Raw genomic sequence first — 121,896 nt, forward strand, 5'->3', positions numbered from 1 at the left:
AAGATTTATTATGAAATTAGCATAAAGCTAGCAAGAAACTAGCATGAAGCTAGTATGACTTAGCATGAAGCTAGCATAAGGCTAACATGACCAAAATACCCAACCCCCATGTCTATATGATGTTCGGATCCAGAGATATAAGGCTTTGTTTATTATGTTGCTAGGGTGCTCATATTTGGTTGCTAGGGGCGTGGTTTAATACCTTGATAAGAATCCTTAGAGACTGATTGGATGCCTGAGTAAAATGAGCCCACCCCCATGTCTCTGTGACACTGTGCTGCAAAGATATCCTTCTGGGCATTTTATAATGGCAGTCTATGGGATATGTTGCTAGGGTGCCCAAAAATGGTTGCTAGGGGCGTGGCTTAATAGCTATGAGATGATCCCTAGAGACTGATTGGATGCCTGAGTAAAATGAGCCCACCCCCATGTCTCTACGACACTCTAAAGTGAAGATATTCCATCTGGGACGTTTTTATTCCCTTATATGGGCATGTTCCTTGCCCCATTATAAGTCAATGGGGAAATTTGGGTGCCCCTTACACCCCAGGGGTGAAACTTACACCCCAATGTGAGGTATGTTCTCACAGTGCCTGTCAGCCTCTTCAAATGTGGTAACCCACAAGTTTCTACAAATTTCTCGCTTGCAGCTATGACCCGTCAAAGTTTGCCGCAATGTTAAGTCAATGGAAAATTTGGGGTGTTTGAGCGCCCCGTTTAGGAATTCGGTAGGTCCCATCAGTTAGAAAAGATATAGCATAAATCTACGTACCAGTCTTAAAAGTTTTGTAAAGTTTTGTGGGTGTAGCTTGAAAGCTCTAGGAGGAGTTACAGTTAGAAAAAGTGTGGACCAGAAGAATAATAATAATAATAATAATAATAAGCTTAGATCGAAGAACAGTATGTTGGCTTTGTCAAGCCAACATAATAATAATAACTAGATATTAAAGTTTGAAGACAAACTTTATGTTGGCTTGAAAAAGCGTAGCCTGAACGTTTAAAACAGATTGACAGAAGTTTAGTTTAGTAGGCTATCTGGCAGTTAGTATGTTTAAGTATGAAGCTAACATGATTAGCATGAAGCTAGCATGATGCTAGCATGATTAGCATGAAGCTAGCATGATGCTAGCATGATTAGCATGAAGCTAACATGATGCTAGCATGATTAGCATGAAGCTAACATGATGCTAGCATGAAGCTAGCATGATTAGCATGAAGCTAGCATGAAGCTAGCATGATAATAGCATGATTAGCATGAAGCTAGCATGATGCTAGCATGATTAGCATGTAGCTAGCATGATGTTAGCATGATTAGCATGTAGCTAAGCATGATGCTAGCATGATTAGCATGAAGCTAGCATGATTAGCATGTAGCTAGCATGATGCTAGCATGATTAGCATGAAGCTAGCATGATGCTAGCATGATTAGCATGAAGCTAGCATGAAGCTAGCATGAAGCTAGCATGATGCTAGCATGATTAGCATGAAGCTAGCATGAAGCCAACATGATGCTAGCATGATTAGCATGAAGCTAGCATGATGCTAGCATGATTAGCATGAAGCTAGCATGATGCTAGCATGATTAGCATGAAGCTAGCATGATGCTAGCATGATTAGCATGAAGCTAGCATGATGCTAGCATGATTAGCATGTAGCTAGCATGAAGCTAGCATGAAGCTAGCATGATGCTAGCATGATTAGCATGAAGCTAGCATGATGCTAGCATGATTAGCATGAAGCTAGCATGATTAGCATGAAGCTAGCATGATGCTAGCATGATTAGCATGAAGCTAGCATGATGCTAGCATGATTAGCATGAAGCTAGCATGATGCTAGCATGATTAGCATGTAGCTAGCATGAAGCTAGCATGATGCTAGCATGATTAGCATGAAGCTAGCATGATTAGCATGAAGCTAGCATGATGCTAGCATGATTAGCATGTAGCTAGCATGAAGCTAGCATGAAGTTAGCATGTAGCTAGCATGATTAGCATGAAGCTAGCATGATGCTAGCATGATTAGCATGAAGCTAGCATGATGCTAGCATGAATAGCATGAAGCTAGCATAAAGCTAGCATGATTAGCATGAAACTAGCATGATTCTAGCATGATTAGCATGAAGCTAGCATGATGCTAGCATGATTAGCATGAAGCTAGCATGAAACTAGCAAGATTAGCATGAAGCTAGCATGAAGCTAGCACGAGGCTTGCATGATTAACATGAAGTTAGCATGAGAATAGCATGATTAGCATGAAGCTAGCATGATTTAACGTGAAGCTGGCATGATTAGCATGATGCTAGCATGATTAGCATTAAGCTAGCACTATTTAGCGTGCAGCTAACAAGATTTAACATGAAGTTAGCATGATTTAGCATGAAGTTAGCAAGATTTATTATGAAATTAGCATAAAGCTAGCATGAAACTAGCATGAAGCTAGTATGACTTAGCATGGAGCTAGCATGAAGCTAACATGACCCAAAGACCCAACCCCCATGTCTCTATGATGTTCAGATCCAGAGATATAAGGCTTTGTTTATTATGTTGCTAGGGTGCTCAAATTGGTTGCTAGGGGCGTGGTTTAATACCTCAGTAGGAATCCTAAGAGACTGATTGGATGCCTGAGTAAAATGAGCCCACCCCTATGTCTCTATGACACTCTGGTGTAAAGATATCCATCTGGGCTTTTTATAATGGTAGTCTATGGGAGATGTTGCTAGGGTACCCAAAATTGTTGCTAGGGGCGTGGCTAAATAGCTTTGGGGCGATCCTAAGAGACTGATTGGATGACTGAGTAAAATGAGCCCACCCCCATGTCTCTACGACACTCTAAAGTAAAGATATTCCATCTGGGACGCTTTTATTCCCTTATATGGGCATGTTTCCTGCCCCATTATAAGTCAATGGGAAATTTTGGGGGCCTCTTACACCCCAGTGGTATAGCTTACACCCCATTGTGATGTATGTTCTTACAGAGCCTGTCAGCCACCTTAAATGTGGTAAGCCACAAGTTTCTACAAGTTTCTCACTCACAGCTATGACCCGTCAAAGTTTGTCTCAATGTTAAGTCAATGGAAATTTTGGGGTGTTCGAGACCCCCGTTTAGGAATTCGGATGGTCCCATCAGTTAGAAAAGATATAGCACACTAAGTCAGACCAGTCTGAAGGTCTGTGGAAAATTTGGTGCATGTAGCTTGAAAGCCCTAGGACGAGTTAGTTGCCGAAATTTTGGGGGGAGAAAAAGAATAATAATAATAACTAGATATTAAAGTTTGAAGACAAACTTTATGTTGGCTTGAAAAAGCGTAGCCTGAACAATTAAAACGGTTTGACAGAAGTTTAGTTTAGTAGGCAGTCTGGCAGTTAGTATGTTTAAGTATAAAGGTAGCATGATAAGCATGAAACTAGCATGATGTTAGCATGATTAGCATGAAGCTAGCATGATGCTAGCATGATTAACATGAAGCTAGCATGATGTTAGCATGATTAGCATGAAGTTAGCATGATGTTAGCATGATTAGCATGAAGCTAGCATGATGTTAGCATGATTAGCATGAAGCTAGCATGATGTTAGCATGATTAGCATGAAGCTAGCATGATGTTAGCATGATTAGCATGAAGTTAGCATGATGTTAGCATGATTAGCATGAAGCTAGCATGATTAGCATGAATCTAACATGATGGTAGCATGATTAGCATGAAGCTAGCATGATGCTAACATGATTAGCATGAAGCTAGCATGATGCTAGCATGATTAGCATGAAGCTAGCATGATGCTAGCATGATTAGCATGATGCTAGCATGATTAGCATGAAGCTAGCATGATAAGCATGAAGCTAGCATGATGCTAGCATGATTAGCATGAAGCTAGCATGAAGCTAGCATGATTAGCATGAAGCTAGCATGATGCTAGCATGATTAGCATGAAGCTAACATGATGCTAACATGATGGTAGCATGATTAGCATGAAGCTAGCATGAAGCTAGCATGATTAGCATGAAGCTAGCATGATGCTAGCATGATTAGCATGAAGCTAACATGATGCTAACATGATGGTAGCATGATTACCATGAAGCTAGCATGATTAGCATGAAGCTAGCATGATGCTAGCATGATTAGCATGAAGCTAGCATGATGCTAACATGATGGTAGCATGATTAGCATGAAGCTAGCATAATGCTAGCATGATTAGCATGAAGCTAGCATGATGCTAGCATGATTAGCATGAAGCTAGCATGATGCTAACATGATGGTAGCATGATTAGCATGAAGCTAGCATGATGCTAGCATGATTAGCATGAAGCTAGCATGATGCTAGCATGATTAGCATGAAGCTAGCATGATGCTAGCATGATTAGCATGAAGCTAGCATGATGCTAGCATGATTAGCATGAAGGTAGCATGATGCTAGCATGATTAGCATGAAGCTAGCATGATGCTAGCATGATTAGCATGAAGCTAGCATGATGCTAGCATGATTAGCATGAAGCTAGCATGATGCTAGCATGATTAGCATGAAGCTAGCATGATGCTAGCATGATTAGCATGATGCTAGCATGATGCTAGCATGATTAGCATGATGCTAGCATGATGCTAGCATGATTAGCATGAAGCTAGCATGATGCTAGCATGATTAGCATGAAGCTAGCATGATGCTAGCATGATTAGCATGAAGCTAGCATGATGTAGCATGATTAGCATGAAGCTAACATGATGCTAGCATGATTAGCATGAAGCTAGCATGATGTTAGCATGATTATCATGAAGCTAGCATAATGCTAGCATGATTAGCATGAAGCTAGCATGATGCTAGCATGATTAGCATGAAGCTAGCATGATGCTAACATGATGCTAGCATGATTAGCATGAAGCTAGCATGATGCTAGCATGATTAGCATGAAGCTAGCATGATGCTAGCATGATGGTAGCATGATTAGCATGAAGCTAGCATGATGCTAGCATGAAGCTAGCATGATGCTAGCATGATTAGCATGAAGCTAGCATGATGCTAGCATGATTAGCATGAAGCTAGCATGATGCTAGCATGATTAGCATGAAGCTAGCATGATGCTAGCATGATTAGCATGAAGCTAGCATGATGCTAGCATGATTAGCATGAAGCTAGCATGATGCTAGCATGATTAGCATGAAGCTAGCATGATGCTAGCATGATTAGCATGAAGGTAGCATGATGTTAGCATGATTAGCATGAAGCTAGCATGATGCTAGCATGATTAGCATGAAGCTAACATGATGCTAGCATGATTAGCATGAAGCTAGCATGATGTAGCATGATTAGCATGAAGCTAACATGATGCTAGCATGATTAGCATGAAGCTAGCATGATGTTAGCATGATTATCATGAAGCTAGCATGATGCTAGCATGATTAGCATGAAGCTAGCATGATGCTAGCATGATTAGCATGAAGCTAACATGATGTTAGCATGATTAGCATGAAGCTAGCATGATGCTAGCATGATTAGCATGAAGCTAGCATAATGCTAGCATGAATAGCATGAAGCTAAGATGATTTAGTATGAAGCTAGCATGATTAGCATGAAGCTAGCATGATGCTAGCATGATTAGCATGAAGCTAGCATGATTTAGCATGCTGTTAGCATGATTTAGCATGAAGTTAGAAAGATTTATTATGAAATTAGCATAAAGCTAGCATGAAACTAGCATGAAGCTAGTATGACTTAGCATGGAGCTAGCATGAAGCTAACATGACCCAAAGACCCAACCCCCATGTCTCTAAGATGTTCAGATCCAGAGATATAAGGCTTTGTTTATTATGTTGCTAAGGTGCTCAAATTGGTTGCTAGGGGCGTGGTTTAATACCTCAGTAGGAATCCTAAGAGACTGATTGGATGCCTGAGTAAAATGAGCCCACCCCTATGTCTCTATGACACTCTGGTGTAAAGATATCCATCTGGGCTTTTTATAATGGTAGTCTATGGGAGATGTTGCTAGGGTACCCAAAATTGTTGCTAGGGGCGTGGCTTAATAGCTCTGGGGCGATCCTAAGAGACCTATTGGATGACTGAGTAAAATGAGCCCACCCCCATGTCTCTACGACACTCTAAAGTGAAGATATTCCATCTGGGACGCTTTTATTCCTTTATATGGGCATGTTTACTGCCCCATTATAAGTCAATGGGAAATTTTGGGGGCCTCTTACACCCCAGGGGTATAGCTTACACCCCATTGTGAGGTATGTTCTTACAGAGCCTGTCAGCCACCTTAAATGTGGTAAGCCACAAGTTTCTACAAGTTTCTCACTCACAGCTATGACCCGTCAAAGTTTGTCTCAATGTTAAGTCAATGGAAATTTTGGGGTGTTCGAGACCCCCGTTTAGGAATTCGGAAGGTCCCATCAGTTAGAAAAGATATAGCACACTAAGTCAGACCAGTCTGAAGGTCCGTGGAAAATTTGGTGCATGTAGCTTGAAAGCTCTAGGACGAGTTAGTGTCGAAAATTTAGTCTCAGAAGAAAGCGGAATAATAATAATAATAATAATAAGTTTAAGAGCAATAACAGTATGTTGGCTTTTTCAAGCCAACATAATAATAATAAGTTTAATAGCAATAACAATATATTGGCTTTTTCAAAGCCAACATAATAAGCTTAGATCGAAGAACAGTATGTTGGCTTTGTCAAGCCAACATAACAATAGCTTTTTAATAAAGTTTTATTCTCACACATCCTATTGTTGTGTGTGATTTTGTTGTTGTTGTTTTTTAACTAATGGGATCACCATCGTAAAAGTCCGCTTAGGGCACCCATTTGGGCATCAGCGGCGCTGTATAGGATTGATACCTTAACACACTGTGCCAAATGGATCGGTTAAACTTGGGAATGACAACCATGTAGACTGTACGATGATGACACCAATTCAATCGGAGGCTTCGACGGCTGCGTCAAATGTTAGTGCAACGTTACCAGCATGAGCTAGTGGTAAACAAATACCGGTGCGTAGGTCGCAGCAGCAAACACACTGTGTGTCGATCATGCTGAATTTCTGACACTATCAAAAGAACTATCGTATGCTATATTTGAATGCAAGTCCGTGAAAACTGCCGTCTTTACACCTCTCTCACTGTACGGACTACCAATGAAAAGACACGATCACAGAAATCGACACGATTGTTTCACAATGGCAATCTTTCGTCTGGAACAACCAAAAATCATGCAGTGTATCCCGGGCTTTAAACAGCCCAGGAGACTCAGTTATTTCATTTACTTAGAGTTGACATATTTCGTTTTTTTAAATACACTGTTATAGTGTTTGCTGCCTTAAATTGTTTTGTTTAATCAACTTGGATTTAAAAGTCATTTTAACTTACTTTTATTTATCTTGACACAAGAAATTGACTTAATTTTTTAAGTTGTATCAACTCATGTCTTCTCAAGATAAATAATAGTAAGTTAAAATTACTTCATTTGACTTCAACTTCATTTGAGTTCATTTAACAAAAAAATGTGAGGCAGCAAAGATTTTTTTTTAATATTTAAGTTAACAATGGAAACCTATTTTTTTGCAAACTTTGGTGTCTTTGGCAAGATTTTGAGAAATTTGATCGAAAGGTTGGGACACATGTAGTTTGAGATCTGGGGCCTCATTTATAAAGCATATGCACAGATTTGATCGTAGAGTGTGTGTACGCAAAAATTCACGGCAACGTTCATATTTATAAAAAAGTAGTTGCCGTTAAAAGGGCTTAGCGCCACGTCAGGGTCTGAGCAAACCTACGCACTTTTGCTTGTCCGAGTGCTGCATGTTTTTGAAAATAAAAGCCACACTGTAAAAAATACTTTGCTGCCTTAAAAAATTTTGTTGAATCAACTTGGATTCATTTCAACTTACCATTATTTATCTTGACTTGAGGTAAGTTGTTATAACTACAGGTGAGTTGTTATAACTTATAAAATTAAGTTGACTTTGTGAAGTTGTAGTTGTGACAACTCATCTCTGTTGACATGACTTGTAAATCTAAGTTGACTTAACAAAAAATTTTAAGGCAGCAAAGTATTTTTTACAGTGCATTATTGCCTCTTGTAAAGGATTTGGACATTGACAGGTGCTCTTTTATATCTCAGTGACATTAATTAGGCATCATTTACTTTGTAGGGATGTGAAACTGTTCAGCTGCGCACAATTTCAAGATCATTTGCGTTTTATAGATAACATCTAAAAGTCGTAGGAAAATCGTAAGATTAAATTTAGGACAGTTATTACTACACAGCATTTTATAAAAGAGGCCCCTGATTCCCAAAAGAAAATCTTTAAAACAAATGCCTCAGTTTGCTCCCCATCTAATCTCACTGGCACTGGTGTCCAGTACAAACCAATGAGTTTCCTTTCTAAAGGACGTTTTTTTGTTCTTTTGGAATTCCTATACTTGATGCTGTTGATCAGAGTTTGACACCTCATGGCCCAATAGAGCAAAAGATAACAAATTAGATATGCTGCTAAAAATCGAGGATTAAAGTGCCAACAACCAAAATCAAATCTTTGAAGTATATATTAGAATAAGCTCAAAAGCAAGAACTGTGAAAAATAAGTCTGTCAAACCCAAAACGTGACTGTAACTATCACAAAACACGAGCATCATTAAACATCTATATTTCTGAGCATTAAGTATATCAGGGGAAGTTTAACCAGTTTGAACCCCTTGACTTCTTGATTGGCGTATTAGGGAAAATGGTGCAAAATAAAACCCCAGCTGAGGCTGAAGAAAATGATTTAGAAGACCATACACAAGCCTGAAGCTCAGGAAAATATGCTAAAGTGATTTAAACTGGGGATTTAAAATAGATGCCTGACTCTAATCTTTTCTTGTGACAGTCTTGTCTCTTAACAGAGTAAAACACACACAGATGTGTGAACTCAAACACACGTCCATGCTTTCTGTACACACACACACACACACACACACACACACACACACACACGCACACACACACACACAGTCTCACATACATACGAGGGCAACAAAACTATATTAATGTAAAACATTGATCGAAATTCATGAATGTCTTCAAATTAGCTTACAAAAGCTGAAATGGCCATTTTTGTGAGCACTTGTAGTATTCATACGCTCGCACACAGACACATGGCTAAGCCAAACCCGCAACATCACGTTTTCTGGTGCTCTTTGCATAAAGTCCTAACCAGCTGGTGGGCAGGTTTTTCTCTGCAAAGTTTGTTTATGAGAGAGCTCAAAATCATCCGCTCGATGTGTACGAGAGTGTGTTTTGAGTTTCCAACCTTGTGACTCAGATACCGCAGTGCTACGAATGGCTCCCATCTTTTTATGCTTTATAAGCATTAAAAAGCTTTCTAAAATATCTGAAAGATGAGATATGTGATATGTTATAACAGTCTTTGCCCTGTCCTACTACCAATCTGCTTGGCAACACTTTCTTATAAGTTGCTTTGGAAAGAAAGCAGATGCCTTGGGCATAAATGTAATACAATTACTCTCTGGTAGACACATATGGACACACAAACAGATGTGTATGTTAATCACTCGAGAACCAAATGAGCATATGCAAATCACTAGTATGAGATGGAGAATGTGATTATATGTAGTTTAGGGGTGTTACATACAGTATGTAAGATTAATGGTGTATTAGACATAATGGTACTAACTGCTACTCGAGGTTCATGAATGACAATGCAGAGCTGAGGTGCGGTTTAAGTGTCGTGAATATGCAAATTTCTGATTTAAGAACATGGATAACAATCCGCAGGGTAAGCGAAATGGTAAATGGCGTCCTATACTGCCACTGTCCTCGCATTTGCATCCAAGACCTGACTGCCTTGATGGGGACTGTCGCAGCAGCAACAGTTGCCAGGGAAACCTCACCATACGTACCTGCTGGGACGCTGCCAGAGCATGGGTGCGACAATACCTCGAAAGACAATTGACGCGGCGGTGGCACATGAGCGTGTGAATGCATGCGGTTATTTCTATGTGCTGTAGGGTAACAGGGTTTGACAGACACAGACCCCGGCTTCAACAGTGTTTGGCACATTAGTGCATGGGCATGTTGCCGTGGCAACAGGGTGTTGACACGCACAGTCACACTTCTCGGCAATGATAATGGATGACATTCTCAGAACAAGTGTATATCTGAAGCTTGGCCCCTCTCATATCTCTTTCTGTGCAGAGAAGGACACAGCCACCAGCTGCACCACACTGTACCTCTGGAGATCTTTCTCCAAGCTATAAGCTCCAACAATTACAAACAGTAGTACGCAAAATACATGAGAAAAGAAAAGACAAAACATAGAACAAATCAATGCCACCAAGTTTCACAAATTCAGTTGCCGTTTTGTGTGCCATATATATATATTTTTTTTTCAATTTCGAAGTGACTTCTGCTAACAGAACATTTTTCATAATTATAACGAGTGTAATATTAGCTAATTATAATAACAATAACAATATTACAATTAAGATAACACTTGATTTTGTAAAAGCAAAAGCAAAATGAAACTAGATAAAAACAAATAATGAAAGACACTTATTATCATAATAGTTTTTGTTTTAAAAGAGTTCTATAAGTTTCTATAGTTTTCATTTTTATTTGTCCATTTTCATTAAAAAAAACTTTCCAAACTCCAAACTCGCTCACTGAGTGGGGTTCTCTTACCTTTCGAAACGGGGTTCTCCATTTTCTTTCAGAATGTCTGTTCAAACAGTAGTCCCATCCACATCTCCGGACACAGTGTTCACTATAATCCATTGAACCCCTGCAGTAATCGCCAGAGTTTGCGTTCTGTCACATCGAATCACATTGGCAAAATCGCAGGGTCCTGGTAAAGTTTAATCTTGTACAAAACTGAGGGGATAGGCCGTTGGGGGAACATTTTTAAGGCCTATCCGTTTCCTTTTTGGAGTTTTTGTAATTGCGGCTTCATACTGTCGTGCTTCAATTGCCAGTACTGTAATTCCACTGCTCTTCCGATTTTACGGAGATGATTATCAGCTGTAGCGACAATCACATTTTACACAATGAAATACAAACATCACCTCTAGGTAGAAACAAAGAAACCGACTAAAACAATCTGCTATGCTTTTGACACTTGATGTGTTTTTTTCAATAATGAGGATAATAATTGTAATGCCTACAGTAACGCTTTTTCACTCTGCTTTGAAATCCGATTTCAAACCTTTTTTGTGTGTGTGAAACACTTTTTTTGTATAGCAGCATGGAGATTAACTTTTACAGTTTACTTTCACTGCATTACAAAGTATCATCATTATTGTTTATACAGTATGATTCCATTGATAATGGTGATAACTGATATTGACCCGATTTGGGTCTCAAAGGCCAGCAGAATCATACAGTAGTGTATTTATAATATCAGTTAAAATGACCTCTCCACAATGACCCTGTTAGTTACAGAATTGGAAAGTGAAACCTTTAAAGACTTAAAAAACAAAGCCAAAGTATTTGAAATCAAATACATTTTCGAGAATTCTCATATCTTTCCTGTCCTTTCACCCCTCAGGATGCCCGTAAGTCCCACGAGGGTTCTTCAAAAGTCGTGGCTTTCAGTCAGAAAAATGTAAAGATTCTTCATAATTTATTTCTCTGAATGAAAATATATTTATATATCATGTATACTTTCATAGTTTATATATTCTCTTAAAATTGTTAGGTCTTTCATTGTCTTTTGCACTTTAGGTTCTTGTATATATTTTTTCATTTCCTCTCTTCACCTCAGCTGTGAGAGCTATGGTGAAAGGGGATAAACTGAGTACATCACCATCAAACGTGAGCCCTCTACACAGTGCTGGTCTACTAATCCATCTTTCCTTCTGAAGGACTGTGAACCTTGACAAAATTGTAATGCTCCATTTTGTTTTCTGAGCTCGACTGTTGAACCTTTTCATTCTCAGCCACTTGTGTCCATAAATACTTCAGCTTCTGCTCATGTATTTCTATATACACTTCCTGCCTAATGGTGCGTATGGTGTATTTTGACTTTTGCAGCTTTGAGGAATTCTGTATACTCAAGTTTTTACGCTATGTGATGCTGATGTGCAAAGATTTTGCTTTGGCACAGACTGGTGCAAGTTTGGCACATAATGTATTGATTTTGTATTGTATTGGCAAATGTGTTTTGCTGATGTCACCATCCATGTGGATCAAAGTGTGTCTAACTGTAGAGTCTTCCTGTTTAAAACTTCATCACTGTCTGCCAGCACATTTACTTTTATAGTAATTTCACAGCTGTGTCTTGTTCTTGTATAGGTGATTTTTCATACAATGCTGGCTCTACCTTTCCTTATTACTCCTGAGAACATACCTATAGGGGTTAAATAGCCAGATCCCTTCAAATGCTGCGGTCTCCCTGATATTCTCTTTTTTTTAAATCTTGTCTGTACATTTAGCCTTCTCGCTCTTCCTCTCATCCTCTTTCTACTTCAAATCTGGGTTTCTTGGACATTCTCTTTGGAGCCGCTCTTAAAGAGCAGTGGCTCAATCTGTGGGTTGTGGGATTTACTCATCAGGCCTTTCAGTGACCCATGGATGCCAAGGGTCGGCAGGGGCACTGCAGAAGGCATGGAGCATGTACTGCCTGTAGAGACTGGCACCTGGGTGCAAGAAATAGGGGTAGTCTGGGCCTGGGAGCAAGGGGAAGGGTTATTGTTATTATTTAGGCCACCAGAGCCTCCACCAAGACCCAGACTCATCATGTTATTGTTGAAGTGGTGGGCCTTGTAGTAATGGTTAAGATGCTCCACACGTGCAAGATTGGGGAGGTTGACGATTTCGGGGTGATGAAGTCGCAGACTCTGTCCTCCTCCGCCTGACCCTCCTTGTGTTACTGTAGATCCTCCTGAGATGCCACTTCCCCGCATGCCCGCTCCTGCTCCAATCTCATCTTCAACATTAATGATTTCGATAGCTCGTGCCGGCCCATGGTGTTTGTGCAATTGGTGCTGCTTTCTCAATTTGTAGAATACCACCAGCATGACAGCAGCCATGAAGGTAATGGCCACAAAGCAACCAATGATGATCTTGGTGGTCTTCATCACATCATCTAGTCCAGAAGGATAATTAGGCTCAGATACAGGGACGGTGAACGTGGGTTTGGTGGCACGGGGAGAGGAGGATGATCCAAGGATAGAGAGAGAAGAAGCAGTAGTGGAGACAACTTCATGCCAGAGGTGCCCAGAGGGCGTAGGGCCAGGGATATGGATGAAGGTCTCGTTGATGGCACGCAAAGCAGAATCTTCTTCTCCGGTACTCTCCACTGTTTCTACAGTGACCGTGGTGAAGTAGGTGTAGTTGACACTGACATCTGCTGCAGTCACATTTAAAACAGCCGTTGCAGTGGTGTTTCCTGCTGAGTTGGTCACCATGCAGGTGTACTGGCCCGTGTCACGCAGGGTTACATTGGTGAAATTCAGTGTGCCATCATGCAGCACGGAAATCCGGACACGATAAGAACCGTGGGTCATTAGGGTTCCATTTGGTGTGATCCAATTGACAGAGGTCATAGAGGTACCAGTGCGACACTTGAGCTCAGCAGCCATGCCCTCGGTCACATTAAGGTCAGTGGGTGGCTCCACAATGACAGGGGCGTAGCACGTGAAATGGCTCTGGTCCAGCTCTCCGATGTATTTTCCCTTCAGGTAGGGTGGCGCATGGCACCGTGCACAGCAGGTTGTGTTGCTTGGCACCGTTTCTTTCAACCACCAACTTAGCCACAGCACATCGCAGTTGCACACCCATGGGTTATGATTGAGATGCACTCTCTCCAGCTTCTGCAGAGGTGTAAAAAGGTCATGGGGCAATGAGTGCAGAGAATTGTGGGATAGGTTGAGCTCCTCGAGGTTCTTGAGATCATCAAAAGCATTGCGCTCAATGACAGACATTTGAGAGTGCATAAGCCATAGTTTACGCAAAGCATCCAGGCCTTGGAAGGATCCGGGTCTGATGATTTCAAGTCGGTTTCCAGACAACTCCAGCTCTTCCAGTCGCTCCAGGGGAGTCAGGTTAGGGATGTCCCTCAGGCCACACATACCTAAGTTCAGGTAGCGCAGGTGAGTGAGTCCAACAAAGGCTGCGTCGGATATATAATCCAGCTTCTTAAGTTCACCTAGGTCAAGACGCCGCAGTGAGGTGACACGATGAAAAGCATAAGCTGGTAAAGTCTCAATGGGATTGTTTCGTAACCACAGTTCCCGCAGCTTGCTGAGGTACTCGAAAGCCTGTGATGGTACCAGCGTGAGGCGGTTGTCAAACAGTTCCAAAGTATTGAGGTTTGGGAGGCCATTGAACGCACCGACCTCTATCTGACGTATCTGGTTCTTGGAGAGCTGAAGGATCTCCAGGTGCTGCAAATGCTTGAATGTGTCTGATTTTATGATCTAAGTGGAAAAAACAGAAACAAGTTTAGGATAAGTTTACTCAACTGACATGTCTTTTTTCTTACTGAATTTATTAATTAATCTTAAGTTATAAATAGTATCTTGATTACACTGTCAAAAATAAAGGTACAAAGCTGTCACTGGGGCAGTACCCTTTAAAAAAAGGTCCTAATGTAGGTACATGTAGGTACAAAAATGTATCTTTGTACTGCCAATATGTACCTTTAAAGTACTAGTATGCACTCTTTGGGTACAAAGGTGTACCTTTTTGAATGGGTACTGTCCCAGTGACAAATTTCGTACCTTTTATTTCTTTATCATTATAAAAAATAATATTGCAACACACAGTCATCTCTTATTGTGTGTTCCACAGCTGCATATTTATTAATAGAATGTAATTTCTATTGACACAATTTTTTTTAGTTTTGTAGCAGTTTAATACACTGTAAAAATTCCTTGATGCACTTAAATGTTGAAAATTAATTTCAACTTTCTTGACTAGTGAGAAATTGCTATAAATTATAAAAAAAAGTTATAGAAATAACTTAAAGCTGTGGTGGGCAACTCTGGAGGATTGGGATGATTTTAAATGTTTAAAATTTTCATGCCCCTCCCACACTACCACAAAGCAACCTCCCTTCGAGCTCGTCCTTGTCAGTGCGTGTGCAGCAGTATTTTTGTGAACACATACTTAGCAAGCATACTAAGATTACTCACATTACACTCAGAAATACAATCAATGGTTGATTAAAGCACAATTACCTGTCGAGAAGATATGTGACAAGCTCTGCATCCAGCTTGAACCCTTTCAAATTCATTCTTTCACCTTTCAAATGCCGGTCCGATATTGATCCTAGTTTTATTATGGGCACGGTCGCGTTCTATATTTGTTTCTTCTTTTCATTGGTTGTTTTCCTAGCTTTGGTTGTTTTCCTAGCTTTGGTTGTAAGTTTGTAAGTGAATGTTCTCTCCACCATCACGCTGCGTTCAATTCAACACACCCGTGAACTGTAGTGGATGCATGTGATATTGTAATGCGCGCGAGGGGGTGGGGGGATCTGTGGCGCATGCAGGAACTGTGATTGACAGGCAGATTTTACACAGCCCTGCGCTGATTGGACCAGATGAACCAGCCTGCGCTGATTGGACCAGGTTGACCGGAAGCGGTGGATTTTTGCAAACCAAATAACAGTCTCTATGTGGAGGAAAAAAAGCGGATTTTTTTCTTAAACAGTGTAATTTATGTTGTTCTATCGAAGCATAGTGTCGGTTTCGGTGGATATGATCAAAAATATCTTACCGACCACAGCTTTAAGCTAATTTAACTTTGTTTTTATTATTTATTACAACTTCTTACTAGTCAAAAAAGTTGAAAGTAGTTGTAAATTCAAGTTGATTAAACTTAAAAGTTTAAGTGCAACAAGTAATTTTTACAGTGTAGTTTTACCCCCCAGTCACCTTAGCTACAAGAGACAGAGCGACAGGCTACCATTAATTTTCAGTGGGAGTGGCCGTTTGCCAGCGACAAGCGACGAGCTTGCCGTTGCGCCGAGGAAGGTGTGGCCAAAATAGAAAAAAGCAATTTTATGCAAATGCTGAGCGATGCGACAAAGCGACTGCCAATCGGAGTGTAGGGGCTGCAAATGTAGGTCTTTGGCTCAAGTCGAAGAAAAAATTTAAAATGGCGGAAAATGCGTATTTCTGTATATATCTGATACGTTTGGCATTTTATCTCATATATTTTGTTACTTTTATTTAAAAATAAATAATTTTAAATCCAAAAACATCGTTCTTGTAACTTAACAATTCCTCTGAAGTGACTTTTGATACCGCTTTTAGATACTTGCCAAGGAACGCCCATCAAGTGAGTGCGTGTCGCTCGGTGTCGCTCACTTTTGTAGCTAATGTGACTGTAGGGTTAGTCTGGTCATATCTACCTCTGAAACCTAAGGCAAGAATGTTGCATGTGAATAGCTGTGTAAACCCCAGTAGGCACTGGTAGGGAAAAATCAACCAACACAAAACAGTCATTAACTAATTAGAATTTGCTAAAACCTAAACACCAGCTAAAACAATAGGAAATACACACATCCTGACATTATGGTTTCTGTAACAGTTAGGCTTTGTGCATTTGAAGCTGGTTTTCTTGGCGAAAAGGAAGCTTCCTGCTGGCCTTCGGCCACAATCCCCTCTGTATATAGATCAGAGGAGGGGTGGAGGGTGTTAAACACACTGGGTTGGGGGTGTTGAAGGGGAGGGTAGAAACTGTCAGAGCCGCACTCTCGTGGTACAATGCTATGGGAGGAAAAGAAGCCAAAGAAACTAGGATGCCTTCAGGTATTAAAACATTTTTAGATTTTTAATCATTTCAAGTGGGGCTCGAGGACACAACAAACCAAATCAGATTTTTTTATGCTTAAATGGAGCCTTGATGAAAAGCATTATTATTCTTCTTATTTCTTTAACAGGGTTGTTTTGGTTAACGCTTTCAGCGCTGGGGTTTGCTGTATAAATGCCATTGTATGCACTTTATCTTTAGAAGAAACTCGACCTCAGAGCTCAAATTAGGTCATGTGAACACCTCAACATCTGTGAAAGGGTTAAAAAAACATTTGCACTTAACTCAGACTTCAAGCAGCGTTAGTTAAACCGCAACTCAATATTTCAGTCTATAAAACTGTGAAACAAACAAGCAAACAGTGGTGCACGGTTCACTTACAATGCTTGATGGGAAATGATTGGTCTGCTGAGTATTTACCTGTATTGAGTTCTCCTGTAGATTGAGGTATCGTGTGTTGTTTGATATGTGATCAGGCACCTCATCCAAGTTTCGTCTTGTACAGATCACTCGACTAGCTTGATTGGAACAACTGCAAGCGTTGGGACAGGTCGAAGCGGCTCCTACCGCCTGTTGGCCTGGCAAGCTAAGCCGCAACACCAGCTGAGCCAATAAGAGGAGGAGGGGGGAGGGACTAGGAAGGCTGGTCACCGTGGTGATGCGCATGGCAACTGGGTCATGACCCCTCCTTTGTTTCAAAGAGGTTGATAGGCTGAGTTCAAATATGTAAATGTCTGTTGAATATTTGGTCTCTCAACGTTTGTAGCTTATTCCAGCACTTTTGTATTTTCCAGTAGAAAAATCCTCATTGGTTGGTGTGACTTGTTTACTTTATCGTAGGACAGATATAATTACATAAGCCATGCCTTCTTTGCTTCCTTAAATGGTCTCCTGATTTGACAGGCCTCTTTGTGATGAATACATGTTTTACTGTAAGAGAAAAAAGATGGTAAGACAGTGGACGCTGTGTTTTATACCTATTAGCAAGTCAAATATGAACATTATTTTACGTTCACAGAATTGGTAACGGGCCACATAAAAATTACAGTACGCAATATAATGAATGTTGAAAAAGTTAATTAATGCATCAAGGTGACAGGGACAAACTGCGTTTCATACAATTTGAGTAAATATGAAATTGTTTTCTTGTTGGTTGTTTGTAAAATATTCCAACAGCGCTGACTAGATGCTCAAATCCCTTGTGCTTTTCTACAATAATACTGCTTGTGTGTGTACTATATAGTAGGGCTGGGCCGATACCAATTTTTCATGTCTGATAATAATGTCGATACCACAACATTGAGTATCTGTCGATTCCGATACCAATCCAATACCATCTCTATCACCCTTTTAATCAATTAAGCTGCAAATATCACATTTGTTAGCCGTACAAAAAGATAAAACAGAGCTACAGAACTCAAACATTTTACTGTGCAACAAATTCAAGACTCAATGAAAAATTGTGCAATACTGCTGCTTCATTTTTATTGAAATGTTTCAAACAGACTAGTAGCAACAGTTTTAATTAGTCAGCACAAAAATTCAAAATTAAATTTAAAGCAACACTATGTAGTTTCCGGGTAAAAAATGACTTCCAGCTCCCCCATGTGGTTGAAAAGCGCAACAGTGCCTGGTATCAGACACTCTTCTGCAGGCAGGGGGAGGGGCGGGGCTGTGTTTCCTACCCTCCACCGCCACTTTCAGAGTGTGCTTGTAGCAGCTAGGAGGCTGCTCAGGTTGCAGCAACAGTACAATTTGTCAAGTTAAAAGTTGTTCTATCACTGAAATAATTTTAGAGACATTATTTAAAGGTAAAAAACTACATAGTGTTGCTTTAAGGTGTATTTTTGACAATTTAAAGTGCAACTTCAGGTTGCTCAGCAAGTCGCACTTTACCCCAAGTTGCAAGGTCCTTTTGGTATTGGATCGGATTGTACTCCCCGACCCTACAATATTCGATCCGGCCATTTGTCGCCCATATCGGACTAATATCAATGCTAAATATCGTATCACCCCTACTATAAAGTAGTAATAGTAGTAATCTTAATGTCCATATTTTTAAGCTCACGGGGTCTTAGAGCAGCATTAACTGGTGCAATGTGTTAAGGCTGATGTATGGCTAACTAGTAGTGGGTTCAACTCTCACTGCGGATTATTTTGATGTCAGGAACCCTATATAAGGTTATCCAATGAGACATAGACTATTACTAATGATGATGGCCCTTATTACAGTACACTGACATGCATGATGTTCATTTAACACAGGGCCTTACCCTTGACACAGTAAAAAATAAGTAAGAAGAAGAAGATAAGAGATTATTAAACTGATAGATGACTGTACAGCTGCAGGGGCAGAAAAGAATCATCAACACTAATAGATGAATACTGAAAGAGAGAGAGAGACCCAAGTGAAAGTGAACAGGAGACAGACAGTATGGAAAAGATAGAAAGTGAGAAATGTTTAAATGAGATAGGGAGTGGAAAAAGAGAAAAATGAAAAGAAGAGTGGTACCAGAAGGGAAAGAGAGAAATACTTTAATATTTATAATTTCTCCCAGTTAGGAGAAAAGGACGAGCAAGGTTTAATAGAAAAGATTGAATATGAAACAGAGATATGGTATACTGTCGGGACTAGAGAGATGACGGGTGTGTACAATTAGTCTGAAGGGTCAATAAATAATACATGTACATGACAGCACACACATGTAAACACACTAGGTCTTATTCACTAATACTTGCAACAAAATGTTTCTTAATGTGCAGAGAAAAGCAAAACATTTTTAAGCTATTACTGTAATGTGTAATTTATTTATAAGCAACACATTCGGTGTGACTATCCTGTTGCTTAAACCCAGTAAACAAAATCCAGGCTTTTTAATAAGCACATACAAAATGATGACCCCAGCCAAAAACATGCTGTCAAGTCAGGGGAACAAATGTGGTGTCCCCTGCTGCCACTTGACTGTGACCATAACCAGTGTTTAACTGTAAGCATTAGCATGGCGTTATGGGCAAGGCCATTTGTAGAGCTGTCATATAGCAGAAACTTAAGCCCCAGGCCATCCTCTATAAACAATTACTAATACAGTCACTGTAGTACTACCTGAAGTAATAGCCGCCTCATCAGGCATCTGTTTGTAAGCAGGCGTGACTAGGCACTAGTTATTAGCAGGGTTCTAAATTAACTTGTCCATCCATCTACAGAAGCCAATAAGATCGAGTCAAAATAAGATTAGCATTATTATTTTGAAACTTACTTCTCGTCATGTTTTCATAATTACTCGTTCGCGTGGCGTCCCCTTTTGGATGCAGTTGCGAGCGCGGAGGAACGCAAAGACACGAGTGGACGTGGATACATGTGTGCTCGCGTCAGTGTGACTGCTTCGTCGCTTTACAAGCGTAAATTGGGTAACTTCATTGCATATAGATCTGTTTTGCCGCTATTATCTTTGTAAAGGAATACACTAGTAAAATTTAAACTTGAGATTTACACCTGGGCACAAAAGATTTACACTGGATCACATGCCCCAGTAAAGGGGTGTGGCGACACCGCTGTCTTTTAGTCTATCCTCTCTGCTCTGCCCGTTCGTTCTCCTTCTTCCTTTTGTTTTCTGGTGGACGCGCTCCACTCGTTTCCATGGTTTCTCGCGCTGGTTTCGCTGCAAACTGCGCGCAGCCAATTGGCGTATAAACATAATCACGTAGCATTGTGGCACAGTGTTCATGGGAAATGTAGGAAGTACTGCCAGAGGGATAAATGTCCGAGAACGAAGATTTATGTATCTTGCATGCAATGCCTCATGCATCACCGGCCAAACTGGCTAGTAAGTTTTTATTAACACCCGCCAAAATTAATTTTAACCCGCATTTGGCGGGTTGGCGGGTGTTAATTTAGAACCCTGGTTATTAGGCTACAGTATTCATCTTTCCCAGTGCTGGTTGTTCTTTAATGTGTTTTTTAAAAAAAGTAGACAGTCATACAAGTTTTAAATGGCATGTGGCTAAATAGATAATGATCATTTTGTTTTTTTGGGGTGAATTCTTCACTTGAAGATTCACTGAGGAGGGCTGTTTGCTAAAACGTCTGCATTTATTATGAAAGATAAAAAATTACTAACTTATTTAATGTAATAACACACGAGTGCGGATCCTTAATTTCTTCATTTCATTTTTTTACTCTTCATTAAACCTTACACTACAGGCATCAGATTAGTTAATTAAATATTTTTTCATATAGGCATTTATATGTTATTATACATTTGTATATTAAATTAACTTAACTGGAAATGTTCCTGCCATGTGTTTATAATCCACACTCTAAATTCTGGGGTCTAAATATTGGACGAGACACATGTTGAGATAATAAATAAACCTGGGTTGTTTCAATGCAATGCATTGTTTCAACTCATGGTTGGGTAAGTTTATTTATAACCCAACATGTGTTCTGTCCAATATTTATCAAGCATTGTGTTAAAAAGTAACTGAGCAGAATTTAGGGAATACATAGTAATAAAACGTATAGTTAAACTGTAAGTTGCTTTGGATAAAAGTGAATGCCAAATTCATAAATGTAAATTATTTTATTTGGAAAACAATAATTTAGCGATGATGCTTTTTAAAGTATATACACATTTTCAATACATTCTGTACCAGTCCCTTGTGACACTAATAGCAGTGAAACAATGGAAAGAAAACAATGGGAGCAAATGGGAAACATGCCTATATTTGCAAAGAACCTATAATTTAAAAGGGGTAGAAACAAGTTCATGTTGACCAGCTAAACAAACAATAAATGACTGATGCCTTAAGTTGAACCACGAGTTTAGCCTCTGATAGGACAGTCCAGCCAGACCTTTGGAACTTTGTGAGCCAAAAGAAAGGGGCATGGGTGCCCACCAAAGACTAATTATTAAAACATCATGCTGGAAATTACAGTCACCTTATTTTATCTATCTATGCTGTGTCATCTTCATGCATGTTTGACAATAGCTACAATTAGCTCAGAGTGCGAACTGCCAATTATGTGGCTTTAATGGGACACGACATCTGTTGTGATGTTGATGGGAAATGGAGTCCAAAATGACAGTGATGACAGGAAATTGAGTCAGCTGTGAGCCTGTTGGGAAATGCGGTTCGAATTGTCAGATCCCTTTGCACAAAATGTGTTTCCGCTGCATACACAAGACACAGTGATCCTGTTACGGCACCTGCACCACACAAGTGTATATTCTTCCCCTTTATCTGTTGCACCCTTCCCATCCGAGTGTTAAGCCCACTGATTGCCTTTATTTTTTCTTCCTCTCTTTAATTCGTTCACACACTCCCCCTGAGTGTGTGTTCGTCTGGTGTGTATACAGCTTTGCCTCTCATAGTCTGATGAAAGGTTAACCTGCTGCACTGAAACATATTAACCCTTTAGCCTCTGTTCTGCTTCAGTCTCCTGGAGAATCATAAATCGCCTCTCATCTTCTCATATCTCTCTCTCTCTCTCTCTCTCTCTCTCTCTCTCTCTCTCTCTCTCTCTCTCTCTCTCTCCCTCTCTCTCTCTCTCTCTCTCTGCAAAGTGTTACTATGTTTCCTTTTTTTAAAAACATCCTTTTATCTCGCACATACGCACACATATGTACAAAAAGTTTTTTCACTCTATTTGTGGGAACATTAGATGGTTTTTTTTCATACCAGACTTATGAAATGTTCTGTCCCCTGACCATCCATCTAAATGTAACCTCAACAATAACAAGCATCATTGACCCACTTGGTGTTTACACTTTTTGGGATTTACTTAAAATCCATATGAACCATTTTTGCATCATGCTTTTTAAGTAAATTCAACCTGAGGAGATATTAAGTCAAAAAAACAAAACAAGTAAAAGTTAATTGTACAGTATTTACACAAATATTTGGGTTTACACAACATTCTTTACTAAAAAATTCCACTTAATTTATAATGCTCATGTAGATGTAATCAAATTTTTAATTCATTTAACTTGGTGTTTATATAGGGCAGTGGTTTTCAAACTTTTTTAGCGTGCGGCCCCCCTTGTGTACGGTGCATCCTTTCGTGCCCCCCCAAAGAAAATATATGACATTACATAAACATTAAAAAAATACAAAACTTAAAATTTGAATCAAACAAAACATATTAAATAAAAAATATATGTACATTTTTCTGAGGTATAAATAGACGCAATTTATAAATTAATGTATTTTATAAAATGCATTAAAGGGATAGTTCACCCAAAAATGAAAATTCTGTCATCATTTACACACCCTCACGTTGTTACTAACCCACATACATTTCTTTGTTCTGATGAACACGAAGCAAGATACTTTGAGAAATGTTTGTAACAAAACCATTCGTGGACCCCATTCACTTCCATAGTAGGAGAAAAGAATACTATGGAAGTGAATGGGGTCCACGAAAGGTTTGCTAACAAACATTTCTCAAAATATCCTGCTTTGTGTTCATCAGAACAAAGACATGTATACAGGTTTGTAACAACATGAGAGTGAGTAACCTTTAAACTGAGGCCCCCTGGCACCATCTCAGTGCCCCCAGGGGGGCATGGCCTCTATTATGAGAACCACTGATATAGGGTACTGATGCATGTTAAAGGCATATCACCCGATTTCATGATTTTCTTAGTTTTTAGAGTGTTAAAAGATGTCTGTGCACATAAAAGATCTGTAAAGTTTCAAAAATTTAAGTTTCAAATCCAAAGATTTTCTTTTTAAAAGTGAAGCCTCATCCACGCCATTCCTAAAACGGCTCTTTCAAAAACAGCCATGCAGTTTGACTTCATACTGGTTTGAACTGCATAACACCGCCCTAATGTATACTCAAAGATAGAGGGTGTAACTTTCAATCGCGCTGTAATATTGTTGTTTCCCACATGTCGAGTAGACACTGTGTTTTCCCCTGCGAAAGGCAAACGACTTTGTTTAGCCTTCCGATTGAGTAAACATTAAGAAACCAGGGGTTAGGTTTTATTTACAACACTGTTTCAGAACAGTACAGACCAAATGTTCAATTGTGTGCTACACATTTTACGGAGGATTACTTTATAAACACGGGGGAGTTACAAGGCTGGATGTACACAAAGGCTTCATCTAAAAAGTGGAGCAATTGCAACTTTGCAACTACACTCTGGTTCTGGTGACTGACATCCTGTAAGTAGTCGATGTTTTCAAAAATTAAAAAAATTCCTACTGACGATTCAATCGCGAGTTTTAAGCAGTATAGATTTGCGCTTGTATGTCGTTTCTACGATCACAAATGTAGACATGGTTTTATGTTTTAGTAGCCTTAATTTACCAATCTGTTCTGCTCACATCGCGCTGGTAAAGTTGACTGGTCAGCTTATTCATCTGTTATTTCTGGGTCAGATTAAGGCTCATATTGATAAGGTAGTAAAGATGATAGTATCTCCTTGCTTTCACTTTGCTTTGGGAGCTCATCTCTCAAAACATGGTAAGGAGCGTCACATTTCCTTTTACGTAATTGAGGTATTTGGCCAATCATAACGCACTGTATAGCTGGCCAATCGGTTCACACCGCGCTTTCTCAGAACGATGAGCTTTGTACAAAAAGACCTGTTACAGAAGAGCTGGACTTAGAGGTGCTACAAAAATGTACGGTATGTGGAAAATAATGCTTTTTTAACCATAAACCACACAAACACATTGTATTACACTAAATACACAAAGTAATGTGCTTTTTAGCCACGAAATATGGGCCCTTTAAAAGAAAGAATATAAAAAAACACCTTATGATTGCTTCTACAGGACTTATTAGAATTTTTATGTGGATCTTCCTTTTTTTTTTGGTCCATTCATTTACAACAAAACAACATCATAGAGCTAAAATCTCTTTCTACCTCTTATTACCAAATATTTAGAACTCCCAATCAGTTCTTATTATTTGAAAAAAGATGAATAATCAAAATATTCAGCTGCAAGTGTTTATGGGTATTCCTCACAGCAGTTTTACTGAAAATTTTAAGTTCATTACACTTAAAATTATGTTTATGTTAATTGTAGCTGAAACATTAATTAAACTCAATTTGATTTTGCATACTCTTTAGTTTATTTCATTGTTGTTGTTTTTTTGCATGAACAATGTATTTTAGGTAATGTTAAACTGTTGCAAATATGTATGTTTTAAGTAAAAGTTACTTTTCATAATGTGTCAATGTTGTTGAGACAACAAATAGTTATAGTTGTGAGCTCTACATATTAAGCTGGGATAGGAAAAAGCCGTAAAGGAGTGCACAATATCTGGAAAAACGCTTTGGAAGGGCCAACTACCAAAACACACTTGTAGCCAATCAGCAGTAAGGGGTGTCTACTAACCCAGTGGTTTTCAAACTGGGGGCCGAGGCCGCGAGATGGTGCAAGGGGGGGCCCAGTTTTATGACATTTTATGAAATACATTAATTTATCATGAATTCTGTGTAATTAAACCTAAAAAATAACTAACCACTACTAACCAAAATGACTACTTTTTTGTATAATTTAATGTTTTTTTTTTTAAATGTTGAGTTTTAGAACAGGTTTTTGTCACGAATTTTCTTTGGGGGGCCGCGAAGGAATGCACCGTACACAAGGGGGCCACACACTGAAAAAGTTTGGGAACCACTGTACTAACCGACATCTTTGCCTGGGTTGTGTATGTGTGGGGCGGGTCTATCAACAGAAGGTCCAGATTCTATTGGGGCAGGGGCGTGTTTGTTTAGGTGATTTCAAATATCAACATTGGCTTTCAGAGATCATGGACCCTGCCTTTAAAGTCCCTGTAAAGTCCCTGAGCCACCGCGCAAGGCTCCTCCCCTAACACAATTGCAAGCATTCATTCAGGTTGTAGTGGTATTTAACTGGCCGTAGTTTAAGCGCCGACAACAGACACACCCTCACCGCTTGAGAGCAGAGAATGCTGCCTATTTTGCCAAGATTTTGATAACTCATTTTATTTACTTGCCATTTTTTCCATCATTTAAATTTGGTTGGGTAGTTCATAACACAATTTTCTGTGGTTGAATATTTTTACATATTGTATGTCTGACTTTACAGGGACATTAAATGCTGGAAATATGCGTTTCGATTTAAAAGACATTTTTTACATTATTAACCCACTAAAGTTATTTGCACTCTTAAAACAAATGGTGCAAATAGCGCTTAAAGTGGTTCACTGGCTCATAATCATAGGGGAACCTTTTAAGTGCCATATATCACCTATGCAGTATCTGTGTAGAACCATATCTGGTGCTATATCACCCCTGTATGGTTCTTCATAGGTGCTATAGCACTAAATGTTTTCCCTATGATTACGAGCTTTTAGGGCTATTTAGCACCAATTTTTTTTTCATTAAAGTGTGGATTACTTTAATGATGGATGGAGCTGCATCATGTCGAACCCAATGCAAGAAGATAACATGATGATATTTTAATATAAAATGATTTATGTTTGTGTTGACTTTGAGAAATTAAGTCATAAACATCTGTGATGGCATGAGGATGTGTAAATTATGAGAGAACTGACCTTGACATTGCCAGCCAGGATCATGTACAGTACCTTTTGTGGTTATACACACACTTACAGTATGTCTTTTACTTTTAGCACAGATACTGAACACAGTCACACAGCAGTTGCTGAGTGCTGCTTCCTCCTCAGGGAAAATCTAATTTTAGGAATAAGACACTAACATGGATTTCGGGGCTAGTGATGTGGCCTCCTTGGTTAATACTGCAAAACCTCTGATTATATTACTTGTAATAGCAAGTTATCTCCTAACAGTACATTTAAGATCCTGGATGAGCAGTACGCACACACACACTGCAGTTGGAAATGCAAAGGAAAGCAGAATGTTGAAAAAGAAACGCCTATTCTATTTTTACTTCAAAATTCAGTAACTGTGGCTGTTTTGAAGGAGATGTTTGAGTGGGGGGCACACCACACACAAGGAGTTTGCTAAAATAAATAATACCGCCGTGTAAACCGAACCCCCCAGATAACCTATTCATCTGCTATTATACAACAAAACATGAATCTATTATGGAGAATGGTAATTAGTGGTCGGGCAGATTGCCATTGACAGATGCACTGGGACAATGTGTATGTTGAGCTGTTATTGTTTTCCTTGTAATAAAATTGTTACAATTAATTGCAGTTGCCTCTAAGTTGGGTGGCTGCATGACTTCAACTGAGGCCAAATATATTACAGGAAAACAGCATTGCTTACTACACAATACGTCAATATAGCTTTGCGCTCACAGAAAAAATTGGAATTGTATAGAATAGCCTCTGGTGTTCAGTGAGCAATATCTATAAAGATATCTGACGAGCATGTTTATATAGGATTCACCGGCAACATCAATGGTGCAGATAACATAAAACGCTCCTCATCCTCACTGTTGCAATGACGGTAATGAAATGTAACTAAATCCAATAACTGGGCCATGCCATTTCTCTGCACAACGCCATACAGTGTGTTTAGTAGACTCAGCAGTGAGCTAAGTACCATATCATCACGGCAGAAAGTATAGTATCAGTATAGTTTCATCACGGCAGACTCTATATATACACATGCATACATGCTTAAATCAGCACGGGGTTGGATTTATTCTAAACCGCAGGTGTTTCACTGGGTCTTTGTAGTAAATTAGTATTTGCAAAATACAACTTTAATATTTAGAGGCTATCAGACGGTTTAAGTATGTAATTGTAATTAGGGAGACATGATGACCCTGACTTGGCTTATAAAGTTAATTTAATGCTTTATTAATAGACACTGATTGAGGATATCAGAGAACTGCAAAAGCACTTAGACAACTAGGAAAATTAGAAGTGACATTAGAAATTATTTGATTAATAAAATAACTCTGTGTGGCAGTGGATCCCAGCTGGTTTTGCTTCACAACGCAGATGTGACATGACCTGTATGTGGAGACCTTATAACTACTTATTAACAAATTTCCTTAAAAAAATAAAACGTCTATTGTCTATTCATATGTGTGGAATTAACAGAAGCTACTTTATACTATTTGTGACCCTCTAAAGAGACTTATTTTGGGGTCAAGGTCAATAAATTATTAGGTCAAGATCATCTGAGAACCCCTAGTTTATAGAATTTAGGTATCTCCTACGTAACACGTATATCACTTTTCCCATTAATTATCCAATCCAATGTGGTTATACATCTAACGTCATGTGACCAAACCGGAAAACTGGGTTAATCACTTTCGCTTACCAGCATCGTAGCTTGTTATTCGTTGTATTATTATTTGTGTTATGTGTTTTTTTCTATTATCTGAATGTATGCAAGAAGAAAATGCCTTTTTTAAAAGCTATAAAGTATCAAAAAAGTTAGTAAATTTTATTTTACTTAGATAGCTCCTCAAGGCACCATGTCAGCGTAGAGCAGTGGTATCCAACATGGTTGACCGCACATTGTCTGTGAGGTGCCCACTGCCCACCAGAGCATATTCTATTAAAAGCCTCAATTTTAATATTTATTTATTACATATATTTTATATTAGCTTGGCGTCTTTTATGCATTTTAACATTTAAAACAATGATAAAACATATCAATAAGTAAAATACAATAAAAGTTTTTAGTACACTATATCAAAAAGTAGCCATCCAGATTGTTTTATCCATTGTGGTAGCCCTTGCTCACAAAAAGATTGGGGACCTCTGACGTAGAGCATACAGAAGCGGAAGCGACGTAACAGGAATGCGTAAGTTGCGCATATACCCCAGTATTCAATTATTTAATTTTTATTATTTTATTTTTTTCCCTAATACATTATGGCCTACATTATTATCCTGATTTAGGATGAAGATAATACTTTAAAAGGATGGTGATTTTATTATGAGAGTAGCTTTTAGTGGCACTCAGATTGAGAGCTATTCTGCATTAATCCAACACATCCTTGATATTAATCTATTCATCAATTTTCTCACCCAAAATTACAGTGCACAAAGCCTCTGCAGGATGTGTGTTTTCACAAGTAAATGTACCTTTACTGTGAGAATTCAAGTGTGAGAAAGTCTGAAGCGTGATTTCGAGCGGGTGGTGTTCGATAAAATTAAACACTCTAAACAATGCTGGGCTATTTTCAACCCAGGGTTGGGTCAAAAGAGACAAACACAACTGTTAGTTCACAATGCTGGGGCCTCATTTATAAAGATTTGATTATTGTAAAAATCCACGGCAAAGTCCATATATAAAAACTGTCTTTGACATGGAAAAGTGCTTAGCGCCACAGGGTCTGAACAGATGTACGCACTTTTGGTTGTCCGATTGCTGCAGGTTTTTGGAAATATAAGCCATTCTTGCTACTGGAAAAGAGTTTAAACATTGACAGGCACTCTCTAATGTGTCTATGACATTAGTTAATACATTATGACATTGGTATCGTTTAAAGGCGGAGATCTGAAACTGTTCAGCTGCACACAAATTCAAGATCATTTGCAATTTATAGATTTCACATCTGAAAGAAAGGGGTAAGCGTGTTTTCACACGTACGCATTGTTGATCATTTACACAGCAGTTTATAAATGATGCCCCTGGTTTGAGAAAATAACCCAGCATTTTTAGAGTGTAGATCATACAATAATCTGACTACATCTAAACTACATTTTGATTTTGTCCTTCTCAAAAGGACACACTCTAAATTTGCTGGGTTGACCCAACGATGGGTAAATATTTGCCAAAACACATGTTGATTTATTAAATAAACCTATGCTGGGTTGTTTGGTGGCCTCATTTATAAAATGCTGCGTAGAAACCATCCTACATTTGATCATACGATAATTTACCAAAAATGCGTACGTGTGATTCATAAAACACCCATTTCTTTCAGATGTGAAATCTATAAATCGCAAATGATCTTGAACTTGTACGCAGCGGAGCAGTTTCAGATCTCCACCTTTAAATGATGCCTACTTAATGTCATTGACATATAAAAGAGCGTCTGTCAATGTTTAAAACCATTTTGAGCAGCAATAATGGCTTATGTTTCCAAAAACCTGCAGCAATCGGCCAAGCAAAAGTGCATACGTCTGCTCAGTCCCTGATGTGGCACTTATCACTTTTTCCAAGACAGTTTTTATAAATATGGACTTTGCCGTGGATTTTTGCGTACACATACTTCACGATCAAATTTGTGCATACACACGCTTTACAAATAAGGCCCATGGTTCGGTTAACAACAACCCAGCACAGGTTTATTAATAACTCAACATGTGTTCTGTCCAATATTTACCCAGCATTGCGTTAAAAATAACTCGGCAGAATTTAGAGTGCATGTTTCATATGATCAGCAAATTTTGTGGATCCATAAATCTTGATGCATTTCAGTGTTGTGTTTCTCCAGAAACAGAATGTGTGTCATCTTGAGCTTGCAAGCACAAACTCTATCAAAGATTCAGGGAATTTTTGGATCTGCACTCTAAAACTGGCTGGGTTATTTTTGACGCATAATGGGTAAATATTAGACAGGACACACCGCTGGGTTAAAATTCCCTCCAATGCTGGGTTGTTTTAACCCAACTGCTGGGTTATTGTACCCCTTCCAAAAAACAACAACATTGGGAATTTTTTAACCCATCATGAGGTAATTTTTAAACCCAAAATGTTTTCTCTGGAATATTTACCCATTATGGGTAAAAAATAACCCAGCCATTTTTAGAGTGTGTCGGAGTAATAAATAAACCTTGAACGTCCATCTCTCTCACTTGGTATGGTTTAATACCAACTTTATATCAAGTACAGCATTGCTAAATAAATGTATCTAACATTTATAGCTTATCTATTTCTAGTAAGAATTAAGTCCTGTTGTGCTAATTTACTGTGTCGCATTGCAATATTTTATTTTTAGTCTGTCACACGGGAATAGGACTGACATGGTTTATTCTGTTGTTTCGCCATGGGCAGTAAAAGTGTACCCTTCAGTACTCATTCACAGTAAGGTCTGTGTTACCACCGTGGAACTGTTTTTAACTTTTCTCTCCATTATTTATCGATTCAGTAACCTTAGAGAGTAGATGCAGTACTGCTGCATGCCTTGGGTTAGAGAAGACGACAAATCTTTGGTCTAAAGAGAGCGTGCTCTGCCTCATTTTCATCTGTATCTTGTCTTCTATTATTGCTTTGGTCCTGGGGTTTCAAACTGCTGTACTGAATCCAAGTAAAAAAGCCTTAGAAACGTACTGAGCCAAAACTTTTACATAAATAAATGTGCTGGTTGTGCAACGTTATGGTGCTCAGCCACTTAAAAACGACTTGGAATCACATAAACAAAGGTCTTGCTTTCTTCACATTGTTCATTTACATAAAGAGGGGAAAGACAAGTTTCTGATTGTTGCAGAGAATAGCACATTTCTGAGTTAAGTGAGGATGTTAAAGGTATAGTGCACGCCGAAATTAAATTTTAATCAGAAACAAAAACCAGTGCAGAGCACATTCAGTTGTACCACTGGGCTGTTGAATGCTTTATTCTGATTGGTTGAAAAATGTTTCATGGGTGTTGATTCTTTTTCAATGACCGCACACCTAAAATGTCTTAAAAATAGGCACCAGAGTGATATTTTTGGTAACCGTGGTATAACCTGAATAATTGGCCATTTGAATTATTTGAAAATAATGCACACCCACTTCGCATTATGCCGCATAACCAATTTGGGCGTGCATTATTTTCTTATAATTCAACAGCCGGTCGTCAATTATTCCTTACTTATATAACACTTCACTCAGCTTTATATAACAACATGTGATCCCCGTTGGATGTTCTCCCAGTGTCAGCATGGTTTACGCCAAGTACTCCCGTTTCCTCCCACAGTCCGAAAACATGCAGATGAATTGGACATGTCAAATTGCCGCTCCCCCAACTTGTGTATAACCCAACTAGGTTCCTGCCATGAATATAGCCATAGATGCTGTAATGGCGTTAAGAATAAATAAATAATTTGATAAGCCAACTGTAGTTAAACTGTTCAACTTTTGACATGCATACTGTATGAGAGAACAAACTGATGTTGCCTTACGGTATAGTTAAGATAGAGTCTGTGTGGATCTAAAAATAAAGACCTTTCTTCATTCCTTAGCTAGAAAATTACTTCACTTTACAGTTTCTACATCCTTTCAGACCATTATCATGATTTTATTAAATAGCATAGATACGTATATGGGGAACGCTTCACATTAACTGCGTAACCCATTCTCTTCTGTACTGTGAAGGTGCGAAATTATGAAGGCTGACCCCCAAGGTGCAAATTACAGATACAATTGGTCATATTTTGTCACTTTTAATAGAAATCAATTATTGGACCCCTCAGAATAATTTGTAAAACTGTGCATAAAAGTAATATAGACTTACATCGTTCATAATAAACTCCAATTTTATGGAGATAAAAATACTCAGGAATGGTTTTGAATGATTAATTTGCACATGGTTTGTTATAAAACTTATTAAAAACACCACACAGACATGTAACCAACAATGAAAACTGAATTTTCACTAAAGGGGGATTTTAAGGATGAACTGAAGGTTATTGCCTTTCAAATCTACAATCTTTTTTGTCACCCTTCTCTTTTTTTGACGAGTCTGACTACTAAACTAAACATTGCCCACTATGCTTGTATTACTTAAAGAAGATTAGCATCTGCATGGTACCAAGCTGTAAAGCCAAGTCCAGGACGCTCACCGATGAATGAGATTTCAACGTCACATGCCCACACACCACACACTCCTCCACATTTACACAATGCTCGCACAATCCCTGTGGTAAGAGACATGACTAATAGTATGCTAACTCGAATGCTTTGTGCTGCCTGTGTTGGGGCTGATTTATGTTCAGGCTCAGGGAGAGGTCCCCTCAGGTTATTAAAATATTCTACTTGGGGTTCAGGCTGGATGTTTGTACAGGTAAATCGATGGTGACAGTCGATACTCCTCCCAAAGCTATAGGCGAGCCGAGAGGTGAGCGCGGCCACATGGGACCCAGCACCAACACCCATTTCCATACAGATGGTCATATCACAACAAATGAAACCAGACCCAAGATCAGTCTCAGTTTTACTTTCACACTTTACTTTTACACGCTGGAGTTGCCGAAGACGTGATCTGTATGTGGCCAGATTCTAGCGGTCTGTGAGGGACTGCAGGGCTGGATGAGATGTGATGGGCTGTGATGGGGAATGATGGGGATGCTGATGGTAGTGGAAGGATCCTCCACTCGCATGTGTCATAAAGTTTTAAAGCTTAGTCTCGGCGGGGATTCGTACAGTGATGTTACAAATGGGGATTGACGATGACGTGTGGGATTGTGCGATAGTAAAAGCGCAGCCTTGTAAACAACTCAGTCCTGCAGGGCACTTTGAAACATCCGAATCTTAAGTATTCTTGTGATCTTATTAGATGTAAGGCACACACACTAAAATCATAAAGAAATGTATGCATGCATGGTCTCATGTAAATAAGCACAGATGTTCACTATTACATTGGTAGTTGGGATTAGTCTAGAATAACATTTGCTGAGAGCCCACTATGACTAAAAAACAGCTATGAAAAATGACTGGAAAGGGACGTGCAGCTTAACACATTCATATAAAAAATAACTCAAAAACATTAGTTAAAATAAAAGTGCCATTTAAAAGACCTTCGCTGATATATATGATAAAAGCATTTTAAGACCGTTTCATCTGACGCACGTGCGTTTTGTCACGGTTACGATCCTGAAACGAAGTAAAATTCCAGTCTGTATGTATTATTGGTCTGGATAGTGGCTAAACCAATCTCTGAAACAAATACCTTGGTGAAATAAAATGTTTTGTCTTGCTAAAGACAAAGGGAGATGACGAGCATCACAACTGTGCAGAGAGGTTTGGCAGCCAGGCAAAAATCCAAGAACCTGTAGTTAAGATTGCATACATTAATTTTACACAGCAATTACCTCAGTGTAGTAGTTGATACGTGTTACATATGATATATGTTAATTTACTTGTCGTTTATTTCCGGGTTTTATTCTATGTGGAAGTATACCAAAAGTTACATTTAGTCCACAAAAGCTGTTTGTTTATGTTGTTGCTGCTGAAACTGTAAATACGATACATAGAGTTTAAATGCAAAAGCAGCTAAGCGCCACCTCCTTCAAAAAGAAATAATGATATTAACCGAATACTGATATTATTTGCACGTATTATATGTTCATCAAATACTTTTGCTTTAGATCTGCTTAATTCTGACTTCAGGTCATTCAGAAATACCGGTTTGTTGGCAGAATCCATTAAGAATAGGGTTTTGCATTTGAGCTCTGTATATCCTTAATCTATATTTAACACTTTTAGAGCACTTAAAGGGCACCTATTTCATTGCTAAAAACATTTTGTATAATACAAAGTGTTTGCGTGGTTTATGGTTTAAAAACACATTATTTTACACATACCGTACATTTTTGTAGCTCAAGATTTTACTCTCTTCCTGAAACGCACTGAGTTTGTAAAAACTCATAGATTTGAAAAGCACCGTGTACCGGATTGGCCAGCTAATCTGTACGTTGTGATTGGTAAATGTGACGCTCCTTACTATGTTTGAAAGCTTCGATCACAATGCAATGCTAAAAGGAGTTAACTTTCAGGCTGAGTCTGAAGCGGGAGGAATTATGATAATGTCGGACTTTACCACATCACCAATCCCAGGAAGTAAACTGTTGCCTACAATTCGTGTGTTTGTTATAGTCCAAGAAAAGAGATTTAAGTTGGAGACGATAACTCGCGTCATCGTTTATTTTGTGGTTTTTGCATCGTTAACATGTACTAATAGACACATAAGGAAATGTAAAATTGTGAATCGGATGATTGGTGCTGTTTAAGGTCTATACAACCTTCAAAAGGCTTAACTTTTAACTTGCATTTCTTTTAAACTTGACTTTGTCGAGTTAACATCAGAGTTTGTCTTGACTAACTTTCCTTTTATAGTTTGCTGTTGCTGGGCCAACACAGACAGAATTTTTCCTATCTCTGAATAGAAAAGCTTTTGTGAAACTATACACCCCTAGGTTGTGTGACATATATACATGTGCTTCTGGCAAACAATTAATTGGCACTTTGCAGTGTTAAAAGTGTTGATACTTGTGATTCCCGTTTGGCTGGGAGGGGAGCAGAGCAGCAGCTAATAATCAGAACGTCTCTTAGCCATTTACATAAGCATGTAAACCAGGCAGCGGCCGTACAGCTACAGATCTGCCAGCTCATCTCAGCTATCCATGTTTCCGGAGGCTTTTGTGAATACTTACTTCAGCACTTTTGACCATCTCATTCTCTCTTTATTTCTCTCTCTGTCCATCACTCTCTGTCCTTCTCTATCTCTTTGCATCTCTCTCCAAATCCTGTGATTTCCTGCGGCTCTGCAGACGGTTGTGTCCCAGTCACTGTTGAATCGTCTTGTGAATGCTTCTATTCACACTTGTGCATAAGTGTATGTGATATTTTCCCCCTATAAACATATTTCAAAGTGTTTTGTTTGTATTTACAGTAGCCATCATTAATATACTTTTAAACCAAGCTTCGGAGTAACTTTTGACCTTGATTTCTGCTCTCTGTAATGAATTAAAAGATTAATCTAAGTTTTATATTCTCTACTGGTCAGTAAATAACACAACTAAACAAGCAATAAAAGCAATTATTGTGAAATCGCCAAAATGTTTATGCTTAATGTTGCTTCACTTACAAATAGCTTACTTAATTAAAGGCTGGAATAGGGGCAAGCATTTTACCATCAAGTGTGATGATCTGAATTTGTGCATCGTCATGTGTTTTTTAGTGTTTCGAACACACTATACATGTATAGTACATATAATGATAAACATCATCACGACAAGAGCAAAGAGCCAAACTCACTGACAAACACCAAATCCTTATCCCCATGGAAACGCTGACACATACTGACTGATGGATGTCTCCATGGATACCTGTCACCGTGGAGACAGACACCGTGTCTCTCTCAGCGCAGTGCCATTAAAATCAAAGTAAGCAAGTAAGGTGGGGAAGCGAGGTGTGGAGAGGTGGACATGAATAGAGCGGAGCAAAAAAAGCAGCATTTATCTGACAGCCATTGCTTCAGTGCTTTCGCTTGGAGGTCTTCTCCTTCATGTATACCTTGTTTCACTCGTCTGTAGGTGGACATATCGCTCCTTTCCCACCTATCCACCTCCTTTAACGTTGAACGCATTTCTCTCCAGTACATATAATCCCTGTCAGCTCTCTTTCTATCTTTCAGTGTTTTCTCTTCATCCCTCTCTCCCACACTGGGTGCAATGAAAGCACGCTCTGAGAGCCTGGGGTTGCTATAGTAACCGGCTCACTCACCATCTTGCGTGTCGCCATCACATGAGCAGTGGCTCCCGATGACCATATCCCAACTCCGAGGCGATGTGGTTGGGACTTCTCCATCACATTGCGTCGGGGACTCAAAATCCCACCTGGGAATTCCTTTTTCTCTCTGGACTGCCAGTGCTGCTACATGGGGCCGTGTCTACAGAGAAAGAAATGACAAGGTCGACCAAATAATTTGTGAAAAGTTAATGAAATAAATAAACGCAGACGCCTGAGTCAAAGCTCTGTAGACTTCTAGCACCCACAGGATCCCTGAGAGAGAAAGAAATATATGTGTGGGTGAAGAAATAAAGGCCAGCACATTCGCATGATGACACTCTGCATAATCATTCTAAACATGGAGCCACAGCTTTGATTTATCACAGTAACAATGCTGACGTCACACCGCGGGCACTTTTATCTTTCTCTGCCTTTATTATATGGCTTTCTGGAGTACTCGATTCTGATTGGTCAATTATGAGAATATGCATTTAGACATTTATTTCTTGGGGGATTTTTGTGTGAATATGTGTGAGCCAGTCTCAGAAATCCAGGGAAAAGTCTTTTAACCTACCAAAGTTTGATTTCAATCAACTTCAATCTTTGACATGATCTTACACAATGCTGTATTATTTTTAACCCAGGGTCAAAAAGGGACGAGCTCAGCAGCTGGATTACAGTTAACTAAAAAATGTTATATTTGACCTAACAATGGGTTAAAATAATAGCCTGGGTGCCAGCCGATCTTAGCCCCGCCCACAACATTTTGAGGAACGGGAAGATCGGTCTGGAGTTTCACCGTTGAGTTGCTACTATGCTCGACCCAAAGCTGGTCGAACCAATCAAATTGTCAGGGCGGGCTTTATATGATGATGGACAGATGATCAGTAACGTAAATCAACCACGTCACCAAAGAGCGCGTGTGTTGAATCTGTTGTTTACAACGAAATGGCTGCCGCGGTAGAAATCAGATGTGTGGACTCTGACATTGAGTCTGTTCTAAAAGATATCGACAGAGCATTGATTTTAAAAGAGGAACAGAGAAACGCGAGCAAGGCATTTGTTGATGTTTTTGCCGTCCTACGGGATTCGACAAAAGTTGTCGCACTTATGAAAGATCAAGTTAAAGAAGCAACTAAAATGGGTAACTTATCACGGCGATGCAACTCGGTGTGCACGACGAGATGGATATAACAAGCAAACGTAATGGGTATCGTCGTGGATGAAGTTCAACTAATGTACAAATGGTAAGAGATAGTCTTACTGTATGACTTAATGTGATATAAATGAAATGTTGTAAACATAGTAGGTGTTGATGTACGTTCGCAAACTCAGACTTGTAGTGTGTGTCGTAGCGAAATAACTAGCAGTTCGGTCAAGCTGCAAATACGTCATTTCAACATACGTCTCACACCCCGTTGCTCTGATTGGTCGTAGGTCTATCCAATTGAGTGCAGAGGCATTTTTCGGTTGAGACACGCCTCATAATTATAGCTCAATGGAGCGGTATCAGACTCAAATTCTGACTAGAATTGAGTATGACAACGTCAGGCTATTAAAATAACCCAGCATAGGTTAAATTAAAACAAAACGGGCTGGCCTCGTCCCTTTTTGACCCAATGCCGTGTTTGAAAATAAACCAGCATTTTATTTAGAGTGTACTCCGATATTAAAGATATCAAGGTTATTTTTTCATAGAATGTGCTTTTGTAGGATGATTTTATGTAGAAAACAGTAAATTACAAAACAAGAGCTAGGTTTTCACAGACTGGGTGATATTCTTAACGTACTGTATATTCTTTTAATATCTATTTTTCTTTTCATAGTACATTATTAAAGCCTGCACCACATCACTGTCATAAACACCTTACTTGCTTCAAAACCAGAAGAAATGTAAATGAGCGCAGGTGCAAAATTTCTCTATCAGCGCTTTCGCTAATGAACCTACGTATATAACATACTGCTATGGCACCATGAAGTACGTATGTAAGACCCTCACTTTGTGACTATTTCTTCCCTCCCCGGAGGATGCCATTAATATATGTCCCCAAACACACCTCGTGTTGACCACCACTTTCACAGTAAATCAGCTCTCCCCCAGGGACAATGTTAAAGCCCTACAAAAACAGCCCCAGATGAGGTCCTAAATCTCTGCTGGAGTCAGAGAATTATATCAGACATAATCATCATCATCGTGATATGTTGTATTCTGACTGGCCTGCTTTGTAAAACACAGTCTGTACTTGTGTTCTCACACATTTACTTGAACTATTTGTACATGCAAATTAGACAAAAATGCTTATGCATTTACACAGACATATGCATTACACCCTAAACACCCAGCTAAAGTTATTTTTGTGATTCACATAAAAAGATTTAGTGAAAAAAATAACCTTGATATTTTTAACAATACTGAGTAAGGCCATGTCTGAAATTAAAGTAAAACTGATTGAAATCAAACTTTGATGGTCCTTATCTCCTTAATAACTAAGTTAAAAGACTTTAGCCTGGATTTCACAGACTGGGTCACGTATATATTCATACTGTATAAATATAGGTACCATTATGCAAATTATGCCGATGTGCTTGATAAGTGTAATCTGTGTAAAATAGCATCAAGTCAAGGGTGTATAATCCTTAATTTATATGACTATTACAGTTACCAAGTACATGGGCATAATACTGTGTGCACTATGCTTACTTATGTTTTTGTCAGCTTGTTATCGTGCCTTACAACTGTACTTAATGGCTGTATGTCCGCTTTTCATTATTCTAAATATATGCATAGTTTTGCAGCAAGAAGATTTAACTGATTCTGATGTGACATACAAACTTAAAACGGAGAGAAAAACATGCACAAATACATACACGCATACATGCATTCTCCATCGCACACACATTTATAACAGGAAAGCCCTACTGCCCCAGTCTATATTGCTGCACTGAGCTCTCCTCCCTCCCTGGCTCACTTATTCCTTCGGTGACCCGAATCAAACTCCTTCCAGATAGTGCGGCTCAATGCAATGGCACTGCCATCGTGCCTCTATTGTGAGGTCACTGAAGCCTGAATGTTCGCATTACTAAACTGCCTCTCCAAACACATGAGCTAACCATAGCCTTACACTTACATTAGCCCAAGTCAGCTTTACTCACTCATGATCAAAGCATCATCTGAGCATCCTTGCAAGTCGGGCTTTGGATGTTATTTCAAAAAGTAGGTCTTCATTTCGAAATATTAGTATATAACATCACTGCATTTGATTAATGACACTGTCTGAATCTTGGGGCTCTGACCAATGTGCTTTGGGATCATGCTTCAAACATTTCCAGATGTTCAGTTCTTATGCGTTTTGAGTCAAACATGATGGGCTAAACATAGCGACATCACTTGCAGTTAGCATTAGTCACACATGGATAAATCTCGGCACGGCTGCAGTTACTACAAACACATTGTGCATAGTATACTATGAAGGCATCTCAACTACCAAGCTTAACTTAGATAACTACACAAAATTTTATTAAAGGCCCTGTAAAAATACAGCATTTTTGTCATATCAACTAATTAAGTTTAACAATTTCAACTTGTTATTCTAAGTTATGTCAACTTGAAAAGAATTAAAAAAGTAGGTTGAATTGACTTGCAAAACCGAGTTTTTTTTTAATGGGCCAGCTATCATGACTCAACTGATTGTATAAAGCAAAAAATATGCTGACCTTAAAATGCCTCCATATATTCTTCCTCCATCTATAAAAACCTCCTAGCTTAAATAAAAGTGACATATTGTTCACCAAACTCTAAATTCTGGTCAAAACTTGCATTGATCGGTCAACTATGATGTTAAGTCTGCTAATGGACACATAATCTGCCTTATGAACAAATGGCTGCATATTTGCCTCAAATTCACATCGACTCATTAATAATCCCTTGTGGGCAATTGTCTTAACTTGGCGCTGGTCATCCATGCCTATTGTCCATCTTTACTAACACATGAGTAAGATCTTCCCCAGCTCCTCAATCTTCTCTCCTCAGATAATGGCAGACCTCTCACCCGTGTCTGTCTATCCCCTAAGCCTTTTACCTTCACATGAGTTGGCTTCCACAGCTCCACTGGGTTTTCAGACATCGTCACAGGAGACTCCAGCGGCACAAACGCTTCCTGTCTGGGGAGACGTTTCCACTATTTTCAATTATGTCACTTTAGGGTTGGATTACGGCATTAATTTTATATCGCTAACCACTGCCATTCCTTACTAACAATTATTCAATAATAAAAGGTCTGACAGTCTTCATTGTTCCCCTGAAGGACCAGCAGAGAGGCCTGGACTGAGGAACTCAATCAAAGCAATCACTGCTAATTATGCCACGGCCCTCTTCCCCCGCGCCCCTGCTCTGCAGGGAGAAAGCAGGAGCCCAGAATCAGCACTATGGATGGGTCAGCGCTTGCACGGCTCGATCGCTTCAATCCACCTCATTTATTGGTTTTGAAACCGCGCCAGAGTATGCAGACCACTCGCCGTGTCTCTTGTGCGCACACAACTTGACGTGATGATTTATAAGAGACGATCTACATATCGACGGCGACACCCCAGACGAGATGCAAGGGAGGAGCGTGTTCTCGGATCTGCTAAAGCAACGCTCAATTCAGCAGTTGCCTCGAAATCGGCCATGTCTTCATGTCAACTGCGACTTCTGTCCTTCTAGTCAGCAGATCAGTCCAAAGCAGCTCAGTCTAAACTGGCAAGAAAGACAACCAAAAAGGATCCTCTTTCTCCATCGCCAAAAACAGGGAGTTTATTTTTTATGCGCGGTGCTTTAAAATAAAAATTTTCCATCTGGAAATCCACTTCTGTCCCTAGACATCACTACAGACTTCCTCAAGACAGTTTTATAACTTTGCCCAATGTCATAAATCAGACAGACAGTAGATGTAACACAGCACGATGCATTAAAAGTCCCGCTCTCACATAGTGTTATATGGCCCTGGATGGCTACTACACCGCAAGCGCCTGTGATGTTATCTGCAAGTTCAAATCGTCCTGCAGCGGAATGGTTTACGGATTAGCGTTTATTACGATAAACCTGAAATTCAAACACGGAATGTGATCATTTAGCTTTGACATTTCAGTCTGCAGTTAACATACATTGCGTTTGACAAATCTGCACATAATGTATGGACTAAAATAATCTTGACTACTGCTGCCAGTCAGTCAGTACTATTTTACTGCAATATTTCTCTGCATGTCATCAGCCATAACTTTATTTCAGATCCCAAGGTACAAAACTCCAAAGACTAGCCTCCGTTTAACATCATCCAACAAGCTACAAAAACCATCCCACGTCTTTATAGTCTCTTATTTCAACAGAGTTTTATTTAAGTAGAGGTTATTCTGAAGAACTGACTTGATGTGACTACCAGGCTGAAAAACAATGTAAAACAAACATATGGAGCAGTCTAGTATACGTGACCCAGTCTGTGAAAACCCATCTAAAGTTATTTTTTTATACATAAAACCATCTATGTAACTGTAATGTAAACAACATTCTGTGAAAATATAACCTAGATATCTTTAATACTGACTGAGACCATGTCAAAAATTTTAATCAGTGATGCTCCTAATCTTATAATTAGATGATATTAGAATTGAACCTGGATTTCACAGGGTCACACACGAGTGTGTGAGTTTTTGCGTGTTTATATGTATGATCATTTATGTTAATCATCTAAATTTCTTGCTAGGAGGCAGGCTTGCTGAACCATGCCTTGTCCTGTGCATCTGTGATATCATTTTTATTATTGTCTATGAGTAAACAAGACAGATTTATAAGTGTAATAATTAAAAGGGCTCTGGTTTAATTATTATATAACTGTACATCTACATTATTGATTTTTCTTAATGAAAATAGAGGTAAACAGGGCTGGAGTAAAATAAATAAACACAAACAAACTGAACACAAAAAGTTCTGTACCTGGCCTAAACAGATCCCCAGATGCTACACTGTCAATGGTCAACAAATAATCCCAAAATGTCACTAAGGCAGTACTCTTTAAAAAGCCCTTAGTTACATATATGTGTACATTTGGTACCAACATGTACCTTTAGGGTACTAATTTTTCTATTTTTCACTATTTTCTGACAATCTATAGGACGAGACTACTTTATTAATATGTGAAACATTTTTTAAAACTATTCATATTTGACATAACATAACATTACTTACGAATATCCAAAAGCACTTTAGTCAAGCCCTCTCTTATAGAAGGCCATAGGCTTGCACCATATTTTAATCCCAGTTACAGGTCATCTGGTTTCGCATCTGTGTTTTGTTTTTCTTTGGTGTCAACAGGCTTTCATCTCTAAATGTTTCTCTAAACCACCTTTTAATCATTGTCTAATTATTTAGATTTAGGTTTGCCGCAGGCATTGAGAAGCATCTTGCTGAGTTGCAGCCCTGAAGGGTCTAATTGAAGCAGAATGGTTGAGGGAGCAGTGCCTATGTTCTCCGTGAATTGTTCCCTAAAGCACGTCTGTGTAATCCTTCCTCTCTATTGGCTGATGTCTGCTACCTTTTGACCCGCTGAAGTTAAAAGCCCCTTCGTATGAAAGACAATGAAATGCAAGAGGTGAAGCTTTAAAGGTCACTCACAGACGTATGATTTTAAAAAGGAAGAAGCAAAATAAACGTTGCTATCATGCAACAAGATAAAAAACATATACTTTATATCAGTGGTTCTCAAACTGGGGGCCGGGGCCGCGAGATGGTGCCAGGGGGGCCCAGTTTTATGACATTTTATAAAATAAATTAATTTATCATGAATTCTGTGGAATTAAACCTAAAAAATAAGGCTACTAACCAACAGCACTACTTTGTATCATTCAATATGTTTTGTTTAATTAAAAGTTGAGTTTTAGAACAGTTTTGTCAAATTTTCTTTGGGGGGGGGGCGCGAAGAAATGCGCCGTACACAAGGGGGGCCGCATGCTGAAAAAGTTTGAGAACCCCTGCTTTATATGATTTATCAGTTGCAATATACTGCACAAGCTGACAAGAGTCAGAAAAAGAAACGGGGTGCTAATGAAGGCATTTAAATGATTATTCATAAAACTTCATGTCCCCTTTAAATTTAACACCTGTATGTTTAAGAGAACCCATTGGAAAATCCAGCAAGCAAATGACTCACTCCGAGCCATTCAAAAGGCATTAGAAAGTTATTAACATGCGTTAATTCTAACATGGTGGATGGTTTTTATGAATACGGCCCTGAGTGACTGCAGGTCGTATCAGCAGCGTTGCTGTTCCTGCACTTGACTATACCATCTCTGTGCGCCTCTGAGAATTAACAAAAGCTATTTAAATCCTCTGCTTTTCGACAAGATGAAGGACAGTTGTTTACAAACAAACATCTGTCATCATTTTGTTTGCAGCCATTTTGGCCCAATGACACCTGGCTTGCAATGTGAAATGTCTTGCTAAAAGCTTTGTTTGAATACATTTATTTATGTGGTGTGTCATGGCTTATGTTGCCAAGGGAACATATATGACGAGAGAAATGAAAGCACATTGCTCACTGATATGGACCGAAATGGAGCCAGAGAGCCCTGTGAAAAGCAACAATCGTTCATTTCACTATGACAGTATCTCAAACTCTAGATCATCAAACCAAACCAAATCACTATTCTGGCAATAAACATCCAACCTAACTCGCATATTATCCTCTAGTCATTTTGAGAAATGACACTGTATAGCAATAACATATCACAGCAATAAGAGAAGAACGGCCTGTTCTTCTCCACAGCTTTCATATATTTTAATGTACCACACAGTGATAAAAGCCTATGGCATAGCATTATCATATCTCCAAATGGGATGTAGCATTAGAAACCTGTGTGAAGAATTGCCACAGTGCCCCGTATGCTTCCTTTTCCTTCAGCAACAGATGCCCAAGTCATCACCACTCGTGTCACACACACTACATCAGTGTAAGCACATGCCAATGAGCTACAGATAAACACCACAGCAAAAAATAAGCAATCTACCGTTGTGTCTCAAACAGCAGTAGTGCATGTTTATTTATTGGACCTAATCTGTTTGTTTCTTGTTCGCGATCGCCTGGGATCGTGCCGCTTAACCCGCGCGCTTTGGTGATTTATTACAGGCCACACAGTACCGTATTTATACTCATACATCTAGAAAACGTCTTTAAAATCAAAACACTCGATCAGTTCCCAAAAATTCAACTCCAGAGTCGCAGGCTGAAGGCAACAGATTCATGCGTCGCCACATATAGGTTATTTTTTGTGATCCAAGAAACAGCGTGACAAGTAAACTCAAAAAATGCGCAATGGTGAGCATCGTTCGTACAAACTGACAAATAGATGGTCGATTTGTACGTATGTTATAAGAAAGGTGTTGAGGCATTAACAAACATAGACTGTTTAGAAAATAATTAGATATTTGATGTGTGCTCACCTTTAAACCCCAAACGTCAAAACAAGCAATACGATAGCCTAACTGAAAGTGTTACATTTATAATTTATGGTTCGAGGTCACTGCATATTGGTTAATGTGTCTGGACAGCACAAATTCATTAGTTTACATCGATGCGCGCCACCGCGCGTACGCCCGGACACACACGCGCGCGCAACTGGACATACTGAGGCACACACACACATTCTGCCGCATTCATTCTGTTTTACTCATGCAAAATAAAATCAGATGTCAATCAGAGTCTCCGTTAATAGAACTGACAAACATTTATAAAGATGCCATCGTCCTTATTCAACGCAATTGTTTACGCTAACTGTACGCACACAGATTCCCTGGACTGCGAAAGACACAACGTACTACAAATATTTATTTCTCCAATTAGTAGCAGCCAACTATTTATCCAAGCTTACCTTTTTTCTTATTTGCTGTTGTAATGTAAATATATCCTTAAGATGCCCTAGTGCGGAGTCGACGTCTCCTCTCCCCTGTCTTTCTCCGTCTCCCTGGCTCTCTCTGTCTAACCCTTTCTCTCTCGCTCGCTTTCTCTCTCTCTCTCTCTCTCTCTTTCTCTCTCTCTCTCTTAAAATTGATTCACCCTTTCGCAGAGCTCGAAGCACGGCACTGTCTGTGAGTAGTGGCGGGTCAGGTGGAAAAATACACGCAGGAAAACAACAGGCAACTTTACAAGAGTAGATCGTAAAACGAATCACATTTAAGAAAGCACGAAACCCGTCAGAGGACTATTTTTACCAGCACAAACGCAGACTAAAATAGCATTTCAGTTGCAATAACAGACTACTGGGTATTAAAGTTGACACCTTATATTTATAAGACTAATTATTTTAAGAAAGCAAGTTAAACTGCAATAATATATACTGTAAATATACAGAATTGGCAAGGCATGGGTCACATTCTCCTGGTTTGTGGTCTTGTCTCAGTGGGGCAGTTTGCAAGGTGAGCAATGGTGCAGGTGAATGTCAGTTAGCTCGTATTTCATGCATGTCACATCAAAAGGCGCGCGGACATGTCAATCGATAGAAGATCGAGACAGACGTTTCCCATAAACCTTTTGATAGCGCTCGATCGACAGCATATGCAGTGAAATCTGATAATGGTCCGTGCACCTGTAAGCTTTACCTGCTTAGGATATGTATCAGATTCATATGTTTGTATACAAATGATACTGTGTGCGTATATGTGTGCGCGCGTGTGTGTGAGAGCGATACAGATCGCATGTGCGCGGCCACAGCTTCGGATGCTGCGTTCCCATAGCAACGCTGAGGCGCATACAGTAGCTAAATCCGCCCCGCGTTCCCGATCACAACCATCTGACTTTAAACGCTTCTGTCAACGCGCATTTACGTAAGTATGTGTGTTAGATATCGTTCAATAGATGGGGGCGTTACAACTTGAGTTGGTGATTTGGGGACTCAATTAAGTGTGAGGAAAGGAGGGAGAGGTCAGTGGGGGAAATGTGTTTTGCATATGAGTTAGAGGAAGAAATAGATAGAAACAGAGTGAGAAAGGCAGAGTGAAGGAGTGAGATATTAAAGGGGTGATTAGCACTGGATTGATAACTTTCTAAATTCAGACACAAGAAATCGGTCGCTCGCTCTGCTGCCTCATCACTTATAACTTTCCTTCTCTTTTTCTTCTAGTTCTTTCCCTACAATATCCAGACAAGAAGGTTCAATCGAGTTTTAGCTTGGGGATTACCACACTTTAACTCTCTTTTTATGTCTTCTCTTTGGTTTGCTGGATTGGATTAGTTCCAGGTCACTTGGTAGAGTACTGTGTTAGCAGCACACAGGTCAAGGGTTTGATTTCCAGTGAACACACAATATGTATTGCTTAAATTCGCTGTAAGTAACTTTGGATAAAAGCGACCGCCGAATGCACCAATGTAAATGAGTGCAAACAAAAGTTTTGTCTGAAACGATAAACATGCTGCTTTCTCACAGGTTCTTTACGGCCCGGTGGCCAATCGAGCACCTTACAGATCCGAACGAACTCCCTTCACCTCCCCCTCCTCCGCCACTCTCTGCAGCACACAGTAGAGCACTCACATCACTGACATCACATCTATACCATTAGCTCCCTGGCTCTCTTTGAATACCCCCGCCCCCCTTCCTTTCCTGCCTTTTGCCCCCTCCTGCACTCTATGCAGTAGTAGAGGAGGCATTGTTCATAGCCCACAGCTCTCCCCTGGAATTCTACACCAGTGGGTTCTCGCTCTCTTTTTCTCGTCCAGCTTCAGCATCCTGCTCCTCTCCCTCCCACCCTCCCTCTCTCTATTAAATTTCCAGTCACACAACAGTGCAGTGGATATCCCTCCCTCCCTCCGGTTTGCTCGGTTTCTCTCTGTGTCTCTCGCCCTCCCTCTCTCTCCACTTTCCAGTCTCCTCCCCTCTCCCACAGATACCCTCCTATGTTGAAATCTTCCTGGATCTCTCTATGTCTCCTCGTTAACTGCTTTCTCTCTCTCCGAGTCAAAGCCCTCAATCTCTATTGATTAAGACTCCAAGCTGTCCCCCCTCCTCATTTACAATCGCCTCATCTCTTCCGCTTTCACCCCAATTAAAACAAAACCTTTTTCTAGCTCAGAGATTCCCCGCGGTAACCGTCTACGGTACGCCGACCACGTGGACTGTGTTGTTCCAGTTCTCTCTTTGTAAATCTTTCGTCTCTCCTGTGGGGCAGCTGAGATGTGACTGATTATGTGGACACCACAGGCCATTAAATGAACAGTGATGCGGGTAGGTCGGAGGATTAACGCAGTTCACATGATGAAGACGGAACGGGCCTACTGCTCTTGCTCTCTGAACAACACTAGGCCCTGTGTGTGTGATTACCGCCCTTCACAGGGAGATGCAGGAAATCATGCAGAACTTTGAGTGCTGCGATGCTTTACTATCTTTAGCGGATGCGCTGTATTTCACGGCATGCTTCAGAATTAATGTCTTCAGCTGCAATGGGAAATACCACTAAACCAGTGTGGCAAAACACAAAGATGAAGCGTGTTTCTCGGTTAAGCGTGTGCATGGTGATGATAATCCACCACGGTTGAGCATTTTATCTTACATTTTAAGAGGGTTGTAAGGTCATTGGCAATTTGAGTTTCATGAGGGTAACTCTTGATGGAATATTGAACTACAATGCACTTTATAATTAGCTTCAGTATCGAAATGTTATACCAGTAAAGACATCTGTTAATATTACTGAAACTATGAAGGTCTATAAAAAATGTTATTTATAAAGGTTCCACTCAGAGGCGTGTCATGCCATTCAAACTGAGGGGGGCACATGCCCCCTTGGTTGTTTTGAGTTTTTGACTTTTAATCGGTTTAATATGCACAATATTATCAATTCTGTGCTGCATCCTTGTCACTTTTCAGAAATTTTCGGTAATGTGCAGTTAACCTCTTCTGTGTAGAAAATGTGTTAAAATGTGTCAGTCTCAACGTAATATTAGTAGATTTCTAGATTCATCTTGGTACAAAGCCAGTTCGCCAAAGTTCACAAGGGCACAGAATCACACATGCTCACATATGAGGTAAAATTTGATGCAATAATGCGTTCCTCTAATAATTAATTTTTAAAATCATTATTGAACATTAAAATCAATCACGTGGCTATAGCTTATGTCATTTTCGTTGTTTATATACTTTATGGATTTAAAATTACATTAATTTTATAGGACAATGCAGTTGTTGTGCAAAATGCATTAATGACACAATTAAACAAATCATTTATTAAAATGTAAATAAATAAAACATGCCATTTCAGATGTCAATATTCCGATTGAATAGAATTTGATATGAAAGTTAGTCAACACTTTTATTTTGGAGGATTTTGCAATGTAAGTGCCATTGAAAAAACTGAAAGCTCTATAATATTTCGTTTGATGTCTGTGTATGGACAAATTTCTAGTGATGTAGTACTCGAGTCTGGTCTCGAGACTGATTTTTTCTTTCTCTGACTCGTCTCGGACTTGTTCCTTCAAAGACCCGGTCTTGACTCTGTCTCGGACCACAGTGAGAGGAGAAGGACTCGTAATTTCAGACAGAGTCCTTGAGACCAACGCATTTTTTTATGTTTATAAAAACCACACAACACATAACAATAATAATAAAATGCAATGTTGATGGGCATTATTTAAAAATGGCATCCCATGGTGCAATGCAAAGATACTGCCATCAGAGCCGTTTATTTATCTCTAGAAAAATAGGCAGCAGATGATGCATTTGATAAGGATAGTCCATATTAAGACGTTAAGACTGCTCCTCTAAACAATTCCCAATCTGTAGGCCTAACTGTTGATTATTAACTGGGGTGATATTATTGAATATGAAAACTGACGTTTTTATAGTTTTGATCTCGACTCCTAAAGGACTCTGTCTCAATTCAGACTTGCTTGACTCGGACTTGACTCTATTTGAAAACCAACAGACTCGGTCTCGACCCTTCAAAGACTTGGTCTTGACTCAGCATAGGAGGTCTCGTCCCCATCACTACAAATTTCTGTGAGCTGTGCACACTGTGCCCCCTTAAAAAAAATTGGTGCATGACGCCCCTGGTTCCACTAACTTGACTTATTGTGTCAACCTCAGATATGCCAAAAGGTCAGATTTTAAAATGCAATGTATGTTATCTGCGTAACAGTACGCTGCAATATGAATTAAATGAGCCTTGGGTTTATGGCAGAATAAATGGTAATACGCGCCAGACTGTAAAATGGTAAAACATATGGCTTGCGATATCGTGTACATGGCAAAACTGTAAAACAGAGTGATTTTACTTTTGACAAAAAATGGCAAGTATGAAAAGGACAAAGTGATAAAAAACATTCAGGGATTAAGGCGCGGATACCCACCCCTAGCTACACCCATGATGCCCTGCTTGCTTGCACACTAGATATAAAGACATTCTGTGCGTTTGTAACCCTTTCTACACTGATCCAGCAGACATGTGGCAAGCTCTGCTGCACCAAACCATGTCAGCACATTTAGCTCCATCAAAACTCACAATCTCAAGGGCACGTCAGAATATATACAATGCCGTAAGTAATTTATGCCCGTCTGTGTCAAGCCCTGTATTGACCTCACTGGCTACTGTTCTTTGCATACCTTTTTGAAATACAGCAGAGAGAAACAATAGGATGCGACATGATTTGCGACACAGGCACACATGTGTAACTTACAATTGCATTAAAGTTTAACTACTGCATTAGAACATTACATACTTTCACTTCTGACTGCGTAAAGTTAAAGGCGGGGTGCATGATTTTTAAAAAACACTTTTGGGCTGACTAACAAAACACACTTGTAGCCAATCGGCAGTAAGGGGCGTGTCTACTAACCGACATAGTTGCCTGGGTTGCATATGTGTGGGGTGGGTCTATCAAAAGAAGGTCCAAATTCTATTGGGGTAGGGGTGTGTTTGTTTAGGTCATTTCAAATGTCAACATTGGCATCATGCTCCCCGCCTTTAATGTATTGTAAGCACTTAGCACTATGATTGCCGAGATGTTGGTATGCATGTAAGGATGTTTTTTTATTATAAACTTGTGAGATATGTTAGCATTTAATTGACCACTAATCAGCAATTTCCAAAATGGCACCACATTTAAACATTTAGTAAATTCACAGTCCAGTCAAATACCCGTCAACGTGTGGTGCGCTTTAGATCATAAAAGTGACAATGCCTTGTGAACCTGTTTAGATCTAGTGTTTCCTATCTGCACACTGTTTCTCAATGGGCTATTATATTTCCTATCAGACCTCTCACTTGCGCTTCCTGTTCGTAGCTGCGTGTCATCCACCGTGCCTTGACAGGTCAGGATTTACAGCAGGCTTGGTCTCGCTGTGAAGGAAATGCATTACATTTCTTTTGTCCTTTTTTCCTCTACTTTTCACTCGTGCGAGACCTGATCTGACCTAATCAAAGAGAAGGCCAGCGTGGTGCTCCAGGACTTCTGCCCCACTACACCAACAGGCCGTTGACTTGCTGCGTATGGATACATAACATAGGAGAAAGAGATCAGCTTTAAACAGCAGTACAATTACACCCAATAAACATTTCCACTGTCAGAATAGGAACCCTTCTCGTCCGTAGGCACGGAACACTTACAAAATGCATGATTGAGCTTTCTATAATCACTCCATTGATAGAAGTTACTGCACGTTCAAGCATGACTATCTTCTAGCGCTGTGAAAAGACCAGGGCTGTGCACAGATAAACAGGAAAACACTAAGCCACAATACACCAAAAATGTTATGGTTGGCATGGTTGGGTCAAATATGAAGAAACTCAGAAATGTCTTTTAAAATTACTTATATAAGGTTTTTAGATGGTACATTTACCCATTAGAAACGGCAACATAAGATATTTAAAGTAAATTGATATTAAACAGAATGATAATTTCACTATTGCTAGGAAAAGAACTAAGAATTACTAATGCCGCTTTTCCATTGCATAGTACCCCACAGTCTGGTTAGGGATTCAGGTCAGCTTACTTTTCCACTGGGTGACCCGAGCTGATACCAAAGCGTGATGCGAAAACACTGTAAATCACTGATTGATCTGAGAGAATCATCACTACCAGCGTCATCGCTATAATGTAAAAGATTAGCTTTACCTTCATGCTAGCTTGCGCTGTCTCGAGCAAACCTGTTGTCATCTGTGCTTTGCTGTAAGTTCCCAAACTCAACATCCACAGTACCCAAAACATCCACAGGTTGAGAATCAGGAACACCATAACAGTTTTTTCCAGACTTACAGTTTGTGGCTGCACATTCGTGACGCGCACGTCCGCATATATGCTTAAATTCAACTTAAATGAAGCTCAGCGGAGCGCCCCGACCGATGCCACCGGTGTTTGTACAGAAACGGTCATGTGAGACAGAGGAAGGGATTAACGCAATGTGCAAACATCTATTTGTGATGGTCAATTTTAATTTTGTGGGGGACTGAGAAATAAATGAATGTATGGGAATGTACAACAACGCTCTCACATTTATGATGTCACAGCAGTAGGCAGCGCAAATATAACGACACGCCTATAATCCCTCCCACTCTGAAGTGTTACTAAACTCGATGGAAAAGCTAACCAAGCCAAAGTGAGGTGAACTGACCTGTCCTTACCCAAACCAAACCGTGGGGTACTATTGAAATATAAGGAAAGCAACTTACCATCAGTTTTCCCTAGGTTGCTTTTCTTCTTCAGAGCTTTGTGTAACTTGTGCTGAAAATAATCCTGTTGCCATAAGGGCTAAAATTTAAATTGCAAATTAAAACAACGCATAGGTTAACAGCCAGTAAATAATAAAGTAGCTGGCAAATTTTTCTGCCAAAGTTCATTTTTGGGCACTGCACTGCATAAATCTTCTAAAACTCTACCCTACATCTTTACCCTGAGCTCTGATAACTGTGGCATTTTGAAAGTTGTCACAGTTGTGTACAATTTTAGATGGACATCTCTGAGGAAAAAACAACGATTCTGCAGCCAGATTTTTTTAAATATAAAAAATCAGTTCAAGCATCCCCCAAACTCTCTGTGGGTTTGTGACCCACTTATTCCCGTGTCGATACAGCAGACGCGGCAAGATTAAATGCAGCCATACGGCCACTGGAACTGCGACAATAATCTCTCTTCCAGATGAGTGAGCAGAATAGCCAAACTCTTAAAGTTACTCATAACGCAAGTCATCGCTGTACGCTACACCATCTATTTACTTAACGCAATGCCACTCTTGATGCTTTATTTAGACAATAACCAAAAAGAAATTGGAATCAACACACATCAAAATGTGATAAGTACGAACAGAGCTCTTTAAATAGAAACAACCACAGTGTGAAAAAGACAAAAGGTACTGGATTAAAATATATATATACAAAGAAAAAGCAAAAAATGTGCAGCCCACAGTTGTTCAGATGTTGACGTGACCTGGGTGGCAGCAAATGGGATCGGCAGCTATCAATGTGAAACAGAGGAGCCTCTATCTATCAGTGCATGTGTTGTGTGTGCAAGTGAGGAAGGGATGGAGAAAAAGCTTAGAATCAGATCCCAGTGTCAGCGTATCTTAGCAACCGTCTCTGTCTCCCAGGTGACAGGGACTAACATCACTTCCTGTCTGAGTGAGACTCTGTCTGTGTAGTAAGCGGTCCACATGTGTTCATGTGAAAATACGTAAGCACACACTGTATATGAGCTTTAATGTATGTATGTGCACATTGTATTGAAAACGGTTGACTGCTTTCTGACCAGAGGCTGTTTAATTATTTTTCACGAATGCGTGTCCATGCTCTCAAGAAATGAGCCAATCACTGGACCTGTAATAGATTTAGAGCACGCATTCGTAATGTGACAGATACGTAGTATGTCTTGCATTAATCACATCGGTTTCATAATTAACGCCTGAGGATAGTCTCAAATAAGCATTATCAGATATCACATCAGAATGATGGCTTATTAACAATTCTGATCACATAGGATCAGAACCGCACATTCAACGGTTGGTCCATCTCACTGCACAAATCCCAAAATCATTTTGCGCACATATGGACGTATTTGTGAATATCGCACCATGCCACCGATCCAAGGTAAACGCTTATGTGACAATGTGCATGCCTGCTCCGAGTTGTACAGCACAATGTGTCTATGTGGTGAGCCTGATTACGTGTCATGCCAAGGAAAGCATGGCCAAGCGAAGCCATCTGGTAGAACTACTTGGCACAGGGGTCCACTGTATGGTCCGTGACATATTGGAGTGGTTAATTTTAACACTGTGACACCATTTGGCAGAACGAAGCATTTTGCAACCTATCACTCTACGCCTGTTTCAGTCATTTACTGGCTGCTAACACACCACTACCAGGTTTGCACACCCACAAACACAAACAAACAATTCCTCTATAGGAACTAATACGGTTTTACTTATCCCAGTACCTTTAGTAAGAGCTTACGCAATAAAATGCTTGACAAAATTATCTTTATTTCAGCTCATAAAACAACAAAGTCTTAACTTCAAAGACAAATTAAGAAAAGTAAAATCTATAGAAAGTAAAAGTTTCATAAAAATACAATAATAACCTGATAGATTAATCTTATTGGTGTGGGATGAGGCGCCGTATGGTTAGAGAGAGAGCAATGAAACCGAGCCTAGCTCTTAAATCCTACATTCGCATGGACTGAATGAACAATAACAAAACCGCCCACAGGATTCAGTGATAAATGTGTTTGTGTGTAAATGTATCGATGAATACATGAGTATGAAAATGCTTCTCTTTCATCACACCTAAATACCTCTATTCATCCCGTATGCTTCTAACAAAAACCGTTAAAGGAATAGAGCTTGGATGATCCCCATGTGTTTTGTAATGAAACATCTGAAGCAAAGTCTGATGGATAAAGTAGTCCTTAAAGAAGATCCCTAAGAATTTCATCCTCCATGACACTGGACACCGGTTGCATCCCAGGATTCTGTGCGACTGGACCTCGTGGACCTGTAGGCATCATCATTTGACCTGTGGAAACATGGGGAGAAAATGTACAAACTTACGATATGTTTTATAAACCAATGAATGAAGGATCCTAAGAAAACAACAACAAGCTCAGAGATGTGATGACACTTAACGATACCGAACTGATAATAAAGCATTACCTTGGTGAGACTGTCTCCACTGGGGCTGCATCTGAGGGCCTCCTCCTGGTGCTTGATGACCCATCTGCTGGATAGGGTGCATGCCCTGCATACCCTGCAGCCCACCCTGCTGTAGAGAAATTGAGAGGAGAGAATAAGATGGATAAATAGTTTAGATTTCAATTTAACAGGGATGTTTGGTTAAAGTAATTATTGATTAAAAAAAAGCAACTGCCATTAAAGTGAATCACAGTCAAACGAACTCACAGGTTGCTGTTGGCTAAGGAGGAGGCTCCGGAGTTGAGGGTTTGCTCCTGGGTTTGTGAGGCGGAGCATGCCACCAGGAGCCTGGGCTTGACCTTGTGTTACTTGATTGGGTGGGGCACCACCAACCGGTGGCTGCTGGTTTCCTGTGGCTACTGCTCTCAGCTAATGGACAGTAAAATCACAGCAATTAAATAAAAATAATAAACACTAGAAAGAAATGCTGGAAAACACGCAGACTGTAAAAAAGGATGGACACGAATTTAAGTAAAAAATGTCTGACCATGAGCGCTGCCATGTTGCGTAAAAACCATAGACTGGAAAAAGATGGACGTAGTGTCCGTGATGTCACCCATAGGTTTCTGAAGATCGTTTTTGAAGCCAATACTAGGCGGTGCCTGCCGTCTGCATCTTGGCTGCACGTTACTGCGCATTCCTCTGGGATATCCAAAAATGGGTAAAGAGGCGGGACATGTGTGAAGCTGAGGTGGCTGATTGCTGAAACCACACCCGCCTAGCTCGACTCTAGTGACAGCAGTGGCTGATCAACCATCAATCAAGTGGCCACACCCTTAATTATGCAGGACTTTAAGGCTTAATATAATTTAAATGAATGAGTTACAAAAAAATTCACCCCTCACTGTTGTCATGAAGGGCAAAATTAGCTATATAGACTAAAAATACTTTTTGTACCAGGCTGTAAACATATTATTTTCTACTAAAGTTGGGCATTTTAACATGGGGGTCTATGGGAATTTTGAAGCCAGCCTCTAGTGGTCAGTCGATGAATTGCAGTTTAAGTCACTTCCGTATTGGCTTCATCAGAGAGATCGGAAGTTTGCCCTTCGCTAAAAATGTCACTTTGGAGCCAGGGTATGCGCAGAAGAAATCGTCTGTGGAGCCATAGGTGGAGCCGTGGTATCAAACTTCCTCCTAAATGCTCGCGCGCCAATCATAATGACACGCCTTCATTCTATAGCATCAAATTACTAGTAGCTAAAATGAAACTTGAAGTTTTTTTAATTTGGAGCAGAGTCACGTTCGTTTGCATGGAGAGGGCAGGGTTTATGACTTGTACTGCAGCCAGCCACCAGGGTGCGATCAAAAGCCAGGCTTCACTTTTCAAGATGTTTGAGGCACACCCGGTAAAAAATATTATACAAGCCTTAACTCTTTCCCCGCCAGTGTTTTAAAAAAAGTTGCCAGCCAGCACCAGCATTTTTCATGATTTTTTACAAAAGTTTAATGCCTTCCAGAAAATGTTCTTCTTTAAATATATAAAATCATACAATATCAAATGAAAGAACAGACCCCCTGCTTTTAAACAAAAAAAAGACTTTCATCCTATCTTCATTAGTTCTCTTTTATCACCTCTCAAATATGGGTAGGTTTCTTCAAAAACACCAAATTTTGAGACCAACGAAAAAAATTAATTACACTTCAATTATCTTTTTTTCAAACATCGTCAATGTTGGGGAAAGAGTTAATAAAATGCGAGTCATATCATGCAAGAGTGCAGTGTAATGATAATAGAGGTATTAGCAAGGAGATATTTAGCAATTTCCCAAAAGTCCACTTATAATGCAAGTGGAGGTTTCTTGCACCAAAAACAGCAGCTTTACATGATCATTTTCCACCCTCCCTCTAGACTCAGTCACAGACTGAACACCCACAGACTGATATTCATACAGATTGAAAAATATTCCAGTTTTTTAAGCCAGTTAGCAGCAAGCAAACTAGAAATCTATGAGAGGTACTGCATATGGTGTTTATTTCTGATCAGTATTTTAGGAGCGATTTGAATACGGATTTTAATATTTCTACTAATCTGGATTTTTGTACAATTAATCACGATGCAATTATTCAAATGTATATAAATGTACCCGCCCTTAAATGAACAAAAAAGGCATCTCTGGCTAAATAAGTTGCCGAGTAGAGTTTACGCAGACAGTGAGACTACCATCCATCTGACCCTCAGAATTAAACAGGCCTTCAAGACTTCTATATGTAAATAACTTCTGTTATGTTTGGCTAACCTCTTCTCATGTGAAATGAGTAACGACACCCCCGCCAAGACACTGAAAACTGAACAGGTTGATATGTAAATGTGGGCGGCGGTTTGTGACATCAATACAGTGACACATTCTGAATAACCTGTTACTGCGGCTCAGTTTCCAAAAATGGGCCGAGTTGACTGACGAGGACGCTTCGCACTTCGTGAAGTTACATGGTGTGTTCGCAAGATCGGTGCTGAAAGTGCAGAAATTGGAGCCGTGAGATCCTGCGCTCGCAGGAAACACGGTCCTCTGTGTGTATGCGTGCGTGTAATTATATTTCTGAATCTCACCATGTTGTTTTGTCTCTGCTGGTCCTCCATCAGTGTGACTTGACTGACGGAGGGTAAGCCCACCACCACAGACTGAAGCAGAATGAGAGAAGAAGACGAGGAGACAAGGAAGGTTTAGAACAGCATGCACGTCTCCAGCAGAAGAGATTTATAAACAGGGTCAGTGCACAGGCCCAGAGAGAGAAAGTGGGAGCAGGGCAGGGGAGGGCAGCACTGCTGGTATACCTGCTGTTGCACGTTGCCATGCGTTACGGGGATGGGACCCGGCGGTCTGTTGAGGAAATTCTGATTGGGCGGGACCTGCCCTGGTTGCATCTGAGCTGCGTTGTTCATCTGGGAACAGGACAAGAGATTAATTGTAGACCGGGTGGTGACTTATAAGTATCGAAACAGTAGCACAGGGCAAACTTTCTCTTTATAATACTAAATGTTGTATTGTGCATGACTTACCGAGCGGTGCTGCTGTACTTGTTTGTGATTGGTGATAACCTGTCGAATGCCATTGACGAATCCGCTCTGGTCATTAGGAATGAGTCCCATGAAGATCCTCTTCCTAGATGAGTATAGCAGCATCAGCACGCGCACCTCACACGGTGCACTGTGAGGGAAGTGTACACAGCCAGCCTACACACACACATACAATATAAATCAAGCTAGGTACCAATCCACTCATCAAACTAAAGTGACGGGAGAGCTGCCTGAGCCCACATGATTGTATTTGTGCAGAGGATTAAAGTGAAATAAGTAGCCATTTTTCAGACACAGAGCGTGCCTAAAACTGAATTTAATCAGTGTTAATAGTAATTCTCTACTGACAGATCTGTTGGTCTGTGTCAAGGGACTTAGCTTCAGGGTACAGGTTCGTTTGAGATTCATTTCCTATTTCATAAGAGGTGTTGGTGGTGTGACACTGCTGATGGAAATTTCTGTTGTGGCAGACTTAGCTAAATACAATCTACTGTAGACACACTTAAAAGCAAATGATTCCCCCTAGAGGCTAAAAGGTGTCATTACAGACATCACATTCTCTAGAACAGGGCAGGGTTTCCAACGTTTTTTGGTGGCAAGAACCCCTTAGATGAAAGAGGCATGGAGCAGGGACCCCCTGATAATAAATGTGTATAACATTGATATTTAAGTAAGCAGTAAGGTAGGAGAAGCTGCTTTATCATATTAGGCACAACGTAAAGCTATTCACCAATCAGAATTAAGGACTGGAACTACCGTTTTTTTAATAATTACAAACAATAATATTGTCACAAAGCAATATTATGTTAAGACATACCTTATTATTGAAGGTATTTGCAGTGTAATACATTTTTTATCTTACTGTGAGATGGACAATTACACATTTACCTGAACCTGAGCTTTTTAGTTTATGGAGATGACTGATCATGAATGTCACAAAGTCTTTCTGTTCTGGTGAGAATAGAGGTTGTGTACAAAACGTCAGTGCTTTGCAAATGCGTCTTTTTGCCTTCTCTGTGTGTTGATGCGGGTGAAGAACACATACATGCTACTTTATCATTTTGAGGTATGTTACCTTTCTCGTGGATCATTACGCAAGTTTGTTCAGGAGAACAACATGCAACGAATCCGCAGCATCTTTGGGTTTAGTTCAGATTTCAATCCGACTATTAATCTTGCACCATCAGTAACCACTGCGCAGGTTTCATTGATTTTAAATGCAATAGTTTTGTCATAATAGTATGGTGTCATGTGCCTGTCAAATAAGCGCTTTAGCATCAACAAATCTGAAGAGCTTTAAACAGCCGTCCAAGTTCAGAAATGTAGTCAAGTCACACTGATTCTAAAATTACAGTCTAAAAGAAATACAAACGTGCCTATATGATTTTTCTGTTTTTATGGTGCAGAGGTAATGTGTCGCTACTGCTGCTTCCCGAGTGGGTGCTGGTTGAGCCTTCAGATATTTTGTTTTTGTCCACAGGCTAAAATTGCACCGCACGTGGAACCTGCAATAAGCCTATGCGGCAACTTAAAGGGAACATTGGTTGTAACGTTATGTATATATGTTTTGGATTTATAACAACAACAACAAAAAATGCTTGTGAATAAACATTTTTGGGCGACACCCTGCAGTTTCATCACAGACCCCCAGTTGAAGACCCATGCTCTAGAACAGTGGTTCTCAAAGTTTTCGGCATGTAACCCACCACCCCCTTGTGTATGGTAATCCTTTGTGCCCCCCCACAAAAACATAAAACAATCTGAAATTTGAGAACACTTTACAATAAGGTTCACTGATATGCTCATACAAAAAATGCTGCACAACAAACAGGTTTTCTCGTAGTTTTTGTCTAACTCCATTGACTTGTATTAGATGTGCTGTGAGGTACGGTATTACTCCGCCGCCGGGAACGAAAAATTTAGTTGTTTGTATTCTTTGCAATGGCAATGTCAAAGGCGGATTATCGCCACCAACTGGGCTGGAGTGTCTATTATTCAAGATCTCAACGGAAGAATGTACGGGTGTGAGGCGTTTGGAAAAAATAGGTCCACAAGTTTACAACGAATGCTAAAACACCTGTTGGAAAGCGATTTTTGTGTGAGCATACCATTGAACACCCCTGACCACTTGGTGAGTTTCACGTCTTTGTAAACGAAAGTTTAATGCATTTTAGGAAGGATTGTTCCAGTGCACCATTAAACCCATTGTCGGGCCAACATCATATGTCCAAATTTCAGTCAAAACCGTTCTATTTCATCATAAACAATCTGAAAACAGGGCTTTAAGTGTAAAATACCAAACTTGTCCTTTAATGTTAGTTAATAGAAATAAAGCTTTTAATTGTTTGTTCATGTTAGTTCACAGTGCACTAACTACATTAACAAGATTTTAATAAAGTATTAGTAATTGTTGAAATTAAAATTAACAAAGATTAATAAATGCTGTATAATTGCAGTTCATTTTAACTAATGTAGTAAACCAATGTTAACTAATGAACCTTACTGTAAAGTGTTACCGATTAAATTATACAATGCAGTGCTGTTGGTTAGTAGTTTTACTTTTCTGAGGTTTAATTACACAGAATGTATGATGAATTAATGTATTTAAAAAAAATGACATAAAACTGGGGCCCCCTCTGGTACCCTCTTATGCCCCCAAAGGGGTTTGAGAACCACTGCTCTAGAAGTCTGCAAAGGGAAAATAAAATCCTTGCATAAAAGCTGAGGAGACACTAAAAAAAATAAAGCAAAGACTTTTGTGCAGTTTTGAAGTTGAAAAGCGATATATCTGTAACTGTGCTCCTCTGTTTATAAGAGGTAATTCCAGCTTGCACTCGCACTGTAATTATACTCACAAATCCATTGGCCATAATGCGATACAGCCCCTTCAAAGACTCCACATCTTTATTGGTGAAAAGAAACTGCACCATACGTGAGTTTCTGAACAGAGGACCTAGGGTAGTCTATTGAAAGACAAGAAAGAGAGTGAAAGGGTTAAAGACTCCGAAGCAACGATTAAAAATAGATTTGCATTACTCAAAGTGCTTGCAAGGCATAATGTGTAAACAATTCTGAGAAAATAACAGTTTAGCAGTGAAATTTAATTGAGTTGGTAACTTGTGTTACTCTATTTTGTGATAAATGAACACTTGCAAACAAGACATTTCTGATTTAACATCGTAGGACTGTGGTGAGCGGCGAAATGAAAAATAACACACAAGGTGTGTTAGTATAGGGACAACACATTAAATGTGTCGTCCCTATACTAACACACCTTCTGTGTTATTATTCATTGTGCTGCCCACCACGGTCCTGCAACATTAGATCAGAAATGTCTTGTCTGCATGTTTCATTTATCACAAAATAGAGTAAATCGAGTTACCAACTCATTTAAATTTCTGTAAAAAAACTGTAACTGCGTTACTTGATTTAAAAAAAAAATACTTTGTTACTTGTTCATTACCGCTAAAAGTAGTGGAATTACAGTAACGGAATTACTTTGTAACCATTACTCCCGTCACTGTTTTTAACACATCTTGTGTTGTCCCTTTCATTTATTTTAACATGAAATAACGCCTTAAATGGCATGACACACACAATGTGTTAAAAATTAACACATCATTTTTTGCAGTGTATAAGCCCTGTCTGAAAAGCAGTTTTTAAATGTCTTTGAATGAAACTGTAGGTTAATAGAAGATTTGAAAGCATTAATTAAATAATTGCATAAAACTGAAATCAGATACAAAATGTTTTGCACAGAGAATAAATCTGCATTCATTGCAGTTGAATGAACTACAGAACACTGTGGAAAAAGTAAAGGCAAGAAGAAAAATAAGGCAAGAAATAATTATGTGAACAAGAAATTATGAACATCTGTTCACACTGCATGCACTTTTTCATTAAATAAACTACACTTAAATGTTTTTTAAAGTAATGATATGCAGATTTTGGTAAAAAATCATTATCTCATTTTTAACGGAGATGGCATTTAGTGACTTTTGCATCTGAAATCTTCACATATTTACTTCTGACCTTTAGAGGGAGCCGATCTAAATTTTCTGAACTTTAACACCTTTTACTAAAAACATGATAAAAAAAGAGAAAAACTTTTCCTAACTAAGAAAAGTGCCTTACCAAAAGCTGCTGAGGGATAAGCTGCATGATTAGTTTCTGTGGCCACTGGTCTGTGTTTCTGCAAGAAAGAAGACAAAACACAAATCCATCTTCTCTGAGCAGCTCCATTATGTATCCTAAAGTATGCAGATAGTGGCTGTAATGCCATACTCACAGATTCTCTCCTTGACTGACTTGAACCTGGCAGGGCAGGGAGCGTGTCAGTTTGGTATTGGAGTCCATGGATGAAGCCTTGGGCTTCTGCGGTGATTGATGGAGAGAGAGGGAGAGGTGACGGAGAGGGCGGGAAAAAAAGACAGAATAAGATGAAGAGGTTAACATACAGAGTAAAGAGACCTTGTTGGCAGAGACGGATGGTTAGGCTCAAAGCTCGATGTAATATACAACCTGCCTGTGCAGCTTCCAGAAAATGAGAGATCAACGTAACAACGGGACGGCCGCAACATTCTTAAGTCAATAAACACGTTGCAACCTACGAGTAAGTGGACCGCTGCCCACCACCTTCTCCATGATTTCAAAGGCTGATCACACAGGCCCGGTCCGTTTGTTCAGATCTGTGCCAGAGCTCTTGAATAGACATGATATCACTGAAACAGGACTCATCTGCGGATCGACAGAATTACTATTGATTTAATTTACACACTGCAGCTAGGCAGCAGTGTTTGTGCTGGAGAATAGAGTGCGGTGAGCCGTGTGAACTCATCATCCAGATGGTAACTCTTATGACGGGCCTCTGCAGTGGAGTGCGCCGCCTCGCTTGATAAGCGTGCGTTGGTCTGTTGGCATGTTATTGACCAGATGGTGATGATAATAGCGCGGCGTGAATGCATGTGTTTTTCCTATCTGATCATTTGTGTTGACCATTGTCAAAAAAAAAAAACACTTCAATAGCTGATGGGATTTGTTAAATGGAGATGTTTTAAAATTATCGCATTGCCACTGTGAGGTGGTCAGTAGCACTGCGTTAATCTAAACGGGTTGGCCTCTTCCATAAATAAATAAAAAAATCAACCAATATCATTGATCCCATTACACTCTGTGCTAATGGCACCCCAGGCACCACTCCCAAGAGTTGAACAGATTACAAACAATAGATCACCAACAATACATCAATGCAACAGAATGATTTCTGTAAAAATTCACACGCCTAGAAAACTCAATGAATGCGTGTCACAGGTGGGTTAAGTGGGTTTCGAGGTTTATATAAGACTTTAGCATACCAACTCATTATGCAAATATGGCAATACATCAATCAACAAATATTAGAAATATTCTTGTTGTGACTTGCATAATTTTGCAAGTGTTGCATTTAGCGTTGTAATTTAAGCCTGAACCGATAAAGGAAAATAGCAAATTATATAAACGTATTAAATTGTGCATTATCTGCCCTCATGAAAAAGTGAAAGTGACAAATAAACGGTAGCCCAAACTCGAAATGTGACCTCTGCATTCAACCCACCCCAGTAAGTAGTGAACAAACGCATTGCAGTCGTAAACACACACACACACCCGGAGCATTCACTGCAGCGGCCGGGGAGCAATAGGTTGAAACGTGCTTTGCTCAAGGGCATCTCAAACCTGCCCGCGGTGAGACTCAGACCGGTGACCTCCGGGTTACAAGCCTGACTCTAAATATCAGACAACAACTGCCATCCAAATTTTTTTTAAGAACTATAATGACATGATGAATTGATATATTTGTACAAAACACCATTATAGTCTCACCTCTTGCCACTCTAGAACCCCACTCCATGCCACAACTTTGTTGGCAACACCCTGCTGCACTCCCGGCTGAGGCGCTGGTACAGCAGGCTAAAAAAATGAAAAAGCATTGTCGGTAAAAGAAAGCAATGGGAAATGGGAAGAAAAGTAACAGTATAAATAAATCTAACCATGCCAGGCTGAGATGGTGGCGGCGTCTGATTGGTAGGCTGTGGTTGAGGGGCCTGAGGTGGCTGCTGATTGGGTGCAGGCGGGCCCGGGGGCTGTACTTGTGGTGGCTGCTGCGGCTGCTGTGGTGGAACTTGTTGCTGCGTTAACACTGGTGGTGACACTGTGGTAACTGTGGATAGACTGGGTTTACCAGGGTTTAGACCTGCGGATTGACTGAAGGGAGGATTTGCCAATTGTGGGACTGCGAAACACAAAACAAACCCCGAACAAAAACAATTCAACAAATGCTGTTTAGATGGGAAATGACCAAAATGCAAGATACAAAAAAAGAGATACAACTTGACCCACATCGAATCTTCTGCTGCTGATTGGCTGCTTCTAGTGCCATCTGTGCTGCACTATGGGCCGCGTTTAGAGAGGGGTTTGCCTATGGGAGAAGAGAGTAGGAGCTTTATAAAAAAACAAATGATCATCATCTACCATATCTATAAGATGTTTTTTAATTAAATTATAACAGCACTTAGTTAAAGTCTTTAAAAGGTGAACTGGGCTCCAGCTTGCCACCAAAATTTGAGAGTGTGCCACTGAATTTTACATCCAGTCGCACATGTGCGACCAGTAAATTTGGCCTTTTTTTGTGATGTGACACTGAATTTAAAACAGCACATTGTACTTTCTGCATCTATCATCCAAGTATTTATTAGTAATACAGTGTATTACTTAGGAGAAATGTGAATATTTGGTTAGCATGTTGATTTACGGTATGTGCCCCTAAATTTTCTGGTTGTGCCCCTAAAATTTTCAGCTGGGGGCCACTACAGTGGCCTAGATAAAAAATTTAGTCTGGAGCCCTGTTGAATGCCACTCCTTATGCTAAAAACACAAATGCCTCAAATTTAGCACTGAAAGCCTTATAAAGAGGAGACAAAAAGATTGGTCTCTTATTGACAAAAACTCTTGAACTACTCTTATTACTATAACAGAGTCAAAGTCCAAAAGTAACATTTGACATTACCTGCCAATAGCAGTGACAACTGTAGCAAAAATTTACTAACCAATAGAACTAAAATTTTGCATTATTTTTTTTAGAAAAAATACAAACAGCACAGTCTCTAATGAAGCGTTATTTACAGCTAGCACAAACTCCTACAAAAACAAAAGACTGACCATTGTTTTGTTGCTTACATTTTGGTGGCTTTGCAACTAAAAACCTAACTATAGTTACCGCTAACCAAAGTTATAATAACAACAAATAACCTTGATGTAGTATATAGCAAATATTTGAGTAACTTGGTGTTTTTGACCAGTGCTAACTTTGGATCCTAAATACAGAAAACCTCAGAAAACTACTTATTATCAACAAACCTCCCATAATAATCTCAGAAAACCTAAATAGATTCAAGTTATTTTCTACATTTCACCAGCGACATTTTGCTAATAAAGTATTTCCACCAGGACAGACGCACCTGGTATGTAAGAGCTGAACTTATTTGAGGAGGACCCTGGGCTGCAGTTCCCAGAGGAGATTGGGACACAGGCAGAGCCTGGGGTGGCAAGACAGGTTTAAGGGAAACTGCGCCAGAACCTCCTCCTCCAGAAGCTACTGGATATACAAAATAGGGAATAAAAACATTAGTGAAACAACAATGCTGATACAGTAAAATACCATTTTATATCTACATCTAAATTTCCTTCAAAGGACTGCTGAGAAACACTGTTAATACAACAGCTTTATGAGGTTCTCAAGTAAAAAAAAAACAATCAGATCAAGTTTTCTTTCTCACCTGGAAGTGCAATGCCCCTTACTAACACCATGTGAAAGGGGTCTTGGCTGTAGTCGGGATGTGCGGATTCTGGAGGCCCTGCTACAGAGGACGCTCGCTCAAATAGAGATCGAAGTGCTGGAAGTTTCCGGGGGGCAATAACAGAAAAATTGATCCCCCGCTACGGCAAAAAAAAGATCAAAATCTTAATCACAATCTCATTTTATATGGTCAAAAATAAGGCTGATAGTGTGAAATTTTGAAAGTTTTGAAGCTATTAAAATTATTTTAAAAACTATTTTTTTTAACAAATGCTACTATTTGTGCACTATTATTACATCTAACTAAAACTAAACTACAATTTAAAACCAAGAACATGTCAGAGCCAATGTTGTAGTTGGCAGTGCTCTGACAAATGGAGCAGACGCACTTTCGGTGACGTGAGTTTGAATCCCGGCTCGAGGTCATTTTCTGATCCCGTACCCCCCACTCTCCACCCTGTACTTTCCTGTCCTCTCCTTATATACTGTCTATCAAATAAATGGCCCAAAAACATTTAAAAATAAATAAATAAAAAGCAGTGAAATCCCCAGGAGCTACTTCTGAGGTATTTTAAATACTACATCAATTATAGTAGAAGTACCAAGTCTACACACTTCATTCATTCATTTTTACAAAGATTTCAATCTTTGACATGACTTACTAAATAGGTATTAAATATATCAAGGTAATATTTTTTTTTTTAAATGTTCTTTTCATTATGTAGGATGATTTTATGTAGATACAGTAAATCACAAAAAAATGACTGTAGCTGGGTTTTCACAGGCTGTAAAGTAAGCTTAAAACCAACTTAAAATCAGTACTTAAACATAAATGACCATTATATAATATTACAAGAACAAGCTGACATCAGCATTTTCAGGAATATAGACAGAAATTAAAGTACTGATTAAATACAGGCAGATCAGTGCAGACTCACATCGCGTATGATCTGGACCAGGCTGTCTGCAGTGCAGCCTGTGTAGCTGACGCTCTCCACGGCTGGTAGTAAGTATGGAGGAGAATTACACAGCAATACACAAACCTTGTGAGTCTGACCACTAAATAATAAAAATTAAGAAAATACAGAATTATCATCAATTTCTGAAAGAAATCAATAGTAATTTTCTTCCTTAGAATTTAAAAAAAAAGTGCACTCACATTTGCTCCCTCATCTTTTTGAAGTCATCAAACAGCTGAAGGGCCACAGAAAGACCCTCGGCTATGAGACTGCAGCTTTCTGCTCCACCTCCCATGAACCTGTCCAAAAATACCAGTGTAAACCTATAGCTCTTAACATTCATATTAGACAAATTCCATCAATACACTAGTCTTAGATCATTCAAGGAAACTTGTCTGTAAAGCCTGACATACAAATACATGTGCCAAGATTACAGAAATATATTGAAATATATAAAGCTCATACTGAATGCTGTCAATCCAGGAGACAAACTCGAAAGCGGAGCTGGTTGGGGCGTGACACTGGACGTAAGACTCTGGAGCACAATCCACTGTGTTGAAGACCACCAATCCATACTGGGTACCACCATACTTAAATAAGAAAAGATTGAACATTTATCAATTGATGTCACATATGAAATGACAGCAGTAATGTGGAAGATCAGATCACTGAACTTACATCTCCTCCAAAATCTGTTTCAGCAGGTGGTCCTCCATTAAAATATCTGTCATCAAACAAAGCAGGTTAGTACAGAAACCATGTTTTTTGTCACATATAGGCTGTTTGAATGAATGAAACAGGTGGTGATTCTTACTCTATAGTTGGTAGTATGTAATTCTTTCTGAGTGATTCAAAATATGGACCAAGATTTGCAGTTCCCTCTATGACAAATACCACATCTGACACCTGATTCAATCCAGACTTAGACGTGGGGTCCATATGGGTCACCATGTGTCTAAAAACAAGGCATTAGATCAGTAACATATTGCACTTTCATATATATAGTATGATAAATTCCATGTAGTTGTCCTAAATGAGTTATTCAAACTAAGGTAACGAAAATTATATTTATTTGTTTTCATCTATTATAAAAGCAGGGGTGTCATAAATAATCACTGTACCTAAAAAACTAGTGAGTGAAGTGCAACCAAGAAAGCATTTGTTAAACATGATATCTTACCACATGTTAAGATGATGTACGATATTATACACTACACTAATAATACATTATTAATTACATATTAATGTTGTTAAACATCTGACTGAGATTGTTTTCATCTAACGTTATTCAGACAGTAAAGCACTTATGAACTGCATTAAATTGCGGTGATGAGTACCAATCTTAGCATGATACGTTAGTTAGCCAGCTGTTGTCATCAAATGCTAATTCGGCTCGTGTCTCTTACCTGCTCGTAGTATTTGACTAATTTTCGACGAGAATAAAAGGACTGATGCAGTCCTTAAACTCGACTATTTAAACCAGCCTTGAAGACGTATCTTAAAGACTTCACTCAAACGTTAACGCAGACCGTGATGACAACAAACATCACTCGGCAATCGACAACACGGTCTGGTCTCACTCACGTTGACTGGGCTGGTGAATCGAGTTATGAGTAATCGATTTTTAGAAAAGAAATGTGTCCATTTTAAACCCAGTTTGTCCGATTCTATTAAACATTAACATAATTATGTTTGAATAAGGAACTGGAATGTCTGCTTATTAAATAAATATATTATAATATCAAGTAACTATGAGAAAAACTGTATGAAGTCAATTTTAATGTACACTTTGTTGTCAAACTGTATATAGTATAAGCAGGTACACCTAATACTAATAAGTATTATTAGCCAAAGTACAATCACTGTGGTCATAAAAAATAGTTAAAAGTAGTTAAAAGAGAAATCAGCTGAGTAAACAGTAGATGTCACCAAAGTCAAACATCAGCATAATAAATAATGACTCTGACAACTCAAAACTGTGTCGCTTTCATTTTATGAAAAGAAAATTAGTCCAATTAAATTGTAACATTTAAATTACAGTCTAATTTATACACCCTGCTGTGTAAAGGTACAGTCAACCCAGCCCACATGAAAAATACTATAGTATAACAGTTAGTAGAATTTACTTTTGTAAACATGTCAGTTGTAGTATATTATAGTAATTATTTTAATAAGTATAGTATTATTAACAAAAGTTAATGAATATACTGTAATGAACACTATGATATAGCATACTATATAGGGTGATTTCAGGTAATCTAAGACAAATTTGCAATTTTGACTTCATCGATTAGATCAATACATTTTACTTTTCTGAAATCCCCAAGGTGTTTTCTAACCACACCAGAAGAACGAATGTAGATATAAAACCCAGAGAAGACATGCCACATCTTTCAATTTTTGTGCCAAAAAAAAAAAACAGATAATCTGGGACAGGTAATTTTGTAATCTGGGACTTATTAGGCCTAAAAAAGCCTATTCACCATACTTTATGCATGCCAAACACTATATCACCAATTTTAAAAAGCATTATGAAAAATAATGAAAAGTAGCTACAGAAATCTCACTAAGAATATTTAGGCTATTCCAATATCAGGAAAAATAATTATAATCTTTACACAGGATTTAAGTGTTTACTCATTTAAAGTAATTTAAAATTCTATTACAATTGCTTCATTTGTTTAAAATTGTATTAACATAAAAAATTTACTAAAATGTAACTAAAATTTAAATGTGCTCCTTATGGTATATTTTAGCCTTTGTTTTTAGACTTAAAAACAAAACTTTATTTCTAAATGCATATTCCTCCATTTAAAGACTGTCCCAGATTACCCAAAGCATGCTGTCCCAAATTCTCATTCGTATTAGATACTGTGGGACAAAAAAAGTTACAAGTAAAATTTCAACACTAGCCTACATATTTTGTTGCTTGAATAGATCACAAACATAATTTGACAACAATTAATTTTTTTATTAAAAAAGATCAACCTAGTAACTCTGCAAGCATGTGAAAAAATAGGTCATTGAAATGTGGCTTCCCTGTGATGTCAGAAGAGGATAATACCGCCCCTTAATCTGCACTATGATATTGCCATTTAGTGCAGAGATCAGCTCATTTGCATTTAAAAGCACACACCCAAAAACGGCACATTTTTGCTCACAATTTTAACTTGCTATAATAAATTATCTAGGCTATATGCTATTTTAAGCTAAAACGTATTCTGAAGACACCAAATATTTATTTTACATCTTAAAAAAGTCTTGTGAAATTAACATGAATCTAATCAGAATCCTGTGGAATCACCCCAATGAAGTCATCCATGCTAGAATTACAGTAAGTAAAAGTTATGAATAGCTACATTTCTTTAAAACCGAAAAAACACACACGTTTTAGGTGCCTCAGATTACCCGAATTCGCTATTTAGGCCTACTATATTAGGTTATGATTTTTTTTTTTTTAGTTTAGCCTACTCGTAACCGTGGTAAGTTGTTCTGTACTTCACTGAATACCGTAAAGAGCCAGACAGATAAGTTATTGTTTCTGGGTCGGCGCGCAACCTGTTTCATGTCCTCATTGCTCTTTACTGCAAGAATGTGCATAATTACTCAGACGGTCTCGAGCGATCCAGCAAGCTGTCAAAAGAGAACAGCGTGCCGCGAGCTAAGCGGCCCCGAGGCTCGCGCGCACTCGTCTGCCAGCAATAGAAACTACAGTATTCTCCAGTGGCGAGCAGCGCGCTCCAATACAAAGCATCAAGTTCTCAAATGTAAGATCTTCAATAAAATATTGCTTATTAAGAGCTATAAGTTTGTCAGACAATTATTGAAAGTTTTTTGTGATCTAGGGCGGTTTCCCGGACAGCATGGACGGACTGGGGCTAAAAAACAGCCCTGGACTTTTTCCCAAATAGGCCCATCATCCGGCCATTCGCCCCTAGCCGTGCACAACAGACACAAGGTCCTGATACTATGCCACAATACTGTCAGACTATTAGACAAGGATATTTAATATTTTGTCCATGTCATATTAAACTTTGATGTATAATAAGGCTGTGAAATAATGAAAATAGCTAGGCCTATTAATTTTGTCTGTACAGCTTTCACAAACAACCACCAGGTCTTTGCCAATTCCACAATACTAAACACATATGAAAGACAAGAAAAACTGTACTCTGATGGAAGACAGACAGAAAGTGCAAGATTTTTGGTTAAACTAATATTTGGTCAATTATTTAGCCCCCTTTCTTATTAGCACGTTTAGAGTGGTTGCAATGCATGCCTGATATTTACCCGTTTAATTCAATACCTTAGTCTTCATTGTAGCAGAAAATGTGAGCTCACTACAACCTCTCATATACAATAAAGTCAATGAAAGAAATGAAAACCAATGCAATACGATTAATGTCCACCCACAGACTGTTTTTAAACGGGGTTGGATAAATATTTTTTGCTTTGATGTGTGTGATTTTGGTTAGATGACAGTTGGTTGTACAGTAGGTTACAGTTTGACAAGAGTTTACAGTTTGACAAAAGCAAAATGTTTTGTTTTATTGCGACTGTATACAAATTTAAGCAAACACTTTGCCGTTTGAATTATGTCCCATATGAACAAAATGACAGAGTATGTATTGTTTTTATGTTTCCACTGTTCAATCGCGCCCGCGCCTCTCTCTCTCTCACACACACACGCGCGCGTGCGCACACACTCACATCACGTCTTTCTCTAACACTAGTTGCGCATTACGTTAATTTTCACGCGAGTTTTATTTATTTTTATATCGTGTATATTATATTATAATGTCACGTGTCCTGCTACTACTGGCACTTAGCTCTTGCTGATGTGAAGTTAACTCGGTCTGTCCCTCATCATGACCAGGCTGTGGATGCTCAGGTTCGCAAACATAGACGCTCGCGAATTCCGGGAATCCGTGCGTGGACCAATCACGACTAGTAGGCCGACTCTTCTCCCTCGTTTTTTTTACACGTAGCAGCATATAAGTGATCGTATTAGTGCCTCTGCTGTTGGCTGTTCATATTTATTATACTTTTTTGCCATCGGCCGGGCGACGGCCCTCCGTTGAACGGCCGTTCTGGACTTTTCCAGAACGCACAGATTGCCAATCCGTCCCTGCCGGACAGGACTTAGTATGGTCCCAGACTTAAATAAATGAAAGAGCTGGCCAAAATGCTGGCCTCAAAATGCACACAGGTAATGTTTTAATAAGGCATGTTTTTTTAAAACTAGTTATATTTTCTAATTAAACTAAGGCCTAGTCCTGGCTTAAGATGATCCCTGTCTAGGACCCCCCCCCCAGTGTCCAAACATATGATCTTGTTCAAATGCATCAGTGCTCTTATAGCCACATTCACCTCCAGCAAGTGTTCTTTTGTGTGGTGACACAATTTTGGAAGCGGTTTTGTTCAGTATTTGTGATCTGGGGTGGCCAGATAAGGAGAGATATTTAGGAGAGATTTTAAAGAAAAGCTTATATAAGACCTGTACAATGTTTTTTTTTACTTTATGTTTTTTGATCTGGAGCTATGATGAATAATGAATGAGTTGATACACTAAAGTAATTTCTATTGACTAATGTTTGTCAAATGTTTTATCATTAGTCACCTAAATAACAATAAATAATGTTGGTAAAGGATTTCAGCACATTACATTAATTCATACTTTAATAATTAAAAAATACAAATTAGATTAACACTAAAATTACACACATTATTGTATTGCAATAATGATACATCCACACACATTGCTTAAAATATTGCATACCCCATCAAATTCAATGAGAAATTCTCTAAGACCATACATGCCATTCTGGGCTTTTTTAGAGATATCAAATGTTTTGGAGTTTGGCCTTGACTTCGGCCTTGACTTCATTTCGTCTAAAAATGTCTGACAACACGAATAAAAGCATTATATGGAAGAATGAACATTTTGTAATTATCACTTGAATTTGATTTTCAAAGTAGGCCTAGTTATTACCCAGGGCAAATCTCTGAAGCAGAATATGATTTTTTTTTACAAAACAACATTTTTGTACACATCTTATGTAGGGATAAGGAGAGGCTCTTCAGTTCAAAAACACAAGCTATTGCTGAAACATCAGATATTCCTGTCAATTCTAATTATGTTGTATTCCGTGTTAATACACTATTTAAGATTTAAATGCTAGGTAGAACATTTTCCTCTTCTTTACATAACGTTTGATTCATGTTTACTATTTCTGCATCAAAGCATGTTACCTGTATACATCTATTCAATTAAACCTCCTATAAACTGTTCTTTAAAAATGCTGGGTTGTTTTTAACCCATAAGATAAATATGGACAGTCACAGAATGTTAAAAATTACCCAGTGCTGGGTTGTTTCAACACAATTGCTGGGTTATTACACCCATGGTTGGGTAACAACAACCCAGCATTGGGTACCTTTTAACCCAGTGTTGTGTTCTGTCCAATAATTACTTTATTTATTAAAAAGAACATAAGATTATTTTTAGCTGTATAAAAAGAAAAGATATTAATAAATTATCTACTGTCATGAAGTCAAAAAAGGGAAGTAAAAATATATGTCCTAAAACATTTGTTCTGCACACACAAATGTAAATGCTTTCTAAAGTCAATGTAAGAAAACAAAATTACTAATCCCCCTATAAGCCAATTTATTGTGTTTCTAAAGATCTGCCCCTTTAATTGTCAAAAGGACATGTTTAAGCTTTATAACTCTTTGCATCACCCTGAGCATTTATCTGGTCCGCTTATTTCAAATTCCAACAGGATGTAGGACTTGTTTTTAGACGTCCGACATTATTCTCAAGAGATGTGTCCTCCAGGTGGCTCTTACTAAAACAGGCAGCCTTACTGGCCCTCTCTGCTGGGAGACAGAAGCCATCTGGAACTCACAACAGGCAACCTGAGTGTACACGCCCATATACACACCACCAGTACTGGGTCAATGGGACTACAGCATAATAGACTCAGTATTTCACATTAAAGCAAATGGGTTTGCCTGCGATCAATGCCGCGGTCACAGGTGAAGAAAATCAGGTGATGCACATCATGCACACACACAACAAACAAAAAAACACATAAGACAGCTAACACAAATATTTGTATCGCTCCGTTGTGTTGGATAACGAACCCTATAAGACTAATGAATGTTTTCTCAAAATAGTCACGGTTGTCAGTGCAGAAATGAACAGCATCCTGAAATGAATGTGTTCACCCGCTGCCAGCCTGCGAAAATGAACATAGCATCCACCAATACAGTCACGGCTATTGGCGGTAATGATAATTGCACCGCGCTAATAATTTCACTCAATCATTTATTTCAGCATGATAGAAACATTTCCACACCACGCCCTCTCAAGTTTCTGATCACCCCCTCTCTCCTTCCCTATTCCCATCTCTCTCGGCTCACTGAGCCGGGTGAAATATCTTTCTGACTAAATGATTTTTTTGCACTGTGGGAACGTTGCCATGGAGACTGCAGCTCCCCCGACCCCCACCCTCTGCGTGTAAGTATGTGTAGTGAGGAACCCGTGGTTGTGCTAACTGGTGTGTCCTCCTCAGCAGCGTCGTGCGGGTTCACACTGCAGGTGCACATCACAGTTAAACAGACCAAGACGGCATTTTGTTTCTTTATAAACTTACACACCCGCACACAATCCCGCCTGCACCAACCAAGTCCATTTCATTATACTAGAGGTTCTTTCCTATTGTTTCTTAATCCTGTTTAATATGTAATAATTCCCTGCACCTCTGTTTCTCTCTTCCTGTATCCGTGCATGTCAGTGTGGATTGCTGGCAGAAAGTGCTGACAATGGATATTTTGTGGCTCTCATTAGACTCACGCTCGGTCACATGAACACAGATGAGGACTCTTAGAGCTGGTAAGATGGAGGCACATGAATCAATCGTTGACTTGTGAGTAGATGTTCAGCTTACAAGGGATACAACCGTCAAATGTGGAGAATGAGGTGGAAGGTCTTAAGGGAGGGTTCGATTTATGGGACTGACAGGTTGGATCACAAGTGTGTGTTTGTGTAGCATGTACATGAGGACTGCAATGCTCCACATAAAGTGGATTCATTATAAAGAATTGATGACAGTAGATAAATAAATTACACACAGTTGAAGGGGGAAGGGAGTATGACACGAAAAGCAAAACGTGGAAATGATTCACACTTTACCCCTTACAAACAGTGGGATCACGCAAACACATGGTAGTGATTTTCATACATATGTTTTTATTTCAGCCATCATCGCTCCATCCTTAGAATCGTCTTAATCATTCACATAATCACATCCTCTTAACAGCTTTTGGGGGATTTTTTTCAGTTTTTTATTTTGAACTGAAATGTTCTCGCCCTGAACGCATTTCATTTTTATCTTGCTTTAAGTCTCGGCTTACTCTGAACATATAAAAGTAAACTTTTGAAAGAAAATAAAAAAGCAAACGAACGAACATACAAACCAAAAAATATACCCAGAAACTGTAATACCATTTCAAAGAGGATATACAATATTAACAACATCACTGATCGTCAGTGTTTTCATGATATTGAACAGGTTTGTCATTAGTACTGTTAGTATCAAGTTCATTGTCAGATTTTGTGTTCAGCATCACTTATTAAATTATCATTGCATCAAGTTGACATCATCCATGTTAATATAAGCATGCAAACACATTTCCTCAGGATCATTCAGAATTGCACTGACATAGAGAAACAGAGGAAAGACGGGAGACAAACGCAGAGAGTAATGGGCTGTGGCAGGCAAAAAAAAAAACTACATTTGGGGAATACCCGAAAAGTGAGAGGCGAGTGTTTATGTGTCGGAATAATAAACTGTGAAAACTGATGAAGGGGTCAAAGGTTACTCTATTGGGAACGTGCGTAAGATCTACAGCAGGTGAAGTGTGTTTTCCTCAGACAGGAGCTGGATGGGGCTGTGGGTCGATAGCACATCTACGTGTATGACGGAATCAATGGGCTCTTAGAAAACAACAAGAGCTGATATATGATAACGGACTTAGGACTGAACAAACACACACACACCGGAACGAGTGAGCGCATGTGAGCACGATAGCTCGTTGTGTGGTTAATAATGGAAACGGTGAAAATGTGAGCTCAGGGGCTAGCATGGAAAATAATTATACTGCGATACATTTCATGAGTGTTTGTGATTGGTAATTTAGTATTCCTCTGTCGAGGGGCATGTGCAATAGCATTGGCAGTGGCTGTACTGCTATATTAATAGCTGCAGTGAACCTGGATATCAAGGGGAGGTGAATTAAGAAATGCAGCTGTGTCTTGGTCAATATATTCGAACGAGAGTAAAAGCGCCTATTGTGGGTGTGATATACGACTATACAGAGACGTTTGCATCTTGAGTCAGTTGGTAATGTGATATGTAAACATAAAAAGTCTCCCTCTTTACATCTCTGTTCGCAAGGAATGCTCAGATAGAAAAGATAGTCACATCAGCCAAAAGAGATGAAGAGAACCAGTTTGTCTTTTTTTATCCGTTTTCTTTTAAAGGTCATTAAAAACTTATTTCCTCGACAGCTGCGGCCACCAGGTTTGTCCCCTCTTACACACATAGCACATTTACAAAAAAAGAAGAGCACACCCAACACAAGAACACAGATCAGGCTAGGGACACTTTTCAGTGATTTCGAGCTGGTTAGGGAAACAACAGAGACAGGTCAATACCACATTCTGAGAATTACACCCTGTCCCTACCTAGTGCAACAGATCCTACACAGGAAATAGTTTGTCTAAGACACAGGACAGGTGACACATTTTGATTGTTCAAAACAAGATGTTCCTCTGTGCAGGAGAAAGGACGGGGCGAGGGTCAAGGAAGTGGGGTTGCGAGACGCAAACACGGGGTCGTACACGGGGTCACAGTGACATATACGACACACGGGCATACACACGCACACACGAAGTGACGAGCAAACGCATATCGACACAAAAGAATACTCCCACAGACAAGTAGGTACACGGGAAGAGAACGAAGGTGCGTGTCGTTCCGAAGTGGTCCTCTTGGCAGAGGGATAATGTAGAGCACACACTTCCTTTTTCATAATGAACAATGTTTACAAGAACTAAAAAAAATTATAATATTGCGTGGTATAAAAATAAAATACTATGGCCATATCTTTTTCCCATAGGATACGTTTCCAAAACTTTGTGCACGCGAATCCAAGGTCCATCCGAGTTCCTCTGACAATATTTGAAATCAATCATTGATAGCTCCTTGGAAGAGTTCTCAAAGGAATTCAACTTGCCAGTGCATCCGGGCCGGGGAAACATGTTTTCAAACGCACAAACTGTTCCTTTCTTATCTGGTGCAATAACAATGGTTTGACTTTGGTAAATTATACAAAATAAATAAATGAATTGTTGATCTTAATGAGCTCCAAGCAGAAGGTGATAAAAATGGAAAAGGCAGGGAGACACATTTCAATACTGCACAACGATGCATTCGTCCTTATTCCTCGTTCTCCAGTTGGGAACGGTGATAAAGTAGTCCTCGTCTCCAGAGAGATAGGAAACAGTTGCTAAGGTTCTGCGTTGGCAGAGAATACAACTCCAAATAATTTGTATAGATTAGTTTTTTTCTAGCTACGCACAGACACCCATACAAACTCACACACACATGCACTCGCGCATACACAAAAACATTCGTGGTCCAGAATTGATCAGGTTTCTCACCTGACTGTTTTTTAAGTAATTAAAATGTAGGCTCAGTTTCAAATATCTCAATAAAGATTATTGATTTTTAAAGTGGGAATGTTCGTCATATTTCCCCTGAATAAATTCTATATTTTGACATTAACATCATTCCTGAAGCAATACCATCCATGCCAGAGTTTTTATAATGTGTTCGTGTATGCTTTGTTTCAGTTCTAGTCTGGTTGGTCTCTATATATTGTGTTGGGTCTGCAGGGTTGATTGAAAGGAAAAGCACTAACACAAGCAGTCTCTCTTCTCCGGTCTTGATGAACAATTATTCACAGGTGGAAAAAAAAAGAATGTATTTCTGTTGCTAAAAAGATAATGCTGACCTGAAAATGAGAGAAAGAGACAGAGAAAAACCGTTAGAGGATTAGTGCACCCAAAGAGTCACATAAAAGCAATTCTGCAATAATTTACCCTCATGTTGTTTTAAACCCACATAAAAATATATATTTCCTCTGTGCAAAATGAAAGGGAAAATTCAGAAGACTTCAAAACCGTAACAATGAATTAGGACTTGTGTGCTTTATTCCAAGTCTTACATAAGCTGAAGGCATAAACAAGATACTGAGTATGTTTACATGCACAGAATCAGTGGATAACTATCAATAATCTGCTTATTATTTTAAAAAATTATGCGTTTACATGCAAATCAATAAACCAGCTATGCAGAAAGCTGCATTTATATGGGACTAGGAGATTTGTCAGATTTCTCGCAGACAGACCACAATTTTTTGTTAAAAACTTTCACATAGCATCTTTAGGTTATAAAAACCTAAAAAATTCAAATCCATAATTTACTTTCAAAGACTTATGATAAAAACTGATTCTTTTTTCCACAAAATGCAATAAATCCATGACAAGTTTTTTTTTAAATGCTATAAATCTATTGAATCGTTATATTAATGTGCATTCATCTTTGCCATGTTATATTCATTTAGTTGACTGGTGGTATACACTGATTAAAAATCTAAACATTAAATGGCATTAATCAAAACCTTTACTTTGTCATATTAATAACACTGTCATTGCTACTGTTATACTTAGGGCATCGTTGCTGAACTTTTTTGATAGCGATCAGCTAAAATGTTTTGGTCCTGCTCGATTTTTGTTGGCTTCGAGTAAAATAATGGAAATTTTTTTAAAAGATCCCCTGGGGTCAGTGTGTTAGCAGGACAGACGCTTGATGCTGTCGGGAGAATAAGCAACAGCCGGCCTTTTTCCCTCGCCCGAGTGCCTCATGTAAATTTTTAGATTTTGATGGCTTACGTTTCTTCCCCGCCACAGAAAACCACCACAGGTTTATCAATAACATTAAAGTATTATTTTGTTTTTGTTTGTTTGTTGATCATGAACTACAAAGTAGATGAGGAAAACTAGGATTCTGTGTGTATTCAACGCACTGCCATTGTTGTTTACAATGCGTGGAATGGTGCGCTGTGATTTGTTGAGTGGATTTATTCCATTCCGCAGCGGAGGAGGAGTGACGTTTATCGCGTTTTGGGAAAAAAGGGAGAAAAAATGACAGAATAACACAGCAGATATTGGATTTTGCGTAAGAATTTACTTTTTAATACTGACCTGATACAATACTTTTTTTTAATGCCGTATCCCGTTTTGGAACCAAACACTTTATTAATAACATCAGCTTTTATTTTCACAGTTTGTCTGCCACCTGCTTTAGTCAACAGAGCCTTTTATGCATTACTTTCACACATGGAGACATGCGCACATGAACAAAACTACCATAAAGCTGGTTAGGTGTTTACATGCTACGTGAAAACCAAGTAATGAGCAAAAAACTTCCTGTGCCGATTGTTTTTTGCTTACGTCGTTTATGGGCTTTCCCCGATAAAAGAAAACCGTTTTACGCATTTACGTGACCCCACGTTATCAGTTTATTAAGCATAATCGGCTTAAGAAGAATATTTTCCTTCTAAACATCTAAACTAAATGTATATAGTAAAGAATTCACAAAACAGTACGCAAAAACAAATGGATATCAAACTGTTCTCATCAAGATTCCAGTGTGCATATTGAATGGACATGGTAACACTTTACAATAATGTTAATTAGTTAACTACATTAGTTAACATGAGCTAATAATGAACTAGAGTATTGATTAATCTTTGTTAATGTTAATTTCAACAATTACTAATACTTTATTAAAATTTTGTTAACGATGCAATGTGAACTAACACGAACAAACAATGAACAGGTTTATTTCTATTAACTAACATTAACAAAGATTAATAAAGACTGTAACAAATGTATTGCTAATGGTTTGTTCATGTTAGTTAATACATTAACTAATGTTAACTAATGAACCTTAATCGTAAAGTGTTACCATGGACACTTCTCAATCCCATAGGAACCAGTAGATAAAAAACTATTCAGTTTGTATTCCACAGAAGAGTCGTACAGGTTTTGGGTGCGTGATGACAAAATTGTCATTTTTAGGTGAAGGTGCGCTACTGCTTTAACCATGTAAACACAAAGATCAATAGGTTAAACATGTTTTATGAGAACAAACAGCTCAAGTGAACCGATGTTGATGCTAGTACTCTAGTACATGAATGAAAAGTACTCCAGTCTATCACTTTGATGTATTCTCCCACACAGATCACTTATCTGAAGTAACATTCTGTTTGTGGTGTGTGCGTGTGTATACTCACATCTCTACTCGGAGTGAGGGCTGTCCACCACTATGTGTGGCTTAGGGGAGGCTGTGGCACTCTTTGACACAAATGTGGTTATGGATTTTTCCTAAAGAGATCGACATCAAAAAATAGGGTGAACTCAGTTAAAATTGGTCATTTTTTGACCCACGCATACAATGGCCTACGCATACAATGTAAGTGGGGTTTGAAGATCCGGCAGATTTCAAAATGAAGGTTGAAATCAAGGATAAAGTGAGTTTAATAAGGACATAGCATGCATAGAGGACACTACCTACACGCTATAACACACAGTGCCTATTTATTAATTTTCACACACACACACGCAAACTTCATGTGGTCACGCTGTTTACCTCCACCAGCTGGTGCCAGTGTTCAATAGGTTTGCGAGGATTTGCCAGCATGGCTGTCCAGTGCTCTCTTCCCGGCCCTTCAGCATCACTGCCCACACGGCACATCCCGATCACCTCATTATGACCGATACTGAGAGACAGAAAGAGAGAGAGAGTACGAGATTGAATTAATGCAGTTAGGCTAAGAAATAAGGCACAGACCCACAGCACAGCGCATCCATTACAACAAATGGATGAGATAGAGAGAAAGGAAAAGAGACATGGGAGTGCTTAAGGAGCACAAAGTAACAAGATATAAAAGCAGACCTGATCGGCATCATATAATTAGAAAGACACAGACAGGACACGCCATGTCATATAAGCAACCTGCCCATTAAGACCCACTCAGACACACACAATGAGAGAGTTTTTAATTACACAGACTGAAAGATCACATAATTACACAGACAAACAGAGAGAACAGAAACAGAGAAAGACAGAGGTACATCCCAATTATTGAATTACTGAGATAAACAAAATCAAGCATGAGCACATGGAGCTGTATCAGTCATCTGAGCCAGTCACAGAGTACTGACGGGATGTGGTTTATATGATGTGAACTGATTATACGGATAAAGGGGGGCGAGAAAATGTGGAGAGAAGTGTCATAATCACTTAATTTCCTTGAAAAGTGAGCATGAAAAGCTTCTTGAGTAAAGATAAAGTAACAAGCAAAACAATCGCTTCGGTACGGTTTTTCCAACTGCTGGAACGATTCGGGAAAACAGCCCCCATTTAAAAGCTGAGTGTCATGCCAAAATGCTCAATGTGATTTACTTGGTAGGACATGTTCCTGGATCAACATCCTTGTTGGCCCTGAAACAATCTTACTATTCACCAATGAGATTTTAGAGGTAGGGTTATGCCTCGGATCAGGCACGGCGTCCAACAGCATTAGCCTTAACATTTGTCTATGATTTCAAAAAGGTTTAGAGAAGGGTAGAGGTTTTCACAAAATGCACTCAAATGCAAGTAAGTTTAATGCACACAGGAAATAATATACTGTCATTACCCCCCCCACACACACACACAGGAGTAAATGGTGAAATTATGAAGCTAGTAAGGATTCATAGTGAGGATTTACAGTGAATAAACAAATGTCACTTTATTCCTCACATAAAACTATTTCTCTTATTTCTCTTTATGTTTGAAATCCCCTGGTCCCAATTCATTTTTATTGTATGGATGAGATAGCAGCTCACATATACTGTAACATATCCTTTAGTTTTCGATGTTTCAAGGGTTCAAGCTATTTAATGCATTCTGACTTGTTAACACTGTTTAAGAATGGGATTCCTCATGCTAAACATAGGCAAAGTGTCAAAAAAGCAGTTGCACATATGACGTATGCACATTTCTGTGCCGAATGCACTTTGTCAGGGTTCGTACAAGTTTTTTTTTTCGAAAGTGTAACCATCTTGCTTTTTTTCTTTTATGGGCAATTTCAGTGCAGGAAGTACAGTGGAAGTCCTTATATGGGCAGTTTAACTGGAATAGCGCACACACTAACCAAGGGCTGATAAAAAATCAAAGTCACCAAAAAAGTGTGTTGTTGTTTGTGAGGAAAATGTAAGCTTGTGCAGCTTCCCAAAGAACCCAGCATTATAGAAACAACATATATATATATATTTGTTTGTTTATCCTGGGTAGCAGCAAAGTTTTGCATGTGGGTTTGTTTAACACTGGATTTTGTTGAAATTGGGCAGTCCTAACCAGGTCATGAGAACCAGGCAGTAAGTAAAACTACATCAGCAGGGCTCAACATAAAGGACTGCCTGGTGGCCTGGGGCAAGTGTGCGAGACGTTCGGGCAAGTAAAAAGTACTGTCACATGCTCGATTGGGCAAGTGCTTCACCCTCAGTCACTGAAATATATTTTCATTCATGTATATTATTTAACATATTGGAAGCAGACATTTACTTGGGTAAAACACGACAAAAGAAATGATGCAAAAAAAAGTTTTTCGTTGGTTTGTCTTATATGTATATAATTACATTTGACCTTTGAATTATTATTTTTTAAATATGTGACACTGACATTTTTTTATTGGGGCCAGTGAAATTTTTGGCAGGGCAAGTGAAAACCTGAACCACTGGCGCGACTGGGCCAGTATAAATTTTTTTGGGGTTGAGCCCAAAGATCAGATGTCTGTATTTTGATTGCAATCGGTACGTAAGTGCATATAATGTAAACGACACAAACATCTAGTGAATCACAAGTTATCTAGAGATAGTGGGATATTGTTTGTGTATGTTGCTTGCTCGTGACTCGCGGTATTTGGCTCTTTGGATATATAAAGGATGAAATACTACTCTATAGGTACTCAAGATTAACATGAGATACAGTTAGCAAAAAACGTGTGTTTTATGTGAGCTTTAATTGTAGACGATTAAAGGTGCTCTAAGCGAATTGACGCGTTTTAGACCATAACATTTTTTTTGTTACAAACAGCAAACATCTCCTCACTATCTGCTTGCTGCCTGTCCGCTGATCAAACTGAAAAAAACGCGATCTCTGTAGACAGCCCAGGCTTCACAAACGGCAATAACAACACAGTGGCCAAACCTACAAACAGAAACCATAACAAAGTATTCCAGCCAATAAACGACAAGAAGGATTTGGGGGTGGGGGTTGGGCACGTTCATGAAAGCACGGAAGGGAGGGGGAGGAGTTAGCTACGCTCCGTCTGTTTGAAAACAATTCAAGCGTAAACAAAAACTAACGTCTCGCAGATTCGCTTAGAACGCCTTTAACACTTTCCCCACCATTGAGGAGTAAACGCTTCCCTGCCAATGACAAGTTTTCACAATAATCCATATTTTCGCTATTATACACTAGGTGGTGCTCTTACACAACTTATAAAACACTGAAGCATCCACTAAGGCCAAACAGTAAAAACTCTATATATGTTTTGAGGATCGCTCTGCATCTGATTTTGTTGAGATCTTCGTGTTCCAATAAAATCTTCAGAACTACACATCTTGTTTTAAACTACCTTTTGTTCCTCAATCTGAAGTCAGCACACACCGTGTTTGTGTCCAGACCTGCTGAATTGAATGACCAGTGCATCCTTGAGGGAAATTTAAGTTAAAGGCAGTCTGCATGAAACCAAATATTTCTTCATCTCTAAGAGAAAAACTTTTTGCCTGTGTCTGTGAGATGTCACCTGCAGAAATGTCGGTATAAATACAGAAATCTAAACATATTGCAAAGTGGGTTGTTTAGCATGTCAGATATATGTCAGGAATGACTATTAGAGTAGAGATAGGCTTTTAGCACAGATGGCACGCAGCAACGCTAAGAGCAATTACTCAGGCGTTATCTGCGGCGCACAGGCGAGCTGCTTCATTAAAGGGTTGGTGGTGTGCCGCATGTCATAGGGGAGAGATAGAATCTTGGAGACAAATACGGATCGGAGAAATCGGATGTGAATTTCCTCAACAGTTGCCTAAAATAGCATCTGATGCATGATTGGTATTCACTTGATTTCTGCAAGGTACATTTTGTTCTGCAAAAGAACACAAAAACGTGGACATACACCTACACTACATTGCCAAAAGTTTTGAGACACCTGCCTTTATATGCCCATGAACCTGAATGACATGTCATTCTTAATTCATAGGGTTTAATATTGCATTGGCCCACCCTTTGCAGCTATAACAGCTTTTTAACTCTTCTTGGAAGACTTTCTACAATGTTTAGGAGTGTGTTTATGGGAATTTTTGACCATTCATCTTAAAGAACATTGGTAAGGTCAGACACTGATGTTGGATGAGAAGGCCTCGCTCATAGTCTCCGCTCTAATTCATCCAAAAGTTTTTTTTTGGGTAGAGGTCAAGACTGTAAAGTTCCTCCACACCAAACTCGTTTATCCATGTCTTTATGGAGTCATGTTGGATCAGGAAGGGTTCATCCCCAAACTGTTCCCAAAACGTTGGGAGCACGAAATTGTCCAAAATGTCTTGGTATGATAAAGCATTAAAACTTCCATCATTGGAACACCTGAATTCAATAATTAGGACAGGTGTCCAAAAACCTTTGGCAATATAGTGTAGGAACACGTATAAAGCCTTCTTAGAAAGTAAACAAACACGTAAACTAATACTCAAGATAACAGTAAATGCGACTCTGAGGGCCTGTAATGTTCAAATCCTGCAAGAAAGCATCACACACACACAGATCGGAGGTGACTTAAGGTGTACTCATCAGACAAGAAACATTGGCTACGGTACAGTGTTCACCCCCAGACACTGATTCCATTAGTATTAGGCCACTATGTATATTCATGAGGTGTCTGTCTTTATGCAAAATAGCGAAGACATCCACTAGGAATAGTCTAACACACATGGGCATATGGCCCTATGTTCATCAAAACAAATCCTGTATATGCGGGAGGAATTCTGATTCAACAATTGAGGAGTTCAAATGCAAAACCTGTTAAGTGCGTCTGACATGTTTTCTGGTAAATGTGCAGTTTTATCAGATTTTAAATATATACTGCTAACAAAGTGCTTTTTTCTGAATGGCCTGAGGAAGGGATTAAGTAGATATGAAAAGAAAGTATTTCGATGTACATAAAATACACTGACTTCCCGAACCTTAGTAAACTTAAAATTCAAGGACCTTTCAAGGACTTTCCAGATCCAAAGCCATCAAATTCAAGGACTAAATGTGTAGACACATTTCAAGTTAGAGCGAGGTTACATCGTGTTACCCTTTAAGATACATTGTTACAGTTCCCTTTCGAGGGAATTTGCGCTGCGTCACTTCGGTGACACTTTGGGGATGTCTCCAAGTACGTCTGAATGTGTATATCAAATTCAACCAATGGTGAGGCTTAACAACAAAGACAGGGTGACGCGGGAGCCAGGAAGTATATCACTATTTGAAATATTGCTAAAGATGGCGTTACATGGAGGCAGGAAGTATGGCAAGGGAGACACAGCGTCTCGTTCCCTTCTCAGGGAAAAACAGTTACATACGTAATCAGGGACATTTTCATGTGCATTTTGGTATGAATCAACATTCGCATACAGAAGATTAAGCATGTAAAGTGAACAGTTTAGCACGTGTGCTTAAAAAGTCTAGATTTTTTATGATATTATCCTACACTACAAAGGGAATAATATGGATTTTTTTGCTGAAAACTTCTTGCATAAAATAGATTCAAGCACTTTCAATGACCTGTATCTATGTATGTATATTTTCAAAAACTTTCCAGGGCCTTGATTTTTTTCCCCCAGATTCACAAACTTTCAAGGATTTCAAGGACCCGTGGGAACCCTGAATATGATTAAACAATTAAATACAATTAAACTCCTCAATTAAACACCATGGAGATTTTTCATTGCTCATTATTTAACAGTGTCATAAAATATTGTATGTGGCACATGCATTAGGTACAGTAAACATGATTTTTTAAGAATTTTACACATTCTTTATGTTTGCCTCATATAATTTTTTTTCTTAAAATCAAGGATCGTGTTTGCTGGCTTCCCGCAGATCACATTAGTCAACTTGCTGATGTTCAGCTGATCATAGCATCTACCAGTATGAATCAGAATCATATTAGATCATTTTATTCCTTCATTCTATCCATTGCCTCTCTATCTTGCGTGGATGCAAGATTCTCTTAACATCCGCCTCCATTTGCAGCTCCACCTCCTGTCTGACAGCCCTGTGCCTTTAGTCCTCTTAATATCTGTCTTGCTAATCTTTGCTCTCAGGAATTCACACTAACAATCTATTCCACATCTTCAATGTGTTACTGTACCTTGTTCTCAATATACCAGCTCATTAAATGCTCGGTGATATCGAGTGTCTATCCGACATATATTATGCAAATGAAACGATGTGTATCATATTGTAATTGTATTCTGCTGGATCTGTTCTGTTACCCCAGGGAGGGTTGATTTACTGTGCTCTCTCTTTCTCTCTCTCTGTGTCCATCCATGGCTGTGTGAGTTTGCCCAGGACAAAAACCATACCGCCAACACCAACAGATTGCTGTCAATAGGTTCAAATATTATTTGATGAAAGTGATACTGACTTAAATTAAAATTCTGTCATTTTATCCTCATCGTCATGTCATTACAAACCTACGCAAGCTGCTATTTTTCATACAATTAAACTAGTGAACTGTGACTACAGCTGTCCCTTGTCTTCATCCACTTTCACTATGTAAGACAAGCAGCTTGGAGATTCTGCAAGATGCTTTTTGTGGTCTCCACACAGTAAAACTTATACAGTTTAGAAAGACATAAAGGTGAGTAAATGATAACAGAATTATAGAAAGATATTTTGAGGACTGTTTGTAACCAAACCGATCAAAGGCCCCACTGACATCCACAGTATTCTTTTTTCCTACTATGGAAGTTAATGGGGCCTCCGATTGGTTCGGTCACAAACATTCCTTAAAATATCTTCCTTTGTGTTCATCAGAACAAAGAAATGTATACAGGTTTGTAACAACATGAGAGTGAGTAAATGATTACAGAATTTTCATTTTTGGGTGAACTATCCCTTTAAGACAAAAGCATGCACTTCCTGTCAAGCCCTATATCATAGCCCAGAGCCGGACATATTGTGTATCTCAATGGGAGTGTTCGTGATCTTACCAGTCATAGTCCATGACTGCGATGACTAGCGACACGTTCTCAATGTTCTCATTAGGTATATCAAAGACCAGAGCTTCGTTATATGTTGGATTGAGAGTATTCTTCTTTATGGAGGTCTTCCTCTTTTTTAGCCGTCGTCCCTCGCAAACCAGAGATGCTTTTACGTACGGATCTGAAGAAGCGAAAAACAATAAAGGTTTAATACATAATATTAAAGAGAGATAGATATGGTGGCTTTGTCTGAGAAATAGTAAATAATGCTTTCTTAGATTAAATATTAATAACGGCATCAATAATTATCGTGTATGCAATTATGATACATTACAAGCAGTGTATGCACCGTGATACAACATAATCAAGTCCTTTGAGAGGAATCTTTATTGCATTACTATGAGTCTTTCTGCAGTAATTTAATTAGCCAAGACTAATTAAAGATGTCTCTTATCCTTATGACTGTGATGTTGATGCCTTTATGAGGTGTTTCTTAAACTTTTCAGAGGTGCTATATAATATTCACAACTTATAATGCTTTTATGACCTTTAATGTTATTATGTTCATCACATGCTGGACGTGTGACATTAAAGTTATTAATGAGCGCATCACAGCTGAATGTTAACTGCGTCTGAGGTACTGAGGTATTGCTATAAGTTTAAAAATAAATTTAGAGAGTGGGCGAGCGGGGCACCTGAGAAGCCTGTGAGGTCCATGGCTTTTAAATTCGTGGCCTTAATAATAGTGACGGTCAATCGGCCAGCTGTTGGCAGGTAACACAGTGAGAAGTTCAGCTCCCCCAGGTCGGCTTTCTCCTGCACACACAACAAACACATGAGAAGGTCCAAAGGTCGCACCAAAGGCAACGTTGGATTTGGAGACAATTACGGAGAGTAATGCTAAATAAACTAAATGAATGGTAACCTTTAAACAATGGCATATTTTCCATTAGATGACTTAAAAATTAATCCGTCCTTTATTTTAAATTTAGTTAAATAAAAGGACATTAATCTGGTTGAAATACTAAAACACTTAAGAAATGTTTTGGGTTTAATTCAAACAACAAAACAACAAAATCTCTACCATGGAAAATAATTTCTCGTCATTCAATTTGTATAAACAAGCTAAGTGGAAGTCAATGAGGTAGTCTATTACAATGGAAGTCTATGGGGCAAGTAATTGCACTGAAATAAACATAAAAAAAACAATGTTTGGAAATACAGCCACAAGACTTACATTATACAGCAATCTGTTAACATGAGAACTTCTATCATGTTTATCCAGTAACCCACATCATACACACAAAGAAAACCAGAAAGGCACCTTTTACATAAAGAAAAATCTTAACATGATTTTCTATGTTTGGTTTTATTTGCACAAAAAAAACCAAAACAATTCTCATCTGTTGTTGCCCGTATGTACTTAATAAACAATGGTTTCTGATCTGAAGGGCATATGATGAGATGCTGGCTCTTTTCTTTTAAACGCTCTGTCTAGACTTTCATCTTTTTCTAGAGCTTGCGTTCTGCCCGACAGAATTTATCATCAGCCATAATAAAAAAAGAACAGAAGTAGCGGAGGTAAACAAAAAGAGACACAATATTTCATCAGATATGCCAACCATCTGGGATACTTAAAGAACTAGAGTAGCTAGTGGCCAGCTTTAGGTTTGACTTCAAACACGTGATTTGTATAGACCCATAACTTTTCTGTTACACGCCATGACACTGCATATGAGAAACAACCTCCAGTTATTTTCTAACCAGCTGAGTAGGCAAAAAAGCTAATGCCACCTGAGCAGCTAATTGTGTGCATAAACAATCCATATGAAACAATCACACGTCAGAGACCCGAGTGCCAGATATACATTTTTACATTTATCAGACTAAGTAGACAGTGCCAAATTTGTCATTTTTCATTCATTTGACCTGAGCTGTGCTTCTTGCATAAAATTTAATTTTGCTGAGTAAACATACTAAGGCTCGTACTGCATTTGATTTTTACTTAATATAATATTAATCTGTGAATGAAATTATGGTTTCCAAAAACCACTCCTTTAAGACGCTGTGACATTTTCTAAAGTACACAGCTGAAGTGACCTTCACTAATTTCAGGTCATTTTCTCTGGAAGGACTAACACATGAACCACTGAACCTCTTCACACCTCTGCTACAAACATCCTCAAGGAAACATCAGCATGAAATTATGCATGATGTTCATATGTGAGTCAGCTGTATCATGAATATGAAATGAGCTTTACAAGTGCATTGAAGTAAAGTGCTGTATTGCTGTAAGTGCTGCTTCCCTTGTTACATTTGTTAAAGGATTACTCCACTTTCTTAAAAAAAATCTAGATAATTTACTCTTTGAGGAAAACATTCAAGGATTTTTCTCATTTTAATGGACTTTACTGGACCCCAACAGTTTACAGTTTAAATGCAGTTTTAGATTGCAGCATCAAAGGGCTCTAAATGATCCCAAACGAGGCATAAGGGTTTTATCTAGCAAAGCAATTGCATTTTCGGCAAGAAAAATAAAAAATATGTACTTTTAAACCACAACATCTCATTTTGCATTATCCATGTGACACGCCAGCGCGACCTCACCCAATGCATCATGACGTCGAAAGGTCACGCGTTATATATGTGAAACGCACATTTGCAGACCATTTTAGACAATAAACTGACACATTAAGGACATTAATTAGTATCATTCCACTTACAACAAAATCAGAACGGTCCTCTTCTCTACACTTGTAAACAATGGGGCGTTAGTTTCGCATACGTCATTTGTGACCTTTTGACGTGTTGACGCATTACGTAAGGTCACCCTGGGGCATCACACAGATAATGCAAAACAAGAAATTGTGATTTAAAAGTAAAAAAAATTTTTTGGCTGAAAATGCCAAGATAAGACCCTTATACCTTGTTTGGGATAGTTTAGAGCCCTTTGAAGCTGCGTTGAAGTCAAGCAATAAGCCCCAAGAAGCAGTGAGTTACCAGTGCATTTTATAACAGCTAAGGGGCATTGTTAGGCACTCCGCTTCGCGTCCAATGCCCCTTAGCTGTTATAAAATGCACTGTAACCCCACTGCTTCACGGGGGTTATTGCTTTTATAAAACAGTTACTTCATATGCATAACGTTAGCAGGATTTTATTAAAAAAAACACAAATAAGCTGTAATTATATTAGTACAAATATTCTGTCTTCCGCCAAACAAAGTAGTTCCTCAGAATCAAGTATGACTAAAACAGAGCGCAGTTCCCAACCAACACAGACGCAGCAAAGACACAATGAAAATATGATTTAAGACTGTGGTGTTTATTTTATAAACCAACATTCATCTAATTTAATTTATACATTAACATTTATATCGTGCAACTGCTGAAGTGATGATCAAATATGCTTGGAAGCATCCTTAACTTTAACTCTTTCCTCGTCAGCGTTTTTTTAAGTTGCCACCCAGTTTTAGTTTGATGCCTTGCAGAAAAATTATCTTCTTTAAATAAACATAAGATATCAAATGAAAGAACAGACCATCCGCTTTCAAAAAAACAACAAAAAAAAAAAACGTTTCATCCTACCTTCAGTTGTTCTCTTATCACCTCTCAGATTTAAAAGCGGAGATAATTCCATTTATGTGAATAACTTTTGTAAGAGATCAGATTCAGAGCCTGATGAAAACACGCTGTTTTTAGTGTTGAGTGAATGCGTCAGTGTTTAAGTTGGGTAAGATCGCCACCCAGTGGATAGCGGAAATATGAATTTGAGGTAGAAATTCCTCAGGGAGCGTTAATTGTGCAATTGTATACAAATTAAAAATATGATTCAAGACTGTGGTGTTTATTTTCATAAATCAGTACGCAGCAACAGTGACGCAGTGATACTTCTGTAATGCGGTCTGAACCGTGGGTTTACCGGGGTATTTTATCACGGCTTAGAACGCGTTTCAACCAATCAGAATGAAGAACCAGAACTGCCCGTTTTATAATGGCAATTTTAAACTGCATTTAAACTGTAAAGTGTTGGTGTCCAATAAAGTCTGTTAAATTAAAAAGGATCCTGGAATGTTTTTCTTAAAAAACTTAATTTCTTCTCGACTGAACAAAGAAAGACATCAACAGTAAAATCTTACAGTAAATTATTGGGATTTTTTTAAGAAAGTGGAGTAATCCTTTAAATCAATGCATTATCCAAAAAGAATTACAGTGCATTCAAGGTATGCAATTTGTTAATATGTGTTTTCCCTTGGTATCGAATTGCTAATGCAATGCTAAACCAAAATCTTAAGACTTGGATTTAAAGTTTAGTTGCATTTAAAAATGTATCCGACATAAGATTTTAATTCCAATAGACCGTGCAAAGCAACAAAATGCATACCTTCAATTCAACGTTTGGATAAAAGCACCTGCCAAATACAATTATGTTAATTGCTGTCATTATCTCACCGCGGTTCCTTCAACAATGTCTCTCCAAATAGGCTTCTCTCCAGTTCCCTCGCTGAAGTCCAGCAGGTTTTCCACCACCACTTGACCAATGAGGTCATGTCTGGAGAACCGGTCAAAGTCGTAGATGGAGAAGTGGAGCTTGCGCGAGTGCAGCTCAGCCAGCGGCACGCCGAACTGGAACGTCTCGTTGAAAATGGGGTTGAGAGTTTTTCTGTGCACCTGTGAACCGGAGCGACAGATATGAGAGGAAGTGGAGTAAATTAGATAAGTGTGGAAGCTGAGAACAAAAGTGAATGAAAAGCGAACAAGAGATTGGGTAAGTCATCAAAAGACAAGCGAAAAAGTTCATCTAATGCACTGGGATAGAAAGATGTATTTTAGGGCAGTAGGGATTTTTTTTTAATTAATTTCGTAATGAATGCAGAGTGGCTGCCGTCCGAAAAGTGAATTATAATATACGCAGTTTTAGCCTTAATAGAATAAAAAAGATACCTTGGTCTGAAATTTCTTCTTCCTATCAGGCAGTAAGTAGATCTTGACGTAAGGATCGGAGAACCCATTGGCGTCTTTTGCCGGGAGGTCGAGGGCTTTCAGTATTTTAACCACCAGCTGCTCCGTGCTGCGAGAAAGACACATCAATGTCAGAGTAATTCACTTTGGTCAATCTGAAACTTTCTGCGTTCGCCAGTCAGTTTCGCCATCATCTAACCGACATTGACAAGGAGAGGCGGTTTGTGCTGAAACAGGCTGACAACCAGGCCAGTATCAGAGCGGCACGGCACCACTGCATTCAGCGAGCCTCTATGGCTGTCACCGAAGTTCAGATAAAAGGAGCCAGACGGTGCCATTGATAAAACTCTACACAACAGCTTGCAACTAATAGATGGGAGTGATACTTGTGCCCTGCTTGCTTAAAAGACCTTGTATGAGGAGTGAATATATGAGATAATACATCTCTGATGTGAATATAAAAACATAAATATTTAATGTGTACTGCAATGTCCGTGGTGGTCGACACCAGACTTTATAAATAATCCAGAGCTTATTACAGTACAGTACAAACCAAACCGTAGGTCATTCCTGCAGTGGGCTGTTGCGGTTCGATGCCAAACACAGCATGATGGTGAACTTCTGAAAGCGCGAGGCTCGCTCAGTGTTTGTGTGCAGATGTAAATGCGAGAGGCGGGGGGAACTTCTGTACTTGCTAATCAGGCCTTATTAGAATGTGTCTCTCAGTGTTAACAAATGCATCACCCCCTCATTAGGACACTTAAATAAATCAACAACACTGGGGGTGGGAGAGCACAACCAGAAATCCAATAAACCCATAGACCGGCATGTCGGTCACAAAGCAGGTGTCATTAACTTGCGCAGGACATGGTATAAATCACATCCTGTTGGGTAAACGTGGTAAATTATGCATCATTAGAAGTATTATGCAATTTGGAGATCGAAATAAAATGGAAAATGTAATTATTATTATATTCAGCCCATGTGATCTCAGGACCAGATTAATGACAGCGGTATGATGATGCTTGAGGACTAACAATGAGAATATACGCACTGGATATAGCAGTTCTGTATGTTGGTATGGGGTAATATCTAAATTAGCATTTAATATGACTGAATCAACATTGCCAAAGTCATTTATAAGGTTTAGATCAGGTGTGTAGATAAATAGTGCCTTAAAGCTGCAGTGTGTCATTTTTTTAATGATAATGACAAAAACACTTTCTACCTCGGCTTAATAAGCAAAGCAATTGGTCTCAATGGAGTGTGTAAATACTCTGGTTATGGGATGCTAACATTGATCTGTTGGTTTTGAGGGTCACCAATCAGTTGGACATATCAACATTAGTTCAGCCAATGCCATAATAGCTTGGGGCGGGAGTGCGTTCGGCTAACCACTGGCCAATGAAGAAGTGTTTAAGAATTTGGCTTAAAGGGGACATTTTACAAGACTTTTTTAAGATGTCAAATCAATCTTTGGTGTCCCCAGAGTACATATGTGAAGTTTTAGCTCAAAATACTATTTATTATAGCATGTTAAAATTGACACTTTGTAGGTGTGAGCAAAAATGTGCCGTTTTGGGTGTGTCCTTTAACATGCAAATGAGCTGATCTCTGCACTAAATGGCAGTGTGGTGGTTGTATATAGTGCAGATAAAGAGGCGGTATTATCCCCTTCTGACATCACAGGTGAGCCAAATTTCAATGATCTATTTTTTCACATGAATGTAGAGAATGGTTTACCAAAACTAAGTTACTGGGTTGATCGTATTCACATTTTCCAGGTTGATAAAAGCACTGGAGACCAAATTATAGCACTTAAACATGAAAAAAGCAAAAAAATCATGATTTTTGCAATACTGTTTGGTAGCAGCACAAAAGTCTAGCTTTAAATGAACATGCATGTATCCACTTTTAACATTGTACTGTAGGAACTCCAGCAGGCAACAAACACAACAGAGTGTTAAAAACCCCCAATGCATGTGGTTGATAATAGTAAAGTCATAACATTTCAAATTACAATTTCTATACAGAGGACAAGCGGAGAATGGATGGATGTTAACAATATGAATGAGACAAAACCAGCCGCAGAGGCATTTTGAGCTGTCCAGGCTAACATGCATTATATCAGTTCAGGAGATTAAATCTAATGTCAATGGTGCGCAGCACAACAGCGCACTTCAAATCAAGCTGGTCCTTAGAAATGCACGGCGCTATTAGCACTTAGAGGTATAATTGAAAATGACAAATTCTTTCCCGCATTAGTGTGCATTTAAAGCATTGCATGTCACAGCGCGCAGTAGCTTTTCATTATTCAGTGACAAGCTTCTTCTAAGCATTTAGAAACAAAACAAGAGCTCAAACTAAGAACATGCATTTACGCAGGCTGCCTGAAAGCTATTGTCCGTAAAACACAATGATCGTGGATGGAAAATTCTAATAAAAAACAAGACTTTAGCTCAGACCTTCATAGACAAAGAGTTGGAAACGGCTGCTATTCCCGCGGCGCCGCAGGTGTTATCAACCGACTGCTGGGCTGATACAAAGCTGCGTCCTGCTGGATGCGACTCTGACTGACGGTGTCAACCTGCCCGCTATTCCCAAAATGCTTGTAGCTGTGACACATTCACATTGATGTATTCCAAACACAACAGCATAGCGGGAGGTGTGATGATGTCAATTAAACCAACACAGGGATGGAAATAATCGCAGCCGCCGGCTATCATTTAGACACTAAGCAACTTTCCATTTCCTATTGCATTTTGTTTAATATGAAACGTCGCTGTTTTACACGCACACCTTACACAAGGTGCAGCAGAGCATAAATAGACTGATAATGTAATGAACAGGGACAGATCTGTCAAATCATTCATTTTAACTTCTCCCTTTGTGTACAGAATGAGGTATTAATCTCCATTCGCATATCTTCCTGTTCTCCCTCTATCTCTGTGTCTTCTCTGTAATTCTGGGCATAAGACAACACCGTGTTATTATGTGTTGACAGGCTGTGCTGTTAAAAGTGGCTGGTCATATATAATTCATGCGAAACGGCTTCTCCTTTCTTCGTTTCTCGAACGTCAGCACTTTCCACCTTTCTAACGTCCCTCCATGTGATGGCAAAATAAAAGAACCGAACCGACGCGCGGCTGCCCGCAATGGGGCCTGAATATAACTGATTGTGCTGACGGCAACTCCCCTGCCTCTTTTTCTGGCACACCTTTTCAACTGTGGGCCCTCTTGATGAGATCTATTTTTAACCTTCGCAAGTATGATGAGACATGGATCCACACTGTGTGACAACTCCATATGAGACGCATTCCTGTGGGGAAGGGAAGGGGAGGGAAGATGGCAAGCAGCAAGGTGGATCCACAGACTTACTTAAAGGCGTAGCGGAGGAGGAAGCTGATTTTGCCGCAGGTGTCGCCTTGTTTGCCTTCCCCCTGGTCTCCTTGGCGCAACCGGTAGAGTTCTGGTTTGATCTGCCCAATGCTGGTCAGCTGCTCACTCTTCTCCTCACCATGGAAATCAGGGCTGGAGAGCTGGTGAGTCATGGGCTTAGGCCTGGAGAAAGAACAGAGGGTGGACATTCAAACAACCATCACTGCAGATAATGCGGCCTGATGTGGCGTGGTGCGGTGGTTGAGGCTCAAGGCTGGTAAGGTGAAGCTGCCAAGAAAATGCCAGGCAATATTTCACTCTTAAAAAGTTAAAAATGAAACCTTTTTTAAATACTATTGAGGTTTGCTGCATTGTAACTTTAAAAAAAAAAACTCACAGACATGTAATGCAGAACAAATCATATTCTTATTATTCATCATTTAAATTGTTTTGTTGGTTGAATTTGTTGTACTGTCTTCATGCTATAATAATATAATATATAATATTAATATATTCATAATTCTTAAAAATTCCATGTCCATGAGTCCATGTCCGGTCATCTCAGATCTTGTAATGGAGCAAAAAAATTGGTAGTTTTGCATGATGATTAGGGTTAAAAAAAATCTGGAATTTTCAAGGCTGGAAACTTTCCATGGGAATTAACAGGAATATATGAGAATTAACGGGAATATATGGGAATTAATGCGAATAAACTGGAAATAAAAAAAAATTGCAGACTTGCCTTTAACGGGGAACTTAATATGTAAATCATTACGCATAATTTTGTTTAAAATAAACAGATTTAATGCAATTTCAGTGAATTTGAATTTCTACCCTGCACATTCCTCAGTCACATGCACACCGCACACTGTTTACTGAATGGCCACACCCCCTATATGTACTTGCATTCTTTTAAAAAATGCACAGATAATTTCTTGAATTCAAAAAATGCCCGTCTCTGCAAGTAAATGACATACATTTGTTTAAAACTTTGTGGGCCCTATCTTGCACCCAGCGCAATTGACTTTGTCAGTGACGCATGTATCATTCGTATTTTGCGCCGGCGCACAGCGGGGTTTTTCCCTCCACAGATGCACGTCAGCAAACTAGGGAATGAACTTGCGCTCCCTGGGCGGTTCAGCGCAAAAAGGAGGCGTGTTGCGGCGCAAACCATCTCTTATGCTATTTTGCAGTTTCAAAAAACAATTGCGCTACTAACCAAAAAAAACTAGTCTAAAGTCAGTGGCGCGTTGCGCGTGGTTCATTATGCTATTTTAAGGGCGCATGCTTGACCATAATGTATAGCGTGCACAACGCGCATACACTTTGCTTATCTAATCTACACAGATGCAACAGTTATTTTTGCAAATCATAAATTGTTACACTTAAAAATATTAATACACGAGATAAGGGGAATCATAGTGGTGAGCATTGTGGTGATAGTTTTTATTTATTCTCATGCAAATAACGATTAAAATATTTTCATAACTTTGTTGTGTGGCTGTATTACGTTTATTTTATGTAAATAATAGTTTAAATGTTTTCATAAGAAACCTTAATGTATATGAACTTGATTTGTAAGAGTACTTTGGGGTTGGACCTTGCTTGCGTTTCTTGGGTCCGATTTCAAAGCCCCCAAACCCTTTCAGCGGTGAGGGTGGACGCAGCGATGTCCTCTGCTGGCGTCAAGTCCTGAGGCAGATCCACCTCCCGTTACACGGCGTGCCCGATTTATGCTGGCAAGCGTGGGATTCCCCCGTACAAGGACGTCGGTCTCCTCGGCTGTGAACCGCTCCTGGCGTGCGCCTAGTAAATCCGTCATAATAATAGCAACCCGCCATGGAACTTGCGCCCTTGCGTTTAAAGGGAATGTTGGCTAGCGTTCTGATTGGTTTATTTGACGTTACGCCCAAACCACACCTATGAATAATGAACCTACTTCAGACCAACCCCTTATTGATTTGCGCCCGGCGCAAGAGTTATTTCTCACGCCGGGAAAATAGCAACAGCGCCCAAGATCCGCCCACAAACTCACTTGCGCGTTGCGCTTCGCACTTGCGTTTCAGATCGTTAAAATAGAGCCCTGTGTGTGTAAGCTATTGTGCAATAACAAAATGTTTTATACAGTAGATAGTTATTCAGTAAATCAGATATCTAAATGTAAGCCAGCCCTATTTCATTGAAAATGTATGAGGCTAGCTATCATGTAGCTTGCTTAAGCTGTGATGCTCTTTCTGCTACATTCTGCTAGCCAGTTTTCTGTTATCATACAGAATTACTGTACAACCCAAAAGTTTGGACACATTACTATTGGTAAAAAAGTCTCTTATGCTCATCAAGCCTGCATTTATTTGATCAAAAATCCTTCAGAAATCCTTCATATTAGAATACAATTTATATTACCTTGCATGCATGTCCGCTTATTACACAGTTTATAAATGTTTATTTATGTTTGTAAATGATATAGTTTATATACATTTCCCAAACTTTTAAAAAAGTTCCCATAAATTCCTGTAAACACCCATAAATTCCCGTTAAGTTTCCAATTTGGAATATTTCCTAAAATTCCCCAGATTAAGTCCCCATGGAACGTTTATGGAAATTTACCGCAAACTTTTCGCCTCTTTGCAAGCCTAATTATGATACAATGTATATTAGCGTGATTTTGTTGTTATTTTCCTTTGGCATTTGAGATCATTTGGACCCGGAAGCACTGCATGACATCATACTTAACAAGCGAATAATGATGCTATTCAAAGATGACATCATACAACCAAGAACAGTGAATGTGTTTCATGGTGCCTGTCCCAAATGGCGCACTTCATGTGGACCTTCGGTCTCGTTGCCGTAAATTGCGCATTCTAGCTTAGTCTACGAGTCCGTATGGTGTCCCATTTGTCATTTTTACGCTCCGAAGTGTGCTCATCAGCCCCCCTGAACCCTTAATGCGGTCTTCGGCAAAGCCCGCACAGCAGCAGGCTTTGTGCACTTTACCAACCCAGAAGTCCTTGCGAAAGAGCAATCAGACCAATCAGACAACGTAAGGGAGGAGTTCACACTGATGGGCAGCTTCTCTTCCTATTTTGGAGCTGACGCTCAAGTCTGTCCCAAAATATGACTCCGGTGCGCCATCTTGGACTCGCATTAAGTGTCCCTAAAGTCTGCACTACACGATGTCATCAAAGTATGGACTCTGAGTAGGTCCACAAGTCCAGAGTGTGCCATTTGGGACAGGGCCATTGACTTTTATGCGCTGACAGACTTCATTCTATCCTATTTTACGCTACAGACCATCCATGTACTTAAGCCTTAATATGCACGACAGAAAGATGCTTTCAAAATGTGTACATTTTCAATATTATTGAGAAAAAATGAGCACTGTCGTACTTCAATACACACTGGGTACAAAAAGCAGCACACATACTTTAACACATAAACCACAAACCCATTCCATCATTTTTGCAACACATACATCACCACAGATAGAAACAAGATGAACAGGTCACTAACCTAGTGGTGACCTGCTGCGGTGGATGGGCATTGGGTAGGTCTTTCGCAGCTGAGCCTCCTTCTGTTGCTGGCGGCAACTCAGGAGATGTCTGACTCAACTTAATATTCGCTGAAAGAGAAGTGGAAAGCATAAGCCTTAGAGTATATCAAAGGAGTATAGCTAAGTAAGTAATAGGATGAAGTACTGTATTCAGTTAAGTATATACCAAGCACTATCTGTTAGTCTTAAGCTAGAAGTATAGCCCTGTTTACACATACGCGAGAGCATGGGTACAGTGCGTGTGATGAAAACTTTGCCATCAGAGTAGTAAGCACACCGGCAGATTTTTGTAACCGTCCTATGGAGAATGAAGTATGTAGCCCAGGAGATGCATTGCATTTTGTCGCAATGCGCATGCGTCAAACATCTGTGTATACATACGAGTCAAAAAAACTATGCTTTGCAAGGCATGTACGTTCGCGTAAACATAAAAAACAGACTATACTCTGGGCTTTAAGGACTAGATATTTTAAAAACACAGAAATGCTCTTTTCTTAGAAACGATAAAGCAGTGTTCCTTATAGTGTAGGACATTGTTTGTACGACACAAAAATTCTTGTAAGATACTGTAAATCTAAACGCAAATTTAACATTATTTAATTTGTCATTATGTTACCTTTTTAATTTTGTATATTTATAATAATTAGATATATCACATGTACATGTGTCGTAAGTGCAAGAGTGAATATGCTACAGGTCTGGTAGATATTAAAAATCAAACCATTAAATGGGTACAGAAAGCAAAATATAGTAAAATTTTTGTTGTGTATATTGCTCTCACCAGCATTGTTGGGATACGAGTCCATGTCTAGGTAGGAATGCTCCTGCATTTCCTGCGGACCTCCAACCACACCCCCCACCACCAGCGCACCTCCGCCCTCCACACCCATCAGGTCGGAGAAATGGGGGTGATGCTGACCATGCTGTGAGAGGGTGGGATATAGTGAGGAGGAGGACTGTGTATCCTTCCTATGCAATAGGGGAGGGAGGAGCGAAGAGCCTCCACCACCCCCCACCCCACCTAAACTGGCACCACCGGGTAGGAGCCCTGACGTCAAGCTTAGACCTCCTCCTTCCTTATCTCTCCACGGCAACCAGCAAAGCTTCCAGGAGACGAAGAGAGAGACAGAGAGCAGCACGATGCCACAGAATGTTACGATGACGGAGAGCAGACTCACAGAGATCTCTGAGAGAGAGAGAGAGAGAGAGAGAGAGAGAGAGAGAAGGGGGAGGGAGAGAGAGAGAGAGAGAGGGTTTGATTCCCATAACCTTGGGAGGTAACAACAGGGATGGGAATCGTGAGGAATTTAATGATTGTGGTTGTGTTTCCAATTCCACTGACTGGTAGCAGTTCTTTAATGACTGCAATAATGATTCATTTAGTACTTGAAGAATAGTTGATTCTGACAAAACAATTAAGAATATATAAACTAAAACAACACTTCTTAAAATGCTAAATATTCATGTAATAATTTACTCACTTTACACAAATGAACAGTTTTTTTTATGTCTGCCACTAATTTTCTTATATAGGCCCAAAAAGCCTGAAGGTCTAGTTGATTTTTGCACATTTCATCACGACTAGTTGTCCTATGATATTTCGTTATAAGACACGTGAACCAGTAAGGTCTGAAGTTGTCATTGTGTCATCATATTTGAATTTAGCGCTCGGATCTGCTTGTTTAAGTAAGTTACAGTTTCTCTAAATAAGTTCAAAATATGAATTATCTTCTTACACAAACCCACCGTTTAACTTCAGAAACCATTTATTATTCCACAAGATTCATTTGGATTACTTTTATATTGGATATTATTTTTGGAGTTTTAACATTTTAGGACACACACTCAGAAAAATAAGTACATGAAGGTACAAACGTTGTCACTGGGGCGGTACCTTTCCAAAAAGTACACTTTAGTAACTAAAAGGTATGCACTGGTACCATATGGTACTTCTCCATTGCATAGTACCCCATGGGTCAGGTCGTGTCAGCTCACTTAACTTGTCGGAAAAGCTAACTGAACTAAAGTATAGTACAATTTCAAAGTGGGAGGGATTATAGGTGTGTCATTATATTTGCACTGCCTACTGCTGTGCCATCATAAAAGTGGGAGCGAGCAACAGAGGGAGCATCGTTGGAATGCAGTGTTTCCCATACATACATTCATTTATTTGTCATTCCGCCACAAAATAAAAATTGAGCACCACAAATAAATTTTGCACATCATGTTTATCACTTCCTCTGTCTCACATGACAGTTCCTGTACAAACACCTGTGACGTTAGTGAACGCTCCCCGATGAGCCTCATTTACATAGCAAAAATGCTGTGTATCCATGTAGACGTACGCGTTGCGGATGTGCACCACAAACTGCGTGTGGTTAACACTGATATGGTGTTCCTGATTCTCAGCCTGTGGATGTTTTTCAACGCTGAAAGGAGTTTGCGAACTTACAACAAAGCACAGATGACAACAGACAACGCACGCACGAAGGTAAAGCTAGTATGAGTAGTGATGATTCTCTCAGACCAATCAGTGATCTACAGTGTTTTCACGTCACATTTTGCTATCAGCTCAGCTCGCTAAAAACCTCAACCGAAATGGTACTAAAAAACGTATTGGGTACTTCGTACCATACCCAGTGGAAAAGCCCCAAAAAGTTAAATGACCCAACCTGACCTGTGGGGTACCAAGCAATGGAACAGCGATATTAGAGATACATACAGTACTGGTACCTCAAAGGTACATCTCTGTAATAAAACGGTACTTTACTAGTTCGCCTGCACATTCAGTCTTAATGACTATGGTAAACAAACTTGGCTTGCTGCCCCTTTTTGTGTCGAACTGCACATAGGAAGAAAGAAAACAGTGAAGGAGGAGATGGGGAGGAGGAGGGATGCAGAAAGAATTGCAGCTGGATGCAGAGGCCTGAAGGCTGTCTTATATACACTCACAATGATGATTGACAGGTCTGAATGTTTAGGTTCCTCCTGAACCTACGTTTAGAACTACATATATTAGGAAAGGTACCGTCCCAGTGACAAAAAGGTACAACTTTTGTACCTTTTTTTCTGAGAGTGTATATATGTGCAATAAGCGAGAGATATATTTTTAACTTTGATTCGAGATGAAGACAAAATAATCTGGAATGAGCTCAGGATGAGCACATTATGAGTGAATTTTCATTTTTGGGTGAACTATCCTTTTTGTTGATCTCTCAAAGTATGTTTGCTGCTTTGTGATACACACTCATTCTTTCTTATCACATTTAATTCACACCCCAACTTTTTTTATAGTGGCGCTGTAGATTCAGTAGCGCTTCAGTAAACACTGTTAGACAATTTTGTATGGTGCTTCATCTGGATTAAACATCTGATATTCCTTATTCCCAACTAAACAATTAACGAAAAACATACAGTTCCAGTATTTTTTGGTTCTTAAATCGATAAGCTTCATTACATAACCTGCAAGTTATCAAGGATTTACACTAAGATACTTGAAAAGAAAAATGTGCAAATGAGGTTGAATTGGCAAACAGATGCTTTGCTTGCGGAATGTCTTGGGAGAAACTGGGAAATGAGAGAGAGGCAGAGGATCAAAGGAAGAAAAAAGGAATGGAGTTGGTGCATTGTGTCTGTAAATTACCACTGGCACCCCCGACATTCACAACTCCTTATCTGAATACAAAGCCAAGAAAACGATGGATTTATTTCTTAGCAAAGAAAGTGGCAATGCCAATGACAATTTTCACAAAGATGTCCTCTAAACTGTGATTAAGCCTTATCACTCCCTCTCTCTCTCTCTCTCTCTCTCTCTCTCTCTCTCTCTCGGTGTATGAGCTTTCAATCACAAAGCCTTTAATAATCATTTCAAAGAGAGTGCATGACTGAGTCATTTGAGAAAAAAATAGACTTTGGCAACTTGGTTTCAAAACCTCAGTGGGAAGAAAAGCTCCCCTTCGACAAGAAGTAACAAACAAGTGCCTGCCAATCAAAAGACACAGAGTCCCAGTCTGTCAACATGACTGTCGGTCTGATCTCACACCCACATGCTTCTTTGCCTTAACCCCCTCTCTCTCTTTCATTACTATCTCAGACATTACACTCACCAGCAGCTCTAAAACCCCAAGATGGCTCCACCTAGAGCTATGCTTTAATTTCTATTATCCAAAGAAGCCATATCATATGTCTAGCTCAAACTCCAGCAGCCCTCCCTTTATTTACCCTTCATGCTGTTTTTCTCAATTCAATCGTCCATCTTTGTTCCTTTTCTCTACCACCATGTTTTCCTCCATTGCTTACAAACTTGCAAATCTTCTAAGCGCAAGTCAGGGTTGGGCAAAAATAACAATTTAGGATTTGGCTCAGCTCGATATTCATAAGCTGGTCTTAGAATTAAATTGGCCCACATGATGTTAAACTGGATTGACAGGAAGGGGAATTTACTGAATTGCAATTCAAAAGAATCAAAGTCATTTCATTTGTCTAACACAACAAGGTGGTACCCTTGTGATATAATGTGCTCCTGTCTCATTTTATTTGTTTCTGCATTTAAGACTTTATGCGAAATAAGTATATAAAATGTGGCAGTTCAAACATTTTGATTGCTTATTAATAGCATCTAATGTTTCTAATTGTAATTATAATGTTTACAGTATTTGGGTGACTTAAAATTATCATTTGAATTCATTTCAGTTTTAGCAGTGCACACACATCTTTGCCTTTTTTATGCCCTGTACCTTTTTTCTATACGTCAGACTTTTGTTCTCATCCTCACCGATTCCTACAGTACCTACTTCCTCTGTTCCTTATGCCTCTCTTTGGTGAATAATTCATCACTCTCTGCATGTCATTAATCGCTGGTTGTTTAAAAGATATGATCAGAGAGCAGGACAGAAGGAGGAGCGATGCGACTGATCTGTCGGTTTGAAGAACAAGATGCAGATAGAGGGAGAGAAAAAAGGAAGAGAGTTGGACAGGGGAGAAGATCAGAGATATAAATGGAGGAAAGGGGAGAGGTGAAAAGGTGGTAAGGGATGTTGAAGGCTGACTGGGAGGAAGATTGAAAAAACAACAGGATTACAGCAACGGAAAAGGGAAGGACCAGCAAGGAGTTAACAGATTAGGGTACATGTTGAAGCAGACACATTGGCTGACTGGTCAAGATAACGTATTTACTCCACACGTCGAAGGTGAGGAGAAGAGAGAGATAGCACAAGAGAAGGGTTAATAAAGTCTGCTCCCCTGTGAGACAAACAGGCCGGAAAACTTGAACAGTGATGGAGAGAGAGAGAGAGAATGCAGGAATGCGAAACTGCAGGAATGAAAGATCTGCAGCCAAATGATCGGACACTGATGGAGAAAGAGACTTAACGGAGGAGTGGTTTGGGATAACAATGGTTAATATATTGATCTGTTTACAAGAATAAAGACTATTTAAAATAACTAAGCGCGTCTGAAAACTCTGAGTTGGATGAACCAGAAGATCAGAGCTCTGCCCTCTTGCTAAGCTTCATTTACTTTTCCACACCGTCACCACCTCCTAAAGATCAGGGTAGGGCTGCACAAGCCATTTGTCACGTCCCTCTTACATTTGGACATTTAGACTAGAGGCTGAACATTTCTGAATGTAGGTTGTAAACAGCTGTGGTTTTTAAAGATACATTTGTTTTTAACAGTAAGGATGTAAAGAAACATGTAATCCAATTAATATGATTGTGACTGATCCAACAAGCTTCAAATTTTAATAATGCCTTCAAATTTGTAAACAGAAAGAGTGTTGAATATAATTAATGGGGTCCTATTTGAACAATCTTGGCGTATGGTCTGAAGCAAATGGCGCAAGATGCGCTTAGGGCATTGCCAAATTCACTTTTGCTAGTTTAGAGTTGGAAAAACCGTCAGCACAACCAGATTTTAGTTCAATGACGCAATGTGCCTGAATACACCTAGTTTTAAAACCAGCATGGCCATAGGAGAACAGATTGGCGCAATGCATTTGCTATTTAACCAACGTTATTCTGCACATGAAAATGATAACTAGCAAAAAACGCATTGCGACAGGTGTATAATAGGGCCCATGGAGTACATAGGCCTAAACAGGAATACATATAATATAGAAATATAGAATATAATTCATAACTTATATTCAGAACTGTATCAAAAACAATTAGAGGCCCAAATAGTAGGGCTGTTCCGAATACCATTTTTTGAGCTTCGAAGCTCTAGTAGAAATAAAATCGAATATTCGAAGCTTCGGAAGGAGGGGCTGAACATATTTTTCTCTTTAATAAAGGCAGGAATCTGTGTGTGTGTGTATCTACAGTTTTATTATGTGGCGGATGTGTTGCTGCGGACTCAAGGGAGTGTAGTGCCTTTTTTTCGTGCAATATGGACATGTGACACGTTTAGAATAAACTTTAAATAATAAACTTTAAAAATACTACAGAACAGCGCAAGCTGGAAGCGGCGTGCCTGTCACGCGTCCTGCGAGAACAGCATTAGTGAAACAAAACACAAGAGCAATACTTTTAATAAGGTAGCCTAACATTTTTCTAACAAATAAACATTCCCGTATCAGAAATTAGCAGCACAGTAATTACTGACAACGTAGGGTAGGCTATTTAAATAAAACAACGAAAATAAATGAACGAAGTTCAACAAACTGTAATAAAACGGTAGCATACTTTCAAAATCAGGTTTATTTATAACACTTACACCATCAATATGTTTTTTTCATCAGCAGAACAATAAAGAAGATATTTTGCAGAAACCCCAGTGCTCCGTCATGCAAGTCAACCGATGCGCACACTTTAATCGCTAAAGCATATATATTCAATACATAAGTAATCCCCCATAACTGTGTGTGACATATTGACGTCTTGTGAAGCAAATCAATCAGTTTTTGCAAGAAACTGAACGTTATTTACAACACTATTAGCGTGAATGCCAAAGCAGGAAGCGCGCTTTCCGTTCGAGGCGATCTCTTCCACTGGTGCTGTTTGATGGCTGTTGACTATGGATGTTGGTCTCTCTGCGCCACCTACAGAGCGGGAGCGTGAAGCGCACTTCCTGCTTGGCAAAAGCTCTGCATTAACGCTGAAAAATATTTATATATATATATTCGAATCTCAAAACTGAAAATCGAATGTCAACCCACGGAACGAATATTCGAATATTCGAATTTTCTGGTCCAGCCCTACCAAATAGAGGCAACAAATAAATAATGTTATCAAAAAAAATATAGTCAACTGAAACATTTCTATGAACAAATTCTGTCAGCAACACAGAACTGGAAACATTATAAGCAAACTTTTGTTATATTATAAGCACACTATCAGCTCAGTTATTTGCATAATGTTTTGGGTTTCAACAATGCAGTCAGTTCTGACTGGAGCTAAGACAAAGGCCCAGGGTTAAAAATAGTATTTTTCCCTTTCACCTTGTTATTGTATGCTTGACAGCATGAGCAGAACCTCTTTCAGCATTACTGCACATATGGGCCATCCGGTGAGTACAGAAGCTTTTAAAGACCCTCAGGCAGCGCCCCTCAGATTCCCACTAATTAACACTAATATAATATTCCTGCTCAGTTATGCATGCCACTGTTTTACAATGCATTCAGAAAACAATCATGCACCTCAATAAACCAAGCTAACTTTATAGCCAATGGCCAATTTTGAAAATGCAACCTTTTTTGCATTTTCCCTTTAGCATTTCAAAGGAAAATGGCCACGAGATGTGACATGCTCCCTGTGAACAGCTGATTCCTGCCATAGCATATATGTTTTTGCTAACATGATCAAAGACACACATTACAAAAACAGAGTTTGCAAATTGCAAGTGCATGAAATAGGCATGACACTTCTGTCTTACAAAACCCTTTGGCAAAGGTTCTGCAAGGAATGATAAAGAATCTAATTAAATTCTCAGGGAGAAATGTTGACTAAGGACTTCTAAAGCCTCCAGCAAAACTTCCATGATACCCGAAGCAGGATTCAATCCAGTACCGCTTTAATAACTAGGCCTAATGGTCGACATTAGTCACTATGTCTAAATCTCTAATATAAGTAAATGTCCAGAACTCATCTAATATCATATTTTCACGATTGCACATATTCAAAAATTTTTTCATGCACAATTTAACTGACCTCATTATAATGTTTTGCCATATTTCCACAGACAAAAAACAAACATTTCCAATTGCAAGAATTGTTAAAATTTAAAGAGACTCCTACACAGCAAAACACCTTGCATTAATTCAACTCCTAAAGAAATCAAATCAACTCCAAATAAGTGCACGTACTGCTCCAATCTTCACCAATTTAAAGTAAATCAATTTAAAAGCTTTTATTAACTGCAGCAAGGTTATGGGCCAGATTTACTAACAGCATGCGCCAGTGCAAACCATCATTTTGGCGTTAAATAAGGACTTTCAAGATTTACTAAAGACGCACACTTTATTTTTGTGACCTTATTGCATATGCACTTCTAGGAGTTTCCCTTTCATATGCAAGATCTTTGGGAGGAGATTATTTAAAATTATTCACGCAACGCGATTTACTAATGTTAGCGCATGTTTTATGACTCTGAAGAAGCATGTCTTAAATTACCTTGCGCTTGAAATGGCTGCAATTATTGCTAAAAAAGAGGCATCACAGACAGCAGAGAATGCATGATACAATGCAGAGGATTTTTTAACATGTAACAGTTCATTTGGAATGCCAGAGGAACATATTATTAAAAAAAACATTTTTGCTGAAGTAAATAAAATAGGAGTCACTATGCGAAGTCACACAATACCAGACGTTTCAAACCTTCTTGTAAACCTTCATTTTTTGTACTCCATTTTTTTTCGGTGTCCTATGGCTTCATTAGCTGGGATTTCACCCACCGAATTTTCCGCTGCGCTGTCCGTGGTGCTGAACTCAAGATTAGATCTGCATTTGCGACCTTGAACTAATTTGTGCTGCTCTTAGTAGATTGCGTTGGTCATTATGGAAATCAGCTGTTGCGCCTGCGTTATTTCATTTGCGCTTTTTTAGTAAACAACACGCAGATATTTCCACTCCCATCGTTTTTTTTTTTTGGAATTGCGCTCTCACACTAATTTTCCCCGTTTAGTAAATCTAGCCCTAAGTCTTTAAAAGATAGTGTTAAAATTACTCTGCATTTGTAGTTTATTCGAACACTCCCAAGTAACTATTATCATGATTAAATTTAGAAAAATTGATTTTTCACCCTGGCATCCATTTGAGTGAATTTAGCATTTCTAGACCTGTGAAAATAAAGCTCAGATAGCGCTACTTTTCCCCCTCTTTTAAACAAGAAACTTTGAGCTATTTTGTATGAATGTGTGTGCCATTTCATATTAAATAGAATAAAAGTTTCAATTCCATTTCAATCATTGCCCACTTGGGAATTGAAACAATAATGGCAAAATCTGTAAACAGGACAGTCTCACTGTGAATGGAGCAACCAGCCATAACACCTGAGGTGGGCCTGATCTGAATACAAATAAATGGCCAGGCGCAATTACATGACTAGCAACGAGCAGCAATTACCAGTGAACATCCCTGATGGTCTTTGCGGGTCTCACAGTTCAGTGCATAAGCTGATGAAGAAAACCTCCAGAAGGACTATTGATTTTTTTTTGTTACATGTATTCCAATATTTTGGTAAAGATTTGGACATTAAACATAAATTTAGTTCAGAATAGGCTTTAACACAAAGTTATTGTATGTCTTCAAAACACTTTGAATGTATCGCACAGGTCATACAGACAAATTGTCTGATGGTAACCTTATGGTGCTAAACACTGCATATACTCTTACAAAAAAGCTTTCAAAAATGGTTTGTCAGGGTGTATGGTTCAATAAAGAACCTTGAACATCCCCAAAACCATTCCACAGACTATTATTATGGTAAGAAAGACGAGATAGACCATTGGAGAACCAAAAATGGTTCTGTTGCATCACTGCAGAGAACCTTTACTTTTAAGAGTGTGAGATATTCCACAAAAATTCAAATTTTTATTAAAGTTGAGTTTATATTGACATATGAGTAGGTCAATAATGACCAAATTTGTCTTTTTGGGTGAACTGTCTCTTTAAATCTATGTACTGTGACCTCACCTGTGTTCATCTGTCTATTGGGTCCTCTCATCATGTAGCTGAACTCTTGGCAGCTCGCACTCTGGCTGAAGCCTCCAGATCGGAAGCACAGCTCCTCCACCAGCACCAACGCCTTCTTACAAAGGTCGTCTTCCCAGTCCCCCGACATCCTCCAATCCGCATCGCACACCCACCCTGCACTCAACCAATCGTGGCGCAGCCCTCACCGCCCACACCAATTGGACGGCGCTTGAGTGGAAAGGGGGTGTATGGCCAGTTTCTACCGTAAGAATCCAATAGGACAGGAGGCCTTGTTTGTGATTCTGAAGGACAAAGTTCCAACGAGGAGTCGTCAAGGTCTCTTTATGACCGTTAATTGAAACCTTTAATGGCTTCGAAACCCACTGGTAAGTGAGTCACAATCACTCGTCTCAATAATAACATAGGCTCCTGGGAAACAAACAACAAGAGCGGGTGAAAAAAAGAAAGAAAGAAAGAAAGAAAGAAAGAGGGAAGGAAAGATTAGCATATGTTCATAAAATAAAAGATAGAGGAGTTGTGGTATTGCACATACCTTTTATGAAAAATGACACTGACATCCCTGAGTCCTTGTCATAGTACAGCGGGTCAAGACCAAATCAATTCATATAAATGGAATTTTCCTCATTGAATAAATAGTGGTACTATATTAAGGTCTGTTGTTCAGAAAGCATAGCCTAGATTTCTGGGCTATTACTCTCGGTTAAACGATCAGTCGAGAGAAAAAGAGAGTATTTGCAGGCTAAGTCCTTAAAGCAGCATCGGGCAGCGTTCGAGACCTTTTGTTTCCAATGTGTTGTGTTGGAACACACTGTCCTCCCTCGTTTTTCATTTAAACTGTAATGTTGATTGTGGTCCACACAGCTGTATTTCTGGAATGTTCTACGGGAGCTTTGAAACCGCCTGAAAGAAAGAGAAATAGAGAGGAAGAGAGAATGATCCACACACATCATTAAAAGCTGCTGTAAAATTATGGTTAAATTATAAAGGCAACCCGCTGGGCTTGCAGAGCTCGATGGCATGCAGAGAAGAACTGTTCATGCTGGATAAATGTTTTATACCAAAGACAAACATCTCTCCTGCTACAGTGCATCTTAAGAACAAGAATGTGGTCAACCACATAACATGTTTAACTTATGAGTTGCATGATATATATAGATAGGGTTCTGAAATCTGATGATCTTCAATGTTAGGGATAAAACCATTTAGCTATTTTAACAAGAACTCTAATCAACACTAAAGCACTTCGTGTAATTCATTTCCCACATTTGTAATGCAAACCTTTTCATTAAGGGATTACATGAAAAGGTCATATCTATAATAAGAAATACTGCTACCAATACTTTTTTCATTAAAAAAACAACTGACAGTTCTCTCATTACATGCGTTTCAAACCACTGAGCCCCTTTTTTCAGTGGAACACAATATTATAAACTATAACGGGGTTGTCAAGAAAAAATAAGCGTTTATATATGTACCTTTTTATTTGATGCGGCATGTGTTCAAAAAGTAGTACTGGTTTGGCCAAACATTATTTTTAAAGATGCAATGTGGGACTTTTAACAGCATCTGGCAGTTAGACTGTGAATTGCAACCAAAGACTCAGTCCACAGCTCACCCCTCCCTTTCGAAACGCATAGTGAAGCTACGATAGCAGCCCACAGGACAAACATGTCATCGTCTGGGACAACGTAGTAACAACAAAATGCAATCTATATGCCCTATTTTTGGACGGGATTAGTTTTACAGGGGGACCTCTGAAAAAATAGTGCTTCTCAGAGTTCATCTGTGTTTTTAATCCCGTCCGAATCGGCCATGTCTGTGTTTTTCTCTGACGACCTCCGTAAGAATTCCAGAGCAATTTACCTACTGTTTTTCGCCGAACTCAGAGGTCCTCTGAGAAACGTAATCCTGTCTGGATGCAAATGTCTGTGTTCGCCTGCAATATCTTTTGAAAACGCATATCTTTTCGTGTTTTGGCCAACGTGATCTGCCGTAAGGTCTTACTAACGCGAGTTTATTGTACTTCCTGAGTCCCATTCATTCAGATATGGATGTTTTTTCCATTCGGTGAAATAAAATAATTAAATCAAAATGAGCTGAAGACAGGGTTCCCACACCTTAGTTAACTTCAAATTCAAGGACCTTTCAAGGACTTTCCAGATCCAATACCTCACATTCCAGGACTAAATGTGAGGACACATTTCAAGGGAGAGCAAGGTTACATCGAGTTACCTTTTAAGACACATTGTTACAGTTCCCTTTGCGGGAACTTGCTCTCAGTCACTGTGGTGACACTTTGGGGACGCTTCCAGGAGTAAGTATGTCTGAATGTGTATATCAACTTCAACCAATGGTGAGGCTTAACGACAAAGAAAAGGTTATGCGGAAGCCAGAAAGTATATCGCTATCTGTAATATTGGCAAAGGTTGTGTTACAGGGACGCAGGAAGTATGGCAAGGGAGACGCAGCGCCTCGTTCCCTTCTCAGGGAACAACAGTTCCAAACGTAACCCGAGACGTTTTCATGTGTCAAACACAACTATGCAAAAAAAACATTTTGGTATTTGCATACAGAAGATATAAGCATTTAAAGCGAACAGTTTAGCACGTTCTACAATTTTTATGATATTATCCTACACTACACAGGGAATAATATGGATTTTTTTTCAGAAAACTTCTTGCATCAAATGGATTCAAGCACTTTAAAACTTCTTCCACCCTGAAGCTATTTTGGGGATTTTCGCCTGGATTTGGCCTACCCAATTTCAAAAGCTTCCCATACCCACATGCAGAGGTGCACATACAAAAGTTTGGTATCATTTTACAGGAAACCCTTTGAAATTACATAAAACACTGTTGAAAGTGCTAAACATGGTTGTATGTGATATCAGTCCTCTAATAAACACAAAAATAAATAGGCGCTTTTTGATGTTTTTTTCTAAAGTTTTTATTTGAAAGTATATAACTCTGGCCCTGGGTATCTCAGGTTCCTGCAGACAGTTTTATTTGATTCCAGCTATTGTCAGTTTACAGAGGAAAAAGGAATTTTTTCTCTATCATAATCTATGCAAAAGTTATTTTACTCCAACTGATGGGAGGAATAATACGCTTATGGTGTACAATTTCTGCCAAAAAACATTTGAAGTGCTACCATAACCACATACAGTGGAATAAATGCAATTTCTTTATATCATTTTAAAGAAAACCCTTTGAAGTTACATAAAAAGCTGCTGTTTGTGACAAATATTGTTATTTATGTTGTTTTTCATATGATGAAACACCAAATTTTATTTTTTATGTTGTAAACACTGTCTTTGATAGTGTATAACTCTGGTTCTGTGTGCTCTAGCAGACTGCAGACAGTTCTGGTTGTTAGCAGCAGCAGACAGTAAACACCCAAAAAAAGAATGAACTCTTTATCATGTCGCATTCAAAAGTTATTCTTATTTTACTGAAGGGTGCGGAAATACTTTTCATAAAAATATTAATTTTTTGTTTTGCACATATAATAAAAAGCTAGGGATTAATTATGCAAACAATCAAAGAAAATGCTGTGAATGGACTCATTGTTTAGAGTAGGACCTAAAATAAAAGATGATGTATCATTTGTGGCAATATGTGAAATCTGAGGCAGCTCACACTCAAGTTTCACCTATGTGTACAAAAGACCATTTTTTACCTTATTATTCATTCGATGATTGTTGGATATTTGTTGATATTAGAACAAAAATAATGCTGTAGCCTTATTCCTGAGAGTGAGAGCTTTCATTTGATATAAGACTTGCCCATGTTTGTCATTTTTGAAAAATATGAAATATGTGAATATTATATGATATCAAAAAATATTGGGGGGGGTGATAGTGTAAATTAAGTGTAAATAACAGACGTAGTGGGGGACACGTTAAACTCAAACGTCGTTTGGAAAACTAATCCCATCCGAATAGTGCTTATGGAAGAGTTTGTCCATTTAGGGCTACTGTAGAAACATGAGAATGGCGACTTCCATGTAAGGGGACCTGCGGTTTATGTAGATAAAACAATACAGTTCATTTTGTAGAGCACTGATAATATAGTTATGTATATTTTAAAGCATTTCTGTCCACAGATCTCACATTGCACCTTTAAATTACAGGTTGTGTACAATTAACAATTTGTCATTTATTGTCATTTGTTCCCTTAAAGGCAAAAAGATGTACATAAATATGCTACAATCTATAAGTCTGAATCACGCAGACAGCATTGAAATATCAAGGTTGCTGTACTTTCATCTAAGGATCAGTGCGTGTATAATTTGTCAGTTTGAGAGTCTGTATCTCTGAGATCTCTTTTCTATTCTTCCTTTGTTCTGTGCTCATTCTGTCTCGAAAACCAGGTCAAAGCTCCACCTTTAATTTCCATTCTCTTTTGCACTCTGTGTGTCAGCCAAGTGTTTCTATCCCGCCCCTCCTGCGTCAGCTAAAACAGCGGAAAGTAGTCAAAGCTATCGAAATTCCAATCGATTTAACGATCTCCGCCTTTCATCACAGTGTTTTTCTCTGTCTTAGCCAGCGAAGTCCCTCAAGAAATCAGATCTATGTTTCTTTCTCCAATGGGATGCCTCCTTATTGAGCGGAAACGTCCATCGATCATTCTGATGGACTGGTCTTTCATGCTTTTTAGGTCTGTAAAATGTCATTGGTCTTTCATTGTAAGGTGGACAGTTTCTCTACAGCCAGGTGCTGCTTTCTCATCCATTTCACCTGCTTGGTTCCATCAATCAGTCAAAGCCTAAAGTACATTTATAGGTTATTCAGCCCAAGACTAAGGTCAAGATGTTCACCCATACTCATTGGTTGGCTTCTCCTCTTCCTGCCTCATCAGCGCATTAGTGCAATCTAACAGTCTGCCCCGGTGTCTGAAGAAAACACAAACAGACTGAGGTCCATTTATCTGTCCATCCGGTCCATTTAAAAATGAGCCTCAGATTAGCTCATAAAAACACTCACACACCCAAAAAACCCATATGTTCTCCTCAGTCCGTAAATCTGCCCGAGTTTGACTTAAAAACTCTGCATATCTCAATCTGAAAGATAGCCGTCTGGCACCAAACTACAGTGCCGCTGTCCAGAAAAGCCAGGTCGATTCGGAGCGAAGTTAGAGAGTGGGGAAGGTGGGGGATGGTGGGGAAAGAGAAGGTAATGAAAAAATATAAATGGGAAGGAGCTGAAAAAAAGAAAGACAGAGAGAGAGAGGCATAAACTATAGACTTAAGGAGAAAGAGGTCTGTAATGGGCGCATGCGCACCATGTGGCCTTGGAATCCAGACAAAAACAGTGTCTTCCTGATGCTAGTGTAAATGTCTGGAGGATGGACATTTACAAGTCATATGCTGTAATAAAGATACAAGAGAAGCTACAGGGTATTACAGTCTGTACGTTTGTGACACAGACATGAAACACACACACACACACACACATCCAGGACAACAGAACATGAAACCCATCTCAGACATTCCATTGACTGCTGTCCAGGTCTGAATCAATATTTCCAGGAAAAGCAATAGTTCACACCAGAGACCCCTGCAACCTGCATGGTCATGGTCCAATCACGCACGAGCCAGATGGAATTGCCACATAAAGGCCACAAAACTAGTGAGCCCTGTACAATCACACACACACTAGAAGTGAAAAGAACATAAATGAAAAGATTGTACGGATGTGCAATTGGGCCCAAACAAAGAGAACGGTCAATGTTCATTGACATTAATCAAATCTGATTTCCATAGGTCTGATCAAACAGCCCATTCTCATGAATACGTGTATAAATAGCACGCCTTTTGAAAAGTCATGCAATACATACGCCAAAGTCCAATTTTGTGTGCACATATGCCAGTCCTTCACATTCACTTAATACCACAATCATTTTATGTATTGGTTTCTCAATTTTTCTATTTTTTTACCATTGTCGCTTTGGGTTGGGGTTAGAACAAATTTCTGTTACATTAAATTACATCCAAACCCTAATTCCAACCGCAACTCCGAACGACCATGGTTAAAAAATAGAAAAAAAGGGAGAAACCTATACATTAAATGAAATCGTATAACCCTAATTGACAATGGTTTAAAAATTTAAAAAATTAAGAAACCAATACATAAAATGACATGAAAAGATGAGTGGTATTAAATGGATAGTTGACCTTAAAATTCTGTCATCATTTACTCATCCTCATGTTGTTCTAAACCTGTATGCATTTCTGTTTTTCTAATCAACACAAAAAAAAGATATATTTTGAGAAATGATGGTAAACACACAGCATTGTGACCATTGACTTCCATAAAATATTTTGGACCTATTGTGATAAATGATGAAGAAAATATTTTGATAAATGATGGTAAGCACACAGTTTAGGGTACCAATTAAATTCCATAATTTTTTTTATTCCTACTATGGAAGTCCATGCTCACTATCTGCTGTATGTTTACCATAATTTCTCAAAATATCTTTTTTTGTGTTGACCAGAAAAAAGAAATTCATACAGGTTTAGAACAACATTAGGATGAGTAAATGATGACAGAATTTTCATTTTAAGGTGAACTATCCCTTCAAGTGAACAGGAAGGACTGGCATATGTATTGCACGACTTTTCAAAAGGCATGCAATTTATACGCAAGTCATGAGAATGGGTTGGATCAAAGATGTTTCTCTTAATTGTTCCTGTAGCTCAGTTGGAAAAGCGTTGTGTTAGCAGTGCAAAAGATTGTGGGTTTGATTCCCTATTAAAACAATTATTGAATGATCTGTAAGTTGCTTTGGATAAATGCTTTTGCCAAATGTGTAAATGTAAATGTTAAAGGGATAGTTCGGCCAAAAATGATATTAAACCCATGATTTACTCACCCCAATCTGTCCGAGTTGCATATGTCCATCGTTTTTCAGACAAACACATTTTCAGATATTTTAGAAAATGTTTTAGATCTTTCAGTTGATTAAATGTAATGTTACGGGGTCCACACATAGTCCACGACCTTCAAGTCCAAAAAAAGTGTGTCCATCCTTCACAAATTAAATCCAAACGGCTCCAGGATGATAAACAAAGGTCTTCTGAGGGTAATCCGCACGGTGTTGTTGTAGAAATATCCATATTTAAAACTTTATTAACGTAAATAAATACCTTCCGGTAGCGCCGCCATCTTAGTCGCATCCGCATTCAGGATGAGAGCTTACGCAGCCTACGGAGGCTACTCTGCTGCTGCTTTGTGCCCCCACACTCCAAATTTGTCATACGTCACTAAGAAAAGTGCGTACACTATGCTAATACTCTCTCCTGAATACAGAGGAGTCTAAGATGGCGGTGCTACTGGAAGGTAGTTATTTTCGTTTATAAAGTTTTAAATATGGATATTTCTACAACAACACCGTGCGGATTACCCTCAGAAGACCTTTGTTTATCATCCTGGAGCTGTTTGGATTTAACTTGTGAAGGATGGACGCACTTTTTATGGACTTGAAGGTCGTGGACCCCGTAACATTACATTTAATCAACTGAAAGATCTAAAACATTTTCTAAAATATCCGAAAATGTGTCTGTCTGAAAAACGATGGAGATATGCAACTCGGACAGCTTGGGGGTGAGTAAATCATGGGTTTAATATCATTTTTGGCCGAACTATCCCTTTAAGTGTCCCAAATGTTTCTCCCAGTTTTGCTTGGAAACCAACAGAAAAATTGCACACATACAGTACTGTAGGATCACAATGAAATTAATGTGGACAGTACAACAAAAATAATTTAAAAAGCCCCAGAAGAGATTTCAGGGATTAATGTCTGAGAAGCATAAGACAAAAAGAAAAGTCTCAATTTGCTTTCCATTTAATCATGTTGTCTAGGAGCAACAACTAAAATTAAATTTGTGACCGTTCCATGTTACATAACAAGGTTCCAATTCTGTTTATTTCAAGGCAAAAAGACGTTGTATCATTGAATGACCTAAATTAAACAGAACAGAAGCACACTGTAAAAAAATTGGTGCTTAATAGCACTAAAAGTGGTTCACTGGCTCGTAATCATAGGGAAACCACTTTAAATGCTAGCACCTAGAACCACATGATGCTATGTAGAACCAAAGTGATGCTAGAGTCGTGCTAGGTTCTACATAGGTGCTAAATAGCACTTAAAGTATGAATGCACTGATATATTGGCCTATAATCTGTATAGGCAGATCAAATAAATTTTCTCACTACAGATCTGGAGATTGTTTAAAAACAGCAAAAGCTCAGGGCAGATTATATCCTAATCCTACCAATCAAAAGAGGCGAAAAATCGCATCAGAAGTGATACTGTGTGATTATTTTGCATTGGGTGACAATGTCAACAAAATTGCAGTTTGTACGCTCTGTACATCTAGGATTTCACGACAATTATATCGGTAACTGCACAGAAATGTGGTATTGGTGCATTCCTAACTTAAAGTGGGTCCCCAATGATTACAAGCTTTTAGTGCTATTTAGCACCATTTTTTAATCTCAAATAAACACCAAGCACTGACATTAAAATGCTCTAAGGACATTTTTAGTTGAAATTAACACTTTTAGAAATTTTACTTGTAAGCAGTGTTCAATCAATGTATATAATCAGACAGCGTAGTCAATAGCCAACAATTCTCTCACGAACAAAGCAATAGTGAAATGTCAAATGACCACATCATATAATACGACAGGTTCTAAAGACTCTCAGTCCTTCAACTGACCACCAACGTCAAGGCATTTGCAACTGACAATGGAAATGTCACCGACTGTTTGTTCTTACACAGCACACCTGGTGTTCAATACATGACTGTCAGGTGCCTTAAGTAGAGATTTTTCAGGAGTCTGTCAACATCACAGATCAGCAGCAGTGGCTTGGGTCACTGAAGTTTTAACAGCAGAGAGCAGATGGCTTTGAGGTTTTGTCCTGAGCCCCGAGGTGAAATTATTCAAGCCAATGAAAAATGATGCAATTAGTTTTGTCCCAAAGGCAACATGCGCTGCCCTACTTACATTGGTTGACCAGTTTGCGGGCTAATGGTTGAAGTTGCTAGAAAGTCTGCAAAAGAGCTTTAAACAGTTGAAAGTGTGGTCTGTTCTTCACCTGAAATTTTGCTGCAATTCTAAAGAAAGTAACTATATTCATGTATTCATAAACAAACAAACCATGCACATTATGGTATGTTTTAATGAGGATACACACAAATAAAACTTTACACCTTGCAATAAAATTCCTTTATAGTCGGTTTTTTGTTACTGTTAAGGAGATCACATGGGTACTACAGCCTATTAGATTGCTATCTAGTTTCACCTGTAGTGTTCAAATATTCATAAGCAAATATAATCAAATATGTTTCAATTGTTGTATAGTAATAATGTTTAAGTATGCAAAACAGACTTTAAAGCAAATATTTCACATGTACAGTACAGAGCTTGCACGGTTTGCACGCTTCTTGTTTAGACTAATTGTAAAGGAAAATGATGGCTAATCCCATTCTTCTCTGCTGAGGTTAGGAATTTGAAAACTTCTTTTGACAAGGTATGTAAATCCATTAAGTATATCCAATAGGATATTCAATGCCTTAATGAAGACTTTGTGGTTTCTTTTCTCTCATTTTTAACGCTTACTTTTCTTTCTGACTCACTGTATTACTTCAATGCCTGTGGTCTTATCTGCAATGTCATCGCGAGTTTAATCTGCTTTTGTTTCTGTAAGGCTGTACCTTTTTTAAAACCTGTCAGAAGATAACAGTAATTTTTTCCCCTTTTGCTTTAAAGCCAAGTGTGTTTTTAAGACTTTCTGTAAAGTGGGAATGAATGAATAAATGATAGCAGCACTGTTTTAGCACACTGATGTACAAGTCCCACCATCACAGCCCCTTTTCCTTTTCCAAGCCTTCCTCTACTTTGTCATCTGGTACCATTCTCTCAAATCACTTATCTCATGTGGTGGAAGAGGAAGCCAGGCAAAAAAATGCCTTCAGCAGAGTCATAAACCATACTTGTCAAACACTCATCTACATTACTGCGTCATCTCCCTCGATTTGCTCATATCTGGCAAAATGCTGTATATGTACCAGGACAATACTGTATATCTGACTCCACGGCAGTCCACGGCACTGCACTGCCAACAGCTGCTGTCATTTACACAACTAGACCTTCACTGCTGGAAAAAATGAGGGGTGATATTACATATGGCTGTAAAAAAATGAACATGATACTTTCGCCATTACAGCTACAAGCCGAAGTAGCTCACAAAGTGAGGCAACACTGTTTATGAATATCTATTTAGTACCGCTGATCCGACTTTGTCATGCAACATTTGAAAACCTCAGAAACATCCGAACCTTTACAGGTGCACATACTTTAAAAGTATACATAGCACATGAATAGCTTTTCTGCAAGTTATCTCTTCATCTCTAGTTCTCCTCAGTCATCCTTAAATTATGACAGGAAAGCACCACCAAAGAAAACCGGCGACTCTGTGCGAGGAACCCTGGGATACTGGTGATGCTGTACGCCAGCTTTTAGCTTCAGCTCCCACACAAATTGTGGAGGGAAGCTCTCGGCAGCCCGACAGTCAGGCAACGTCATCACCTGCTCCATCACATTGTGGGGGGAATTAATCGCCCCCTCATATGGCTTTTACGAATGCCTTTCTATGCATGCCTCTCTGTGAGGAACAGAGAGGATTCCTGTGATGGTTCCATATGGATATATTAATATTTGCATAATTCCAGTACTGTGCCTGATAGAAGCCAGTGTAAGCCTGCCTTTGAAGACTGTGGGTAGGGGTGGGGTTTGGAGGGGGAAGAAACACCGATAAGGGGTTGAAGAGAAGGGAAGCAGCTTCATGTTATATATAATTCAGATTTTTTACTCTTGCATTACACATGCATATGCAGAGGTTGAGCAGAAATAGTAAAGAGCAGAATTACAGAAAATACATATACATAGCATACACATATGTGCACATCTGAAAATGTCACGATTCTCTGGTAATATAACATCCATGCATTATTTTGCAGTAGGCAAACTAGGATTATTGAGGTAACTACAATATCCCACAATGACGGGGTTTTGCGCGACGATACCGGACAGACATGCAAACCTCCTTAGATACACATACAAATAAATAGGCTATATCGTATCTACAACAATCCGTAGTGAGTCCTTATTTTTAAAAGCAATGCAGATCGGAACGACTGTCTCCATCATATGCACTCGAGCTCATACTCATCCAATATTATTTTTTCTCATGCGACGCGATACAAGAGCAAAACCGTAACATCCGCCCCGCAAGCCCAAAGAAAGAGAAAGACTGAAATACCGCACCTGGGACAGACGGATGCCAAAGGGCAGACCGAGAGGGACAGAGGAGGTGTCTCTCCGCTCCTCTCTTTCTCCTCTCTTTCTGTGTTTTCGCTTGTCTTCACAGCCTCGTTTTTTTCTCTCTATTTCACTCTCTGCCCTCCCTCCCTTCTCCTTCCTTTGCCTTGTGCGCGGAATACTAAACAAGCCGCGTCTCTGCTCACGGGCTCCAGTGCCCGTGCAGCTCTAAACACATACTGATGTATGGAGAGAGAGAGAGAGAGAGACAGAGAGAGAGAGAGAGAGAGAGACAGAGAGAGAGAGAGAGAGAGAGAGAGAGAGAGAGAGAGAGAGAGAGAGAGAGAGAGAGAGATTGGACGGGACAGGGATGGATGGGTAAGTAGGTGGGGAATATCATGGGTATGTGCCGTGGGTCGGCCTGTCGTGAAGAGCTCATACGATGCTTAAAGAGAAATGCAGGAGATAATCGACTTAAAAAATAAGCGTATTACGTAAGTTAGTCACTTTAATATTCTATATGACTACATTTAGCTACTTAAGATGAAATATTTACGTTTGGTGTAGCCTAACGTTTGTGTAGTTCAGTCAAAATTTGGCAATAGAGAGCAAAAACATTAACATTACTTTAATATTGGCCTAACGTTCATTCCTTCGGGAAGTTCGGGTTTGTTTAATAGTATAGTAAATGTTAATGTAAAATGATCATGTTTTGCAGCAAGAAATGGGGGCATCAGTCAACACAATAAATATAAATGCATGGTGTGTCACTTATTAGAGATTATTCAAAATATCTTGTCCCGTTTTAATTTCCTTTCACGTCTCTCGGGAATACTTGATTCTGATTGGTCATTCGCAAATGGCGACGTCTGATAACGTTAATAACATACAGCTAATCGTGGTACTGGCCTCTACCAATTAGATGTCTAATGTAACACTATTTTCCTATGTCAGGTTTGAGCATTAAATACAATACAGTAAAAAAGAATAATGTAATCCAGCCACAAAATAAACCCAGAGTGATTTATTTGCAATAACAACCGGCTGGATGTGCATTATCCCGCTTATTAGACTGTGAGTAGGCTACATATATATGAGGAGCTCAGATGCAAAAGCCTATAAACGCCACTGCCATCAAAAATAAGATACATCAAATACTTAAAATCTGCTTAATCCCCACTTCAGGTCATTTCGAAATACCGGTGTGTTGCAGAATCCAATAAGAATCTGATAAAAAAATCATATTTATGAGAAAACATGTCAGCAGCACAAGGTTTTGCGTCTGAGCTCTTCATATGGACAGGAAATAATGATTTGATATAGGTTTTATTAGCTCATGAGTAAGAAATGCAAACGTTCTGATATGAAAACCCAGTTTGGTTCAAAGTAATTCAACAAGACAAATATGCATTTGTTTTAATAATAATAATAATAATTAATTAAGCTATGAATATATATTTTAAATGTATTTGTAATTATTAAACTGAATCCAGTAAAGATGACTCGCAGTACCCGGGTGTGACTGCACTATAGCATTGTCAAGTTGTTGTTAACAGGGAAAACCTTGGAATCAAGGCCAATCAAAACCCAGCATTCCAGAGCGGCATGTAATAATTTGCAATAATGGCCGGCTATGTGAACATTATCCCTAACTTATACTCTGCTATCAATGAGACGGCAGGATTTCACACATGTACAGTTGCACTGAATTTTTATAGTGGTGTGAACAGGAGAATCACTTTCATTTTTTGTGACACTATTACTGCTACAAATACAACTGCTGAATTATTGTTAAGAAAAGAGTAACAACTCTATCTAAAGCTGCTATTGCTCTACAGCTGTAAGTATTAATACAGGTAATCGAGCAGCTGCAGCAAAGAGACAGAAACATGAATACTTTAATCATCTTTGATCTATGATAATTTACAGTATTGATCAGCAGTCACCTAAAAACAAAGGACACGGAGTGTAGCAGCCTAAAGCATTGA

At 39.0% G+C, this 121,896-nt stretch overlaps 3 protein-coding genes across 8 annotated transcripts; all 3 read right to left on the bottom strand.

Moving 5' to 3' along the window:
• Window positions 1-7,861: 7,861 nt before the first annotated feature.
• Window positions 7,862-45,136, bottom strand: lrrc4ba (leucine rich repeat containing 4Ba). The gene is made up of 4 exons (XM_065278323.2): window positions 45,008-45,136; window positions 36,104-36,269; window positions 17,157-17,666; window positions 7,862-14,398 (listed from the first exon to the last, which is right to left on the bottom strand). The coding sequence occupies exons 3-4, from the start codon at window positions 17,400-17,402 to the stop codon at window positions 12,446-12,448; spliced, it is 2,199 nt and encodes a 732-aa protein (XP_065134395.1). The 5' UTR covers window positions 17,403-17,666; window positions 36,104-36,269; window positions 45,008-45,136; the 3' UTR covers window positions 7,862-12,445.
• An 8,434-nt stretch (window positions 45,137-53,570) lies between these two features.
• Window positions 53,571-67,701, bottom strand: med25 (mediator complex subunit 25). Of its 6 annotated transcripts, none has more exons than XM_065278290.2 (20): window positions 67,514-67,701; window positions 66,922-67,062; window positions 66,786-66,831; window positions 66,573-66,697; window positions 66,308-66,406; window positions 66,087-66,207; window positions 65,129-65,288; window positions 64,811-64,944; window positions 63,693-63,771; window positions 63,344-63,585; window positions 63,177-63,263; window positions 61,606-61,691; window positions 61,452-61,509; window positions 60,173-60,280; window positions 57,300-57,473; window positions 57,075-57,182; window positions 56,850-56,921; window positions 54,506-54,667; window positions 54,260-54,368; window positions 53,571-54,122 (listed from the first exon to the last, which is right to left on the bottom strand). In XM_065278290.2, exons 2-20 carry the CDS (start codon window positions 67,056-67,058, stop codon window positions 54,016-54,018), a joined length of 2,214 nt encoding a protein of 737 aa, XP_065134362.1. In that variant the 5' UTR covers window positions 67,059-67,062; window positions 67,514-67,701; the 3' UTR covers window positions 53,571-54,015. The 6 variants fall into 6 exon arrangements, with proteins under 6 accessions (XP_065134362.1, XP_073670050.1, XP_065134370.1 ...); XM_073813949.1 differs by having other exon boundaries at window positions 61,606-61,688; window positions 64,811-64,947; XM_065278298.2 differs by having other exon boundaries at window positions 54,260-54,365; window positions 64,811-64,947.
• A 6,643-nt stretch (window positions 67,702-74,344) lies between these two features.
• syt3 (synaptotagmin III) lies at window positions 74,345-120,136 on the bottom strand. The gene is made up of 13 exons (XM_065278277.1): window positions 119,915-120,136; window positions 109,112-109,479; window positions 108,559-108,987; window positions 99,210-99,614; window positions 98,389-98,497; window positions 94,879-95,061; window positions 91,483-91,609; window positions 90,991-91,209; window positions 87,237-87,357; window positions 86,551-86,722; window positions 79,895-80,024; window positions 79,539-79,629; window positions 74,345-77,192 (listed from the first exon to the last, which is right to left on the bottom strand). The coding sequence occupies exons 3-12, from the start codon at window positions 108,704-108,706 to the stop codon at window positions 79,543-79,545; spliced, it is 1,701 nt and encodes a 566-aa protein (XP_065134349.1). The 5' UTR covers window positions 108,707-108,987; window positions 109,112-109,479; window positions 119,915-120,136; the 3' UTR covers window positions 74,345-77,192; window positions 79,539-79,542.
• Window positions 120,137-121,896: the final 1,760 nt, after the last annotated feature.

The sequence above is a fragment of the Paramisgurnus dabryanus genome, chromosome 3, assembly GCF_030506205.2.
Source record: "Paramisgurnus dabryanus chromosome 3, PD_genome_1.1, whole genome shotgun sequence".
Classification (NCBI taxonomy): Eukaryota; Metazoa; Chordata; class Actinopteri; order Cypriniformes; family Cobitidae; genus Paramisgurnus; species Paramisgurnus dabryanus.

Coding starts and splice junctions, on each gene's coding strand:
- lrrc4ba (XM_065278323.2), bottom strand. CDS start 17,402: ATGCGCATCACCACGGTGACCAGCCTTCCTAGTCCCTCCCCCCTCCTC. Junction 14,399..17,156: donor TACAGGAGAACTCAATACAG/GTAAATACTCAG, acceptor TTTTCCACTTAG/ATCATAAAATCAGACACATT.
- med25 (XM_065278282.2), bottom strand. CDS start 67,058: ATGGTGACCCATATGGACCCCACGTCTAAGTCTGGATTGAATCAGGTG. Junction 61,510..61,605: donor GTCAGTCAAGGAGAGAATCT/GTGAGTATGGCA, acceptor TCTTTCTTGCAG/AAACACAGACCAGTGGCCAC. Junction 54,369..54,505: donor TCCTTAGCCAACAGCAACCT/GTGAGTTCGTTT, acceptor ATTTCTCTACAG/CAGGGTGGGCTGCAGGGTAT.
- syt3 (XM_065278277.1), bottom strand. CDS start 108,706: ATGTCGGGGGACTGGGAAGACGACCTTTGTAAGAAGGCGTTGGTGCTG. Junction 98,498..99,209: donor CTCGTATCCCAACAATGCTG/GTGAGAGCAATA, acceptor CTTCTCTTTCAG/CGAATATTAAGTTGAGTCAG. Junction 86,723..87,236: donor GGACCTCACAGGCTTCTCAG/GTGCCCCGCTCG, acceptor TCGCTTCTTCAG/ATCCGTACGTAAAAGCATCT.